The sequence below is a fragment of the Hippopotamus amphibius genome, chromosome 10 (assembly GCF_030028045.1).
Source record: "Hippopotamus amphibius kiboko isolate mHipAmp2 chromosome 10, mHipAmp2.hap2, whole genome shotgun sequence".
Taxonomy (NCBI): domain Eukaryota; kingdom Metazoa; phylum Chordata; class Mammalia; order Artiodactyla; family Hippopotamidae; genus Hippopotamus; species Hippopotamus amphibius.
The window spans coordinates 1,283,942-1,426,890 of record NC_080195.1 but is presented as its reverse complement, the minus strand read 5'-3'; the positions used below and the strand labels follow the sequence as shown (position 1 = coordinate 1,426,890).

General features: G+C 53.1%; 1 protein-coding gene across 2 annotated transcripts; it reads right to left on the bottom strand.

Moving 5' to 3' along the window:
• Positions 1-69,926: 69,926 nt before the first annotated feature.
• Positions 69,927-140,795, bottom strand: MYOM2 (myomesin 2). 2 transcript variants are annotated; one of them, XM_057697426.1, is made up of 37 exons: positions 140,695-140,795; positions 135,186-135,304; positions 133,902-134,063; positions 130,234-130,396; positions 129,973-130,130; positions 128,785-128,877; positions 122,285-122,373; positions 122,148-122,198; positions 121,237-121,401; positions 119,411-119,572; positions 117,106-117,247; positions 114,749-114,948; positions 114,105-114,158; positions 109,291-109,418; positions 107,647-107,830; positions 106,736-106,910; positions 105,150-105,271; positions 103,389-103,576; positions 101,459-101,585; positions 100,097-100,275; positions 98,808-98,922; positions 97,565-97,721; positions 97,368-97,474; positions 95,162-95,206; positions 94,442-94,578; positions 90,385-90,529; positions 90,214-90,273; positions 88,832-88,899; positions 83,771-83,884; positions 83,493-83,580; positions 82,933-82,971; positions 79,379-79,484; positions 74,509-74,672; positions 74,229-74,265; positions 72,769-72,791; positions 71,649-71,704; positions 69,927-70,604 (listed from the first exon to the last, which is right to left on the bottom strand). In XM_057697426.1, exons 2-37 carry the CDS (start codon positions 135,290-135,292, stop codon positions 70,287-70,289), a joined length of 4,428 nt encoding a protein of 1,475 aa, XP_057553409.1. In that variant the 5' UTR covers positions 135,293-135,304; positions 140,695-140,795; the 3' UTR covers positions 69,927-70,286. The 2 variants fall into 2 exon arrangements, with proteins under 2 accessions (XP_057553409.1, XP_057553408.1); XM_057697425.1 differs by having other exon boundaries at positions 114,105-114,155; positions 140,695-140,766.
• Between the last annotated feature and the right edge of the window lie 2,154 nt (positions 140,796-142,949).

Sequence of the window (142,949 nt, the reverse complement as noted above, 5' to 3'; positions counted from 1 at the left end):
GTGCAAGAGCTGAGTCTCCATGCCTTAGCGAGACTTAGGAGGAGCTTGGCACCAGCTGAGAATGAAAACCACTGAGAGACTAAGAGGATGTGTCTCTGGTAGCAGAGTCCAGGGTCTCACCTTCGGGAAAAGACGACATCTGATTTTTCATCCCGAGAAAGAGCAACCAGGGTGAAAATGATTTTCTAAGTCCAGAGCAAAAGTACACATAATCAACGGCTTCATTTTTGGAGATTTCATCATGTTTAATTAAACTCTCCATAGCTTGATAGGAAATTTCCAATTAAGTCCTCATTATATCCAAGGGCACCTGACACGGCCGACTCTGAGGTCAACCATGGGTCAGAGGCCAGGGTGGCCGGGAGGGGAGCAGTCCCACAGGTATCCCCTCCTCGCCCCGTCCTGGTCCTCCCTTCCTGGCCCTGCTCCACGTCCCACATTGAAAGGGGACGGCGGTCATGGGCAGGGCGCCGGGCTGAAGTCAGGCCCATATTCCCGGAAGTGCTGGCACTTTCTGGCAGAGATTCCAGCAGGTCCCTTCTTCCGCCCTCTGTTCCTCAGTCTCCCCATCTGTGAAATGGGTTTAACAAGCCTTCACTTCTCACCTACAGGTTTTATTTTTTAAATCAGAAAGTTTCTTTTTCCTAAAAAAAAAGAACTGGAATATTTAATGCTTTGAAAAAGAAAGAAGAAACTGACACCTCCAAGCTTTGTCTCCATGGGCAAGACGCAGAACTGGGATATCGTCACCTGACATAAAATTCCAGTGTGTTTTGAGGTGTGAATCTGGAAAGTCAGGAGCAAGCCCGTGGGGTGGACCCAGGACATCGTTGTCACCCAAGGGACGGGGCAGGACTGCGTGACCACAGCCCCTGGTGTTGAGGCCACACGCCGGGGGAGGACTGTGATGGGTGCCTGCCTGTGTCCACTGGAGGGGCTGGGGGGATGCCCAGAGGGCAGGGAAAGCAGTGTTCCCAGGGAGTCTGCGGGGGACTCTCGGGGAGAGACCAGCATTTGAGTCAGTAACTGAGTAAGGTTCCTTCGCAGGGAAACGACTCAGCAGAGAACCAGAAGAGAGTGTTGGCATTTCCCACGCACACACGCAGCAGTCCTGGGCTCACGCAAGGTCCTTCGGAGAAAGCCATTGTCTGAGAACACTTTGTGGACACCTTCCCTAGAATCAGAGTTCAAGGCAGCGCCCGGGTCAAAGTGTGCAGAGCGTGAGCCAGGGGGCTGGAACTGAACGCTGAGGCGCCGTGAAGCCTTCCCTGAACGCTGCATTTTCAGAACCTTGACGGCAGGAGACAGTGCTTTGTGGGAAATCGGGGGGCGTGAGTGAGTCTGAGTCAAGATTCAGGACAGGCAGGCTCTGTGAGGACGTTTTAGGAGCACCTTTTTTTTTTTTTTAATTTTATTTATTTATTTTTTTGGGGGGTACACCAAGTTCAATCATCTGTTTTTATACACATATCCCCGTATTCCCTCCCTTCCTTGACTCCCCCGCCTCGCGTCCCCCCCACCCTCCCCGCCCCAGTCCTCTAAGGCATCTTCCATCCTCAAGTTGGACTAGGAGCACCTTTATCAAGGTACCGTCATACACACACGCACACACCCGCCAAAGCTAGACGGGTTACCCACCGCATCTGACCACGCCTTAAACAGCTCTTCAGAATGTATAAGTTCAAACTTCGAGTGGTAAGGAAGTGTCGGGTCATACTTTCATTAGCAGCATTTTTTCTCGGTGGTCCGTGAAGCGGTGGTGCGGCGCGCAGTCCACAGCACTTAGATGGGATAAAATGAGGTATGGCTTCTGGGGTAGAAGCATTCCCACCTAGAGAAAGTGTTATAATTGTATTAATCGTAGCCTAAGTTACCTCTGTAGAATTTTAAGGAGGTTTCAGACTGTGTTTTCATTTCAATTTTAAAAAGTGCATGTATCTTTAACTTTCAAAGACTTGCTGGTCAAAATTAAATCGGTGCTGTGGACAGATTCAGACGATGCATATTTTAAATGCCTTAAAGACAATACTACTTTTTTTTTTCTTTTGACTGCATTGGGTCTTCTTTTGCTGCCCAAGGGCTTTCTCTAGTTGCAGCAAGCGGGGGCTACTCTTTGTTGTGGTGCGTGGGTTTCTCAGTGCAGGGGCTTCTCTTGTTGCGGAGCATGGGCTCTAGGCATGCATGCTTTGGTAGTTGCGGCACATGGGCTCAGTAGTTGTGGTTCTCGGGGTCTAGAGCACAGGGTCAGTAGTTGTGGCATACGGGCTTAGTTGCTCTACAGCATGTGGGATCCTCCTGGAGCAGGGATCGAACCCGTGTCCCCTGCATTGGCAGGTGGATTCTTAACCACTGTGCCACCAGGGAAGTCCCAAGACAATACATTTTTAAGTGCACTTTTTCAGCGTATCCCACAAATGTATAACATAAAGCTGAGAAGACAGTTCTCACTCGATTAGTGTCTGGTGATTGACCAAATCGGGAATTCATTATGTGTTTTTAATTAAATATCTAAATACTAATACTAATACATTTGGAAAACTTGGTATAGGTAACAAAACGAAAATTTTCTTTTGTCTACTTTTTAAAAATGCGTCTGCATTTGTAACGTTACGTTTCTCTAAGTGGAAGGGGTTTTACTCTGCTCGCATAACCTTGGCTGCTGTGAGGGGCGGGTCACTCAACTCGCCGTTGGGAGGGGCGCCCCGAGCCCTGGCTGGGGCACGGCTGCTGCTGCGTCGGACGTTACCGTGAATCCCGAGTTTTATCCGAGTTGAAACATCCACAGGGCCAAATCCAAGAGATGAGACACACACGACGATAAAACATGGCACAGTGATGGTCATGTGGCCAGTCTCTAGAGCTACAGACACTTGTGACCCGGGCACCACCCTGTCCCCAGGCATCAGGAGGACCCGAGGGCCGGCCGCCCACCTCCCCCCTGCCCCCGCTCCCCCCGTCCTCACCGCAGAGTCCATTGGGGGTGTTTCGTGGCAGGAAAAAGAACTTAAAGGCTTAATTTACTTTAAGCTGAATGCAAAAGGCCTGACTTTCCGTGACTGGGCCACAAGAGCTGAACCACACTGTAGCTGATGGGATCCTCTTGACATCCAGTTTGGGATAAGTGAAGCACGGGTTGGGAATGGAAATTGTGATATTTTCAAAAATAAAGTAATGCTTGCTTGTGGGTTTATTTCAGTCTCTGAAAAAATAAAGCCTAAACAAATACACTTCAGGTGCGGTAGACGAAACCCTGAAATGGATTGAACACGGCCACTTTTAAAGCCCGTTCTTCCCGTCAGGGCTTATTCAAGCACCACAGCAATCAGCCTTCCTGCTGGAAAATACAGATAGTGTCTCCTCCTCGACACTGATGAAGTCCTCGTCACACCAGGCTGATTTGTGGAGATAAGTTTTAAATGCTCTTTTGGGTATCAGAAGTATTGACTTAGAATTTATGATGACAGAAATCAGCTTATAAAAAAATATATGAGAACTGTCACACCCAGGAATTAAACGAATCCACTGATAAATAGAAAGGTATCGACATCCACCTGCTAAAAAGGAGTCGCTCAGGCCCCTTCTTATCGACACAGGTACCAGACATGGGCTAAGAAAAACATTTTCCGTAGCCAGAATACGAGGCTTTGAGGGAAAGGAAAACTGACCACTTTTAGACCTAATATGTCATGATTTATAGTTAAGAAGGTTGCTAAAGTTCTCTCCGCCATTTCTTTAAGTGTCTGAGTTATGCTTTAAGATTGTAAGTGTTTTAGTTTCTTCTTCAGGTGGTTCTGCACGTGGCATAATTCTTGAATACAGCCATTTAATAATGCTTCACGTGAAATTTCAACACGCATCTGGGTCTAAACAAAACTGTGAGTGGGGACAATTTCTCCCTGGCACCAGGACTCTCTTCTTTCTTTGACAGAGTTTCCTGTCCTTACACAGCCAACACCCAAGACCCCATGTCCCCTCCTGCACGCGTGTCCACTTGGATCTGCTCACCAGGGCTTGCCTGGCCCAGCCCAGCCCCCTGCCAGGTTACCTGTGACCGTGGTAGGATTTCTAACTAACGTGAACGTGCTTCTCCTCCCGAGACATGCACATGTGTCTTCTCGCAGCCCTTCTGAACCATCCACATTACAGGGACTCCAGATTTTTCACACATCTTCAATTCAAACTACATAAGGCCCTGCCTACCCTAAACTTACTAGAAATGATTGAGAATTCTATTCAACTCTAATTTGCTCTGGCATCAGGCCTCTGGAATTTCATTTACTCTCAAAAAAGAAAAAACTGCATTTCTAAGATCAAACCACCTTTTCCTGGAGCTGCGTGTCCACGTATGTAAATGACAGATTTCTTTTGCCCTTGCAAATTGATCCACCAGAAATATTTATCATCTCAGTCAATGACGAGCTTGGGCAGTGGAGCAAAGTGCAACAATTTACATGACTTGTCAAAAACGGGCAGCTATCATCTGGTTTGCATGTAAAATGATATGGCCATTGCATGAAAGAGTACAGAGGTTCCTCAAAAAACTTAAAACAGAATTACCATATGACCCAGCAATTTCATTTCTGGGTATCTATCCAAAAAGCAGGATCTGGAGGACATACGTGCACCCCATGTTCCCGGCAGCCCTACTCACAACCGCCAAGAGTGGGAAGCAGCACAAATGTCCATCATCCGAGGAACAGATGAAGAAGATGCGGCACACAGATGCCGTGGAATAGTACTCAGCCATAAACAGGAACGAAATCGAGTTACTTGCAGTCGGGTGGATGGACCCAGAGTCTGTCATACAGAGTGAAGTAAGCCAGAAAGAGAAAAACAAATACTGTATGCTAATGCATATATATGGAATCTAGAAAAATGGTACTGATGAACCTAGGGGCAGGGCAGGGATAGAGACACAGACACAGAAACAGATTTGAGGACACAGAGGGGGAAGGGGAAGCTGGGATGTAGTGAGAGGGTAGCACTGACGTATACACGACCACATGTAAAATAGATGGCTCGTGGGAAGCTGCTGCAGAGCACAGGGGGATCAGCTCGGTGCTCTGTGACGACCTAGCGGGGTAGGATAGGGAGGGTGGGAGGGAGGCTCAAGAGGGAGGGGATGTGGGGATATATGTATACATGTGGCTGATTCACTTTGTTGTTCAGCAGACGCTAACACAATATTGTAAAGCAATCATACTCCAATAAAGATGTAAAAATAAATAAATAAATAGTTTTTTTATAAAAAGAAAATGCGTCTATCCACACTATAGAATATTATGAAGCCTTAAAAAAGAGGGAAGTCGTGTCACATGGTACAACGTTGCTGAAGCCCGGGGGCGTGGCTAAGTGAAAGAAGCCAACACTCAGGGGCGAGTCTGGCAGGATCCCACTTTTACAAGGTCCCTGGAGTAGACAGACTCACAGAGGCAGAACGTAGATGGTGGGGGAGGGGACTAAGGAGAATTTGCGTTTAGTGGGGAAAGAGAGTCAGTCTTACAAGATGGAAAAGTTTTAGAAATCCATTTCACAGCAACGGGAATGTACTTAATTAACACAACTGAATTGTACACTTAAAAATGGTTACGTTGGTAAATTGAATGTTACTGTGTTTTTCACCACAGTTTAAAACAATGTGCTCCTGTAATCTTATCCACAGAAGTCAGCAGTTACAATTCAGAGACTAAGGTAGCTATTCGAGGTCTGGTGGATTGAGGGTTAAAGTTGGAAGTTTGGAAGAGCTGGCAGTTTATCAGAGCCTCTTTTTAAATAAGCCACATAAGCTGCCATTCTTTATGGGACCTTTTTTTATTCCCCTTAAGCGTGGCCTTGAAATGTGGTGTGTGGGAGAATACATGAATATTGAACCAAAGATGCATTGCTGGCATATTTTATGAAGATTCCCTACAATCTAACTATAAAGCACCACCAGAAAGGGAAAAAACAGCTTACTTTTATTCTGCTTCACAGGAAATGGTGCAGCCAGGCTTCCAGTCAAAACAGATGTTAGAAAAAGCGATCATTTCAGTCCAACATTGCCTCCCGGTTTCGGAATTTTGACAAATGACAAAGATGTTGGTTTAGGAGGCGCGGTACTGGTATGTCTTCCAAACTGACCAGCTGAGCCATCCGTACGTTACAATGACAGAGGATGAAGCCACATGGAGACAGCACCGCCGCCAGGCTTGGTGGAAGAGATGCGACAGGCCACAAGCACGCCGGAGACCCGGGCGTTTGTGCGCACGCAGGCGAGCGGGCGGCAGAGGCACCTCCATCCCTGGAGCCTCCAAGCGCTGGACGCACAAGAGCTCAGAAGGACCGCCTCATGACACTGACAGACCAGTCCCCGGACCAGCGGGCAGGGAGCGTCTGTGGACCAGGGCCCGGCGCCAGGCAGCAGGAGACGGGCCCCTGCATCGCCCCGCTTGCAGACAGGCCGTAAAGGGGACCCTCCGGGGGGCGTTGAATTAAAATGGGGGGAGTCCAGCAGAAAGAGCGTAGAGTGGGCGGCCTGCCTTAGCCTGGGGGTCAAGAAAGGACCGTCGGGCTTGTTCAAGCCGAGACGGGCAGAAACAAGGCCCACTGAGACCGGGGCCGGGAGGGAAGACAGACCCGTGCGAAGGACCTGGGGTCTGGGCGGCCCTGCTCCTGAGAGAAGCCGTTGTGTGTGTGCTGGGGTGGGAGCGAGCGGCCAGGGCTCTGCAGCAGTTTGTGGGCATATTAAGGGTCTTGGACGTTTGCCCAAGGGTAGGTGAAAGGCAAGAACCAATTTTAACATAAAGCCACGATTAAAGGACCGTTTCCTCAGGGTAGGCCTTCACCATCAGAGAACTGACACGCAGCTGCTTGAGGGCTCTCCAGCAGAAACGGGAGCATCGGGGCAGAAGCCAGGCAGTGCCTCTGCAGAGAGCCTGGTCTTCACCGCCAGGCGGTTCTGCTCGCTCCTGCCACGTGCCTGGTGGGGGGCCTGTGACCCCAGGGTCCCCGCCAAGTCGGGAGATGTGCGCGGAAGAAGCGTCCCCGCGGGGCTACACGTGACCACCCACTGCCCAGTCCATGGACAGGAGCCATCACTCCCCCCACGCCCCGGAAAAGGGCTGGCTCCCGGCGTGGACGGGGTACCAGGGGCAGGACACTCCAGAAGTGACCGCATCCGGGTCCAAAGGTCGCGTCTTGACCATAACTAAGACCATAGATTCCACAACTGAGGCCGAAAGAGTCCGGTGGGCAAGTTCCTCAAAACTTACCTGCAGCGCCGGGTTCTTTGATGAGCGGGGCCCCTTAGAGAAGCACGTGTACAGAAGCGATGATGAACGATGATCGTGTTTAGCAATGTTAGCCCGGTCCACGGTCCCCGCTCCACTCCACCTGCTGGGAGTTCTGGGAAACCTCTACCTCCAGGAAACTCTGAGCGGACCCCTCTCTTTCCTCTGCCTGTCTCACAGAAGGGAAAGAACTCTGCGTCAGACCGTTTCCTGTTTTGATTGAGGACTTAATAGCAACAGAATAAACCCACACGGGTTCCCCAAGGTTCTGAAGATTGGTTACACATGATAGTGTTCAGAAGATGCTGGACTCCTCCAGGATGAGCAGGAACACCTCAGGTGCCGTTTACGTGCAATTCCTTGAAATTCTTATTTTTGCTTAAATTTCCTCAAAGAAAGCTCTTTCTCAAAGACCCATTTAAATAAATAAAGGGGAGAAATGCTTTATTCCTTAATATGCAGAAAGCAGAAACTTACCACAGGCTCCCCTTCCTAAACACCAAGTGCTTCAAAACACAGAGACAGCTGGGACGAAGTGAGAGGGTAGCACTGACATACACACAGAACCAAATGCAAAAGAGATGGCTCGTGGGAAGCTGCTGCAGAGCACAGGGAGGTCAGCTCGAGGATGGGTGGTGACCTGGAGGGCCGGGACCGGGAGGGTGGGAGGGAGGCTCGGGAGGGAGGGGACATGGGGACAGAGGCATAAACACAGCTGATTCACTCTGGTGCACAGTGGACCCTGGCACAACCGTGTAGAGCAATTATACTCCAATAAAGAGCTTTAAAAAACAAAACAAAAACCCCACAGAGACACGTCTGAATACCTCCTCGTGCGTTGGCTGCTGACCGGACCAGAAAAGCCGCCCCCCGAACCTCCCTGCCAGAGCTGCCGGGTTGAGGAAGCCGCCTGGTTCCTGCAGAAGGCTCCCTGGACCGAGCCCGCCGCGAGCCGCCTCCAGCACAGCCGCGACGCCCAGGGCAGGCGCGACACCTGGCGGCCGCGGCCGTCGTTGCCGCGGCTGCGGTCAAGGTCCCGGCCTTTCCCTTGCAGGGGCGGCGGAGCCCTAGTCCCGGGGGCACGGCGGGGAGCAGGGTGCCGGGGATGGCACCGCGGCTCGGCCTTCCCCAGCCCTACCCGGCCACCACTTACCAAACTACGTTCCTGATTCTTAGGCGGCAACATGTTATTTTCACACCCTTACGTAAAACGGTGGTGCCGTCCTTGCATTTCTATAAAATTGAGCACCTTGCTGCAGAGCCTGGTGTCGCTCAAAGAAAACCCCTCTCCGTGTGTCCTCCTGCCCTGGCTGCTACCACACAGTTAGTTTTTTGGTCCACAGGGGGAGTTACAGGTAGTGCAAACCCTGCAGCCGGCAGCCCTCATGGTGGCGTTCCGCAGAAACTCCTGTCTGGTCGTGGGAAGAAATGTGTTTTGTCTTATCTTAAAGACAAAGTGGAAACATACCTCATGTCGTTTTGTAAATTTTGGGTTAGGAAATACATCCGATAGCTACTTTTCCATTTGGTCTGTGCTACCGGCGCATAGCCCAAAGGAAAAGAAAAAATACGCTCTTCTACTCCGTCAGGTTTGCTGCAGATGAAAATATTCTGTTTCCCAGAGTTACTCGTCTGAGGCCAGAGTGGTGGCGGCCCGGGACAGGTGTGAGACACACCCGTGTGCAGCGTCCCAGCTGCAGAGGGAGCCTCGGCCGGTGCAGGGGCCTCCGGGAGGCACGGGAGGCCTCCCGGAGCTGCTGGCGACGCCCCGCGGGGCTTCCAGTGACATGGGGGTGGTCGAGATGCCGCCTTCTCTCGGGGCTTCAGGGAACAGGCAGCGCGAGTCTGTGTTTTGCCTTTGCGTCACCGCCCAGGTTTCTACATAAAAACTTGGAAATTGTCTAAGAATTCACGCTTTAGTTTCAGTGGTTTCACTTCCACAGCAGGTCTGGTCCTCCCACCCGGATATTTTTGTGTAATTTAGGACCAAATTCTCCACTCAATCCCATCCTTTCTTTGTTTCAACAAGTGGGTGTGGGTGTGCATGCGTGTACACGTGTGTGTGCATATGCGTGTGTGCTGTGTGCGTGTGTGTACATGTGTGTGTGCGCGTGTGTACATATGCGTGTGTGCTGTGTGCCTGCCTGCACGTGCCTGTCTGCTAGTGAGCCTGTGTGGGGGCTGTATAACAAGGCACTGTGTACATAATTTGATCCAAGTCTTTTCTCCATTAAAATATGTAATTAAGGGGCTTCCTAGGTGGCGCAGTGGTTGGGAATCCGCCTGCCAATGCAGAGGACATGAGTTCAATCCCTGCTCCAGGAAGATTCCACATGCCGCGGAGCAACTAAGCCCGTGCGCCAATAAAAAATAAAAAAAAATGTAATTAAAAAAAAAAAAAAACAGATCAGGGGATAAGGATGACGGAAACTGAAACGGAAGCCAAGCCCACAGAGCACAGTGTCTCCGCTACTGAGTCACCTGTTCTCCTTCCCGAATCTCCGGCTGCTCTTCCGCAGGATGGACATCATCAGGCTTTTTCTATGCAGCTCCCGTGTGGTGCGAGGAGGAAGTTAGAACAGCACCCGAACTGCGGAATGACTCCCCCAGGCCCACCGCCAGCATAACCCCGGATGCCGCCCCGCCCCGCACCGCGTCTCCGCCGGGACAGACGCCCGGGCCCTCCCGCCGGGCCTCAGGCGCAGGCCCCACGGGCTGGGCGGGTGCGCGCTCCCCTCCAGCTGAGCTGCAGAGCCCGCGCCTCCCCGCCCGCTCCCCGCCGATTTTCCCTTTTCTCACCGTATTTGCTGGGCACCCGCTCCCCGCGGGGCCCGGACGCATCGTGATGCACACGTGCGCGCGGCGTCCGCACCTCGGGCGGGGACGCTGCAGTCCGCGAAGACCCGAGCGCATCCAGACGTGCGGTGGTACGCTGTCTCTCCTTGCCGTTTAATCACTCCCCGTTAGGGTGTTTTTCCCGCAGACGTTATAAGTGCTTCAGGGAAAGACTCACATGTCGCATTTTCATAACCTTCGCGGGCTGCAGGGCTAGTTCATTGATCCCATAGTGTTGAATCTCTGATAAGGTGTCAGACCTTGCGGATAAAAGGAGCAAACAGGATGACTTTCCTCTCTGTGGGGACTAGTGTGTGGTGGGAAACTGGTGGCTAAGCCCTCGGTGAGGACCCGGAGGTCCCGGGACCCCAGTGCCGAGCTCCAACCTGACGGATGAAATAAATCCCTCGTCCCATCAGGACAGACTCCGGGTGCTGCTTCCTTTCTTGTGTTCTCTCTCTTCACATGGCGTTTTCAGCAGCTTCTAAACCTAATCCAGCCCTTTTCTTCAACGTGAAACCTTCACGAGGGGCCGTCGACTGATGCAGAGTGACGCAGACGAGCTGACCTGTGCAGCACAGAGCTCTCTCACATTCCACACTTCTGCTTCGGTTCGCGCGTGTGTGTTTCTGCCTCCGAGGCTGGGCCTCCTCTCTTGAAGGACTTGTTTATTGAGTGTACTGACTTACACCTGGCGAGCAACCTCACAAGGGCCGCCCTCCCATCAGGCATACTCCCAGGCACTGGGCAAGGCAGGGGACAGCCCTGCAGTGACGGGGCGCCCACGTGGCCCTGGGGCTGCGGGTGGCCGTGCCTGCTCCAGGGCTTAGGGGTGCCTGCGATAACCACGCCATGTGCCAAGTTGGGAGGAAAGATGCTGAACCAAACTGTTTCACTCTCATCCTCACCCTTATATACAATCACGTCTTGTAAATCAGCAAGAGCACATTCTACAAAGCAATGCCCTCTCGAAAAAAAGTGTCCCTGATTTTTTTTTCTGTCTTGAAACTCCTCGTGAGATGAGGTGTTGACAAGACAGACACTCATATTCCCAATTCTAAATCTCAGCCGCAAGAAGGTCACCCCTCTGTTCTGGATCAGTTTAAAGAACGGTGTTTCATTTATATCCACCTGGGATGCGGGGGGCAGGGGTGGGGGTGGGGGGAGATGAACCGACTGTCACTGATACTTCTCCATCTTATTTTATCTGGACGCCTCCCATAGCACTGATCCTATTATATTCTCGGCATTTACGTGTTTTATAGATGTTTACATGCCTGTTTCTCCCCGGGGACCACGACCTTCTTCCGGCCATGTGTCAAGACTGTGTTATCTCTTCAACCTAATAAACTCTCAGGGAGCAGAAAGTAGCCGTCATTCATTAACCATTCGCTCTGTCCCAGGAACGGTGGGGGTTTTATTTCAGTTTTCTGGGCCCTGAGATGCCGCACAATCGTTGACCTCTCTTGGCGTGTTTGGCTCAGAATCACCGGCCCAAGTCGCTGCCCAAGAGCCCAGGCCCAGCGGAGCCAGGGCTGGACATCCATCCTGCCGCCCGCCGGTGGAATCAGCCCCAGTGGCTGTGCTGTCTGCCCGACGGGCTGAACTTGAATAATCCACAGGGCTCTCACACAGAAGAGCAGTCATGACGCCGTTTGTTATCCCAGAAGGCAGAACGGACGGAGGGGTGGAAGTGATAGAAGGGCAGCTTTCAGATGGATGTGAGGAGCCGGCCCAAAGCGGCCACGCTGCTTCTCTTTCATCATGAGATACTGTCAGCTTCCTCAAAGGCTCAGGTCGCAAACTCATCTTCCGAGTGGTGACCACCCCTTAATGCACGCTGGGTGGCATCTGTGTTCTAGATACGGTCTCACCAGCCCAGAGGCCAGGGGCTCACCTAGTCAGTCCCGTGACAGATGCAGATTTACGAGGTGCCAGAGAAAACAGTGGGGTGAAGGGTCCCCATAGATAACCTTGGGGAGAGGGGTCCCCCTTAGGTCACCGTGGGGTGAGGGTCCCCCATAGATGACAGTGGGGTGAGGGATCCGTTGGCTACAAGAAGCACTGTGGTCCCAGCGTGATGGACATAGGGGACGTGGTCCTGCGCCTGTACTCCGTGCATCTATGAAATGTAGTACCATCATATATTTTTTCAGCGTGTTACAGGTCTTGGAAGCAGCACTGTCCACCCCATGTGACGAGCACACACGGTTGCTTTCCTAGTTAAAAAAAGAAAAGAAAAGAAAAGAAATGTAGTTCATCCCTGCTTCAGATCTTCTGACAGCTAGTATTTTTTGGTTACAATTATGAAACTAGTTCATGAATACCTAAGCTTGTACATACATAAAGGGAGTAGGGCCTAAACGTGGGCTTATCTTGAGAAGCTCCCATCTAACCGATAATAGGAGTTGTAACTAAGTAGCACAATAAAAACACAGCCGTAGAGGTGCAATGTGTTCACAGTCACAGCTGCAAGCTGTTTCCTCATTTATTTTATATTTTCCCCCATCGTGTTTAATTAAAGTAGCCACGCTTATTAAGGAAGAAAAATGCAATGCTTATCCGATCGCCCACACCGCTCGGTCAACGATGGCAGCGCTGGGACTCGCAGTGGTGAGAAGCTCCCTCGGCTGTGACGCCCCCCTGGGCCCGGTCGTGTGGAAGCCGAGGAGACACTGCCTCCAGGGGACGTTCACAGGCGCGTCCGCAGGAACTGCCCGCCCGCGTGGTCTCCCCCGCACAGGGCTGGTCTTCAGCATCGTGGGTGTGTTTTCCCAAAGACCTGGCTCTAAGATGCAAAGGTAAATCAATGTGTCCGCCTATCACCCTACTCAGTAGGGAACGTGCGAAATGACCGAAATAACTGAATCTACTCCGAAAATTAAACAGGCAGCCGTTCCCCCACTCCGGCTGGGGGCCCGGCTCCCGGCAGGTGCCCCGTCTGTGCTGCCGGCGGGCGAGGTGGGAGGCGGTGCTGCGGGTCCCCCTTTCCTTGGATTCTCCCTTTCACTTCACCTGCTTTCCAGGCCTCAGGTTCCTGGAGATCAGCTGTCCTTCATGTTCCCATCTTGACTCTGCTCACTTTTACTTGGTTTTATGACGTTTAATTCTATCGAGATTGGTTGAAACCGTCCCTGGAAATGAACATTTTAGCAAAGCTAAGAGCCTGAGTGACTCTGGAAGCTGATGGGGGAGGGGGAGGGGGATGTCCATCTCCTGGCTTTAGTCCCCTGAGTTTTCTGTCATTTCATTTACAGGACTCTTTGTAGACGCTGCACACTGACCTCTGCTTCTTGGGAGAGACGCTTTCACAGACGGACCCCGGGGGAATGGTCTGACGTCCTCGGGGTCCTGGACACACGTGAAGTCCCCGTTGGCAGGCTGTGCTACTGCGGGGGAGGTGGGGACAGGCCTGGCGCAGGGGAAGGGCCCAGAGGGATGGATTTTTCAGGACAGGGGTCACACAGGACCCTCCAGGACCTGAGGGGTGGCAGGTGGCGCCTGTATGTTTGTTTGGGTGAAGCTCGTGGGCAGGAGTTGGGGGCGGGGTCCTCGGTCACCGACCACCTGCTCCGCGTCCCCCGCGACGACCTGTCCCAGCTGTGGTCAGGAGCCCGCCCTCGTGGCCAAGTCCCAGCTCCCCGGTCCCTCCCAGGGAGCTCCACGGGTAGGGTGAGAACTTCCTCACGCCAGCATTTGCCTGCGGAATTAATACCACACCCGGTTCATCCAGTGCCCCCCAACTACACAGGACGCTGGGCTCCTTCTCACACGCCACGGGGGCTGTTACAGCTGCGTAACACACCCCCACACGGAGGGCGCTGGGGTCTCCCGGGGCGGCCAGCCCCCCGGCCAGGCTCTGCCACCCTCCCCGGGCTCATGCACGCATCTGGGGTCAGCCAGCAAGTCACCCCGGGATGGGTGGTCTAGGACGGCCTCGTCAAAGTCGGCCGTCAGCTGGACCGAGGGGCACCCGGCTGCCTGACTTGCCCCCAACGAGCCGCCTGGCCGTGAGCCCGCAGTGTCAGGTGGCAGCCTGTGAGAGAGGCCTGCAGACGCCCTGAGGCCCAGCCTCAGCAAGGGCACACGGTCACCTCCACCTCCTCCTGCCGGCCTGAGTCCCCAGGCCAGCCTGGGCTCAGGGCCTGGAGAAACAGACCCCGACTTCTGCCACCCAGGCTGCACGGGGAGGGGAGGACCTACACATCTCTGCACGTGCCCATCAATGTTCCACACACCCCCCCGCCCCACCGCGCGCAAAGGACCCCCGAGCCCTCCCCTCACCCACGAAACGCTGGTCCAGCCCCCTCCCCCATCTGACCCACCGCCCGGGAACTCACGTGCACCGGCCCAGACAGGGCGCCTTGCTCTGGGGACTGAAGAATTACAAAGAGGAGGCATCTGTGCTTTCAGAAGAAACCGTGTAACAGCGTCATCGCGACCTCCAGGTGGGCAAGTACCTCTGAGACAGGACGCTTTGGTAAGTGCTAATCATTAGAAATGATAAAATGGACTTCACGGAAGCTAATAATTTCTGTTCATCAAAAGACCCATTCAGAAAAAATAAGAGGCAAGACTAGGAAAAAGAGTCCCCACACGTACCTGAAAACAGACGCGCGTGCAGAATGTCAGAAGTCCTGGAAATCAGTTATAAACATGAAAACTCAGATGTTTTTGGATGGACAAAATATTTTAATAAAAACTTCAAAAAAGATATGAATGGAAGATGAGCACATGAAAGATAATTGGCCTCATTCTCAGCGAGGAAGCACAAATTACAGCCACGATGGACACCGCGTCCTAACGGCTACATTAGACAGACCACCGCACCTGCTGTCGAGAACAGGGGCAACTGCAACGTTCCCGCATGGCTGACGGGACGGCAGAATGGCACAGCCAGCTCAGAGAGTGCTTGACGGCGTCTTATAGACTCAAAAGCACACTCCCCTGTGAGTTGGCAGATACACTCTGCACACTGACACAAGAGAAAGGAAACGTGTGTCCACACAAAGACGCATAAGAGCGTTTATAAGAGACAGGATTGGGGGATGAGTTCGTTAACAGCTGGACAGTAAATCGAGAGTTTGTACACGTACAGTAGAACACTGTGTGGCAATAGAGAAGGAAAAACTATTGATATAGTTATTTTATAAACCTGTATTATATAGATTTATAAATCTCAAAGCATGGTACTCAGAGAAAGAATGACACTAGGGGCTTCCCTGGTGGCGCAGCGGTTAAGAATCCGCCTGCCAACGCAGGGGACACGGGTTCAGTCCCTGGGCCGGGAAGATCCCACACGCCGCGGAGCAACTAAACCCGTGAGCCACAACTACTGAGCCTGCACTCTAGAGCCCGTGAGCCACAACTGCTGAGCCGATGTGCCACAACTACTGAAGCCCACACACCTAGAGCCCGTGCTCCACAAGAGAAGTCACCGCAATGAGGAGCCCGCGCACCACGATGAAGAGTAGCCCCCGCCGCTGCAACTAGAGAAAGCCCGTGCACAGCAACAAAGACCCAACACAGCCAATAAATAAATAAATAATGTCTTTTAAAAAAAAGAATGACAATAATACTGTAGGCATGTACTTACACAAAGTTTAAGAACAGGAAAATCTAATCTTTCATATCAAAAATTTTAAAACAGTTATTTATGGGTGAAGGGGGATGAGTGGATGGTGACAGGAGGAAACTTTTTCTTTTTTTAGAAATTTGTTTACTTATTTATTGGCTGCATTGGGTCTCCGATGCTGCACTTGGCCTTTCTCTAGTTGCAGTGAGGGGGGCTACTCTTTGTTGTGGTGCACGGGCTTCTCCTTGCGGTGGTTTCTCTTGTGGAGCACGGGCTCTAGGTGCACAGGCTTCAGTAGTTGTGGCACATGGGCTCAGCAGTTGTGGCTCACGGGTTCTAGAGCGCAGGCTCAATAGTTGTGGTGCACGGGCTTACTTGCTCCGTGGCGTGTGGGAACTTCCCGGCCCAGGGACTGAACCCGTGTCCCCTGCATTGGCAGGTGGATTCTTAACCACCGTACCAGCAGGGAAGTCCCAGGAGGAAACTTTCTAGTGAGGAAAATTGTCTATATTTTTACCGAGATGGTGGTTACTCAAGTATAGACATTTGCCAAAACGTATCAAATTTACAATTTCTCTGCATTTCACTCTGTGTAAAGTTTACCCCAGTTAAAGCTAAAAGTGCAGTAGGTTTCATTGTAGAAATCAAGAAGCTGATCACAAAATTTACTTGAAAATGAGATGGGCCTAGAATAACTCAATGTTGACAAGGACAAAACTGGAGAAATTACAGTATCTAAGAGGAACACTTACTGTCAAGCTATAGAAATCAAAACCATATGGTACTGATAAAAGGAGAGACAAATACTGTAGCTCGTGAGCCCATGCATACATAACTTATTGATTTTTGTTAAAGGTGGCAAGGCGTCACAGTCTTAAGGGCACATGATCCTTCCAGAGAAAACCAAGGAGGGTGTCTTCGTGCTCTTGGTACAGACAGGGATTTCTTACACAGGAAAAAAATAATAACAACAAGAGCATTTAGAAGGAAAAAAAAAGACAGGGGATGAGAAGTTGGATTTCATCAAAATTAACCATTTCTGTTTATCATAAAACACCATTCATAAAATTAAAAAGCAAGCCAAAGAATAGAGAAAATATTTACAATACGTAATATCTGACAAAAGGCATTTGTCTTCAATAGATAAAAAAAATATAAATCAACCTCATAAAAACTGGCAAAAGCCCTAAACTGACAGTTCACAGAAGATGCACAGATGGCAGGGAAGTAGCTGAGAAACGTGGGCAGCCCCGCGTCCCCAGGAAACGCAGGTTAAACCGCGGTGACCGTGCGGGGAACCTGCTGAAATGGCTGCAGTGGAAAGGTCGGTTACACCAACTTGCACGCTCCCTGTGAGATTAAGCTTATGCCCAGGCCGCCTGACCCAGCAATGCTACTCCTAGAGATTTAGTCGAGAGAAGTGGAAAAAAAGATTGATAAAAGATGTGTTCGAGAAAATTCCTTAGAACTTCATGCAAAATAGCTAAACAGGGGAAGCCACTTAGATGTCCATCAGCAGAGTGGAGAGCGAGTCGCAGTGACCCAGGAGCATCTGACTCCTGCGGGACAGAGCGCGCCTCACCAGCACCCAGCCGGGTGCGGGAAGCCAGCCGTGAGGAGGGCCCGCCGTTCGACCCCGCGGAGATGGAGTTCCGGGGCAGGAAACACGGCGTGTGCTGGGAGGATCAGAAGAGGGTTTGCCTCAAGGGCGAGGAGTGATGACGGGCAGAGATCAGAGGTGCTTCTGGAGGGACAGGACGGTCATGTCTCTGGAGGAGGGTGGTGATTAAAAATTCGTGCATTTGTCAAAACTTATCGAGTCTGTGTTTCTAATCCACACATTTTGTTGTACAAAAATTATACTTTAAAAAAAAAAAGGTTTAATGCGAAGATAAGGGGGGCGGCAGCTGCCTACATATTTGGTTGGAATCGACTCCACCAGACCAAGGCCACACCTACACACATTTTTGAAAAAATACCTTTAATTCAGGATTTTCCACTAATGTATGCATTTCACGTGCTCTGGGATAACACCCAAGATTCCTAGAAGCTCAAGTCTAGGTGGTTTTTTAGCCTAGATGTCCTTAACGATGGCCTTGCCTCCTCACCCTGGATGTGAGGTCCCCACCAGTTTTCTATTTTGTTTTGTTATATGTATTTTACTGGGTGGGGAGACCGAAAGCCAGTTTCCTCCCGCAGCCCAGCAGGTCCTGGCCTCTCTGTGTTCCCTCCAGGTGCTGCCTGTCGGATCTGGTCACAGGCCACCAGGGGTGCTCGGCTGACATGCTCCAGAGCTCGCCGTGCCAGGTGGCGTTCACGGGCTCCTTCCTCCTCCTCCCAGGCCCCGCAGACAACAGCTCCTGCTGTTTGAGGCTGTGCAGCCCTCGGCCACAAACTCCAGGTTCCAATCATGGCGTTTCCGATGTCTGCACCACACTGCCTGCTGCCCTGTCCCAAAGCCAAGCAAAGCCACATACGTGGGGTCCTGTTGGGACAGTCCAATCTCTACGTCTGTGTGTGCCGCCGTCATCCAAACCACCCGAGAGCAGTTACTCAGCACGGCCTAAGGGCCACCCAAGGCCCGGGATGCGCCCGCCGCCCACCTACACATCTCCCGCACTGGCCAGGGCACTGGACCCACATGGGGCGACACCGCTAGACACTCCGTGAATAATAGGGAACCGTTCCTGGTTAAAAACGTTGAAATACGCTTCGAGCGATGGTTGGAATCTGCACGATCCTATCAAAATCATCAGGTTCTAGACCGTAATTCAGCCTGGCAAATGTCCTGTGAAGTGAAAGACTAAGCACAGAAATACTTGCTCTGAAAAAAACAACTTTTCTTCTAATACGCTTCACTAATCATATGTACTGGCAAAAAAGAAGAGGGACTTGTGGTCAAATGTCTCCCAGTAATGTTTCTAACTTAATAAGATGACACACCATGAATGCTACCTCTGTCAACCCTCCTCTAAAAAGTAAAGCCTCAAATAAAGTAGTGCGGAGGGAAAATTAAATCTATGAAAAGACACAGTTCTTCAGGAAAGTAGTCAAAGAATTGTGTGTGTGTGTGTGTGTGTGTGTGTGTGTGTGTGTGTGTGTGTGTGTGTAGGGAGCTGGGAGGAAGTTGGGAATATATCGTCTGTAATAGAAAACTAATCAAAGCTTCATCGAGACAATAGATCCTATTTTATGTGTTTGTCTCAGCAGATGTTTAGCAAACTCCAACTTTCAGGAGGCACTAAAATCTCTGAATGAGTACATATGTATATTTCCTTTGTTTTTTTTAAAGACCACATCCTATATTTAGTCAGGCTAACAAATGCTCCAAACCAGCCAGTGTTTTGGAGAAACAGGAAGCAGCGCAGGCCCTGCAAGGGGCTGCGGGCAGCGGGGCTGGAGTGATACAGTCATAGGTTAAAAAAATTATTTCCAAACCCATAATTCTCTCTTTATCATTTGATTTTGAAGAATAATTATTTAATAACTATAATCACGGCATTGCTTAAGCTAGAAGCTATTCTTAATCTAGAAACTTGTAAAAATATTGTCTCTTTACACAGAAGTATAAGAATTTCTAACTCTCAGCCATTGACACTGAATAACTATTATAAAGAGAAACTCTTGTTTAAAAATACAGAATTGGGACTTCCCTGGTGGTCCAGTGAGCGGTTAAGACTCTGAGCTTCCACTGCAGGGAGCCCAGGTCAATCCCTGTTCAGGGAACTAGATCCCGCGTGCCTCAACCAAGCCCCGGCACAGCCAAACAAATAAATAAATTTTTAAAATAAAATAATAAAAATAAAAATACAGAATTGACAGTACAATTACACACAAGTTCCAACTAGTAAATTTCTTAAGTCTGCCTTGTTCAAGAAGCCAGAATATCGGTGTGGCTGTCAATGTAAACATAGACATGGCCCAATCCTGGTGATTAAATGTCTACTTCAAATTTGCAATTTTCAAACTGCCTATTAGAAAAAGAATGAAATACAGCTGAAGGCACATGTTTTTATTAGTAAGTTATGTCGTGACAACACTCATCAAAAAGTCAGAAAGCTTGAAAAACAGAATTTGTTTCCATGTAAAACAGCTTGTGAGAAATGCAATCTCTCACAGGTACGCTGTTCCTGTTTTCACAGCTATAATGATGCAAATAATTTTACCCCCTTTTAGTGAATAAACACGCTCTTAAAAATCTGTAAACGTCACTTGTCGTGTTTAAACTCCACATTTTCTCAGGCCGTGCTGCAGGGCACATCCGGGCGGTGCCTTTCGAGGACCACCCCGCTCGCCGGCAGGAAGGTCCATTCCCATAAGAAATACAGCATTTCTATCCAAACAGGCCACCTGTTCTTCCTTCTCACAAGAGTTCAAGGTGGAACACAGTATTTTGTCATCTCTTCTCTGCCCTTCACCTTCCCTTCCACCCCAGCCAGTAATACGTGCAGTCTTTAATGTATAGTCACAAATCAACTACACGGTCTGCAGTGACAATCAAAATTAAACTTGGGAAAAAACATTTTTTAAGAATGAACACTTTCATTTCCGGATCTGCCCCTCAGTCTAGGTGGTGCTATCAAAAGCTAATCAAACATGAGAAATAAGAGAAATATTAATCTTGTTATATGATGAATAAAAAATATTTTATTAATATTAAAAATATTAATCTTGTCATATGCCTGGAACCCCAGGCGCGGTCTCTGCGACTTAAAAATGAGGCCTGATGTGGGGCGAGGCAGTGGGGGGAGGGGGTTACAAGGCGCAAACCCTCAGGCGTGAAGCAGGCTGCGGGGGTCTGCGGTGCCACACGCGGCGCGCGGCCGGTGTCTCACAGCGACTACGACGGAGTACAGACTTTGAAAACTGTGAATCACTACACCGTACACCTGTAACGTGTGTGATGCTGCCCATCAGCTACAATTAACTAATTAACTACTTAGTTAATTAACTAACACCGAGGACTGATACCATTCATTCCATGGTCATCGGGCCCCTCTTTCGTGGGAGTCACAGCGCTGGTCGGCTCAGGCTGCCAGCACAAAGTACGAAGGACCCGGCGGGGGTTCGATGACAGCAATGTACTCCTCACGGTTCTGGAGGCTGGAGGTCCACGGTGAAGGTGTCACAGGCCTGGTCCCTCTTGGGGCATCTCTCCTTGGCCAGCAGACGGCCACCTCTTCCTGTGTCCTCACACGGTCCCCCCTCTGTGTGCGCACCCTAGTATCTCTTTTCTCTTCTTACAAGGGGTCAGGAAAATCTTCACCAAGAGCCTGGTACCCAAGCTGTGTTTTTAAGAATGCCAGCTGAAAGCAGGCGCGCCGTTAGGGCAAATGGTGCACCGTCTGGTGTCCCCAGTGAACCCTGACTCCCGATACCCATGCCTTCGCACCTGCCCTTGACCCTGAAGTGGCCCTGCAGCCTCCTGAGCAGAGGGTGCTGTCCAGCTCTGGCCCTAAGCCACAGGAGGGCCGGCCAGCATCCCCTTCTGCGCCATGGAGGAGAACACGGGTCCCGCCACCAGCCCAGCTGAGCTGCCAACCCGCAGCCGCACCAACGTGGCAGCCCCTTGATCGGGGACACCCCGTCCCGCTGGCCCCACACGGGGCTGTGAGCGAGAGGTAAGTGGCTATCGCTTTAAACGGTGAAACATGGGAGTAGGCGACCGATAACCAAGGTCAACGTCACAGCGGGCGTGAAGAAGACTGAGGCCGCGTCACGATGAAAACGGCGTGGGAAGCTGTGTGGCTTCTCCTGACGGGCGGCGTTGCCCAGTCCTCAGCTGCTTCCGCACCCTGACACGCGACTATTGTTTCAGATTCTGTGATGGCAAGAAGGTGCCGTGTCGTGATTATAAAACTAGTTCTTTTGAAAAAGATTATCTGCATTCAGTCACTGTGCCTAAAGGTTTCTGTGTTCCCATAACGGTCAGTATAAGGAGTTTTGCTTAGGAATCCAAATAAATTCACTTTAAAGTCGATTCCGAGAAGTCACATAAGGGTTTAACAAATCATAAGGTGCCCAGATCTCGGAGTGACGAACGTTCAACGTGATCATCAAGGACCTGAATGCTTAAACGCACCTGCTGCAGCTGAGACGCGTCTCCACATCCTTGGAAGAATTGAGCGGAAGAGACACCGTCCCCAGAGTTGTTTCAGACTCGCCTAAGCCACAGAAACAGGGAGTAATGACAGTCCTCCCTGTGGGGTCCAGAATCCTGGCCCTTTGCTCACCACCTCACAGAGGCAGCAGCAGCTCGCGGTGAAGTTCATTTCCGTCAATCACCCTTGGTCGCGACTCGCCTGCTTCCCTGCAGGTGAACCACCACGGGTCTGACGTCTGCAGTGAGGTCGGGGCTGATCACCAAAGCACCAGGGCAACCTCCTGCCGCCCACCTTCTGACATGTGGGATCTGCCCTTCCTTGGCTGCAGGAAGGGGCACCTGTGTCTGACGGGATGGGGTTGGAGAGACAGACGGGTCAGTGTCCGACACACTAGTTACTAAGTTAATATTCAATATGATTTGGGAGACGAGCAGGAGGGCAACATCTTCACGGTAAAGCAAAATTTGAAAAAAGCTTTTCTCTTTGCCATGATTGTGTGCATCCCACATAGACTGTGCACATATCTCTCAAAGTTTCAAATAGGTTTGGAGAATGTAATAAAATCAAATAGTATTGTGATAAAGTTTACTAGGATACATTATAAAACTAGGTAAAATTGCTTTTTATTTAAAAATTTATGCAAACATGAAAAATGACTCCCAGGCCAAGGAGTAAAAGGTCCAGGCAAATGGTGTTGAATAAGAAATGGTAACACTTGCTATTAGATGACAGATGGTTACCCACACACACGCCTATTTTTTAAAAAGCTAACATTTTAAATACCTGCCCATGTAACCTCAGATGCAACAATAATTAAAATGAGTCACAGATGACAACTCCATAGATTAGAGAAAGAAAGTCTGACTCTAATTTATCATTTTCTCAGTTAAGGTGCCTAACAGTGAAGGCCACCTCTGTCATTTCCAGGCTTTGATATTCCCATAACGTGGTTGAAAGGCAGAGAGCGTCTTTTAAAGAGGGCTTTGTATCCTCATTAACAGTCAGTTAAGCGGACTGAATCCATTCTCAATTTGCCAAAATCTTTTGATATTTAGACCCTGGTGAACCCCTTCAAGCCGCTAAACAACCTCATTTAAAAGTGAAACGATGAATCTGTAATGTGGTTCCTACTGTTTGGAACTAAGAGCTGGGATCACGCTGTGCTGTTTCATCTCATCTGTGGCAAGTAGATCATCCCTGAAAGACGCACCTCCTGCCCAGCAGCACGCCTCTCAAAACACACACGTACACATACCCGCACACACCCATACGTGCCCACACCCACACATACTTACATACATACACTCACACACACACTCACTCACACACACACACTCACACACACATACACTTACACACATACACTCACACAGTCACTGACACACACTCACACACACATACACTCTCACACACACACTCACTCACACACACACACTCACTCACACACACACTCACACACTCACTCACACACACATACACACACACTCACACACACTCTCACACACACACCACACACTCTCACACACTCTCACACACACTCACACACACTCACAAGTACTGACACGCACCGCCCAGACCGTGGGGTGTGTCCCCATCCTCTTCCCCAGCATCTGTTTCAGCGGCAGGTGTTATGACCCCCCCGTGCAGCCACCTGGAAGGTTCTGTCAGCTCCTCTAACCTCAAACCCACACCCAAGCTGGGACTGTCCATGGTGAGACTTTTGAAATACGTTCAAGAGCCCTAAGTCGCACACGGGCAGCCGTCGCGATGGCTCACACGTCTACGCAAACGTACAGAACGCGTTGTACCGTAACGTGCCTCGTTTGCGTGTGCGTTACTGCAGCCCCGGGTATAGGAAATGTGCTCTAGAGAGAAGGGTACTGAATCCCACAAGGTGTGAGGACGAACCCTAGTTCTGTAGTGAGAGCTGGATTCCGAGTCACACGGGGCCTTGTTTTCTGACGGCACAGCTTCTTTTAAAAAGTCAGAGCAAAAGAAGATTTCTGGAACAGCACAAAGGTAACCACTATGATCTGGTTGCCTTGTTTCTAGACAGACACGGGAGTTAAATCACTTTCTAACTTAGAATACAGTCACATAGACATGAACCCAGTGCATTAGTGCAACGAGTAAATCATACAAAGGGGTGTTCCAAAGCCTATTGTTGTATTTTTGATAAAGTACATCCTAACTCCTAACCCCTCTTCAATTTTAACATCTTCTTACCAAATGCGATGTCCCCTGTGGGAGATGAAGGGCTGTGATCAGGTCTGACCTCACAGCGCGGTTTTTACGTTGTTCCCAACGTGCAAGGCTGGAATCTGCAAACTGCTCTCGTCCATCCCGTTCTGCGTGGGGCCGTGGGTGGTCAGAGAATAACCCCCACTCCCCTCTCACACTGTCCCCCTCAGAGTCACTCGGTGTCTTGTTTATTGACCGTCTGTTAGGTGCTGGACAGTTTCCCGGACACTGTGGATACAAAGACACATGGTCAGTAAAAACAGAAACAATCGCTCACCGCCCTGGACCTTCAGTCTAGAAGAAAACAAATATATTCATCCCAGTACCTACATCAGGAAAAAGTGGTGAGGTGTCACTCTCGACTGTGAAACGGTCAGGGCCCTGCGAGACGCACGTGTGGGATTGGCCAGGTCCGGGACAGATGGAAAAGAAGAAAGGCGTTTATGCAGAACAAGTGACAATGCAGTTACAGGAGCACAGACCCCTGTGAGGAACGGAAACCCAGGTGGGAGCCGTAAAGATACCCACCCCCAAGACGGATCCACGGAGCCAGGCTGGGCGTGAACTGCCATCCTGGAGGACGGGTCAAGGAAGCAGACTCAGGCTGCGGGTAAGAGGGCAGCACAGGCTGATGGAAACAGGCCAGAAAAATCTGGCTTTTCATCGGGTACCAGACACAGGACACTCAGGGCCCTAGCGCGGCTACAACACAAAGCTGGTGCTAGAAATAGACCAGCATTCGTTCTCCCAGCGCACAAATGCTGGAACCAAGCTTGAGAGGAAGAAACACGTCCACTTCAAAACATGTGACATCGCACCACCCAGAGATTTACATACAATAACTATCTCCAGAACTATTCTTCCTCTTGTGACATTCATCTTTGAAATATTGTGAGACAGTAAAGCATCCACACTTCCTGTCCTTCCAGGGACTTTATCCAGGAGAAAAGTTATCTGCACAGACGTGAAATGATCCAGAAACAAGTTTATACAAAATGGTCTCTTCCTGCTCCAGACACACGGGTCCTGGATGCAAAATGAACTTTAAAAATTTCTCATCCAAACTCAAAACCCAGGAAGAGGATTCCCAGAGGGTCCGATCTGAAGAGAGGATTGACAGTGCACTGAGAAGCTTGAGGTCCAAGCGGGGACTGAGGTCTGGGCAGAACCCCGGGGCTGGCTCTGGCTTCCACCACGAACGCGGTGTCATGAAGCCCACCGAGGTCCTCCGTAAACCCCAGCAGAAGTGGGGACCAGATGGGCGGGCGTCTCTGTGGTGCAGACGTGTGAGCAGGGCCACGGGACCAGGTCTGACTCCGGAAGGCTGTGTCCAGCCCCAGCTCTGAGCCTCCATCTTCTGTGAAACGAGGCCCGATCGTCACCCAGGGTCATCGCCCAGCACCGGGCTCACCGTGATCCAAGGGGTCGGCCGACCCACAGGGTAGCTAGGCCATCTTCACAGGGGTCCCCTGACTGTCATCCCGGTCTCCCCTGTAAAATGACCAGTTTGAACTGGACGGATCCTAGCGCCCTTTCCTGCTGGGAACACGCCGTGACTCCAGAAATACTACCTCAAACCGTCTTTGGACGCCCTTAGAATTACTCCCGCGTTGCGTTCACAGTGAACAAGAACATACTTCTAACGCGTCCAGGTCAGTTTCAAAAGCAAGTGTCCCATTTTAAAGCACTAAGTTCAGAAGCTGGGATCTTCCACCAGTTACATCTATAGTCTGTTTTTACGACCAGATTGGGAGCGTGAAAATCAATTTTCCTCTGACGTGTATTTTTCTTCTTTATGCTGCGTATAAGTGTGATTAGTGAAAATTCCCTGAGCAGGTTTCCACCCCGAGCAGGCACGTTACAAACATGCATCCTACTCAGTCCCTGTAGGCCCGACGTATGACCCTGCAATAAAACGACTAAAACATGTCCTAATTTGTTACCTGCAGTGATTTTGCTTTTATTTCAAATTCTCCCAAAGATTCTAGGGTGATGGTATTTCTTATTTGTATTCGTAAGAAAAACTCATAAAGCCTCACCTTCAAGTGCTCCACATACGGCCTAGTTATAAACATGTTCAGCATCTTCTATTGCAAACCAAAATATTTGTCCTCAAGAAGATCGTAAGGTCCACCAGCACTCGCCTGGAAGAACCAGGGGGGCTGAGCTGTGGGCTGTGTGTAGCCGACGGGGACCTGCTCTGTGGCCGCCTCTCGTCTGTGATTCCTTTGCTCTCATGGGGCCACTGGGCTCAGAGGTCAGAACCACAGGAGAGTTCTTGGATTCCACTGGATTCTATATGTTCAAATTGTTTTAAATTTAAATTATTAGACTTCTTATTGGACAAAAATAAGACTAATAATAATGTAATTTAAGAGTCATCACTACAGTGCTTCTCTGTTTCAGGTTATATGCCTTTATTCAGTATATTTTTTGAAAAGCCTCCAAAAGTATTGTATTTCTAGAATAAAATTCAAGGCCTTGATTTCCCAGGCAGGAGACTTCGTACTATAACAAATTGGATTTTTACGTGGAAGTTTCTTTTCTGAAAAAAAAAAAAAGAGTGAAGGGACTTGATTCCCACCTAGGTACCATCTGACAGAGTTTCTCCACGGCTGAAGTCTGGGGAGACATGGCCTTGGGGAAGCACGTTTCCGTGGGCATCGCCTCTCTCTGTGTTGCAGGCGTGGCTGGAACGCCGCTGGTCCCGGGGCTCCCGTCCCCCTGCAGCATCTGCTGAAAATTCGCAGTCGCTGCCGGCCACCAGGTCAGGCGGTAAATGCCACGCGATTATAAAAAGCTTCTCTCTTGCGCTGCAGCTTTTCCCCCGGGGGATGGTTCCCCAGATGGCGTGGCCCCTCTCCACACGTGATCGCTTGAGTCTCCTTTTCAACAAGAAAAATAAAGCATTGACACGTTCAGTCCGTCAGATCCCTGACGGCGTATGACAGGCGCAGCCTGACCTGCCCACGCTGCCACTGGTCTGGTTGTGGAAGCTCTTTGGAGTCACGTGTGTCCAGCCGTCTGTGTGCCTGAGAGGAATCGCTAGGCACGTGGCTCCTCTCTGGTGCCCACGGCCCTGGTGCCCGCCAGGCCACCGGGGAGCCGCTGGTTTGCAGGGGAACAGCAGCGCTGATTGCGGCGACGCGAGGCTCCGAGGCTAGGGCCCGGGCTCTCCGTCGGGTGCCTAGAGCGCGTCCCCCGAAGGCCTAGAGCATCCTCGTCTCTGAGACAAGAAAAACAACGACAATTTCTGCCTCTCAGCCATCACCTGCTTCGGGAGTCAAGCAACGCCACGCACGTGCTCTTGCTTGAAATCTACGATGGGGGATCGTAACTCAAAATTACTGTCACGTTCAGTTGAATTTTTTGAGAATTCTTGTGATAAGCTGCTCGAAAAAGAATCTTGGTAAATCTTGATTTTTATTTAGAGTTTTTTAAATGCTTTAAAATAAAAATGCACACCCCCGTGAGGACAACAAGAGGAATCCACACAGAGGCTTTAATGCGGCAGGCTCCGGCGATAACGTGGTGGAGGCGCGTGCCCCTCATTCCTTGGGGAGATGGATGCGCCCGGGGGAAGCGCCTCTGGTTTTCTGAGGTCAGCTTGTCAGCCGTGGGGCCTCTGGGAGCTGGTGGCAGGTCTGGGGCGTCATCGAGGGAGGATAAAGGCAGGAGGATGAAAAGCCCCCCGGGCACCGCCCAGAGCCACCCCGGAATCCAGAGACATTTGTATTCCCCTCTCCACCACGTCCTGCCGTGACCTTTAGGTAAACGTCGCCCCATCTCTCTACCCTTGATGGGCTCCTCTGAGCTCGTGAGAGCCCTCCCGCAGCACGTGGGATTCCTGAGATCAGCAGAGGCCGTGCCTTCAGGTCTCGTCCAGGTCGCCCTCTGCGGGGTTACGGCTGCAGAGCGAACCCAGGCGCCCTTTTCAGTGCCGTCTGTAACCCTCCACACCAGCTGTGCCATCTTAACTACGGGCTGCAAGTTCCAAGTTATTGGGGAGTAAGGTGTTTTCCTGCAGTGGTAACCCTGCAGAGGCAACTACGATATGACTATGTGAGCACCGGGCACCCAGGTCCCTTGGATGCATATTCGTTTCTGATTAAAATCTAAAACAGGGCTGGAGCAGTGTAACGGGGGAAACTGCTGACACACGGATTCGTGACAGGCTAGAGCTGCAGCGGGGTATCTGAGGTCACCACGTCGCTCTGAGGGTGGGGTCACTCAGGACCAGAACGTTGAAATCACCTCCCCTGAGTCACAAAGCCAGCTTCAAAGCCAGGACTCAAACTCAGGGCCCTGATGTTCAGTCCAGCGATGAGATGAGCATCTTTTAAAGACAAGACCTAACACGAGCGCCATCTCTCTTTGGATTTCTATTCTTGACAGCAACTACAGGTATTTTTTACTTTGATTATTTCTGTCCCTAAGTAAATAATTACCTGTGAATGTTTTTTTTTCTAACCAATTAAGCTATGGTTCTTCATGTCAAAGAATCTCATTAGAAGTAATGGTCTTTTCCTGCTGGAAGTTAATCTTGTTTTCTTTATTAAAATGTGTATTTTTAATGTCTTCAAGGAGCAGAAACAGATCCAATCATATCTGAGTACTTTGCTCCTGTACCATCATCATCTCAGGGGTTATTCTCATGTCTTTTCTACGAAAAGGCAATATCTTCCCATATTTCACAAGTCGGGAAGTGTTGCTGCACTGTATATGCATAAGAAATTTCAAGCTACAGAATCTGAAACATCTACAAGCATGTTTCAACTTTATTTCTAGAAGTCCCACAGATCTCCCCGTGCAACTGTCACAACCTGTGCTTTCATCCTCCGCAGCCTTGACGGGTGCAGCCCCGGGGAGCGGGCACCCCGTCTGCCACCCCGGTCTTGTCGCACAGGGAGGCAGAAGCCCGAGAACCACCTCCTGAGCCGTCAAAGTCGTAGCTGAGGCTTCAAGATCTCCTCAGACCCCTCTTTCTTCTAAGTGGGGGATCACTTTGTTCAGATCAGGGTTTACCCAAAGCGTCAAGGGGATGAGCCGGGTTCATGGTCCCGGTCACCAAGAGGAGTCTGGCATGTCAGACCACGCCTCCTTCCGCCACCCACCCAGGGTGGAGCCTAAGCGGAGAGCCCCAGGACCCCCTAGAGCAGATGCTGACATGACTGATTAAAGAAAACATCTGAACTTCACAGAGGAAGAAAGGAGGGCTCAGGAAGCCCAACCAGCTCCCCGGCACGTCCCCGGAGCTGGTTCACAGCCGAGGCCAGAGCCACCTTGCGCATCGTGGTCCCCGAGCGTCCTTGTGACCAGGGGCTGCCTGTGCAGCAGGCAGAGGACTGCAGTCCTACAGCTGCACCGTCGCTGGTGCAGACCCGTAACGTGACGGCGGGCGGAGGGCGGGCAGGGATGCAGGACCCCCCCACCGCCCTGCCCAGCACGAGCTCCTGGCAGTACACAGGCTGCCTCCCAGCCTCTCTCAAGGGGGGGGGTACTTCCCGCCCCTGGACCAGACCCGAGGCCCCGGCCGCTCCGCGGGGGGAGCGCCCACCCCCAGAGGGAAGGTGTCAGCGTAAGACCCCTCCCCACGGCTAGGGTCTCCTGAGGGGGCTTCCAGGTTCTTTTCAACAACGGAAACCTAAGGGTTTGGTCCTAATCAACTTGGCAGTAGGAATCACGTCCACGTCCTTCTGTCTTAGAAAACCACCAGAAGACATCTTTGGCCTCATCGGACGGAATGTTCTCAGACCTCTTCGTCAGCCAGGTTTGAATATTCCGAGAGAAGGGATTCATGCCAGGAAGCGACTGCGTGATGTAGAATAATTTTTAATTAAAAAAAAATAAGAGCTCTCTTGTCTCTTTTACACCCTCAGGATATTAAGGAAATTGCGTACTTTATCAGCCAAATGATTCAGAGTCATCACCAGGTAATATGAAATCTAGAAAACACGTCACAGAAGACCAATGAAGAAAGAAAGAAGAATTTTAAAAAACACATAAAAATAGCAAACACTTAAAAATGTTCAACTCAAATAGAAACAGGTTTGTTTCATTACATAATTGCTGGAGTAACTCGTTTTTCAATAAACACAGGAAATATGCCTTAGGTATCACGCAGCAAACTATTCTTATGATGGAGTCCTTCTTAAGCAGCCAAATAATTAATACAGTGCCTCTCCTTCTATTTCTCCGCACCCGGAAGGCTTTTTTCAGAGTCCACAGTGTGAAAGCAATAACTTGCTCTTACACCTCAAGCAATTAAATGCCCGGTAAGACGGATGACTTTGACAGGCAATGGTCAACCGGCTGAGGGAATGGAAACGTCCCACTGAAACTTGATGTTACGATCCGCTCCCCCTGAAGGCTCCTGTGAGCACCATCTCCTCCCGTCAGAAATTAGTTCCTTAAATTCTAAAACCTACACGTTCACCGTAGCCCAAGCGGCATGTAGGGCTTCCCTACGGAGAACTCCAGTAGAAATGGGAACATAATCTAAGAGTCAGCTGTCTTTTTGGAAAGAGCCTAAAATAAAAAATTGAGTTCTTGGGGCGTTGCCTGGTGGTCCAGTGGTCAGGACTTGGCGTTTTCACTGCCGTGGCCCCGGGTTCCATCTCTGGTTGGAGAACTAAGAACCTGCAAGCCGTGCGGTGCGGCCAAAAAAAGAAAATTGAACTCTTTTTCTAATTTAGAATTCTGCTCAAACTGGAATCAGAGCTTGTAAAAACAAAGAATGAAGAGTATTTGTGGACTTCTCCTTTCAGTAGCTGAAGATTTTTAATATAGAAAAGGAGACTGCTTAGTAATAAATAGAAGATTGCAGAAACAGTGATTAAAATTCTGTTTAAGAGGGCAAACTGTTTTCAAACACTTCTATTTTAAAGTTGTGATTTACATAAAAGTAATTAATATGTTAATTATAAACAAATCCCATCCATGCATTAACTCAAGCTTTACACACACTTTACCTACTTCGACTTTCTATGTGTAGAAAAATGTATAAAACCTCCTCTCTGTAGGCCTCTCTGTGCTGACTAGTACCTGTCGTGATGCTAGCAGAGAGAGTGGTTCCAACAGGAATTAAATCAGGGCCTGGGTTGCACCTGGCTCTCTGCTAAGCACCTCACTACAGCTTTATGGGGCCTTTCATTCAATAAACCGACAGGGAGGTCCCGACTCCGCTCTGAGTGCTAGTGATACAATGGTGACCTGAACAGACGCGGTCCAGCCTTCGTGGGATTTAAACACGAGTCGGCTACGAGGCAGGTAAGTGCAGAAATAAAGACATAAAACACATAGAGTGCCAAGTGTCGGGGAGTGGATATACCTTCACACGTGAGGGCCAGTTACCGTGTCCATTTTATAAAGGCAGGATCTAGGGTTAAAGTAACTTGTTCAGGACACAGAGCTATCGGGCCCCAGAACAGAACACACTGAGTTCACCGCCCAAGCTCTCCATCACTCCACGTTACTACCCTACCCTGCCTTGTGCCGGGTACGTGTACGTCTATCCGGGCTCGCGTTCTGTTGACTGGGGTACGTGACTAATCAACTCATTCAAAACCTGTGTTGAGCTCCTACCCTGGGTCAGACATTGGGAATCCAGAGGTGGAGAGACATGGACTTTACCTTCTCGGGGCTCAAGAGGCTTCAGAGGCAAAACAAAGGGGAAAAAAAAGTCCTAGATTATTATCAGGACACGGGAGAGAGGTGTAAGCGAGACAGCAGCAAGGGTCCTGACCCAGCCCTGCTCTGTGGTTTTACCAACACCCTCTCAACCCATCACCACGGTTGTTTAAACATCTGGTGAGCAGGTTCAAACAGCTTTTTTAAGAATAAGTAACAGGGGGACTTCCTAGGTGGCACAGTGGTTAAGAATCCGCCTGCCAAGGCAGGGGACATGGGTTCAAGCCCTGCTCTGGGAAGATTGCACATGCCACGGAGCAACTAAGCCTGTGTGCCACAACTACTGAGCCTGTGCTCTAGAGCCCATGAGCCACAACTATTGAGCCCATGTGCCGCAACGACTGAAGCCCATGTGCCTAGAGCCTGTGCTCCACAAGAGAAGCCACCACAATGAGGCATCCGCGCACCACAATGAAGAGTAGCCCCCGCTCGCAGCAACTGGAGAAAGCCCGTGTGCAGCAACGAAGACCCAACACAGCCAATAAATAAATAAAATAAATAAATAAATTTATAAAAAAAAAAAGAATAAGTAAAGGAACACTAGTCAGTTATAAAAACGCTGTGGACACACAGCATATTGTTATGTATGATATCAGGTGTTTGCTCCTGGGGTGAGGACTTGACGGTGGGAGAGAGACGGACTGGAAACACCTCTCGGTCCCGGCAGCCTCCTCGCTTTGCTTCAGTCAGATGCCTTTTGCCATCCCGGCTCCACAGCCGCCAAGTTCACTTTCTTAAAAACACCCCGAAACTCCCACCGCAGCCGCCCAGAGCGTCCCGTGGTTTTCAGGTCGGTCTCAATAAAGATTCTTTGTATAAAGACGTGGGTTAAGGTCTCGTTTGTCCTTTCAGCATCGTTGCCTGCTAAAAATTATTTTAAAAAAGAAAGAAAGGAAAGAAAACGTAATCACTGACACACAGGCTTTCGATTCCCCGCCCCGGCCGCACGTTCTCAGGCCTCCCTCCTCCTCCCAGGCCTCTGCCACCCGCCCGCGGCTCGTGAGCCGTGTCTGCTCCGCGCCGTGTGTTCAAGGCAGGGAACGTCCTTCCTATTTTAATCTCGCTGCCTCCCTGCTCCTCACTTGCACTGTTTGGATAAATAACTTCAGCTCGGAGAGGATGATAAACATGGATCAGAAACAACAAAGGAAGCGAATTACCTCGTGCCTCCAGGGCAGCGTAAGAGAGGTGATGAGCCCCGAGGACGCCCCGGACCTGCGGGCGCAGCAGCCGCCTGCCCCGGGCCGCGTCCTGGCTGAACGTGCGGGGATACCGCGTACAAAGGGAAGGAGCTCGGGGTCTGGATCTTTAACAATGGCATCTAACCCGCCCCCGCACCCGGCTCGCACCAGGCGAGAGAGAGCAGAGGGGCGACCTGCAGGGGCCCCAGGAGGGCCCAGGGCCGCTCGGGGGCCGCGGCTGCGGCCGGGCAGGGCCGTGGGCACCGCACTCTAGAAGCAGAACCGCCCCCAACACCGACCGGAGGCACGGACCACCGCCTCTCCAGCTCTTCACGGAATCAGGAGGTTTCTTTCCTAACTTTCCATCACCCAGGTGTGGACAGTGAGGTCCGAACGTGACAATGCCCTCTGTTCTTCTGCCCACACGTCCCTAATCCTGAGGAAGGTGGCACCTTCCGTCCTGTCTCCAGAACAGCTTCAGACACGGCTTCGCAGCCCAGGGCCGACATCTGCGTCTGCCCACGGGCCCGGCCCGTCTGCGGGGAGGATACCCATGAACTTGGGCAGCCCAGGCCCGCACGCCTCGGTCACTGACCAACCGACAGCGGCCCCCGCCCGCTCCCTGCCCACCCCACCTCCCGCCCCCTCGCCCGCCGCTTCCCCCGCTGGCCCCCGGCCCCGGGGAACCTCCGATTGCTGAGATTGTATAATACAGCTCTCATCAGCCCTGCCGGCTGGTTCTTAGATGTGATCAGCTTGAACCCCCACAGACACCCCAAGAGGAGGATGTAATTAATCTATTTACAGAGGCAGAAACTGCCTCCCACCGGAGGAAAAGCAGCCTCCCCAAGTGTGAAAGGCAAGGACCCCACGGCAGGGATGCTGGAGCTTCAAGCTCCACGGGGGGCGGGGGGCCTTCCAGGCGGGGGGCCTGCCTCGCCCTTGGCGGCCGGACGGGTGGATCAGGCCTGGCTGAGACGCCGCCCTCCCCGCTCAACGCGATCGCGGTTCTGACTCGAAGCCAGGGCAGGTGGCATGGCCAGTGGTGCAGACAGAGGGGTGGTGGTCCCAGCCAGGGTGGGGGCTTCCGGGCAGGCAGCGCGGGTCACCGCCCAGGTGCCTGACTGTCTTCACCCAGATCCCGTGTGCTTCACTGCACACATTCGGGTCTTTTGTTCAACCTTGAAAAGTGTCTCATTGAGAATCCGTGAGGATAAGGGACGTAGTAGGAAAGCGAGGGAAGATAAGGGTGGGGGCGCCTCTGCGGGGGAGGGGCTGGTCTCTGATGAAAGCGGGGCTCACGGGCCCCAGGGAGGAGCGAGGCCACCGAGGCGCTGGGTCGCTCGGAAAGAGCCTCCTAGGAAACATCGTTGGCTTAATTCTGAGCAAACGAGCCGTGAACGTGAGAGGCGCAGGTGAGGATACTCATTATGGGGGAAATCTCAGGTATCAGAGAATTGAAAGCAGGCAGTTTTCCTGGTCTCCGGGAAGACCCCAGGAGAAGGCAGGATGCCCTTACACGCTAACTAAAGAAACATTCAGAGCATAAATCAAGTGTGAGATGCATTTACAACCTATTCAATAGTGTTTATAAGCTAGGAATCCTGCTCTCCTCCCCTCCCAGGAAACACGTGAAGACATACGGTACCATGTGCCAGAGGGACTGGTGAATGAAGATGGTCTGTACTTGTGAATTCGGACCCTGCTCGTGCCTGAGACCGCACCCTGCGTGACTTTCACGCGGGACCACCACCACGCGTCGGGCGGGAACCTGCGCTCTATTCTCCGTGCCAGCAGCGAGCGGCTCCGTGAGCTTGCACGCGCTGTGTCATCTCCCCGGGGGCCAGACTCTCCGAAGGTGTCCGTGAGACTCTCAGTGTCCCCTGGATGTGCTTCCAACACTCTCCACCTAGAAGGAGGCCAGCCCTCTTCTTCCCAAACAACCCGGCTGCGCAGAACAAAGTGACTCCGATTTTCCTCACTGGGGGTCCGTCCCAGGGTCACACGGATGCGGCAGGCCCTAACCTTGGAACACAGCCATCCAGAATCAGGGGTCCAAGAGGGGTGTTCCCTCCCAGCAGAAAAGGGAGAAAAGAGGAACAAAGTGGCAGGTGTCAACCAGATTACGATACAGCCTGTAGGGCCTCCACCAACCTGAACAGTCTGCGAATTTGACTGAGAAGAAGAACTAAGAATACACGCACACGTGCACATCTACGCGTACGTCGCCTCTTCTAAACAGAGAGGGACCTCCCTGCGGTCCAGTGGCTGAGACTCCACTCTCCCACTGCAGGGCCCAGGTCCGATCCCTGGCTGGGGAAGTAAGATTCCACATGCCGTGAGCTGCAGCAAAAAATAAATAAACAAGCAAATGAGAGAGAGAGAGCAGTGACATTCCCACGCGGGGGAAACGTGGCACAGCTGGCTGGGCTGACCTGATGGCATCTTCTCGTCACCCGCTGCCACCCAGAGGGAGATCCCCTCACAGCCCCCGACGCCGCCGCCCGCCCGACCTCTCCGTCCTGAGCGGCCCCAGAAGCTGTGCTTAGTCAGGCCCTTCTCGCCCTCATCTTCCGTGGGGGGCTCTGGTGGTCCTGCTCAGGGTTCCCCAGGTCTGCCTGCACAGGCCACGGGGTGCCCTCCCCACCCCCACCCTCCGTCCATGAGGAGGGACTGTCACCAGGGTGGGGGGGAGGGAGGCAGGGGGGAGCCTGGGGCTGGAGGCTCGGGTCCCGGGAGCAGCAGCCCCGAGCCGCGTGGGGCTGCGTGAGGTTCTGAAGTGGGACTTTGAGAGCTGGAAACACACACACAGAGACTCACCCGGGACCTGTCCCCGCACGCCTCATCGACGTCAGGACTTGTTTCCGGCTGTCGGGACGTGAGGACTCATGGTGTGGGACCTCCCCGTGTTCACGCGTGTTTCCCCAGACTCTGCGTGGCCCGACGTGGGGGACCGAGCCCACCGTGTAAGGAGCACAGGGGACCTTCTGGCGTGTGTGGCCTTCCTCCACGGGACAGGCTCACCCATCCGCCTTGACTTCCCGGGTTTTCAGACAGGCTCCCGGGGCCGTGACTTGGCCTGCGAGGGGCACATGCAGGTGTCCCTGGGTGCTGACCCCAGCCGTCACAGACTCGAGGGACGGGGTGCGTGAGAAGTCTCTGCACCTTCCTTTCAGTTTTGCTGTGAACCTAACTTAAAAAATGAAGTCTCTTTGGGCCTGAGCAGAGCCGAAAAGGCCAGATAAACCAGGTTGTGCCCCAAGCACAGGGAATCCCAATGCCCTCAGCACGTGACCAGAAGGTCTGTGACCCCCTGAGAGTCGTGTGCTGAGTCTAACACCCAGGGCGATGGGGTTAAGGGGGGGCCTTGGGAGGTGATGAGGTCATGAGGGTGCAGCCCCCGTGAATGGGATTAGTGCCCTGATAAGAAGAGACCCCGGAGAGCACCCTTGCGTCCTCTGCCACCTGAGGACAGTGACAAGACAGCCACCAGGGAGTGGGGACGGCGAGAGAGCAGTGTCTGTGAGCTGCCCCATCTGTGGTTTCCGGGACAGCAGTGGAGCCGCTCAGCTCACTTAGTGATTCATCCAGCAACATCGGAGCGCCTTTCAGGCGCCGAGCGCTGTCCCAGCTGCTGGGAGTCACTGTGGACCGGAAAACAGCAACCAAAATCCCGCTCTGTTTCACAGCAACAACCACTGCAGAGAGGAGAGAGGTTACGTATTTGGTCCCTTCGGAAGGTCCAGAGAGTTAAAGAACCACAAAATAGATAACACCATCCAATCTTATCGAATCCAACCTCTGTTTTTAAGAAAATAAAACAAAAAACAGATTTGGGAAGCACACAAGTCCACTCTGCCACACAGCCCCCTAGAGGCGGGATGGGAGACCCTCACCATCACCCCAGTTCCCCATTCTGAGTTCCCCGCCGCGAGAGCAAGTGGATTTTCCAGGAGTCTGTGAGTCAATTTATAAACCATTTTGTTTTCAAAGCAGAGCACATAAAAGTGGAGATGAGGGGTGCTGCCTGGTGTCTGAGCACAAGAAAGCAGCTTGGAAATGCCATTGTTGTTTTGACGCTTATTCTCTCTCTGTAAGATTTTTTTTTAATCCTTTGAACAGGCTCTAATGAGAAACACATAGTTTTAAACTTCCGACTTCTTTAAGCTTCGTCTGAAAAGACGCACTGAGCAAGATCAAGTCCTTTTAGGTGACACGTCTGTGTCTGTATGATTTTACTCTGTCTCAATTACAACATGCAAGGGTGTCAGAACTAAAAAAAAATGCAGATTAAGTCTGTTGCTTAAATCTTTTATCTATGAAACACACTGAGAATGTTTTACTTCTATAATTGATCAATGTACTCATTAATCTCACATGAAATAAACGCATCCTAATCGACGGATGTCCAAATCAGCAAAGGACCAAAACGGTGCCTCGGGGTTGCAAACCGTTTCTTCATAGACGGCACTGGGAATGTTTCATTTCCGCGATCCATCAGCCTATGGATTAATCTCAAATTACGTAAATGCTTTCTAATTGATGAGTAAAAACTTTACAAAACCTGAGCTGCAGAAGGGATTTCAAAATCAACCAAGTGCTTGATAGGCATAGAAATAGCACCTGGAGTCACAGACTCCCTGGTCTGAGTAGAAGGAGGTTTTCAGAGCCTTCTTCTTTCCTGCACTGAAGCCGGGAGCCTGTCCTGTGTGGGTCCTGGCCCCTGGGATCCGCTCGTCCCGTCCTGGGAAGACGCCGGAGACGCAGTGAGCAGAGGGGCGCGCAGGGCACCCGGATCGGCGCCCACCCTCGGCTGCGGCGCTCCCCGCACAGCAGTAACACTGACACCGCTGCACGAGCGTGTGGAAGGGTCACAGGAAGCCAAGCACACGGACGAAAGCTTCCCCACAAGAGCTGAAACCTATGGAAACAGCACCACCACGTGAAAAGAAAACCCACAAGAGGCACAAACGCCTGTGTATGTCTCAAGTGTATACACGCCTGCCTGTGATTAGCACTTGTGAAGATATTGCACTGGTCATCCAGTGAGTATGCAAATAGTGAGGACAGATCTGTAAGAAAATATTAATATTATAAAGCGGTCGGCAAAATGTATGGCCAAGCACACTCAAGCGTGTTTGACGATAAAATACCAAGAACAGCCCAAATGCCCAGAAGCAGAGAAATGGTTACGAAATACACACACGTGCTCCGTAGAAGAGACATTATTTTGCCATTGCACGCCGTACCACTGCGGACTGCCAATAACAGAAAAATTCTCACAGAGTGAAATGGAAAGAGAATATAAAACCAGGGAAACCATCTCTGATTCTGGTCTACACATGACGCATAGAAAAGACTTTATTTCAAATTCTCATGTCCACTTATAAAATGGAACAAACTAAACACCTATATACGTATATTTTTAAAAGATGATTTATTAGGACCAAGGATAGTAGTGAGGATGTAGAAATCTAGGAAACTGTTTTTATGTTCATCAAAATAATGCTGGTCTAACACAGGACAAAGGGAACGCCACATTACAAAGCCTTCCCTCGGTCCCTTTGCACCTGCAAAATTGTGTTTCCTTCATCATCTCCTCTTTGTTACAAACATTTGAGGTTTTTCTTTCTCTGGCTGTTAGTAAAATATTTGTAAATTTGCTTCGCAATGTGCCTGTGGGTGGAGGAAAAGACAGACCAGGACGCTTGATGTGTCTGCCACGTGCAAAGCGAGGGGTGTCCTGCACCAACAGCCCAGAGGCCGCGGGGCAGCCCCCCAAGGGCACGGTCGGCAGCATTGGGCCCATCCTTACTTTACGGGTTCGAGAAATCCCGAATGCGCAGAGGTTTTACCTGAAATCCTCAACGTGGTTGGGAGAAGGGGCCAGAGTTCACATGCCCAGCAGGTCAAACAGAACCTCGAGATCGGAGACATTTGTCAACACCATTCTATCTCAGTCTCAAAATGACATAATATTGGTTAAAAGGGTCAGCTACCCTCACTTTATACGGTGCTAGTAAAACAAAATTACTAACATTGGGAAAAGTGACCCCAATTGCCATAATTATTTTAAAGAGTCTCACTAGGAGAGCTCTTTAGCCTTGGCGAGTCATTTCCAGCTGTGCTCATTTCCAGCTGAATTTTAAAGTGATTCCAGTGCTCTCATCTGATATTTTTGTTTAAAATGTTTAAACAATTTTCTGCTTCTCTGGAATCTGGGGCCTAAATCATAATGAACCAGGAATCAGAGATCCCCACGGATCCAGGACATGAGGCAAGACAAAATCTGCATCTTTTTAAACATTAAGCAATAGTATTACCGAGTCAGCGTCCAGAGCCCTTGCCCTGACCGGTGACGAGTAACCCAGAAAAGCCGTGCCTTGGCCGCTGCTGGACCTTCTCGTCCAGCTCCAGAGGTGGCCTCTTGGTGGTGGCCCTCTTAGCTGCCCTTCTCGGCCATCTGTAACAGGATGGCCCTGAGGAGCGTCTCTTAGGAACGCCGGTCCAAATACCCTTGCGTTGAATCATAACTGGATTTGTAAACTTCGCAGTCCATCGCGGTTTGGGAATAGATACTTTCACCAAGTGATTTTTTTTCTCCCTTAATACTGAGCTTCCTTCCTGGGTAAGCAGAGGAGGTGCTAGTGATGAAGTGTTCTTGTGGGGCGTCAGCCGTGCTTGTCAGCTCAGTCGCTAGTTTATGCCCCAGGGCCAAACAGAGAGAGAGAAATTTCCAAGTTTTTATAGATTGTCAAACTCCAAACGGTCAGCTCTTCCTGATATAAATCTACTTTCATTTCAGTTTCTCCTGAGACACTTAGCTTCCAAACTGCTGTCCTGGAAGTAGAACGCGGGACAGAAGAGGGCATACGGATGAAACACAATGCAAATAGTCCAGAAGCGTGAATGATTATAAAGTCACGGGCCAGAGGGACGGGGAGACGCGCGGTGTGCTCCCTCCTCGGCAAGCGACCCCTAGTTTCTACGTTGCCATATTTCCATTTTCTGTAGTACATTCTGCATTAAGTCACTATGATGTTTCCATGCGCCCTTGAAAACAGATGTTTACCGTACGGGTGAATTACAGATCGTACAGGTTAGAAATCACGGGTTTGGTTCTGGGCTGCGACAATCCTGCGTTTCCGATCTCTCCTCGGTCAACGTGGGATAAACATGCTTCCTGTCTGCAGAGTCAGACAGGCAGCCCGCGTGAATCCCGGAGACGCTGTCTCAGTGACAGGACATCTCAAAAGGACAGTTACGCACGGTAGTTCTGAGCGGTGAAGGCCCCGCGAACACTGAACTGGCAAATACCCAGTCGCCGCTCGCAGGGGAAGCATCGGTCACTACATTTTCATCCGTCGGTCCGTACAGAACCTGGCTTTACGTGGGCGTCTGTGTAAAGACATCCTATGTAATACGGAGAGCTGACTCGTTACCGTGGAAGCAGCACTGACAGCACCATAAGCCAGGCCCAGAGGAAGCGTCTCTGCCGCGTGCGTTTCCCCGCGAGGCCCGTCACAGCCCTCTTGCCCGAAGGCGCGCTGACGGCCCTGCAGCACGAGGCTCGGGGCCCCTGTAACCAGGTGACCCCCTGACATCTCCCCAAAAAGCACAAAAATGCACAAAAATGTGGCACTAAACAGACCAGGAAAAGGACGCCTGTTTACAGAATGAGTGCCACAAGGATTGCGTTTGGAGTCACACACAAACGTCAGCAATTAGGCTGCTGGGAAAGCAGGATCTCTGAGACCTGGGGGCCGACCGAAGGTAACAAGGGAGCCAAGACGCTCGCGTGAAGGCGCCTGCGAGCAGGAGGGTCAGCTGCCCCTGCGAGAAGTGTTCACGACGCTTTTCGGTGATTCTCAAATCTACACGTGACGTGTAAACCACAGCTGGGTTTCATCAGCAAACAAAATGTGTCCCATTTTCTGTAATTAGTCACAGGCGCTGGGCCTCCTCAATGGATCTGAGGGCTTTACAAAAGAAAAGAAGAACTCCAAACAACAATTTAGATCTCAAACAGGACAGGGACCGTCAGAGGGAGGAGGCGGAGCGAGTTAGGGAAGGGACACGGAGGCGTGGACCTTGGAGTGTGGTGACGGTGGTGCAGGTGTACACGGGTCCAAACCTGCCAAGTTGTTCAGGTGTATCACGGGCAGGGTTTTACATGCCACTGACACCTCTGCAAAGCTGGAGGAAAAGCCTAATCCTGCCCTTCGCGTGGTGTCTCTCCAGGACAATGTGACACGCATGCGCGGGAACCGAACCCAGGGCTCCAGTCTCTGACGCCCAAAGCTGGGCGTCTTCTCCGGCTTTCACAGAGGTGGGAAGGGAAACCTGTAAAAAGGATTCTGTTTTCCCTCAAATCTTTGACACGTATTCCTTTTCATCTAGTATTAGAGATTAATATTAAAATAAGTCACAAATAAATATCACCCCCAAAATGTGAAGATCTACCATCATTCTTGACTGTGGTAGCTTGTTTTTATTTTTTGTCTTTGTTGGGACAGCATAAGCTTATTTTGCATGTGTGTGTGTGTGTGTGTTTGTGTGTGTGTGTGATCTCACCAAGTCATATTCTATAGCGGAAAAGTTATCCCTTACTGGAAAATGCAATTAAATACATCATTATTTCATGCTTTCCAGCAAAAAGCAGCTACTTTCTAGTTACGCTACTCCTTGAGTCCTTTCAGAAAATTCTGATCTAATCCAACCTTTCACTATACATTTAGAGGAAATATACCCCCAAAAGTTCAATCACAATCGGTAAATGTTACAGAACCACCTCCGTTCCTTCCTGCAGCATTTTGAGCACTTCTCACGCTCTAGGGCCTGGACCGGCTCCCAACAGCCAGAAGTGAAGCCAAACATACTCTTCACTGCAGTGTGGCTCTTTCAGTCTCCTGGGACTTAGTATAAAATAATGTCAGATAGGGTTTTGGAATCACTCTCTATCAACTGTCTTTAAAGTGTGGTTGAATAATATTCACTCATGACTCAATCCTTGTATGAGAAATGCAGATTATTATATGATGTAGGAATTTAGTTTTCTGCCAAGAAGAGTAAGTAGATCAGCAGCTGATAGCATCCAGGTGACAGAACAAAACCCAGTCTTGAATTCCCCGCAGTCTAGGGCAATTTCCATCACTCCAACTTCGCTTCTGTCCTCCTCTCGGCCAGCAAGTCTCTCCATTCCAGCCCCCCAGCGGTTCCAAGGCTGGGCGTCCACTCACCTCCTCCGGGAGGCCCCCCAAGACCCTCAGGTGGGCAGGACTCCGCCCTTGTCCATGCCTGGGCGACACGCGGTGGGGTTAGCTGTGCAGATGCACTAAGGACGACGCAGGAGGCATCATCGTGCTCATCTGTTGACACCCTTACACGGAGCCCCTTAAAGACGGGACTGGCGTGTGAACGGTTTACCCGGCGCACAACACAGCAGCTGATTCATGTGAGCGCTTAGGGAGTGTTTCAGATGGAATTAAACGCGGATGGTATTTACAGCATTGAAGAGCTTGCTGAAGGTAGCGGCTAGGATGTGGGTAAATTGTCATCCACTGGGCACGGTCGTGGGCGTCTTTCTACGGGAACGTCGGTGAGTCGGGTGGAATTCCCCTCCAGCACACGTTGGTGCACGTGTGAGCAGCAGGGATGCCAGCAGGTGGAAAAACCTGATTCGCTAAAAGGGCTCCGATGTCCTCGGACACCAGAGAGACCTCGGAGCGCTGAGCAAGGCCCTGGCTTCACTGAGCACCAGGTGTGACGGCCCCTCCCTCCCCAGCCCCGCTGCGGCCCAGGAAGCTGTGCGGACCGCGGGCGGTTCTGGTTCCGGAGCCCCTCGAGCACCTGCTGGAAGAGGAACCACGCCTCAGGCGCCGTCTCCTTGCCCCGGGCTCCTCCAGCCTCGCTCCCACGCACAGCAGGTTCTCCTCAAAGGCCTGATTCCTGCCAGGGTGCTTCCTTCAGGAAGAGCCCAGGTGATGACATTCGGTTCTTCTCAGGGCACCCAGACCACCTGGGGTTGCGGCGCCCCCACTGTGATTTGGCTTGAGAACGACGTGAAGGGCGAGAGCAGGCTCTGCGGGTGTCTCGAAAGCCTCTGAAATCCCCGTTGCGGCGGCCCTGGTGGCCGGGATGACACAGCGCTCCGTGTGCTGGGATGTCAACCGCTGGTGACTCGGGTGCGCTCGGTGCTATTCAGTCTGTAAGCCCCCTACTCCGTCGCTGCCTGGAGTGTCCTTATCCGTTCTCCATTGTCTAAGACACCTGACGGAAGACCCCTTCACCCCCATCAACCCTACTGATCACAGACCTGGAAACCATGCTTCCCAGGCCACACGTTCAGCATGGCTTCCTGTTTCCCTGCGTGTCCTGGCACGACAATAAACCCGAAACCGTGACGATCTTAGGGAATAAACACTGCCATGGAGGACTGAAACCTAAACGGCACATCCAGGGAGAGAGTTTCAGCGTGATTGCACACCATGTACCATCGCAAGCAAGGAAGGCGTGCCTTTACCCCAAATTCTTCCAGGGAAAGTGTTACCTCACCCCAAGAGGGAGGTTATTTTCGTCCCCATGGAATATGACTCCAGGAATAACTGCTTTTTGTGGTACATCGAAAAGATGTCACCCTAAAACCTAACCGGCTCTTTGGCTGGCAGGCAGGAAAGGTATTTATAAGGTGGGGAGGGGGTTACCTCCAGTCCCCGCACACCATCCCACAGGGGCAGCCCCAGTTATCCCGAGGGAGCAAAACAGGACAGTTTTCCAGGCAACAGGGGAGCTGCCTGATCTCAAGTCGGCCTTGATGTCCAAGCTGGTGGTTATTCATTGTAGTGTACGGTACACAAACCTAGGTGGAAACCTACATCACGTTTGCGGCTCCAAGGAGACCTCAAACAAGGAGGCGTCGTGAATCTGCCAAACGCGGGGGCGTGCCGACCTCCCCTGCAACGTTACCAAAGGCTCACCCGGGGTTTAATGAAGTTTTAAACAGTCCACATAGCAAAGCCCAGCCACTCTCTCACCGCAACTCTTGTACCGAACATGCGTTTGCTCGTCAGCGCGGAGCAGCCTTTGGTGACCCTTCACACCCAGGCCACACGTCGCGACTGCTTTTAGCTGGATTTACACGCAGCACGTGTGCCAGCGGGCCGTGTGTGTGGGGACAGTCTGCCAGGTTTGCCGTTCCCATTGGAAGAAGGGGAATCTGAGAGCAAGCTGAGGGAACCCAGGCTTGAGTCTGAAAGATGCGGTGGATTTAGGTCAGCAGGTGCATTACTGAGACAAGGCCCCTCCCGTGGTGGCGTCCCGCGCCCCCACCCACGTCCTTTCTCAGGGGCGTCCTTCTCACACCCTGTAGAAACCAGGGGAGTTCAGACCCAGGGTCTTTCCAGTTCTCAGGCCGTGATGCAGCTGACGAGGCTGGCGGCAGGTCCGGAACCTGGTTCAGACCACTCCGTGGGGCGGGGAGCCGCCGGCAGCAGTGGGAGGTCCTCAGCCATCGGGCACCACGGGCTGTCGTGAAAATCTCCTCCATTTCAAGGGCAAAAAGTGCTTATTAAGGACCACATATATCTTTCCCACTACGCCAGCCTCCTCCTCCCCAGCTGTGCAGGACACCTGCGCAGGACACCTGCGCAGTCTCTTGTTCTAAAAGCCTGAACTCCACTAAGCATCACCACACCCATCACCAAAGCATCAGCCCGTGAAGCTTGGCGGACTTGAAACAGTGGAGCGCGAGCCAAACGCGCTCCGTGCTCGTGAAACTGGGCAAGCGGAGGCTGGGGATCCCCGGTGACAAACACACAGGGTCCCTGGTGTCCACCCCGCGCAGGTCCGCTGGGCAGAAAAACAACCTCCGGAGACGCGGCTGATCTCAGGCCACGGTGGGTATTTTATTTGCCCAGACTGTGCAAGTTTCAAGTGGCAATTTAGACAATTTCCTAGCGTTTCATTATACCTCAAACACAGACGTGGACAGACTCATCCCATATCACTAAGCAAATAACCTGTTGGCTTGTACTTCCTTTCATGGCTTCAAGGGGCAATTCGACAGAACCAGCCAAACCCAGGGGCTTTGTCACCCTCAGGGGTTCCTCCTGTTCCTGCATCACAGCGCTTCTCCGTGAACGGGGCTCGTAGAAAATTAGCTCAACGGCCATCCTTATCACTCAGGATTGTTTCAGTGTAAATCTAAGAAGAGATTCACTTGTTCACAGTAATATTACAGATCTAATGTATGAGAAGGGGGACTCCAGAAGATGCTGCAGGGGGAAAAGGCTTAAAATGAGTATTTAATGGCTCGGCACAGAGCCTGGCCCACCGTCCTCCCCTCGTAATGCATTTACGAGAGCGAAATATGCTGGCGAAGGGCTCCTGAGTGTTCAGGCGGACGTCGCAAGGTGTAGGATTGTCATCTTGCGTCTCCGGGGAAATGTGATGGTGTCGTGATCCCATTTTGTAAAGGATAAAGGCAGCCTGATTGACAAAGCAATTTCCGCGTTTCCAGGAAGCGAGGAAATCCCGGGGCTGGACGGGAGCCCCCACCTCTCAGAACCGCCGTGCGGAAGCGTTTGCAACGGTGCTCACCTCTGAGACAGACGTGACTGCTCAGAAATTGAGATCACACCTGCTGAAACTGCCAGGGGCCGCTCATCCCGTGAGAAGCGTCTTTAAAGCCGTGAGGAGGCAGGAAAGCGGGAACCGGGTGGACCCTCGGGTGAGACGCACGACCCGACGGAGGGAAAGCTCGCTGTCTCCCACCGTCTACGCCTTCCTGCCTCCAGGGAGAAAACGTGACCCTGAGTGCCGGATAAAAGCCATGCTTCATTTGCAAGTTTTATTTTTGAAAACAAGTGTTGAATAGCGTTGTATTGTTGGTGTCGGTATTTTCTTTAGCTTTCGATTCCCCGAGAGCCTCGTGAAGCAGGAAGGAAGAGGGTCCTCACCCCCGTCACACCGTTAACGCGTCCCGGTGTCGGCCGTGCCGCGCGCCCAGCGCAGCTCCCCTGCGGAGAGCAGGACGCGGGGGACCAGCCACACGAGGGCAGCCTCTGTGGAACGTCCCCTCCTGCCCCCCCAGGGGGACCGGTGGCCCCCTGCTGGGTGACTGTCCCCCGGACCACCGAGGACACTCACGGCTGAGGGCTGCCTGCGCCCGTCCGAGCTGACACCGGGTGGGGACGGCAGAGCGTGGCTGCGGCCGCCGTCGGCGTGGAGGGCGAGGGTCCGCCTGGCGCAGGGATGGGCGCGCCCCGCTCCCCGGTGACCAGGGGCCCCCAGGCCGCCCCCGGTCCCGCGCGCAGGGCTGTAATGCGCAAGGTGGAAGCACCTGCCGACTCCGGCGCCGCCGCCTCGCCGAGTCCCCGGCCGGACGGGGGTTCTCTGTGTTCTCTGGGCGGGGCTGAGGGACGCCCAGAGGGCCGGGAAGAGGGTGTTTCGGGGCAGGTCTGTGACGGCGTGTCTGGAAGAGACCCGCATTTGAATCTCTGGGCTCAGTAAAGGGGAGCACCCTCCCCGGTGTGGGTGGCCTCATCCAATCCCCTAGAAGATGGAGGCAGGGAGAACTCTCTCCCTCTCTCTCCTCGAGCTGGGACATCCGTCTTCTGACCACGTTCTGAGGCCTGTGGATTTAGGCTGAATTGCACCACTACCTCTGCTGGTGTCTGGTTTGCAGACGGCATATCTCCACCTCCATGATCATGTGAGCCAGTCCTTCTAACAAATCTCCTCTTGTAGCTCTGCCATCTGTCTGTCTGTGTCTATCCGTCTCTATCCCCTATCCATACACCTATCTATCTATCTATCTATCTGTCCATCTTCTTACTTCTGTTTCTCTGGAGAACCCAAGACGCTGGCCCTTGGTGTAAAAGTGACCATAGTGAAGCGGCCAAATGGGAGATTTGAAACTGCCCACAAGCCCCGGCCAAGATGTCAAATCAAAATCAATATCACATCCAGGAGGCGGGGAGGGGAGTAGAGTTTAAGATGTAAAGCGGGGGCGGGCACACCTCCCCCGTGGACAGTCAGACCGCACGAAGGTCAGGCTTTGCAGACACCAGGTCTCCACGGCAACTGCTCCCCCTGCACCCCAGCGATGCATGAGCTCGGTGGGGCTGGGCTCACACAGCTCACTGAGAACAGGCGTGGGCTCGGCGGGCCCGGCGAGGGGTCGGGTGCACCCGGAGGGTGCAGGGTGGTGGTCCCTGCCCCATCCCACTTAGCTCACTGGGATGGCTGGATGCAGGCCAACGTCTGTGGACCAGCGTGGGTGTCACCAGGTAGCACCCAGCCTGAGGGCCCCTGCTCTGCAAGAGGCATTGCTGTTTACATCGCAGAATCCTGGGGCCTTGGCCACACGGCGAGTGGCCATCGATTTGCTAAAGTTCTTCCCCCTTCCAGTTAGAAAAACGGATGAAAAAGAGGTGGATTCGCACGGGTAACACAATAACCTGCGTTTATAGTCCCACCTCCGGGCCAGTCTTCCCAGCTGCCCTCTCCCACATCACCGCCAAGCGCTGTCCGTGGAAGCATGACGAGAGCAGCACAGGTGATTCTAAACCTTCCAGCAGCCACATTTTAAAAAGCAACGTGTTAAATTAACTTTCATAACGTTTTATTTATCCCAGTACATTTAAGATATTATCATTTAACATGCGATCAATAAAAGTTATGAATGAGATATTTTACGTCCTTCCTTTTATCCTAAGTCTTGGAAAACCAGTGTGTCCTTTGCCCCGAGAGCACCTCCCAGTTTGGACCAGCCTTACGTCAAGTGCACGATGGCCCAGGAGGCTAGTGACCACCGTTTAGACACTGCGGTGATGGTCTGGGGGGTCTGGACAGCTGGGCGGCCCAGAGAACGAGCGACCTGCAGCACCGATGACGGCGTGCTCATCGGAGGGGACAAGACACACACACTCGGGGGAGGGCCTGGCCTCTGGGCCTCGGTTTCCTCCGACAGTAATCGTGACGCCTCGACGAGGGTCATCACGGAAACGCAAGGACTCCACGTACAAAGCGCTGAGAACCGCGCCCGACACGTTCTAATGGTCATGAGTTCTCTTCTCCATTAAACATGTAAAACAGGTTGATGAAACAAGAAATATACTAACAAACAGTTTTAAAGGCAAAAAAGAGTGCGACTCAAGAATGGTCACGTAACCCGAATCCGTCTGTTGCCCTTGCCAACAGGGAATGAAAGGGAGAGGTTTGTGGGTGTTTTCAGACTCGGCGACCTTACGTTCTATACGTACAGAGCTGCACTTACTAGTTTATGATGCCTGGGCTGGGCCGTTCTCGCTGACATGGAAATACATTTCACACCCGTCTGTAGTCCCAATATCCCCACAAACCACCTTCCCGTCTCCACAAACCATCTCAGGGGAAGCGGCCCAAGTGGGCCTGGCCTGTGAGTCTCCAAACAAGCTTTACTTGGACATGGAAGGTCCCGGAGGCCCCCTGGAACCTGCACAAGCCCTAGAATCAATTACAACAGACTGGTGTTTACAGGGCAACAAGTCAGCAGTGCTTTTTATTAACTGCCTAGGTAAAGACCAGGAGTAATATATTCCGGATCCAAAATAAAAAGGAACTCAGCCTGGCAGGTGATTATAAACCAACAGGAGCCGGAAAATGGGCTGTAACAGTTTTCCGAGCTCTCGGCTCGGGTCCGCGAGCTGCGGTCAAGTGAAGAGGAGCTTATACTTACCGCTCGTGGAAGCCGGGATGCTGCGCCCAGAGCAGCGTGGATGGGACTCTGGCCCAAGGAGGGTGAGCGGGGAACTGATGGAATCTCGCCGTGTGTCAGTCTCCACCACTACACATCACTCCCAGGCTTCCCTTCCTCTGGTCTGTGCAGCGCCTTCTGGAAACTTTCGCTGATAAAGTCTAAAGCCCCAGAGAGGCTCTATGTAAAGAAAACAGAGGCTGTCTCCCCACTTTTGCTGATTTCATATTATTTAACCACATAAGAGCTTAGTAAGCGTCCCACCCACTTCACTTCTGAGAGCACCGTGGTCCAGCAGCCAAGGCCACGGGTCTGCAGGAATCAGACAAGCCTGAGCTGCTGGGCCCTGGTGTCCATCACGGCACACGCCCTGGGCCCTGCCTGGGCCCTGCACCCCCGGACCCAACGTCTGCCATCGCCTTCAGCTTCTGGATGCAGCGACTGTGGCTCCCCCTGTGAAGTCTGGCCTAGAGAGGAAACCACTGCCCGCCTGCTAAGGAAAGGAATTAGAAATTTTGGTATCAACATACATACCCCATCCATTCCCGATGCAGGCCAGTGGATTTAGGGGTTAGAGGGGCAGAGTAAAGGCTGGCAAAAAATGCATGAAAGAACACAGCATGTGTAGCATGAATCTATGGGGCTAAACGGACAGCTTTCTAATGATACAGTGCTAAGAGGAAAATAAACTTACTATTACAACGTACATAGCATTTTGTTACACATACAAGATTGTGTTAAAAATTTAAAAAGGAATAGAACCCACGTACATGATGTCGTGAGGATTAGTTAGGATTCATCACCTAATCCATCCTTCAGCAATTATTTAGTATAACGCTTTCTCAGAGCACAAACAAGAAACAAGGGAGAGAAAATGCAGATAATTCCTCAGCTGAAAACACATCGCTATTTAAGGAGCACGTCTGTGCAAAGTCAGCCGCGGGCTCCGTGACCGCGGATCGCACAGTTGCTGCGCTCGGCGGCTCCCACCCGCGTGTTGATCGGTCCCCTTTCACTTATTCTTTCCTGGGGTGGATGTGCATGGCTTCCTCCCCAGCCGCTCTCAGCTTGCTTAAGTGCAGCTACTCCTTTGAGATTTATGCCTGTGTTCTGAGCACGGCGCCTGCAGGAGGAACCACGCCCCGCGATTCACAGGTGCGGCGGGTTACAGCCACGCGAAGCACACCCATGATTCCTTCGCCGTAATTTCAGCCAAATTTGAGCAGCCGCACATCTGTTATCTCCAGAAATAACCATGAATTACCTCGGAAAACAATTTTTCCACATTCTCAACCGTCCCACTTCTCTTCCTATTTATAGGCTATTTTTGCAATGAGATACTGAAGTATGTGCTGGGCCGCTGGGTTGATGGAGAAAATCATTTTTTTTCCCCTGAATTTAATTAAACAGAAATGGGTTGAGTGCCTACTGTGTGCTTGACCCATGCTGTTGAGGCAGGTCAATTACAAAACAGGGAAGGATGAGGCAGACACAGGAAATTGCAAGCCCCCGGGAATAAATAACTTGTGGCCTCTTCCACAAGACCCAGCCAGGGGCAGCGCAAACGTCTGGGTCAACGAGATACGGAAGATCTAACGTCTGCACTCTGGCTCTGTCCCCTGCTCCTGCACAGATAAGCCGACCTATAGACTCCCCAAAGCGCGGGAACCGGGCTGTAAAAGGAGGAGCTCTCCTTTGGGGCGGGGCTCCGTCTTTGGAGGTGAACCCACGGGGCCTGTGCCGGTACCATGAACATTGCTTCCTGCGTTACACGCCTTGGCGTCCTGCCCGCCTCCCCCGATCGCGCCCACACTGTGCGCTGCGGGAAACGCCCCGGGCGCACCCAGCGCTCTCCCATCCGACGGCGGGGGTCTTCAGGACAGGACTGAAGACGAGTGTAAGTTCTCCGCTGCTGAGAGTCGGAAAGGTAAAGTGCTCTCTCCAAGCGGAGGGCAGGGGAAAGGTTAAAGACAGAATGTTCAAAGTTCTCCTTCGCTGCCGGAGCTGAAGCTCTCATCACCCCACCCCTCACGTCTTGGGTACGACCCCCTCGGCTCGATGATTTCCATGGGACGCGCCCGGCTTGACCCTCGTGTCTCCCGGCAACCGGCGAGAGTGGGTGAGCCTCCCTCGGGCACGGCTCTCCCTGAGCCATTTCCTCGCTGGGACCCTTCACTCCAGCGGCAACGGAGCGTCAGGAACCGCCCAGTCTGCTCTTGAGAGCCTTCAGTCTTGGCTGTGGGAGGCGGCGTCTGACAGCCTGCATGCCCAGCAGAGAGTGAAGAAAGCCACACCGTCGCTCCCTCATCTTCCTCCCCCAGACCCATAACTCCAGCCAACCAACAGGAAAAAAGCAGACAAATCCCAGCTGGAGGGATGCTGCAAAACCCCTGATGGTAACCCTCACAACCAGCAAGGTCATCAAAAACAAGGACAGGCTGAGAAAGGTCACACCAAGAGCAGCCTGAGGAGACAAGACGACTGCACGTAAGGGTGTAAGAGGGAAAAGCCAAGTCTGGCTCCACGTCGGATCTGTTTCTTTTACTTTAACTTTTGCTTCCTGTTGCTTTTGTTGGCTAAAAGGATACACCATGGCCTGCCTCGGGGAGCCCTGCCCCTCTGCCCGAATGTTAAACCAAAGTCCTCTGTTCAGGGAAGCATCCTGACCCTGCGCACCTGTGGGTGGCTGGCTGCAGGAAAGGAGAAATCACACCTCCCCCCTCTGAGGCTGGCCATTCCAGGGGACATTTGCAAAAGTGATGGCCTTTTTACTTTACTTCCTCACCTCCTCCCCCTCCCTGTTCAATAACAGAAACTGGCATCCAGACCCTGATAAGATGGTTCTTTTGAGACGTTGGTCTCCCATCTTCTCCGTCTGCCGGCTTTGACTTGGCAACAATGTGAAAGAAACAACTGTTGAAATCGAGATACCGTGTGGGGATGAGTTAACAGTAATTGCCTAAGTACATCTTTCGTCGTGACAAATGCACGGGCCCCATTTCACCAGAGGTCGCCCCTTTCACCCTGGCTGCTGTGTAATCAGTCTTGTTATGTGATGGGATCTATGGTGTTGCCCACAATTGAGTTCACTGATCAATTTGTTTACTCTCAGACCAATACCATATTGATGAGATGACACTGACTTTGTAAGATGTTCTTATCAGGCAAATTTCCCCTCCCAACCTAGTACATTTTAATTCTTTCTTGGCAAGTTTGGAGTGTTTAGTTTTCCAAAAAGCTTTTCCTCAAAAAGCCCTGATGGGTTTTTATTTGTGAATCAAACATCCAGGAATTTTGGAAGGAATTTTGGGCTGGCATGGGCCGCCCCAGGGATCCTGGACCAGAGCATGAAAGGCATCCTCCCACCCCCCAGGCTGTCATCGCAACCCTAAGGGAAAGTAGGTGTGGAGAACAAGAACTCACAGTGGTCCAAGCCATCACTGCCGCTGGTATCACCAAAGAGAAACCTGAGGCTCGGAGAAGCCAAGTACCCACAGGTTGGCTTGTGACCCCACGGATTCTGGCCCCCTCGGGCTCCTCCCTCCCACCCACCTGCCATGGTCAGAACACCTGCTCTGCACCCCCTGCGCCATCGCCCGCGCAGGCTGGCGATGTTAGGTGACCTGCAGGACGCTCTAAGTCCCGCGGAGAGGCTGCTCAGAGGCGACCCTGCCCAACGTGAAAGCATGTGGAAAATCACAGAGAATGACAACCAGGGATCTCCGTCTCCTGCAGAGGATTTGGGGATCCCACCTTCGTGGCGCGACTCTTGACCCACAATGGATGGACAAGATCTCACGCGTGGCTGTTGTGCGTTGTATTCTTTGGTCGCCCTTTTGGGGTTCACCTCTGGGTGTGTGTTTCTGGTCGCCATGACCTCTAAACATTAGCGTTCTGCAGTGAGGCTTCTTTTCCGTGACTCTTACTGCTTTTTCTGGTCTTTGTTAAAAATACCGAAATATCAGAGTGCATCTACCAATATACATGTAATTCAAGCTTTAATCGCAGGGAGACCAATTATTTGCACTTAGATTGTGAGGATAATGTACTATGTGTGCTGCCCTTTCTTAAAATGAAAGATTTAGAGATCATTTTTATCATTTTTTTCTCTTTTTTAATTCAGCGTATTAATGTGCACGGACACACTGGCAGCACTTAAAGTCTCCACGAACTTAGAGGGAAACACAAAACAGGCTCTTCGGAATTCATGAGGCTGAACAAGGTAGCAGGGGAGACGGGACAGAATGTGTGTGCCTCTAACCTGGAAATGCCCTTAATTATATCAGGGGTCGCCAAACCAACAGCTTGACAAAGAGACTCATGTTTATCTGTTAAAAGAAAGGAGGGGGTTCGAGGAGGATTTCACGGATGCGTTTCTTGTGGGCTCCCCAGCGCTCCATGGCAGAGCTGCAGGTGTGTTTGCTGTTTGCTTGGATTTTGCAGAAATGACACTGAGTGCTGAGGAATGCACAAGCAAAGAAAAATAAAAAAAAAAATTTTAATGCTTACGAGGTAGGAGATCAAATCAATAGTCACTCAGCAGACTCTGCTGCGACCTTGAGCCTTTCTAGCAGGAGACGCCCTGCCCGGCTGAACCTCCCGGGAAGGACAGTGAGTGAAAGGAAGGGCTCCAAACCGCAGAGTGACCGAGAGAAACACCTCCTGAGCCCTCAGCCTCTTGCAAAGTGTGAGTCCTTCTCTGCAAACTGGCAGTTCTTCCTCCCTGAGTTTTGTGGGTGTAATGAAATGAGTATTTGTGGATGGTCCTCCGTCTAACTACAAAGTGATGTGGGAAGAAGAGAGGGATGGAGGGGACCCCCACTTCCCTTCCTTCCTCCCCTCCCGCTCCCGCAGCAGGAGAGGGCTCTGAGGGAGCGTGGGGACCAGGGGGCTGTGAGCCCAGCTCAGTGGGGAGGCTGATGTGCCCCGCCCCAGGAAGGTCCTGTTCGAGGCTCCTGCAGACTGACCAGCGGGGGATGCAGCGCTGAAGCAGTGCCTGTGCCGGGTCACCTAGCAGCTCTGGACCAGTTCCCATCTGCGCGTCAGCAAACAGCATCCTTCCGCCACGTGGAGCCAGAAGTGACACAGCCTTCCCTTGTGTCTTCAGTTGGAGGAACCACACGTACTACCCACACCTCCGTCAGGATTAGTGCAGCCACCACGCACATATGGTGCTGAGAGCATTAAATATTTTTTGTGAAAACGCCCCCCTGGCTGATGGGAGTAATTTAAATTCAAGATGAAAGTGAGTAAATAAACACTATTGGGGGTAAAAATCTCTTATCGGCGAAGTAAATAAACAAAAATTCTCCTTGAGGCTGTGAGATGGAGCAAGGCTGCATCCAGACAAGCCCATCTGTTTTACAGGTCGTCTTGATAAATGAAACCAGGAAAGGTTAACGATGACGTGATCACACGTGACGTGAGCACACGTGCGCGGTGCCTCCCCGGCGGGGGCAGCGCGGGGCCCAGAGCGGGCTGGCTGCAGCGAGCTGCGGAGCCGCCAGCCCGGCCCTCCTTTTCATCTGTTGACGCACCGCAGTGCACAGCCATCGCCAGCTTTTAAAAATAAAATATTGATTCTTCAGCAATGAAAGTAACAGGGAATCAGCCGCCACAGAAGGCCCTCCTTGAGCCGTTGCCCAGGAACTCCACACAGCCACCCCCTCCCCAAGGGCAGACTCCTGCAGCCCATAAAGTGCTCCTTTCTGCCTAGTAAGGCTCCTTCTCATGCGGGGGTCCGCCCAGGGTCTGGGACCGTTCCTGTCCCCGGCGGGGAGGACGGGAGGCCAGGGCCCTCGCTCAGGGATCTCCCCGCCTGGCCGTGGTCCTTGCCCTCGTGCCCCAGGCACATCAGATGGGTCACAGCTTTGTCCTCATCCTGGACACACCACGCCGGGCTCTGCGGGAGGGGCCACCATGGTGTTTCAGCTCCTCCCAGGGGCGCTCCTGTCACGCCCTGTCTCCTACCCGGGAAGTCTGACGCCTCCTGGCCTGTCCATTCAGACCCACCCGCCTCCTGCGTCTCTCAACAGCCCGCTCCCGGCGGCCCCTCCAGAAGCCCCGGTGGACGTTCCTGAGGCTGAACGCTTCCCGGGACCCACCTGCACACGCGGCCGCCTGTCCTGGTCGCGGAACGTGTCCTGCCTGGTTGGACGGGGTCCCTTCCTTGGCATCGGCCCTGTCCTTGCAGTAGGAGGATGGACACTAAATCCCAGCTCTTTCCACCTGACCCAGGGCTCGCGGGAACTCATCCCCTCACACCTGGCAAGGCCACAAACTGCACTGCAGATGTATTTCGGGACATCCATTTTTGCACATGTTGCCACGTCCCCTCATAAACTTTGCAAGGTCGGTGCGGGAGTGGAAACGGAGAGCCGTGCGTCACGTCACTCCATACGATGGAGTTCAAATCAAGCTAACCAGCAGCGAGTGTCCCCGCCACACACACACACTTTGCAAACATACTTTCATAAAATCCAGGAAGGTTGGGTTCTGCCCGAGAATGGTCTGTCTTCTCAGAGCTCCGCCTGGATGTGGGGCGAGCTGCAAGGGGACCCGGGCCCTGGCCGCACCCCACACCTCGGCCTTCTCACCGCCGGGTTCTCCCGCAATGCAAGTGGCACCACACACACACGCGCGCACACACACACACACACACACACACACACAGATGGATGTCAACACCCAGGCTCTGTCCACCTGCAGACGGGGGCCTCTTGGCTGCACACGGACGAGGAGTTGCGTCCCTCAGTCAAGGGACCGGGGAAAGGAGCCCGAGAAGCCAGACCAATGTCCAGGGTGCCCGAGGCCCCAGTGAGCACATCCTCTGGACCCCACCAGTCAGGACGCAGCCCGGGAGGGTCGCATCAGGGCTGAGGGTGGCTCCCGTCGGGTCCAAGGGCAGAACTGCTCTCAGACACCCAGAGTTCTCCAGCAAGAGAGGTGGCAGGGCCAGCGCCCGTACCTCCTGCCTCCGTCCTCCTAACAAGAGGGACGCAGGCATCCCGGAGCGCCTGCCGCCTCCCAGTCACCGGCAGTGACTTCGCTCTGAAGGACGGTCCAGGTAACCATCGGGCCGGAGGAAGACAGCTGCCGGCCTCGGGGGCACGAGGAGAGGCGAGAAGGACGGCGTGGGCGGTCTTCATCCCGCCCTCGGTCCCGAGGGCTCCTGGGGGGCATCTGAGCTGGAAAGAACGGAAGGAGCAGAAGCAGCCCCTGAAACACTGCGACCGCGGGAACCTGGGGGAGCGCCCTGGGGAAGCCGGCAGGGCGGGGCGGTGTGGGGGGCAGGGGGGCAGGTATTCCAGGCGGCCAGCGCTGGTCCTTGGTGTGTGAACCACACCCTGTGCACCTGGGAAACAGGGACTGTGAACGGACCTGACCCCAGGGCCCCGTCCCCACCGGGGCTGAGGTCAGAACAGCTTCCTGGACCCCGGACAGCACGAGCTTGCAGGCATCTGAACACCTCGGGGCTGTGCTGGGTGCACACGGGATAACACCCTCACATATTCAAACAGCACCCGCTGGAAGCCCCTGGGGAAGCAGCCGTCCCTGCCCAGATCCACGTCTTTCATTCTTGCGATGCGTTTCATCACAGGTCTCAAAGTCAGATACGTCACACCTGACCTTGGGAATGTATGCCCACGTGGGGGTCTTGCTGAGCTGCACGCTTTTTTGGAAGCTCGAGGGTTTTTTTCCCTTTCCTTTCCTTTTCTGATACCTCACCTCTCACACAGAAGCGAGGCGTCCTTCCCACTCAGCACTTGGGAGCGTCACCACCTGTGAAGCCCGGGGAGAGGCCTCCAGGACTCCTGCCTGGCCGCCTGCCTGTCACGCGCAATTCTGCACAGAACCCCCAGTGGACGACTCAGGCTGAGGACCAGGCCTCCTGATGCCACCTGGGAAGATGCTCTTCAAAAACCAAGAAGAGATGAACGTGTGTTTATAAACGGATAAAAAGAACTTCTTGGCGCACCAAGGGAGCTGGGAAAACCAGAGCTTTCACTGTTATTTCATCTTTCTGTTGCCAGTTTACTCAGGACATAGTTTTGGGCACTTAGAATATGTTTCAAGGGAATCATAGTCTGGTGGTTTTACTGGTTATTTTTAATTTAAACACATATTAAACCTTTTAATATCAAAGCTATTTTCCCTTCTGTTACCTTTCCCACCTCAAAGAACTTGGCACCCACAGCATCACTTAGTGTTTTCTTAAGTCTTACTCAAGTGTCCTTACTGTCTTTGGATGCTACTGAGCTCAGAGATAAATTATTTCCATAGCCAATCACTGCGTAGGTTCTCACCAATGCATGCATCTCTGTGGGCTAATTTTTTAATCTTAGTAGTCCCTTTAAATTTTCTCTTTGACCTAACTTCCCCTCAGTTTGTACACATTTTGTGAATTATCTCTAAACAGTTTTGAAATGAGGGACAGGATAGATTGACCAGATGGACGGCTGAACAGGGTATGATAGATAAATAGGGTATCGATACAGAGGTGATAGCCAGCTAGCTATCTAGTTAGATGATAGGTAGGTACATACACACACACACATAGATGATAGATAGGTGATAGATGATAGACAGATGATAGATGATGGAATAACTTAAGATGTTATTCATCCTCTACACCCCTGTGGAAGAACCTCAGTTCTTAGCACTGGTGCATCTGAGAGTTATGGAAGGCGCACAGAGAAGAAACTGGAATAAAAACAAGCAAGGATTTATTTTCCTTTTTCCACTTTCCAGTTTTGTTTTGTTTTTTTACAATGAGCACTTACCACTTTCAACAGTTTTAAAATGCAAAACATTAGAAATATACATACTCTATAAAAATAAGTGCTACATAAATAAAATATTAGAAATATAAATGAACGTAAAAGAAATATAGGGTTGAGATGTAATATGTCTTTAAATTCTACATATAAAATGCCATGAAGGCTGCACCGATTTACATTCCCACCAACAGTGCACAAGGGTTCCCTTTCCTCCACACCCTCTCCAACCTGTTGATAACCTCATTTCCGATCTATTCTAAAGTACCTCAAAAGACACATTTATTATATACTCACTTTATATTTGGAAGAGAGATGCATAATTGGATTATCTAAGATTGGAGACAGAGCAAAGAGAGACCTACACTGGTGTTTAACTCACTCGCCACAAAAGAGTTTAGAGATGTGTATTTTCCAGTAAATTTATAGCAGAATATTAACAGCATAACCATGAACTGGTTTTATTAAATGATGTTATTTTGGTTTGCTTAGTAGATAAGATTTATGGTAAATTAAAGTCCATGAGATTTTTTTTAAGTTAAATATACTAATCATTTAGAAATAGACATGTTTATGTAATTGGTGGGTACTTTTCTTTTTAAATAATGAAAAATAATGAAATCCAGAGGAAAATTTGGATCTACACAAAACAAAACATTGAATCTAAAAATGGTACACACACACACACAGTTCTCACTTCTTACTTTCTCCTAATTTCTCCACTTTCCCCCCTACTTTGACACAAACTTCGTGGATAAATTTTAAATATTATTGTAATGTTAGTAATATTAATAATACTAAATACTATTTTAAAGAACATTTTTTCACCGTGGGTAAACGATCTGTCAACTCAGCACTTTAAGGAACAGAATTACATTGAGTTGCAAAGGACACACAGGAGAAAGGCATTTGACTTTTAGAGGATGAATTTCCCGAAGTTCTGAGGCCAGAGGCCGCGTCCTGACACGCTGGCTGAGATGACCCTGGACTTGGGAGTATTTATAGCCCGTTGAGTTACGTAAGCCACACAAGTGCAGCTTCATCAGGCAGGAGCGCTGACGGGCGCCTTCCGCCAGGGAAGGAGCAGGACACCTGGTGTGTGTACATCGTCCACGGCATAAGCTCCTGCTAAAACCGTCAGCCACACCCTCACCCGCTGCGTCGCCGCAGAAAGTTGGCACAAATTGTCCCACAGACAGCCGTCTCCTCATCACTCTTCCCAGCCCAGGACGCTGGCTGCTCTAAAAATAAAGCTTTCCCCTCCCCCTCCTGAAATATGCAATGACAACGCTGGATAAAGACGCCTAACGTTTTCAAAACGACAGAAATCATGCTCCCTTGTAAAAGGATGGATGTCTGCTCTATCCTTTGTCCATGTCTGACCTGGAAAATTGGATTGAGAAGAGGTCAGCTCCCTGCTAAGTCGCCATTTCATAGAAATGAGTGTAGCAGAGCTCAGGGAGGCGAAGTAAAATCACGGTGAAGTCTGAAGTTGACAAAGTTTGAGTATTCACCGGTGGTGACGTCTCTGTGAAGCAAACACGGAGGGGAGAGGCCACCCGTTTCAAGGTCATGCGGCCCTGCCTCTGCTCGATTCACGGGGCACGTCGTTTCTCAGTCTCATAATGACCTGGCAAAGAGCTACTGTCTCGATTTTACACGTGGAGAGAGGAAGCCGTAGAGAACAGAGGTGACTTTCTTCAAGACCCTGGCGGCTTGATGAGGCAATGACTGGTTTCAGCTTTGGTCATTTTTATTACCAACGCACACTGTGATGGCAGCGAACAAGAGATTAATGATGCCGGCTGGACTCTCCACGTCTGGCACTTGAAACAGTAAACAGCAGGTGAGAGCAGCAATTAGTCAACCGGGATGACGTTCCCTCCACGGCCAACAAGAAGTTGACAGGTGAAGACCGACCACAGTGTTTTGGAAGGTTCTAGAAACAGTCCACTCTGACGGGAGACAGATAGCTGCTGCACCCCCAAGTAGAACAGCTGAGGAGAGCCCCGTCCTCACAGCCTCTCTGCGTAACCTTCCCATCATCCCCCAAAGATGAGATACGGGAGAGCTTCCGGGACCCGTCAGACGTGGGAGCTGTGAGCCTCTGATCTGGGGGAGCCGGGAGAATGCGATGGCCAGGGAGCCCTTCCAAAGGGTGCAGCGCGTTTGCTGCGGGAGGTGTGGTGCCAACTCTGACAACAAGTGAGCCAGTTCTCATCTTCATCGCACACAGGAGACGTCACACTCTCACCGCACGGCGGTCACTCTATCTCGTTCAGAAACTGAGGACCACTTTCCATAGCCGGATGCGGGTGATATAAGCTCTATTAACTCCCTTTTGCTTATGTTTTTCTCCATAGAGCTAGATTACATTCAAGTCAATCACTTCAGAGTGTATTTTTAATGACAGAAGAAATGTTTTAGTTGATTTTAAGTTTCTAGTTTTATCTAAGATGAGTTTCTTTGCCTGTCAACGTCATAATTCATGTCCCACATGGAAACTGCACAGGGTCCAAAAACTATGTAAACTCCTTTTCTCTCAATGTTTACAAGCTTAAAATGATATTACCTTGATTTATCTTAAAAAGTAAATACATACAATAAGAGCATTTCCTGAATATTCAGCCTGTACCAAAATCTCTCCTTTTCCACCTACCCTCCCCCACTCTCAGGCAGTCCATCCCCCCCACAGGACAAGCCTCTCGTCACTCAGGGACCACGCATCCCTCTAGACACCTGAGGAGGCTTCCTGCCACGCGCCAGCGTGCACTACCTCCTGCACGTGTGCTCTGAGGATGTTGACTTTGCACCTGGCTTTGTACTCCTTACCTGCCTCCCCTGCACATAGAGGATGCTGCAGGGGAGGCAGGTAAGGTGGGTAGAGATGCTCTGTTGTCCTGAGTAAATGATGAAGAACCTCAGACTACAACACAGGACCACAGTTAAGGTAGAGGGAGACACCGAACTGATGCTCTAAAAGCTACAACCCAGGGGACTTCGCTGGTGGTACAGTGGTGAGGAATCCACCTGCCAACACAGGGGACACGGTTCCATCCCTGGTCCGGGAAGATTCCACACGCCGCGGAGCGACTAAGCCCTCGAGGCACAACTACCGAAGCCCGCATGCCTAGAGCCCGTGCTCCGCGACAAGAGAAGCCACCGCAATGAGAAGCCCGGGCACCGTAATAAAGAGTAGCCCCCGCTCGCCGCAACTAGAGAAAGCCCGTGTGCAGCGACAAAGACCCAGCACAGCCAGTAAATACATACATACATAAATACATAAATAAGTACATAAATAAATTTTATAAATAAATAAATAAAAGCTACAACCCAGGGTAGGGCCCAGGTTAGCCTGGGCTGGAGGAGGAAGGGATAAGGAAGCGTGAGAGGCTGGAGTCTGTGCCCCGAGGAGGTGAAGGTGAAGTTCGCTGGCCCTGGCAGTGGAGCCAGACAGGTGGCCTCACCGGCCTCCATTCCCCTCCCTCCCTGAGCCACTGGGAGGAAAAGCAGCTGGAGGGGATGCAAGACTCGGCGTCCAGGGAGCTTTGCAAATGTCCAGTTTCTGCAGCTTGGGATGTGGCCACTAGGCTGTGGGCTCAGGAGGCCCTCTTTCCCTGGACTGGGGAGTGGGGGAGCTGGTGGTGGACGCTGCACTTGACTTGTTCTAGAACATTCTATACACACACCTGCAGACAACCATGCACGCACTGCAAGGAAGCAGGACCTTCTGGGGTGTTGGCCAGCTTGCCCACGAGCACCCACAGGGCCTGGAAGCCGCCGTGTTTGTGGAAAGAACACACTGGACCGTCCTCTGCTTGTGACCGATGTTCTCGACGGCCATGCGTGGGGCACGTTCTGACTTGTGCGTCTTGGCCTGTTCTCTACAGCGTAAGCGTTTCTTTTTCTCGTCTGAAAAGCGTTTCCCCGTCGGTACCTGCTTGCCCGTGTTAGCCTTCGCGAAGTGGGTCTCCACCATTTAATGGTAAAGAAACAGGATAAACCTCCTTAGAAGATGACAAACACGACAGAGGTAATTGCAGGGTATCCATCGTTAGCTGTCCAGGTTAATTGTTCCTAATGGTTTTTCATGGTGTTTTAATGACACACAATCTGAAAGTAGTCTGACAGGTGGTGGGGGTGAAGTAAACACAGGGAAAGGTTCTGCAAGTCCCTGAAAATCAGGAACAGAAAACGTCAAGAAGCCAGATTTACATGGCAAAGGCACACATCAGATGTCTGAAAGGAGAGGTGGTGGGTCGGGGAAGAGGGAGCCTGCCCCGGGCCAGGGGGAGGGTCCAGGTGAGGCAGACCCCCTCAGGACACCAAGGAGTATCATCCAGCATCTTCCAGCTGCTGCCCGTGAGCACCTGTTAAACAATCAGGAGCCCAAGGCCAGAGAAGGGTCACTGCCCCTCGTCTAGCTAAGAAGTGGGGTCCAGACCAACTCTGAGGATACCTGCACTCGTTCCCCGAGAAACGGGCGTTTTCTGCAGGTTCCACCTCCTCCATTTATTTTATGGTTTCGTGTTGTGTCTGTGGCTCATATCTTTTTAGCCAAGTTAAGAGGGAACTTTTGCTGCCAATAAACACAAGCTGAACTGAGGGCGATGGAGAATAAGGCTAAGGGGACCCGGGGGCCTGCCTGCCCCCCCAGGCCAGCAAGGGCCTGCCGGCGGCTGCTTGCCTTCCTGGAAACCTGTCCAGGGAACGCGTGTCAGTGTGTCTGTAGCTGAAACGTGGGAGGGAGAGCCGCGGGACACCGAAGCCGTCTCTCTCCTAAGCCTCCAGAGGAAACGGGAAACTCACGCGTTAAAGCCACCTCGTGGGAACGCGTGAGTGCGAGTTGAGGGCAGGTGGCCTGTGGATTGGGAAGCAGAGACAAGGACACTCAATTCTGGGAGCAGAACAGTTAATTAATCCCCGAGGACGACGCTCTCCAGCTCCGGCCCCCCCACCCCCCCCCCCCCCCCCGGGAGGACAGTTTAGCTCAAATCTGCCATTATCGGTGACTCTGAAGCATCACGGAGACGAGTTGCGGCACAGCGTCTATTTGCCACACTGGACGTTAGACAAGCAACCTTCTCCACACTGCGATACCGTTTGCGGCTTGTACATGTTAACACACTGACCTGGTAGGAGCTTTGGACCAGCAGACCTAGCCGAATTGTGGGGCTGTTTCTCGTTTGATTTTTATTTCTTGTCCTCATAAACTATAACGAAACGGCATCAAACTGAAAATACATATATTCATTTGAAGAAGAGCCCCATTTAACCATTATTACCAAAAAAATGTAAAACTTAAACAACAAATTTGAAATAAAGGGAAGGAAATCAACGCTGTCAGGAGAAAAGCTCCTACTCGGGGTCTGTCTTAAAGACCACGTGAACTTGATCTGGGTGCAGACGCTGACGCTGAGGTTCTAGCGCCTGATTCTTTCTCTTTTCCCAGGTGCACCTGACAAAAAGTGCAGGCCACGCAGGAAAGCTTACAGCGAGACGATGTGACACCACGTGTACACGGTGAAATCACCGCCACAGTCCAGCGAGTCCACACTCATCGCCCACGTAGTCACCACGTCCTTCCCTCTTCCCGCCTCTGCTCACCCAGAGTGCTGAGCTGTCTGGGGCGGGAAAGGTCAGATGCGACCTGGATTCCAAGTCCCTTCCAGCCCCCAGCTGTCCCCAGGGTCCTGACCCTCTGCCTGGTTGATACACGCCCTGCTGACCCTCAGGCGTGCTCCATCCCTTCCAAGCCGGCTTCCTGCGGGTGGCAGGTGGTCTCAAAGGCGACCTGCTTCTCTGTGTCTCACCCGGTGGGCTCGGGGGTTCAGCCGTCCTTTACCATAGGGCTACCTGTTTTTTTAAACGCTCTCAGTGGTTCAACTAGGATATGCGAGCAAAGCCCAAAGCAAGGACATCCTGCGCATAGGCGGCGTCCCTGAAGCCCGAGAACCTGGGGGAGCCCAGATTCTGCCGCGCCTCCAACAGCGCAGGGGGCTCCGCCCCCTGGGCACGCGCCCACCCTGGCAGCGGAGATCTTAAACCGATTCCTCGTCAAAACGACAGGCAGAAAGGCTGATATCCTAAAATTTAGATCTGAGACGTACTTTAGGAAACTTTGAACTACCTGAAAAATCCTTAGGCCCTGCAGAAAAGGAGTCTTTTGGAAAAGCCCCCACCCGAGACAGAAGCCGGGCGCCGTTGCCGGCAGGGTGGGGGGTGCGTCGGGGCGCTGGTGGGGCAGGGACCCCTCTGCGGCCGTGGATGGAGCTCACTTTGAGAACTGCTGGTCCCACCTTTACAGATAAGGACACTGAGGCACAGAAAGATAGAGATTTGTCCAAGGCTGCTGTGCCGCTGGGCTCGGACAGAGCCGAGACCAAAACCTGAGCTCTCCCCGCTGCGCTGTGTTCACCACTTTCTGTAGCAGTGCATTAAAAGCGATGAAAGAGGTGCTTGTGTTACCAGAGAAGCAGACGAACAGCTTTAGTAAAATAAAAGCCGATAAATTAGTGTGGCTGGCGAGTGAGGGCTGGAGCAGGGATCGAGGGATGAAGAGGAAGCCGGAGAGCAGATGTGATGTCTCCTTGGTGTCATAAAGCTGAGTTGAGCGGGAATTATCTTCGTTTTCGTTTTTCACACACCCCTTCAATGTACCTCTTTTGCGTGCCCCTTGGCTTAAAAAATGCCATCATAATTCTACGCTAAAATGGTGTTCAAATGGATTTTCAATGATTTTAAGCCAGAAAAAATAAAAAGAGATCGTGGTGTGTAATCTTTTGTTCCATTTATTATTTAACGATACATCCAAGGGGCAATTAAAATAAAAAATAGAGACCGCAAAGCTAACCGTGTTTGTTCACCATGAAACAGAAGGTGATAGGAGTTGCCAGTGTCCCAGGGCAGCTTCCTCTCCCAAACATCCAGCATGAAAAAGTCCTTTGAAAAATCGAGAAGCAGAGCAACCATTGAGAAAATACTCAAGGACAAACAAGGGCACCTGGGTGAACACAGCTCCCCGCAGACCCTCTGGTTCAGATCCCACACCCCCGCCCAATAGCCCTGCAGCATCGTTTGCTTTAATGGGAAAAATTCCAATGCTGTCATTTACTGCTTTGAAAAATGAGGGAGGCTGCTGCGTTTGACATGCCTCTTTGAAACACGGAATATTTAAAATTCATACCCCAAACTTAATGTATAGATAGATCACATCTTTTTATGACTTCACGGATGTAATAAGAGCCTTGTAATATCTCACAAGGTATGTTTTATTCCTTCTAATATGTATCACGTGAAGATTAAGAGCCTATATTATTGCCTTCAAAATGACCTGCTATTTCCTGGAAACAGTAATTTGCCGGACCTGTCCTTGTCCCTGGGGTAAGCAGGATGCCTTCGCTAATCTTCCATTCACTAAGCGATGTGTTTGCATCACAAAGATGGATAAGGTCTGGCCGCACAGACAGGGCTTCGGAACCTGTTCTCCGAGTGCCATCTAGAGGTTCCAGGGCCGGGAGCACAGGAAGCAGCTGGGAGGGCTTTCCCCGCGTTTGTTAATTTAGCATCCAGAGCTTTTTCTCCAGGCTGAGAACGGGCATCCCCAAGAGCTCAGTTATCTGATCACTTCACTCCAAGCGGGAAGTGTGGGAACACAGGAGAGGGGCTGAACCTGGGTCTGGGGCAGGTTTGCGCTGAGGACAAAGAAGCCCATGTGAAGCCACCAGTGCTCATTTGAGCTTAAAACCCGCCGCTGCTGAGAAGCTGGCCTTGGAAAGGATGTTATATCGAGTTCTTTTCCCAGCAAACAAGATGCACGTCAAAGGTGATTCGAGGAAAGCAAAGGCTTTCATAAAAACCCTGGCTGCAGCCCATCCTTTCAGCCCCACCTGCCTTCAGAGTGACCGGCCACCATCCTGTCCCCTGCCCGCACGTGGCCGTGCTGCGTCTCTGAGCCGCGGCCGGAGAGGTCAGAGGGCACGTGACCTGCCGTGGCATCCGCCGCCCCATCTGGAGAGGGCGCGGTGGCCAGGCGGGTGTGCTTGTGGCGTTGTGGCACCAGGCGCCGAGTGTGAGGCCGGGGGTGGACCTCCGCTTCGTCCCTCAGTTACCAGTGCTGCCTGCCGTGTCCTTTGAATGCACGGTGCAGAGGTAAGCGTTACTCGTCTCGTCATTGAACTATTGTCACTGATTATCCAAAATTCCCTTTTCTGCTTCAAGGGCAGCAGAACCACCATGTTGAGGGAACTGAGGTACGAGCCCACCATCCCTGCAGCCTCATTTTAAAGGGAGCGTTTAGGAGGAAAGGCACGCACCCGCCAGCGGCGCCTCACCTCCAAACAAGCGACCGCTGAGCACGGAGACACGGCGACCGCGAAGGACGGAGACACGGCGACGCACGGCCTCACGTGTTACATAAAATCACAGAAGAGATGGTTGAGAAAAAAACAGCAAAGTATGGATGAGAAGAAAGAGAAAAAAATCAAGAGAAAAGTGATCTGGGTTAACTATGAAATGCTGAGTGTTTGCACGACGGTGGCCGCTCACGCCGCGAGCACGCGGGCAGCACCTCCTGTGCGCCAGGCACCGGCCCGGGCGCCCGGGCTGCGCTCGTCCGTGACCACCGGGCTTCATACAGGGCCCCGCCTTCACGGGACCTCCCACCGGTCCTACACGTCCCCATTTTGCGGCTGAGGGAGGAGGCCCCAAGTCGGTGCCTGGAGGCAGAGCCGGTGTCGTCACAGCTCCGGCGCCTGGGCCCTCCGGCCCCCCTCGGCGCCGAGGGGCTGGGAGATGCAACAGGGACACGGGGGAGGCGGGGGAGGGCGGGCACAGGGGAGGGGGAAGAAGAGGGGGCCTATTTCTGAAGAATAAACTCATGGCGGCAAGTCCGGCCTGGACACCCCTGGGCTGTGGCTGCCCTGGAGCTCCCTGGAGAGACACTCTGACCCCAGTGACAGAGTCTGGGAGACGGGGCCCTGTCCCCCCCGTGGTCCCGTCGCGGAGGGGCCCCCGGGGCCTGGGCTACGGCGCCGGCCAGAGGTGGCGGGAAGGCTCCCCTGCGTCCCTGAGGGAGTCACAGGCTCGAATCGGGGGGGAGCCTGCCTGAGGTCAGCCTAGCAGAGGGCAGCCTTAGGGCCGTCGGGTCAGGGTCTGGAAATTTCCAGACAGTTTAAAGAGAAGACAGTTGGGAGCCGGTGGGCCGCCGGCTGAGCGCTGCAGACAGGGTCCGTCCAGGGGTGAGAGCACACGGTGGGCTCGTGAAATTAACGTGACTTCCGACATCTTCATGCTGGTTTTTCATAATTGTCCAACAATCACATGATAACCAGTAAATCAATAAGAAGAAGAAGAAGAACACAAAGCGGGACCTTCCTCTCTTGACCCGGCCTGACCGTCCGCTCGGGACCGCCTTTCCCAGGACGCCAGGCCGAGACGCCCGCGATCCTGGAGGAAACCCGGAGACCCGCGCGGGTCTGACCTCCACGGACGGCCCCCTTCCGTGAAGACTGAGAGTGTGAAGACACCCCCACTTCCCAGCGACCGTGACCGCGTTCCCAAGGCAGCTCTCACCCTTGCTCGAAACCCACCTTCGCGGAACCCCAGCCCAGAGCCTGAACGTGGGGCGCGACTTTCTGTGAAGTAGAAACAAAGCCTTCGCTCTCCAGGTGTGGACATTTTCCCCGTTGACAGACCCACAAACCCACCTTCCTTTACTTGAAAAAGAGTTTGAGTCAATTTTCTAAAAAACGCTTTCCTAGGTAACCGCTCACCTATGTCACAAACACGCGCCGGTCCATCTGTCTCGTGCCATCATTCATGTGATTGTACTTTTTATGAAATTTAATTTATTTATGGTGTTTAATGTTCTAAGTCATTAGCGTTCACACGTGGATTCTCACTGCACTCCTGGGTGGAAACGTTTCGTGGCAAAAAAAAGCACACGTTTTACCGAAAGCAGCACGTCTGTCACTGGCTGAGTGAGGCGGACGTGTTGCGTGGAACCCCTAGGGACGGCACCGCCCGTGGAGGTAAACACCCAGCACGGGCCTCCTTTTCCGCGAACGGAAATGCGGGCGGGGTCAGCATGGGGAATGGCTTCACGTTCCTGTTTATTGACTGAAGAAAGTGGCGGAATCTTTTAGGAAGGGCACCGGTGCTCAGGACGCGTCTGACGTAAGGTGAGGGGGACTGAATCCTACGAAATCACGACCCGCCCTGGTCCCGGGCGAACGGCCTGCAGGAAGCTCCGCTTTTGCCAAGATGCCCTCCTGATGCGTGGGAACACAGCGTTCCCGCGAGGGACTCGGGCTCACTTCCCCACCTCGCGCCCCTTCCCTCTGCGCGGCCGGCGCGCGGGGAGGCGCGCGTGGGTGAGCCAGCGTCACCATTACTGCCTGGAAACGGGATCCAGGCAGTCCCGGGGCTCAGCTGCAGACGGTGCGAGAGCTTCATTTCCCCACGTGAGTCGACCAAGCTAGCCCAGACTCTCCCCTGGGTGTACTGAGATGTGAGAGGCGTAGAAGACTGTATACGTTTCAGATGCAGGACTTGACACACGTGTCTCTGGCAAAATGACGACCCCGCGGTAGCCTCTCAGCACCTAACTACTGTTTCTCACCGCTGTTTATGTGGTGAGAACATTTGAGATTTATTCTCTTAGCAACTTTCAAGGATACAACGGAGTATGATTAACCGCGGTCGCCATGCCGTGCGCTACACCCCAGAACCCATCCTCTGGTAACTGGAGCTCTGTGTCCTTTGGCCAACATCTCCCCGCTTCCCCCACCCCACCTCCCCATTTCCCCCCAACCCCCAGCCCCTGGTAACCACCATTCTACCCTCTGCTTCTGAGTTCAGCTTTTTTAAATTTCACATGTGCAATCACACAGGATTTGTTTTCATCTGCCTGGTTACTTCACTTAGCATAACACCTTCCAGGTCCATCCATGTTGTCGCAAATGGCAAAACCTTACCCTCTTTTATGGCTGAGGAGTTCTCCATGGGTGTGCGTGCGTGTGTGTGTGTGTATCATACGTCTTCCTCATCCACTCACCCACTGATGGGCAGCCAGGTTGTTTCCAGGTCTCATCTGTTGTGAACAATGCTGCAGTGAACATGGAGGTGCAGGTGTCACTTCAAGACAGTGACTTCAGTCCCTTTGGCTGGCAGCCTAACAGCCCCTGGTCGTGTGGTGAAATTCAAGTCCGCGTAAAGGGCGGATGGGATATTGTGCTTCTGGATCTGCCGCCCGGGGAGGCCACCACACCCCGTGGGGGTGGGATGGCTGATTGTGTGTCCTGTGTCAGGGGACCTCCGCTTCTGAGCTTCAGACCGAGTGAAGGTCACCCTCCCCAGTGTGGGCGGCCTCCCCCCGGTCCACTGAGGGCCCCAAGAGAACAAAACCCTGGAGGAAGGAGATTCCCCAGCTCTGCTCGAGCTGCCACGTCCGTCCGCGCCTGCCCTTGACCTCAGAGCGCCTGTGTCTCGGGTTTCAGACGCAGACCAGGAACCCCATCAGCCCCATATTCTCAGGGCTTGGGATCCAACCTGAATTTTACCACTGCTAAACAGAAATGACTGTTTAAACTAGAAAATAAACACGTTCTGTTTAACTAAATAAAGGTCAAACATAGAGAAATCTGCCTGGCCTACCCTTGCCAATAATGTTCTTGGAAACACTGGTAGACTTTGCAGTAATAAGAAACTCAGCTAAAGATCACCTGTACAGCAAAGGCGGTAAAAATGATTTTGAAAATTCTTACTGAGACTCACGGATGCCTGCTCAGCTGGCTGGCGTTATGAGGGACGTATTTACATTTCAGGATTCCTTCGATTCCCTTAGGAAAAAAAACCCAATGTCATTGAGTTTGTATTGACCTTAATGACACAGGGAGAGAATATTCTGGACTCTCGAATCTTCTCTGTTACGGAGCAATAAGTCTCATGCAGAGCTAAAATATGGAGACAGGATTTTTATGCCAGAGGATTTCAGCCTCTTTCCGAAAAAGGCAGAAAAGTTCAAAGAAAGGATATGTTCATCCCATACAATTTTAAATCTTCACCAAGACATCTTGCGTCATCAAAGTTTCACTTTTTCCCCCATGACAATAACCGTGATGGTTTCCAACGAGTTTTCCTCCTTTCAAAATGCCTTCATTAACACATTCAAAAAGCACACGGCCCTCTGTGCATTTTGTTTTCCTGACAGTGATTTTATGTCCTGTGGACACTTCTAAGCCTGCAGGAGACGTCACCCTCCCAGGAATCACGGTGCAGGCCCCTCTCCTGGCCAGCCCAGTAGCTTCAGCCCCAAATCCTGACGGGGAAGATGCTGAAGAGTGGGGGGGGGGGGGGGGCGCGGTGCTGGGAGTCTGGTCCCCACCCCCTCGGCTTGGGGCATATGGCCTGCTTGTGGCAGCCGTGACGTTGCACCACGACCTGTAATTAAACAAGCCGGCGGGGAGCGTGCAGATGTGCTGGGGACGAACGGGTACAGGAGAGACACCGAAAGTTGCCTTTTAAAGTTTTATTTGTCTGAAGCAAGAGAAAGCAGAGACTACAGAGTCACACACGCTGTCCCACCAGCAGTTCAGAGCCCCTAGACCCACCGGCACCAGAGGGCACAGCCCAGTGTGGACAGAGCGCCCAGTGCCACGCCAGCTCAGCTCCATCCCACCCCATCCAGGCCTGCTCACACAGCGGTGCAGCCTCCCGCAAACCATCTGCTTTTCCACTTGGAAGGACAGAAACTACGAATAAGCGAACGCCAAGACTGAAACCGCTATGCGCCACGGACCACCAGGCCACACTGGACGTCGCAGGCCGCTGTCCCCCGCTGGGAACGGGCCCCCGCGCCGTCCGGCTGCCGGGCCGCCCCTCACTGGGCGGGCGAGGACGCAGAGGCGGGGATGAGCTTGGGCTTGGCCTGCTGGGGCAGCACCACGTCCGGGATCTGCTCCCCGTGCTTGTACACACTGACCGTCACGTCGATCTTCTCGCCCCCGTACTTGTTCTTGACGTGGATGCTGTACTTGCCCGAGTCCTCGGAGGTCACGCCCTTGATGGTCATGCTGACGTACTTGGCCTGCTCCACCTTGACGGAGAAGTGGTCGCTCAGCTCGATGTCCTTGTCGTTCTTGAACCACACCACCTCCGGGTCCGGGTTCCCGAACACCGTGCAGGTCAGGTTCAAGGTCTTGGGGAGGGTGGGCAGAGAGGGGGGCATCAGAGAAAGAACAGCCGGGCTGGGCCCTCCACCCACTCAGGTATTGATCTGCCCTTCATGACACTTATTTAGTCAGCATGCTCTTTATATATGTAGGCGCCATGCTAGACACCAGGGATCCAAAAGGATCAGGAAGTTCACAGCATCATGGGGCAGCTGGAGAGAAAACTCAACGGTAATCTTTTCTGTTTATTCCCAGGTTTGACCCATGGCGTTAAGTTGATTAAAGAATTTGAAGGTAATCAGGCTGTGTATTTTCCTGTAGATATTTCTAGACTCTTTCTACTTTCCTTTTTACTCAGACTTGTGGATTCACTCTACCAGTGCCTCTGGCAAACCCCAAGACGATGTTTTTATGGTAAATGGCATTCTGGACACTTCGCGGCACATGCTTTCAGCCCAAGGTAAAATAAAATTGTGCCAGTTCTCCATCCCTGACCTCCCGGTATTGAGAAAGCTCACCAGGCTTCCTGTAGCTGCTAAAGGAAGGGGCTGTAACTTTTTGTATTTTGGCCTAATAAAAATTCTCTCAAGTATCTCTGTCCCTGTGACATTCGGATGGAATCACTCAGGCACCCAGAGAAGTACCAACTGGATGTCAGTAATTCCAGTGACAGGTGACAGATTAGAGCTCCAGTAAGTGATTTCCATTATACACCCCAAAACGACCCTGACAGTTGGAATGGAGATTCTTTTTTCTTATTTCATGCTTGACGAGGTGGCTCCCACCGTCACACGAGGTGGGTGGGGCGTGTGGCTGTGGCCCACCGGCCCGGGACCCGGGGCCTCAGAGCCAGATGGACGCCCGGGGCAGGGAACACCAGGTGCCACGAGCACAGCACGTGATGTGTCCCCACGGAGGGGAGGTGCTCCGTGTGCACGCGGGAGGTTAAACCACTCTCTCCCTGACGACACAAGGTTCCCTCGGCAGCCTGGGCCCAGCAGGACACGGGTCCCCCCACCCCGGCTCCCGGCGCCGGGCCTGCCACGGGGACCCCCGCCCGCCGTCCTCACCTTTCCCTCCATTATGGTCACCACGTCCGGTAAGCCGCCGATCACCCTGCCGCGATCTGCAACAGGAACGGACTGGGCTGAGAAAACCTCCGAGGGACGATCCTGAGGGTCCGACCCCGGGCCGGCCACCCAGGGGCACAGAAGGGGCCCGAGGGGCCGCGCTGGCCCGGGAGAGGGCGCAGGACAGGGCCCAGGCTGGGAGGCCCGGGCCGCGGCGCAGGGCGGGACGTGGCGCGCTCCAGAGGAGGCGCGGCGGGCGCCGGGCTGTGAGGAGGGCAGCCCACCAGGGGCTCAGCGCAGGGCAAACCCCGTCCTTCTGTAGCTCCATCTGCAACTGGGGGGCCTGGCCCCTGGAGAGGGGATGCTGCAAGGGCGGTGTGTCACATAGATACTTTTATTTTCTGTCTACTGGGATGTTCTGACACCTTAAATCCCGCCTGGCTGGGGAGAGACGCCTCCCCCCACTCCCCGGCCAGCCAAGGCCCAGCCAGGAGCCCGCCCGTGACCTGTGCCAACCACCCGGCCGGGCCCGGCCTCCTCCGCCCGCCCTGCCCCCGGGAGGGGACGTGCCTCTGCCCGAAACACCCAGGCCGGGTGCCAGGCAGCTCAGGACGCCCCTGTCCCCCAAAGCCCAGCACCATCCCTAAAACTGGCCAACTGCACGTGTCCACCCCACCCCGCCTGCCTTTCCCCTGGAAACCCCAGGAAAGGCGGTGGCCTCAGTCTTCCCTCCGTCCTGTCCTCTGCCCCTGACCGCCTGGCCATCCCCCCACATGCCTGGTGTGGCCCTGCCTCTAGGACCCGAGAGCCCAACAAACTGTCCTTCCTGGGCCTGTCCTCAGTCTCCTCTGGTGGCCGCTCCCGACTGCCCGGCTCTTAAAAGGACACAGAGCAGGTGGTGGAGGGTGGGGGGCAGAAAGGAGGCAGGGGTGGGGGGTAAGGGGGGGGGAGCTGGGAGGTGGGCTGCGGGGAGCAGGGTGGACAGTCGTGAGGGTTTCCTGGCAGGCAAGAGGGCTGGCTGTTTACTACTCAGTGCACAGGGTGAACACCCTGAAGTATGGACCCTGTTGCCGCACCCAAAATAACATACTGGGCTTCTTATAGTCTAACGGGTACTTACTTTTCTCAGCAAAAGCAGCTGCCCTAAAAATGAAAGGGGCAGAGAGGAGAGAATAAACGAGTCATGAGCAAATGCCATCAAGCAAAGCATCACACACTTGAGACGTCTGCGAGCGATGAAAGCGAAGCAGAGAAGGACGCGTGCTTGCTTTGCGTTCACAGGGACTGAGGACCTGTATCTACGTATCAACACTTTTCCTGATGTCCTCCGAGGCCCTGTCTTCCCGCTGCTAAAACCCACAGCAAAGTTTACCATTCAGACTCGTAGGGTGGAGACATTTCTTTTTTCACCAGATTCACAAGATTACACTGCAGATTTTTAGATATTTTTGAGAATGTTGGTATTTGATTTACCTAAGTCGTCCATTCAACAAATATTTATTGAATAACCTAGTAAGGGACAAAGACTGTCCTTGGTTTTGGATGCCCAAAAACTTAGACACACGTTTAGAAATCCCACGTGATTCTTTAAAAAGTGGCTCTAAACGTTGGAATATTATTCGGCTAAAAATAAATGTGCTTTTCAAGCCATGAAAAGATACGGAAGAAGGTAAAGTGAAAAAATCCAATCCGAAAAGGCCACAGACGGTATGATTCCAACAGCGGACCCTTAAGCAGCACCGGGCTTGGGGAAATGCTCGTATAACTTAGTCAGTCCTCCACATCCACAGTTCCACACCCGCGGGGTCAACCCACTGCACGCCACGTGGAACTGCAGCGTTCACTGCAGAAACATTCACATGGACGCGGACCCACGAGTTCAAAACCGGTGCGGTTCAAGGGTCAACTCTATGTGACATTCTGGAAAAGGCAAAACTGCGGAGACGGTAAGAGGACGACTGGTTGCCGGGGTCTGGGGGGAGAGAGAGCAGTGAAACTACTCCGTGTGACGCTATAAAGCTGGACACACGACACTATACATTTGTGCAAACCCACAGACTGTCCAGACCACGGGCTCTGGGGGACGGTGACGGGTCACTGGAGGGTCATCAGTTGTCACACATGTCCCATCTGGTGGGGATGCTGGGGACGGGGGAGCTGTGGGTGGCTGGGTGAGGCGTGTGTGCGGGAATTTTCTGCACCTTCCTCTCACTTTTGCTGTGAACCTAAAACTGCCCTAAAAACATAGAGTCTTTAAAAAAGAACCTAAATATACAACATTAAAAAACCGTTCTGTGTGATGTGTTGCTATAATTATACCTATTTCAGAAATTCAGCATTTTAATCATTTAAATTAACCCAGGGTTATTACAGCTCTAAAATTAACTGATAGATGCATTTATAGTTTAGAACACCTTCTAGATATCGAATGGCTTCAATTGCTATTTCCATCCCACTTGCTAGGAGGGTCAGATTCCTTGGTCAGCTAGGCCCCCACAGATGTTCCCACACTCGGCCAAAATGACACCACGGCAACCGGACCCCGGACAGGAGAATAATAGCCAAGCATGCAAATCTTACTTGAGTTGCTGGAATTCGGCAAATGCTTCGTCAAAAGCTGCAAGGAAACAGTTTGCACGTTAGTGACCATCTGAAAGAGTTTGGCTTTTATTCATTCCCTCAGCTGCTCTGCTCGTGAGCTCGCTGGGGGAAAACTGACCGACAGCCAGATGAATGAAGTGATGGTTCTGTGCCAGCTTCTCTGAATGCAAATCGTAAAGTTAGACGGCCCCTTTCAGCCTCCAGGCTCCCTCGATCAGTAAGTGCGAGATTATTAGGTGCTCACGAACAACGGCCTTACCTTGCCCGGACAAGTCGAGCGAGCGCTGGTGGTTATGTTTGCCGTCAAAAATCTCGAAGGTGTACTTCCCTTTGTCCTTCTCGGTGGGCTCGCAGATCTGCAGCCAGGCCATGTCCGCGCTCCCGCCAACCCGCATGTGCTCGCTCGACGCAATCTTAGCGTCCCTTTGGGAAAGTCACAGGGACACGTTCAGTTGAGAATCTCGTCTTGTATGCAAGATCCCTGTGGGCCAATCTTACACATCTTTTGGAGGGAGCCTCCTCTAACGCGCTAGAGCTGATGCCATCACAGATTTCTCTGGATGTGATACATTTACTAACTATACCAGCAGCTCAACTCTGAAAACCTTCTGAAATTAAACCTGAGACTGCGTTTTTAAAGATACCTTGTGGTTTAGCATGTGCTTGTTGGCCACAGATAATGGACTATTAAATGCTCTAGACAGTATGGCATTTTTCTGCTCAAAAAGTTAAACACAGAGTCACCAGGGACTAGTGGTAAAGAATCCACCTTCCAATGCAGGGGACACAGGTTCAATCCCTGCTCGGGAAACTAAGATCCCACACGCCGCGGGGCAACAAAGCCCACGTGCCACAAACTACAGACCCATGCACCCTGGAGCCTGCACGCCACAGCTAGAGAAGAGAAAACCCGCACGCCACAACTAGACAGGAGCCCGCGCACCACAACGGAAGATGCCGCATGCCTCAGCGAAGATCCCGCTGCAACTAAGACCCGACACGGCCAAATCAATCCATCAATCAATCAATGAAACAGAGCCACCATAGGGTCCAGTGGATACACTCCCAGAAGAACTGACAGCAGGGACTTGAACAAATAATCGTACACCCATGTTCATAACAGCATGACGCACAGGAGCCTTAACAAGGGAGGAAGTTCTGACACAGGCTGAACACGGGTGGGCCTCGAGGACGTTGTGCTGAGTGAAACAACCTGGTCAGGAAAGGAGAATCACAGCCGGCAGCCACTTAGCCGTGACGGGGGGTCAGTACTGCATTGGAGGAGCAGGCGGGGTCCCCACACGCCAAACCACACACCACCTGCGGGCGCCCTCCTCGGGGCCCTGCCGCCCCCCGGGCTCTGGTGCGGGAGCCCGCGGCCCCCGAGCCCGCGTCTGCACAGCGCGGCGTGGTCCTGCGCTCAGCTCCAGAGCACAGCCAGCTGCCTCCCAGCCTAAGCCCAGACGTGAGGTCTGAGCCCGCCTCTGTCCCAGCCCCGAGTCTCGCTGGACTGGGGACACATTCTGCTCCCCGGACGCCCTGTGAAGCCACCAGCCCACAGAGGGCCCGCAGCAGACACACCCCCCCAGCCTGGCTCCACCCCTGGGGAGAACGCCCATCTCCAGGACCCTCCCCGCTCCACAGCCCCAGCCTCTCCCACACCCCTCCCCCCACACCCACCGGCCGGCTTCCCCTGAATTAGTCAACTTGTAAGAAGGCAGAGGCGTCCCCGTAGCAAAGCACAGCTGCGGGCTGCCCTGGGCTCTTCCCCTCCGTCACCCCCAGACAGAGATTTGGCTCAAAGGACGATGTGTTATTGTTTGGGGACTTAACTGGGCCCAACTGGATAAAACCTCTTCCTTGGTTTTATTATTTGACCACAAAACATGACCAAATCCCTTCACTCCCAACTAGATTTAAAACATCGTACATTAAGGTAGGAAAGAGGAGGATGTAAGAGAGCCCACAGTGTCCTCCTTTGTGCGAAAGAATCCCAGGAGCCTGGTCCCTGCAGGCCTGGGAGGGGCTGGAAGAGAGGGGAGAGGACGGGTGGGCACATCTGCCCAGAGGCCCCGCCTCTCCCCTCCCCCGGGAGCTCCAGGCTTCACTGAGATTTCAGGGGCCTCTGCACGCGAGATTTCCCCAGTCGAATTAAAATCCAAACTGTTGGGACTTCCGTGGTGGCACAGCAGTTAAGAAGCCGCTTGCCAAGGCAGGGGACATGGGTTCGATCCCTGGTACGGGCTCAGCCGCGGAGCAACTAAGCCCACATGCCACAACTACTGAGCCTGCGCTCTAGAGCCTGTGAGCCACAACGATTGAGCCCACATGCCACAACGACTGAAGCCCCAAGCACCTACAGCCCATGCTCCACAACAAGAGAAGCCACTGTAATGAGAAGCCCTTGCACCACAACAAAGAGAAGCCCCCGCTCTCCGCAGCTAGAGAAAGCCCATGTGCAGCAATGAAGACCCAATGCAGCCAATAAATAAATTCATTAACTAATTAATTTTTAAAAAATCCAAACTGTTCTCCTCTATAAAGAGGCCATGCGGCCTCCTCAGTGGCCGGGATGCCTCTGAGTCTCAGTGGTTAGGACTGAGCAGTCTGGTCCTTCCTCGATGACAGTGATTTCACCTTTGAGCAAGAGAACAAAATCCTTTTGCAGAAGGACATTGCTGAGCTCCATTGCGTGTGCTTCTAATAGGTTTCAGCCCTCCCTCTGGGCACCCTCGAATCGTGCTCGGCATTCTTGTGGAAGAACCTGGGCCCTGCCGACGTCCACCCTTCCTGCAGCCCTCAGCCTTCTCTGTCGGTTTCTCACCACCCACTGGCGGCAACGTTCGGGTCCGCAGCTCCAGGCTCCCTTGGGCGTCCCGGACTCCGTTCAGTGGGCCGCTGGGCCCCCGAGGGCAGACTGTGTTTCAGCAGACATTTATATTTTTCTGTATTTTTCCAAGTATTGTCTGATAAGAACTTACTTAAGAGTCATATAGTGAAAAACAACCCAGGTTATATCTCAGTGATAGAATAGAACTACCAAATAAAGCTTAATATAGAGTCTAATATTATTTAATAGTCAAGTAGTAAAAAGTAACTAAAGGTTATATTCTAGAGATTAAAGAACTGAAGAAACACTTGTGTCGATGGCTCTGTTTGGAGAGAGGAAAGCAGGGCAACAACGGGTTTACGAGGCCCTGGGAACCTGGAGCACGAGACCGGGAGCCCCTTGGTCTCTAGGGATGCTTCCTTCTGATACAACGTTATAGATGAGGCAGACACGTGATCCGAGCCCTTCTCTCTCAGTCCGTCATTCTGTCTGTCTGTCAGCAGTCAGTCCCCTCCCCTCGGCTGGACGGCCCTCAGCCCCGTAGCGGCCAGAATCAGACCAACTCGTGTCCCGTTCCTGCTCTTTCACTTAAAACTGCATGACTCTGATTTACCTTCCTCTGCAAAACCTCCATTTCCACAATTATAAAAGGTGAGTATGAACACCCAGCTCACAGCACTTTTGTGAGGGTTAAATGAAATCACATGTGTTACGTCTATAACGCACAGTAACACAACACACATGTACCCGCGTGCCTGTGTGCCTGTTCACGCAGGGCGCGGCACATGTTTAACCTCTGCACGCCCGGCGCCCAGCGCAGAGCGAGCCGCACCCTGCGAGGCCAATCTGGAGAAGGCACAGGGTCCCCCAGGGGAGGGATGCATTCACCAGGGAAGGCTGGACACTTATCACGACTGCACACAACTTACCACAAGATAATACGCCGTAAATAACAGCGGAGCCCAGAGAAGGGAGTGATTCACTCTCCTCCTCCAGGGGAAGGTTTGATTCAGCTAGAAATAGAGATCTACTCATTGGTCTCAAAAAAATAAATCCTTATAAACAATCACAGCACAAAACTACACCAGAGTTTCAGTCTTTGAAGCTCTTGTTATTAGAATCCTTTAGGAAAAGCCACTTCCCCACAAAACCCTCAGTATAGGATCCACAGTGACTCCAACCGATAGAGTTCCCCACTAACTACCAAAACCACAGATGCAGGATCCCAAGCACAGATGCCCTGAGATGCCAACAGCTTCTTACGTTTGCTTCTGATCACAACACCTAAGACAAAAGCACAGCATGTCACAACGTAAACAGAAAAAAATATCACAGGACGTTTATCCTTGGAGCATTCTGATTTACTGACGAATACATTCGCCTAAATAACGCCTGTAAAACCACGTGAAATAGGCATAAGCATGGAGCTTGCCTTCTGAAATGTTAATTAGGGAAAATAACGCCTAAAGGCACCACGTGGACACTCTGAGGTCCAGTCCGTCGAGGAGCCGCAGATTCGGGTGTGTGGATGTCACTAAAACGTGGCCTCCGAGGGTTGCCCGTGTCCTCCGGTTAGAGGCAGACACCACGGTCCTGCTCCATCTGCCCCTGTAGAGGCCAGGCCCAGGGGATGGTCACCCTGAAGCCAGTCCTGCTGCCTGGCGGACGTGCTGCTTTGACCAGGTGTGTCAGAGATAAGCCTGGGGGTGGGGGTGGGGGGGTGAGAAGGGCAGAGCCTGGGGGGCGGGGACTGGGGGCAGGTGCTCGTCCACGTGCCGTGACCATCACAAGCATCTCCAGCGTTTTACTAGCAAACACGCGCACGTGGACAGGCCACCAGCAGCCGTTGTGAAATACAGAGAAACCTGCTGTTTGCACAGGGCTTCATCTCGCTTATGTCCTTCTTTTACATACAACTAAGTTTGTTTTGGTCCTTTTCTTTGTCATCAGTCTAGTGGGAAACCAACAGCCTGGAAATGTGGAGCGTGGTTTCCAAATATTCCTTTAGCATTAGCTCTGCTGGACTCCAGACAGGATGCGTGTCAGCAGTAAAACCAGCTTTGTCCAAACCGAGACACTGGAGACCTCTGCCTCTGGCGCCTTCGGGCACGTCACCTTTCTCCCTCTCCCTGCGTTTCCTCGATGGTCCCGCCCCGAGCCCAAGGCCGTCATCATTTCTCAAAACCACAAAGTCTCGCGAGGACTTAGCCGCAAGCCTGCGTCCCAGCTGTGAGCCCTGGGTACCTGGGCCCCGCCCCGCGGGTGGCACGGCCACGGTCCACGGCACGTGGACACTTACTTGTGGTACCAGTTCACTTTCATTTCTTCGGTGAAATATTTCATGAAACATTGAAGTCTTATTCCTTCAGGGGTGCAGAGTACCTTCAGCGGAGAAGCAGAGGCTCCTGTAGAGAATGAAACATACTCAGATTGAGGCAAGCAGTCTGTGCTACGTGAGGACGGACAGGCCCCGTGGCCAGGCGGCCCTGCCACGTCCCGCCGTGAACGCATCCTCACACGTATATTCCAACCTCCGTCAGCCACGGATCCTTACAGTATTTGCCCAGGCCACGTTCATTCCTGAAGTAAGCTTTTGCCACACCAGAAATATCTGAAAATCTCTCTGACAAAGGCATCGAGGACCTCAAATGTCCCCAAGAAAATGTTCGCTGAGGGGACTTCTCACGTCCCTGACCATTTCCATCCAGTCGTTACTGCAGGGATCAGCTGATGACTTAGACCGCACGCAAGCTTCCCACGCACGATGCTCTGCTCCGTCCGCAAGATCGCACCCACCTTCTTACATCTCCCCTCTCCCTCTTCCTGGCATTTGCTAAAATAACCTTCCCCCTGAAGGGGACGGGACCTCCAGGCACTCAGCCCCCACAGTGCTTTCTGGAAAATCCATGCAAATGATGCAGCGATGGGAATCCCCTCACAGAGCTCCGTGTGGCTGGAGCCCGTCTAGCTGCATGCTTCACCCCCGCGGCCTGGAAGTCAGCGTGCAAACAAAGGGAAATGTCAAGAGCATATACACACATAGCATATACACACATAGCATGTGCACGCATAGCACATACACACATAGCACACACACACACACACACACACACACACACACACACACAGCATCGTCCATGCAGGGAATGTAACTTTGGCATCGACTTCTGTAATGGGTTTGTTTGCATCCGCAGAATAATAGAGCTTTACATCTGGATGAGACCTTGGACGTCACCTTGTCCAGGCTCCTTATTACAAGGTTGAGGGCTGAGGGACCCTAACTCCATCTGTATCTGTAAGAGCAGGTCTGCTTTACAGCCAAGCACAGGCGTCAAGCTTCGGGCCACTGAGAACACATGGCTCTGTTCTGGGGGCCACCCGCTGCCCCGGCAGGAAAGCCTCCTCTGCTCTGTCATCCACGTGCATCCTCTGTGGGGTCAGGAAGGTGGAAGCCCGGGGGGCTGACCTAAGGACCCCACTTTTATCCAAAGCCTCTACTCAGCCCTGACATTTGAACAAAATTCGGGGCGGGGGGGCCAGGAACAGCCACGGACGCCCCCGAGGCGCGAACCCCAGAGGCCGTTTGGTCTCAGAAGCTCTGGGGTCACTGCCTCCCCACCCCCACAACCTGTGAAGGGAAATTTGGTTTAAAAGCCAAGAAAACAAACAGGGAAACGTTTCTGTGCCCAGGAAACAGGAAATCACTGCTTTGACAGCCTCTCCTCAAAAATTCAGAAGTGGTACTCCTTACATCAACCCAGTATTACACCTGATGCTCTCCATGGAGCTACAGAATTTGACCCAAACGCCTCTCCCGAGGGGAGAGACCCGCGTTTGGGAGACCCGCGTGCAACAGGCAGAGGCCACCAGGCACCCAGCACTCATGGCGAGACAGCGACTCCCAGCACCAGCGTCCACGTGACAGTCAGCAGAGCACGGAGGGCATGTACCCATCTTCACTCCGGCTGTTTCAGATGCGACACGGGCTCAGCTCTGTCTGCTATCAGTTAGGCCAAATCAGGGCTCCATTAGGTCTAAAAAGCCGCTGACTGGAGCTGACAAGAGCCCACTCGGAACCCGAGCAGGAATCATGGCATTTTCAAGGCTTAAGGATATTTCTGGGGGACCTGAGCTGCAGGGAAGAGTCCTGGGAGATGACGGCCACTTCCCAGCTGCCCCGGGTGTGTGAGGACCGGCCCATCTGGGATCTGGACCTCGAGAGATGTGGGAGACAGGTGGCGGAGGAGTGAGTGAGTGCATGTGAGTGTGTATGTGTACGTGCAAGCGTGTCTGAGCGTGTACCGGTGTGTTGGCACCACCAGTGCTCTCAGAAGAGATGCACAGTTTCCCTGAGGTCAGAGGTCAGGGGATGGAGGCTGGAGGTGACCAAGGTCCCTGATGGATGCAGCAGGGGACGTGGGAACCACAGATGTCACACCCAGACCAACACCCCCGGCGGCCAGGACACCTTGGGGTTGCGGGGAAGCCTCACTGCAGCCTGAGCGGGCCAGCCAGGAGGACAGGGCGGCTCTGGATCCACAGGCCGGGTGCGTGGGCTGCAAGGAAGCCCCTGTCTGCGGCCAACACAGCCACATCGTAGATCCAGTCACACTCGCCCTGCTCCTTTCCAGCCGCAACGGCACGGAAAACGCAGCGTCCAGCAGACCCAGGCCTGGCTCCTCGGGAGGACGGAGGCAGGAACTGGCGATGCCGCGTGCCCCGTGCCTTCTCCCGTCCACCCTGCTCTCCACAGGATGCTTGCGGTCCTTCCAGGCTCAGGCATCTGGGGCCCAAGATCACGAGAACACAATAGCAAACGACCCTCTGCTGAGTCTGTCCCTTTCACGGGCACATCCACTTTTCAAGGCACCACGGCCAGTCGCAGCACCAATGTCACAGGTCACATGAGGCTTTAGCGCAAAGGCCTCCCTTGGGGCATAAGCGTGAAGCCACCTTTCCACAGCTTCACGTGCCTTCACGGCGTGGCCTGTGCACCACGAGGTGGGATCTGGCCCACTAACCACCGGGAGTAAAACTCACTCAAAACGTGGTCCTTGACGTGACAAAAAGGAACAAAAAGGAACAAAGTCTACCTTACAGAGATGTTCTGAGAAAGCAATGAAAAAATAAACGTCAGAAGTTTTCCAGAAGAATGCCCGAAAAACCGCACACGATGGCAGTTAAGCTCAGAACTGGGAGAGACATTAGCTTCTGACGGGGGTCCTGACTCGGGCTGGCAGAGCCCCCAGGGTTAAGCCACCCAAGCGCTCCAGGCCTCGGAGCCTGAGCTGAAGACATGGATTGGGTAATCTCCAGAAAGCCCACAGTCACAGCATTTCATAATTCTCAGCAGAAAGCCCTCTGCAAATATAAGCTATTATTATCAAATTAATAGCCAATATCTTTGCTCTCACAGTTTCCGTGGAAAGGTAAACAGAGAAGAAGCATTTATTTGCAAAGCTAAAAAGTGGTTTAGTACGTGTTAAACCAGACACAAAACCAGAGGCTTCAAAATTCCTCGTTGCTGTTCAGCACTTGTGATGCAGACGCTGACAGCAGCTCCGTGCACAGCAACACCCGCGCTGACCGCAGGCACCTACAGGCCATGGCCGGCGGGGAGTCCACGCTGGGCTGGTTTTGCCTTTCTTTTTTTTAAGTAAAACATACTCTACACATAATGCCGAAAACCCCCTTAGAAAGCATCACGAAAGCGGTCAGGTGACTGTTGCGCGGCTGAATCTGGGGCCTGTTCCCAGGACACGCGCTGCGGGTCCACGAGCTGTGGAAACGCCCCTCTCGGGAAACAGAGATTTTAGCACCAAATGACTTGGAAATTAGGAGGCAGTTACTTACCACAGACTCTACTCATCGCCAAGATCATGTCCTCGTACACTGGAAGGAAGGAGGAAGGCACGTTACGATGTCTGATTTCATCAGCGGCATTTTCGTGTTTAATTACGTTGATACAGGAAATCGGGACGTTTGAAAAAATGAAACATTACAATGGCAATATTTATCTGTAAAAGGCTTATGTGTGGCGACAAGTCCTCCCCGCCTGTCCACTCTTCACACAGAGAACAGAACGTTGTTCTCGACATAAATCCCACCATGCATTTAACTGAACCACTTCCTTGCTGTTTCAATCACGTTCATACATTTGTCACGGGACCGAACTTGGCTCCTGGTGGTGGACTAAGACCACTTCCTGGAAGCCCAGCGTAACATCATACCTTGTTCTAAAAGACTCAAACAGCTTTGAATGCAACTCGAGTACAAATCTATTTTCTCCCACTGCGTTCCCGCTGAAGACACAACGTGCACTGAGGATGCAGACGGCCGTGCCTCCACCACACAGCGCATCCTGCCTGCAGGGTAGGTTTCCTTTTAGCAGAAGCAAGAAGGTTTTAGTCTACCTTTGCCAGCTACCTCAAGGACAGACACATCTTGACCTCTCTCATCTTTCAAGGTCGCCTTGTATTCACCATGGTCCTTCTTTGACAACTGCAAATAAAACACATTCCCATATGTATGTAAAATTGATGCCATGATATAAAACGTAATGCACACTAATAGCTTTTCTTTGCAAACCACGGAAATTCAGGATGCAACTTGGGAGACAAGGCAGAATTCACAAGCTGTTCGAAAGACCTTTCTCGTCTCGTTTCTGTGCGTTTCCTTTAACACAACATACCTTTGGTATGAGCAGCTCACAGACCCCCTTCTCCAGATCAGGCATCTTTTCCGTTTCATACAGAACATCATCCTTCAGCCACTTGAAAACGGTTTCCTTCTTGGTGTTTGCAACCTACAAGACAGGACTCTTAACATTTAGCATGTGAATCGCTGCGGCTCGTGAAGAAGAAAGTCTATTCTGATTTTAAATCACAGACCTAAAAAAAATCAATTTTTACTATAGACAGTCTCAGACAGAAGCTCATGGAAAAGCTGTCAGTTCTAATAATGGCAAATCCATTTCTAAATGCCAGCTTCTAAAATAATTAAGTCCTGACAGTTCCATTTGGAAGAACGGATGATTCCTCTTTGTTCTAACCCATGAAATTAGATGGTGCGAGGTTCTTTCGGTTCATACAAGATGTCAGTAATAAAGACTAGTTGTAAACAGTGTGTTTTAAACTTATAAATAATATAAAATATCACTGGTCTCTGAAACTGCTGAGTGGCTGCTTCCCTGGCAGCATCACACTGTAGATGCACGGATGCAGAGGGAAAGAGACTTGGACACAAAACAAGCCAGTGGGCACGAGGACATTCCTTCCTAAAATTCCTCGGAAGTCCATCTCTGCCACAAGCTAGAACTCCAAACTCAGCTCTGCGGAATTCCAAAGGCGAGTAAGCATCTCAAGTCGCGTGCTCTGACCTACACGTCCCGCAATGGAGACAAATTCCGGTTCTGCGTGAGCGGGACGCACAGACCACGGGACTGCGAGACACGGACAGTCCTGCATTCACAACCTACATACATGCAACAACAGTGACGTCAGTGACTAAAGCAAACTACAGACGTCAGGAGACCTTGATCCGCTCCGAGAGAGCGGCAGGGCAGCACGTTTTAGAATTCCCGTAGCAGCCGCACACGCGCTGTCGCTGGTGGCAGCCCTGGGGTGTGATCCCCGGACGGCGGGGCTTCAGAACGTTCTACGCGCACGTGTCCCAGGGCCTGGCGCCAATCCGTAAATGTTTCAGAATAAATGGAGGTCTGCCTCCCGCTGGCCTGGGAGCTAGGCTCTCCCTCCTAAAGTCAGAACCACGTGGCGACAGTAACGGGTAGGACGGAGTGAATCCCAGCGGAAGACCTCCTTCATCCTAGCATCTCAGCATCTCCTCTGTGTCCGTTTCCCCCCACGCCAGGCCCTGACTCGCCCTCACCCTGACTCCGTGCCTCTCTCTCTTATTCAGTTTCCAAGACGTTTACATTGTGGGTCCTTGGGGGCTAAATAAAAACCTTTCCAGTGACCCTCAGCCTCTGTTCTCTAAAACCTACATCCTCAGTTACTTTATTCATCCTGCAGCTAGGGCGGGGGGGAGGGTCTTACGTCCCTAAATAACTCACTTGTCGCTTCTCTGAACTCGCTGCACTGTCTCTACCACTCTTTCAATATGCGCATCTCACATGCACAGAAGTTTCTAGAAGAGGTCACACGGGATCCCTCCTGAGACACCGGGGACCCTGCCTGACTCTCACTGTCTGTGCCCTCCCCAGGAAGTCTCTTCCCAATCTCCTTCTGTTCACGATTCAGGTTTCACTTGCCTTAAACTTTTCTTTTAAAAGACGGTTTTCTGTAAAGTTATCAGGTGCATGTGCATCGACTTCTCTCCGTGTGTTTTCTTATGCAAATAAATAAAACAATAACCACCTGCCAAGGTATTATTAGGTGAAAACCTATGTGGAAGAAGGGTTCGCGGAATCACGGGATTGATGGGACACCAGTATGCAACGTGGGTGCCTCAAATTGCAAAAGACTCAGCTCTCAAGTAACATTTGTTTAGTTTCTCCAGTATCTGTATTTAAAGATTTATGACTCACTCTGATCAGGGAGCATAAACTGTTATCACATATTCATAGGAGGGCCTGCACTGCTGGGAGGGTGTCAGCACACGGGAAGCAGAATTCCCGTTTTTCCCACCGCCCTTGCAAGCACGTGCTCAGGGGCCCTGGCCGGAAAACAGAGCCAACCAACCACAGCACAGCCGCAGCCTTGGTTGACATACGTTTAAGGCGTACAGTGTATACAATTTGGCACACGTGTATATACTGCCAAACAGTCCCACAGTAAGGTTACTTAACACATCCTTCACCTCACATGGTCACCACTGCGTGCGTGTGTGAGTGGTGAGCACGTGTAAGACCTGCTCCCTCAGCAACTTTCGAGTCTATGATACGTTATTAGCTATGGTCACCACGCTGGACATTGCCCCAGGACTTACTCATCTCATAACTGGCAGTTTGCAGCCTTTGACCAACATCTCCCCATCTCCCCCACGCCCGGCAACCGTCATTTTTCTCTCTGTCTCTATGAGTTTGGCTTTTTTAAAATTCCACATGTAAGTGGAATCATGTAGTATCTGTCTTTCTCTGAGCGTAATTCCCTCAGGGTCTACCCATATCGTTACACATGGCGGGCTTTCCATCTTCTGAGAACTGAATAACACTGCTCTGCGTCTCACGTCCTCTTTGTCTATCCACCCGTCAGCAGACGTCTTGGCGGTGTCCACGTCTCGGCCGTTGTGAGCAGCGCCAGGGAACACGGGGTGCAGGCGTCTCTCACGGCAGCGACACCACTTCCCTTGGCTGGACACCCCCGCGGGGCTCCTGGACCGCACAGCAGTTCCATTTCTAGTCTTCTGAGGAAACGCCACGCTGTTTCCCGCAGTAGCTGCACCAACTGACGTGCCCACCAACGGGCCCGAGGGTTGTCTTTTCCGCACCGTTTTGCCAGCCCTTGTCGTGTCTCATCTCTGTGACGATGCCATGCTGACGGGCGGCCTTCACCCTAATTTGTCTTCTGGTTTTCCGCTCAGCCTCTAAATGTGATGGAATGGCCCCATCCAGAAAGCGGGGAGAGAAAGCCTTGCCCCCCGGCCCCCGCCACGAGCAGCCGTGACTCCCAGGGTGTGGCGGGCTCAGGCGCGCTCCTCACCCATCTCCCATCCCACCCGCCAGCGCCGTTCAGGCTCCCCTGCTCCCCCACCAACCCCGGGTCCCCCGCCCTCCCCCAGGGTCCCCTGCCCCCCCCCCGGGTCCCCCGCCCTCCCCCCGGCCCCCCGCACCCCCCAGGCCCCCCGGAGCCAGGCGGCCACAGCTCCGCCTCCGCTGCTCAGGACTCTCTGTGCGGTATCTCCTCCTCGAGCCCCTCGCCTTCCTAATTCTGTGAAGCCGCTCCCTGTTTCTCCTCGGACTCCTCCGAGGGCTCCCCCCCAGGAATTCCCTGAAAAACGCTTCTCTCCTGTTCTGCTCTGACAACATGATATCTCCCGACATCCTCCGAGTTTCCGCCCCCTTTCTGTCTCTATCGGCTGAGCTTCGGCAACCCTGAGCCACGGGCACCCTCCTCAGCCCCGCGCGGGTCCTGCCCCCTCGTCACCTGCACAGCCGAGCCTCGGCTCTCCTCGCTGAGGGCCGGGCCCACGGTGAACGGGTTGCCCCGCATCGCTGGTGCTCCAGGCATGACCAACGAGGTATTTGCCAAGTTGGATTTATCCTCAAAACCCTCATACGCGGTCCTGCCCTGCAGCCCTGGTCGCTATCGCGGCACCGCCTGGTGTCCAGGACAGCGACCGAAGGCCGGCCAAGACCCCGAGCCGGCTCACATCCGGTTACGAGCAGCTCCTGCCGGGACTGACGCTCCCAGACAGCCCCCAGCGCATCCCCTGCGCTGTGCACCGACCGCTTGCGTGTCCGTTCGCAGCCGCGCCTCCGGCTGAGCCGCTCCAGCAGCCTCCCCCACTCAGAACCCGCCAGAGTCATCACACTCCTGACACCCCAGCGGCAGGCCCCCGCCGTCTGCAGACTGGAGGCCACCTCTGGCCGGCTGGGCGCCCTCTGGGCCGCCTGCCTTACCAACCTGATGTTTCTATTACGGGACGATATAGAGCATATAGAATTTACCCTCTTCACCAGGTTCAAGTGCACAACTCAGGGACACTAAGCACATCCACGCTGCTGTGCAGCCATCACCACCAACCGCCTGCACAGCGCTCTCACCTTCCCACACTGACACTCCGTCCCCACCCCCGTCCTCCGGCCCCCGGCGCCCTCCATCCTGCTTTCTGTCCAGGAGTGCGACTGCTCTGGGGACCTCACGTAACTGGAACCGCCCAGGGTCTGTCCTTTCATGTCTCGCCCATCTCACCTAAGGTCACCCGTGTCGTGTCAGGGATGCTGTTCCTTCCTTCTGAAGACTGAACACTACTCCGTGGATCTACCACCCGTCCATCGGTGGGCACTTGGGCTGCTCCCACCCTGGGCTACTGTGAAGCACACGGCCGTCCACACGGTGCACACGTATCACGTGGAGCCCCTGCTCTGCAGGATTGATGGTGATTCCACGCATACCTTCTGAGTGCTGCCGCACTGTTCTCTCTACAGCGGTTCATAGTTCACACTCTAGTCCCTCAGCTTCTGGTCTCCCAGGCGGCTGGTTCGCGGGGCAGCCTGTGCGAGCAGCCTCCACCCTCGTGGACCCTCCTTCTCAGTCCCCCCCACCCGTGCTCGGTCAGGCGTCACTGCGTCGTGGCTTGTCTGTGAGCAGCTTGGGAACAGAAGCCACGCAGGATCGCGCTTTCCCCACAGAGACCGCCGTATAGCAGGGGCTCGTTAAAGCATGTCCCCAAAATACAGGTTTATAGTTACTAATAATCTAGGCCTAGTTTATTACTGAATCGCTCAGACAAAAACTTAAGAGGCATCTTATTCCCCAAACATGCCTTTTATTTCCTAAAGAAATCATATGAGCCACATAGAAATTACCAGCATAAATTTCAGCATAGCAAAATTTCCCATAAATTCACTTACTAAAATCTTAAGTAAATCTTTTATAAACTGCATACTTGAGCCTTCATTTGCACGCCCCTGTCCACTGCTCACAGAGATCACAGAGGGGACTGAAAGCCTGAGGACCGCCCGCCTCCACCCCAGCCCCCTGCGCTTCACCACCAGGGCGGCTGCTTCCCGACCGCTCCACCCTCAGCACCATGCACTCTCACTCCCTTCTGGTTAGAGTCGATTTCTCACCTTACAGACCAGCCGAACTTCACAGTCTTCTGTAACATCCCAGTGCAAATACTCAGCAAAATGAGGGCCTGAGGGGGAAAAGGGAAAAAAGTTTACATAAAGAAAAAAGGGGGAAAATGTCTACATACACACACATATAAATGCATTTTGGGCAGAAGAAAGTAGCTGTTCAGTCTGAAACCAAGATAATTTAATAAAACTAATTTTCAGGACTCCAAAGTCAGTGTGTGCAATACTGATCCTGAAATCTGTTTCCAGCAGGAAGATGCTGTTTGATCTCTTCTTCTCGGTGACGTCTAATAGCTACTGCTCTTTGGAAAGAAGAATAATGAAATATATTTTTTTCTCAAGGTATGTGTCTAACTGAACATCCAGCAGCATAGTATATAAAACTTTAAAACAGGAGAATTAATAGATATAAGATGAAGAAAAAGCAGTTTCACCTAGCAATTACATCAACACATAATATTTTATTTATAGAGCATTTGAAATCAAAGATGAATTTACATATCTTTCAAAATATCATTTTTACTTAATATAAATGTAGAAGTCATATGCTAATAACACATTCAACACAAAAATACAAAGCAGATTTAGAAAGTATTTATTGATTTCTTCCATAGAAATATATTCTACAAAGTTGTAGAATCATATTGTAGAGAAAAAAATCATATTGTAGAAATGAATAAAATAAATATTTTTGACTATTAAAAATAAAAATAAAACAACAAAAATAGTCTTATTTTATATTTTAAAAGCTATATTCTAATTTTTTTCAAAAACTACAGAAATCCCATATAAAAATATTTTTCAAATAAACTTTTGGGTTGTAGTTCCATTTCTAAAATGTATCCATTTTCCTTTGTATTTAGTTAACATGCATTTTTTTAAAAAATATATTTAAAATGTTTGTAATTAAACAGTTGAAATGTCTAAACGTTGAAACGTTCACACAATGTTAAGTAAAATAACAAGTTCCTGGCAATTGGAATTGTGTCTGCTGCCTTCTCTCCATTTCCCCTAACAACCGTCCCCCAAGGCACCCTCCCCCCATCTTTATCCCTTTCTGTCACGGTCACTGGACTCCATTGGACGTGAGGGAGGCACCTTTTCCTTATCACTGCAGGCAAACGTGGGCACTAAACAGTAGACTCCAGGGCTTTTCAAGGTAGGAGCAAGAGAAAAAATACAGATGAAATAAAGGAAAATGTCAAAGAGCAGAAAAGTACCCACACTTCTCCAGCTAGGAAGTGCTCTGACTTCTCCATTGTTCAAAACCACAGTTAGAGGGGCTTGGCATTAAGTAGGATCTGCTCCAGGCAAATGCTAAAACCCTGAACCCTTGTCTTACCCAGCAGTGCGGAAGCCAGCCAACTACCTACCTTGTTTCCTGAGAAACTCCTTTCTTTGAAATTCAGCCTCATCCAGGACAGCCTTGAATGCTAAATCCAATATTTAAGGGGAAAAAACAGAAATGAAATACATTTGCTTCTCTCTAGTCAAAAGAATTTGCTTTGAATTTTCTTTTAGGGACACATGAAAACATCGGGTACCGTCTCCAATGAGAACCAGAGAAGACTGGCTTTTGGCTTTCCCGTCCTGAATCTGCACAGTGTAGGTGCCTTCGTTGTCGATGGTAAACCGGTCCATCACCATCTCGATCAGGCCAGTGGACTTGTCACACTTGATTCTGTGTGCCTGGGGGCACAGAGGGGAGGACACAATCCCACCCTGAAGCTCCCTCCTCCCGGTTCCCTCTGGCATCTCAGACTTGCGTCGACTGTGTATCTTAAGGGATTACGGTACCCAAAACACACACAGAAGGAGATTTCTCCCACTGAAGCTCTTGGTGAGGCAAAGATCCAGTGGGCATCCGGTGCTGAAGCCCCAGGTCTGCATGGGGAGCGACCTACACAGCAGGAATCCAGCAGAAACTCCACACACTGCCCGGGACGGGCGCCTGACGTGTGATAAGTCCACGTGTGGGGACGTAGCACAGGGAGCGCTTGGACACGTCTGGCCACGAAACCGCAGGCCACAACACAACCATCTCCACAGCCTCGAGGGCTTCAGTCCCGGGGACCCTGGGACCCACAGGCTTCACGCCTGGTCGCCCCTCCCTCAACACCCCCCCCAGCACCAGGGTAGAAGGTGCCCAGGCCCTGCCTCCCCGTCCGTCCGGGCAGCCTCTGACGGGGCCCCTTTCCCGGTGCCGCCCGTCCAGGGCTCTCGTCTCCTTCAGACTCCGCTCCCATCGCCTGCGATGAGCTGCAGAGACTGAGGTGTGGTCGCTGATGGACCGTGTTTCATTCCACCCCCAGAGACGATCTCTGCAATCGAGCAGGGGTCAGGGGTCGGAAGGAGCACGTCCAAGAGGCTGACGCGTCCTCCATGCAGCCGCCATGCAGGGAAAGGGCAGCACAGGGGCGCCGGGACCCGGGCTCGCCCCAGGAACGCCACGCGCAGCGTCAGGGGGGCTGCCTCCCCAGGCCTGGATCACCCCGCCCTCCCACGCCCAGAATGAACAAGAGCACGACAGCGGACAATGTGTGCCGGGGACATTTTCCGCAGGCGGTCTGCCCCCGTTCAGAGGAGCCCAGCTGGGATTTAAGCAAAGGCGTCCCAGCCTGAATGAGGACCCGTCCCAGCTGAGCAGAGTCGCCGCTGCGGACCTGTGGCCCTCAGCCGCCAGTCAGCCGGAGGAGCAGGAGGGAGGTCCACAGCCTCCCCTAGAAACCGCCCTCCTTCTGCAGCCCTCCCCGTGGTGGGAATACTGGAGAGAACGAAGAGAAGAGGCGTAGGATCAGCCCTTTCCCGACAGAGCGTGTGTATCTATTTTCACAACGCTCTTCTTTCTCTTTCAGGTGACATTTATATTTTGGATTCCAAATGCCAGTGTCACAAGAGACCGAGATGAATATTAGCAAAACAGTACCTCTGTTCAGCACCTGCAGGCCCATTTCCCTCAGCGGCGGGCATCGTTTCTAAATTCTCCCTCCTGATGTGGGAGGAGGAGCCTCTGTCTTCCGACCCCTCCGGTTTAATCCAGCTGTATCTCCAGGATGCCCTGTGGCGCTCCCCGGGTCAGCCCGCCCTCCCCAGCGCCCCGGCCGCCCCACCACCGTGCCAGCTCTCGCCGCGTGCAGGCTGCAGCGCACACTTCTCCTGAGGTCCATTCCCCAAATTCTGCCTCCGAAGGAGACTCCAGGAATCCGCAACCTCCCCTACCTACTCCAGCCTCTCCACAGCCCCGCCTTCTCTGAATCAGCGCTCGCTGTCCTGTGTTGACACGCTCTTCATTCTGTCATTTTTCTATCTCATTCTCTGATTGAAGCTGTATTTCTTCAACTCCGGGATAACCTCCAGGAGAGCAAGTTTACATCTCATTCTTGCGGCTGCGGCGGTCAATCAAACACAATTTGCAGGATAGATGCTGCCACCCGTGGGGAAGGAGGATGTCTGTCTGAGGTTCCCAAGGGTTCACCTGATGGCTCAGGTTCTGTTTGATCAAATATGACTCTCACGTTTTAACAGAATAAAGCCCACCCCTGCCCATCCGGGTGACTTCCAGCAAACATAAAAAAAATCACCTCGAAATTGGAAATTCCAATATTGTTTCAAATAAGGAAAGCATACACTGTGTACCTGTATAACATCACAGAGTTTTTTCTCGATGGGACACCGGTGTATATAAAGTGAGAGACAGAGAGAAATGCCCAAGAAAGCCAGAGCTCGGTTACTTTTGGAGAGAGGGGTCACGTCCGGAGGCGGGACGGACCACAGGAAGCGCCGGGGGACAAAGCCTCCTCCCCGCAGACGCAGGTGCTTCTCGGGGCTGGACTAGGGAGGCCCTGGCGGGCGTACCTTGCCAGGGCCCTTGAGTTCCTCTGTAGTTTTGAGTATTTGTTTTTGAACACGGGGAGCAGATTTCAAGTTGACGAGACGAGGGCGCTGCTCTGATCCCGCAGGACGTTCGCCCCCTCCCCTCTGTGAGTAGCGGCCTCTGGGGACCTACTCTCATTAGGTCCGAGACGTGAGAAGGGACCACGCTCACCAGCCAGATTCTTAACAACCCACCGTCTTCTCCGTTCTCTCTGCTTCTGCGCCGCAGGGTCTGGGCAGGTTTGAGGAAAGAATGAGGCTTCCGGCGATTGCCATCATGCAGCAAGACGACATTCAGGATGCTACGGGGGCCACAAATGCAGGCTTTTGTGTGGCTTTCACAGAGGAGCATCCGTCTCCACGTGGAAAAGTCACCCGTGGATTGCTGATTAGGAAGTGACGTAGCACAGCCGGATTCCAAAGATGAGCCGCGGGGCAGAGACCCCCGTTTTTAAAGCACGCTCGCCTCAGCAGGGGGGACATGTTAATAGAAGATGTTCTACACACAAAGTGCGATTACACTACATCCGCTGCCTCCTGTCGCATGCTCTGTGCTCAAGGAGAATGTCTCCAGCTTCCTCGATCTCGCGATGCTCGTCCACGCCCGGCATCCGCGCCGTGGCTCTCTTGCAGCCGGGAGGAAACGGCACACGTTCTACGTAGCAGCCTGCTTCCCAACTTGTACAGCTCCTCGAGGATGTCATCCTGCTCATGGGGAAGACGGACTGGGTACGAAAACTCACATCATCTTTGTCCACGCACGATGTCTTCCTGAGACACGTTCATCTAACTAAGCTTTCCTTAAAACCCATCAGACACAGGCCAGACGAGGGAGGAGGAGCCCCGCTCAGAGGGAGAGTAAGAGGGCTGCCCCCCCGGCACAAGAGATCCCTACGTCCCAGCCATCCTGTAAGTATTCGTGCAGCAGACAAGCCGTCGAGGCACTTAGGACTTCGTAGGATTGCTAAATAGACAGGACGCGTTGGGTATCAAGGGAAAAGAGAGCAGAGGAGGTAAGCATGGTGGGATGTGAGCGGCCCCAAGGGCACCCCTGAACAACGAAGGCCGAGCAAATAGGTCGTCTTTTGCCTGGGTTCCCAGCTGTGCTGCAATAATTAGACAAGAGCACATATATGGAAACACGTTTCACAGGCAAAAACGGAGCCCTCGTCAGATGTGGACGTTTCATTCTATACGATTAAAAGTAGAAGAAGGGCAAAGCGTCTGTACCGCAGCGGATCTGCCGTGCCATGGGGGCGGCCTGACAGCTCAGGGGAGGGGCGGAAACGAGCTTCCCAGGCGACGCCTTCCACGGGGAGCTCTCCGTGGGAGGGGGCTTAGGGAGGCACGGCTCACACCAGGGCAAAATATACGCCTTCAAAACCGTTATCACGAACGAGTGAACTGAGCCATTGAGGAGACCCCCACCTCACGTCACCCGACCCTTTTCATAACACCAAGCTCAACGTCTCTAAAGCAGAGTTTGTCATTTTTTAATGCCAAGTCCTGAATTTAAAGACCTCCTGATCTCATATCTAACTCTGACCAAATCTCTGAACGTGGAAAGAATCAGCCATCTCTCATTCACCTTGTCAGCCTTCTACACCCCAACGTCTATGGCTCGAAAAGGGATGAAAACAAACCCAGGATACTGACTTTTAGGAACGGACCTTCCCGAGTAATACCCGGCCGTCTCCAGAGCCAGGGGCCACGCGCACATGAACTCACCTCGCTGTCCCCGACTTCTCTGTCATTAATGATGAAGCGGTAGCTGGCGTCTGGTGATAAGTGCTCGGCCTGCAGCCAGAAGCGGACCTGGCCCTTATCAAAAATCTCATAAGCTAATTCTGACTTCAGAGGAATTGCTGCAGGAAGAAAAGAAATCACAAGTCAATAATGCATGAATCCTTCTGAGAAAGAATAGCCGCATATGGCAGGAAACTATCCATCCTCATTATTAAGGTTTTTGAGAATGTGAAACCCTGGAGAACTGAACTGGATTATGAAAACCACAGCCAAGAAATAAAACTCGAGTCAGCCTGGCCCTGCGTTCAAAGCCCCCACGCCCCGTGAGCTCCCACGTGCGTGGGCTGCTTTCCTGACCAGCCGGCCCCCACAGGTGGATATATTCTTTCTGAATTCAGTGTAATCCAGTAACTGACGATCCCATTTGTTACTGTTTTCACTTGGATTAAACAGCCACATTCAACCTGAAACCCAAAACACTGCATGCAATGAAAACTGCTACACGTTACATATTAGCTAATACTTGTTTTGAGCGAAGTGTTGACACGCGTGTAAGCGCGAGCGTGGAACCACGCGTGTAAGCGCGAGCGCGGAACCGGGCCACCCTCTCCCCAGGCGCCCCGTCCCGCTTCCACGGCTGCACCCGGTGAGGAACACGCCCCCCCAGAGCGCAATCCCGCTCTGAGCTCCAGGCTCACTTACTGGGATTTTTTATCTCATTGCTCAGCGCCACCAAACGCTCCAGCTCTAAAAGCAAGGAAAACAGAATCACTGTCTTGACCTGTACGTTCAGAAGTTTTAAGCCAAAGCAACGCTAAACAAAGCAGAGCTCTGACATCACGTCACCAAGTTTAATCTGAGGCTGTGAAAGAAATGGGAACTAGGAGTGAAAGGAGACGGGGTATGACCTTAACTTTGAGAACTCCCTCCAGTGAATTCGCGGCCGCCTGCGACTAAGGGTCCTCACTATTTAAATAACCCACTTACTAGGGGGACCAGTTAGAACTGGCCCAGGCAGAAGTCCTGGGGAGTGCGGAGCAGGGCAGCTGTATTCCTGGAATAGAGGAAGACTTGCACAGGGGGATGTGAAGGGGTCCATTTCCAGATCCTCTAATTCTGTGTCAGCTCTGTCCTGACATCTGTCTGGCTGGCTGAGAACGTGGTGATCTGGGATGTTCCTCCTGCTTTCAAAGCATCCTGTTTCAGCACCTCTCTCCCCCACCCAGGATTTCACTGTGGTGTATCATCATGACTTTAAATAATAGTAATATATTTAAAAAATAAAAATGCATTGCTCCTGAGAGTCCCAAGATTAAGTTAAGAAAAATTGAAGGTTCTAAACCATTTCTTTCCTTTTCCTTCCTTCCTTCCTTCATTCCTTCCCTCCTTCTAAAATTAGAATTTAGAAATGAGGTCATGGTCACAGAGGTCTGTCTGCACCTGTTTATTTGAACTGAACGATGAAACAGACTTTCTGTGACCGGAAGTAACTCCCCTGACGCCTGATTGGAAGACAAGGGCTGACCACCCCCCCATGAGGTCTCCCAGTAGGAACGTCCATAAATCAAATGTACTTGAGGTCCATACACAATATAACGTGTGCTGGAAATGTTCATCCTTTGCAAAGATTTAAAATTAAGGGGAAAATGTCATCTGCAAACTTTCAGATGGAGCAGAGGAGTACTTCACCAGTCAGAAATCTTTAAGGACGTTTTGCAAGTAAAAAGCTGTCTGAAGACCACTGAGATAGGGTCGGAAAGGGCAGCTTAAAAGGCACGTGAGCAGATTCCAGTCCCTTCCTGCCCTGTCTGTGAGCCGTGAGCTTACTGGGGACCCCGGAGAGCAGACAGTGCAGCCCCGCTGCTGTTCTCCTGCGGGTCCTTCTAAATGCACAAGGGCTCACCCCAACGAACCCAGCGTCTGCCTGGGACCCGCACACGCCTGCAGCCCTCAGACCCTGTCCCCTCCCTACCCGACCTAGACGCCCCTCCTATATTCCTCTCCTGGGGCCACACCCTTCGCTTCAGCCAAACAAGATGCCAGCTGACAAGGCAAGGGTTAGATTATCAAGCTTAAAGCATCTGACTCAGGGCTCTCAGAGACTCAGAAGCTTTTAAAGACCCAGCGTGGCGTTCTGAGGGTTCTGTCCCGTTCCCCGCCCATCACTGACTAATCACCACACAAACTTGTAAAGCTGACTCTGACGGGCAGGGGGCGCAGATTAAGGTTGGACACAAAAAGACATCACCGCAGGCAGTGGAAGAACCCTCCCCCGAGGCCGGTTCCGTGCCTGGGGGACCAGACCTGCCGACCTGCCTAAGAGAGACGGCTGCTTTTCTCCGGCTCGTAATAAGCCGGCTTCCTTCACGTCTTTCTGCAGTCTTCTGTTTGTGAAAGAGCGAGAGATTTTCACTATGGCAATTAAATATCATTTCACACACATGAAAGAATATATACACACACATGTGTGCGTGTGTGTGTATGCATGTATGTGTTTTCTTTCATCATGCCATCACTCGATTATTCAACATTGGGAGGAAAGGTAGGAGTCTTTCATCTGTGTGCCTCTCATTCATTTTACGGACTTATTTGCTAATATGCTACTTGCTACTTGCCAGACTAATGAAACATAACTAAAATTCATCTCTAAAAGTACAAGTGGAAGGCTATAAAAGCAATATGTACAGCAATAAATAAAATACTCCCGGACCAGTGATTTCTTTAGTGGACAGAGTACAAACTCAAGACTGTGTAATTTCCAAAGTAATTTTTGGCTTTAAAAAAGATTCCCTACCCCCAGCCTCCCGCAAACACACACCCCTTTTCTAAGCAAATAAGTCCTTTCTCTATTAGGGTCAATCTTTGAAAGTGGTATAAAACCCCCAAACCTGTGTCCTACAAGTGTTACCTTCCTCATCCAAGACAAAGCTGGAGGACACGCCATCCGTGTCACTGACGGACACAGAGTAAGTCCCCAAGTCCTCTTTATCCGGATTCTTAAAGTACAGCTTCGAGCTGAAAGGGAAGGAAAGCCCGGGCCATGAGTTGTGGTGTTTGTAGGCATTTCTAAGAGGTTGCGATGGCCAACTCCAGCGTGGAACTTACTGGTCCCCCACGGTCTCGACCTTGAACCTCTCATCACCCGCAATGTCCTCGTAGGATTTGCACCACGTGAAGTGAGAGGCGTCAGTCATCTCCTGGCAGTCGAAGCTCAGGTAGATGTTGCCTTCTTCATCCACACCCGCGCTGACCTCCTTGGTGCCTGCGGAGCGAGAACCCCAGGGAGCATCTTAGGAACACGTGTCCTTCCAAGTCTTTTTTTGGAGAGGGGGGTGGCCCAGGCAGAGAGCTCGTTTTACATCGAATCATCAGTTTTTGCCTGCGGTCCACCTAGGACATCGGGCAGATGGAGGGCAGAGAAGATCGGGTTTGGGTTTTAAGTCACCACGTGTCTGTCCACTTCCTTTCCTGCATCCAGTCACTGGAGAAAACCCTCTGGGCTGCCGACCCCGGCCATAAGGATCCTTTTCCCCTCCGGAATCTGACCCCTCACTGCTCCTGGGGACAGGGCAGCCTGGTTACAGCACTTGTTTGCCCCACACCAGGGCTCTACTTGCTCCACTTTTTCCTTTGGGGGGTGGGGGAGTCGTTTGTTTATTTGTTTGTTTGTTTGTTACTTTTTGACCAAGTGGACTCCTGGCCCAACACAGGCCAGTCAGCAGATGTCCCTCAGGAATCAGAATTGGAGGCGATGCGCCGGCCCGAGCCCGGTGCACACGGACGCTCTCCCGACCAGGAGGACGGAGGAGCACGGAGCTGAGGGGCGGAGTATCCACCGCAGCCAGCCTCCAGGGAGGGGAGAGATCCGGGGAAAACGTGGTTTCCGGCTCCCGGTTCCATCCCCTCCTCCCCGCGTATCCCCAGCGAGCTGACCCACCAAGGTCCCCTCAGCTGGGTCTTATTACTTTTAACCAAGAAACCTGCCAACAAACTGCTTTATGATTTCTGATCAAAACTCAGCAGTAACATACAAGACCACCCTCATCCCTGCCGGTTCTACTGCTGCCACCCACGCGGAATGACCTCACGTGTGCCTGCTGCACAGGATGGCGGGCCGGGGTGGGAGGTGCAGCGGGTCCTTGAGGACATCCTTTACCTCAATCATCAACCCAACTCCTTTTAGAAATGTGGCGGGTACGGTCCATGCATCAGCCTGTCCTCTCTCTCTCTCTCTCACACGCACACACAAGCGCACACACACACACACACACACACACACACACACACACGCATCCTTCCTTCCAGATCTCCCTGCTGTGAGGTTTCCCTGTCAACAGCTGAGGCTCACCTGGCCTGGCCTCCACGAGCACTGGCTCCGACGTGTCTGAGGGCCTCCCCACCCCGTCTGCATTTACTGCCCGGACGCGGAAGACGTAGGTTTTCCCTTGGTGCAGGTCACAGACCTTGAAAGACAGAGGAAACGTCGCATGTGAACAGACAGATGAAAATAACTTCATTCTTTGTCACACTGTATTACAAACATGCTTTCTTTTTACAAATAACCTGTTCTTCCAGTCGGAATAGCTGCGTAGAGGAAGGCGGGCGAATGGGAGGGAAAAGGAGACCTCTTCCTTCACTTTGCAAGAATGAGCAGGGTTGCTGCTGTTTTGATATATTCTCTTCTTTGTCTTTTGCATTTTTTAGAGCAGAATTAAAATTGTATCATCTAGTTCGTAATCTGGTATTACTATTTATCATGATTCCATGGGACCAAATATCATTTTACATGTGATTTTTTATTTTGTGTAAAATGTCCCATCGTTGGGGCAATATCAAAATTAAATCCATCTCTTCTTATACATCTATAGGTGTATGTTGTAATCTGCATGGATGCCCAAAATAAAAGATATATTAGTTACTTTCTAACTAATTCATTTAGCTGGATTCTGAGCAGTTTTTGTTCGTTCAGAAGACACTGATCTTGCTTCATGTTGTCAAACTGCTTTCCAGAGGCTGCCGCCCACGCACCTCTCTCTCCACGTGCAGCCGTGTGGGCGCTCAGGCGTGGCCTCTCCGTCCACACCACACCCCAGAGCCTGCAACCCCAAGAAGAAAGCCTCTGACCAGCGCAGGTGGGCCTCTGGGTCTAGGCCACTGTCACCACTAACCTGACCCCAGTGACTGGTAAACTGCAAGTGTTAAAAACAGAAATCTTTGGAGAAAGGGTAGAGACAACACACATCATAATTCTGTCAACTGTGTTCACACTGCGTGTACATGTGTGTGTCTGTCAGATAGACGTGCACCAGCGATCACGTGAACTGAGTAAATTAAACACGGGCTTGGCATGGAAAGACGTCGTTCTAGTCATCGCTGTGGAAGGCGCATCGACACAGCCCGTGACCGTGGGTCTCAGCACCGTCCGGGGTGTCCGGTGGCAGAAGGGAGAGGAAAGCTGTCCAGACGGTCCCCACACGCAGTGACTCCCCGGTTCGCGGAGGGACAGGCGCCTCCTTGAACCCCCCGGCTGGCAGCTGGGATACTAGGTCACGTGCACCGTTCCCTGGGCGCTTCGAGCTAGACCCTGGCAGGGATGAAACAGGCTCCCCAGAGGCCACGCCTGAGGGGTGTCCGCACCTTCAGGTAGCGATGCGCCGTGGCCGTCTCGTGGACCGTGGTCCACTCCCCGGCGTCCTCCTCCTTGTAGTCCACAAAGTACCCCGAGACGGGGCTGCCGCCTGAGTACACCGGGGCCTTCCAGAGCAGCACCAGGGACGTGTCCCGGACCTCGCAGAACGTCAGGTCGTAGGCAGGCCCTGGAAAGTCGAGGCGCATCTGTGCACGCGTTCACGCGTCCACACGCCTGCCCGGGGCCAGCAGGTGCGTCTCAGAGAGAGGAAGGTGTGTGCGAGAGGACACCGCGGTCCCCACCCGCCCGCTGCGCTGGAAACCCGGGCGTCACAGGACGGTCACCCAGGGCGTCTGACCACCGGGAGCCTCTCATCTGCTCCAGCACCGCGGGACCCCAGCCCCGCCGGTGACAGCCGCCCCGGGGGGCGAGCGGACCACCCCCAGGTCCTGAGGGGCCTGGGGCACTGACAGCAGGAGGGGCCTGGGCCCCAGCCTCACGAATCCCTCTGAGCCCCAGGAGCCTCTGGGAGCTTCTATGGCTTTTCCTGCCATTGACTTTTCTAAGGGACAAGATTAATTTCTTTAAAACAAGTACCCCAGCCCCCCCCCCAAAAAAAAAGAAAAGGAAAAGAAATATAATCTGGCCGCAAAACTGAAAGATTGTCTCAATTTTTGAGCTTTTCAGCTTCAACTTCAGGCTGCTGTCTCGTCTCGCTTTGTTTTGTTCACAACGTGAGCATACCAGCCGTTGCGTTAGGGGCCCCGGGACTGGATGCAGAGAAACCAACACCCGGTCCCTGCACGTCTGTGAAAACAGCTGTAAAATGTGGAGCCCCGAGAAAGTGCAGGTTTGCTGACCATGTTCATTTTAGACCCAGGGCCCCAGGCTCCCACGCGGTCTGGGCGCTGGGGACCTGAGTGAGCACACAGCTCACCGCGTCCTGCTGTCCCCACTCTGGCCCCGCGCGCCCCTCCTCCCGGGAGCCGGCCTCCCTCCGCCCTCCTGGGAGACGTGCGCCCGGAGCAGGTGCGCCCTGGACCGGCCTCGGCCACAGCACCTGCGACTCCGGGAGCCGTGCTCATTCTGCAGCCGGGGGTGCGTGACTCCCCCCTTCAGCGCTAACCACCCCGCCCTTGTGACTGCCCTGCCTGCGGGTCCACGGTCAAGACCACAGGGCGGGGTCCCCTAAGGCCCAGCTCCGCCCGGGCCTGCCACGTGGCGCTGGGGCCAGAATCCGTGCAGAGAGACCGCACGCCTGCTGGCTGCGGGGGCTGCTGAGGCCTGGGCTGGCACCACGGAGGCCCCCTCTCCGGCCAGACACACGGGGTGGGGGCGGCAGGGGGAGTATCCAGGAGAGACCGCCTTACCCGGCTCCGGCGCCGTCCAGGCCTCGCACTTGAAGAACCCGCTGGGGTCCGACGGCTGCCCAATCCCTGCCAGGTTGGTGGCGGCGATTCTGAACTCGTACAGGGCGCCCTCTGTCAAGCCCGCCACCTGTTTCAAAGATGTTTAGGTTATAGGTGAGCCCACAGACACAGAAAACAAACTTGTGGCTACCAATGGGGAAGGCGGGGGTGGAATTAGGCGTTTGGGGTTACACGCACACACTCCTATATGTAAAACAGACAGCCAGCGAGGACCCACTGCACAGCACAGGGAACTCTACTCAGATTTTGTAACAACCTATAAGGGAAAAGAATCTGAAAAAGTTATATATATATATATATATATAACTGAATCACTGCTGTCTCTCTGAAACTAGCACAGCACTGTAAACCAGCTATACTTCAATTTTTTTAAATAAACTAATAGGTGAAACAAAAGCCGCATTACAACCCACAGTCCACCAGGGGACAGGCGTATTTGTGGGTGATTTGCAGGTGGAGTCCCGGCGTGAGGGTCCTCGTCAGCAAGTCGAGTACGCGTCGGAGGAAGGTTACGGACACGCCAGCCGTGGGGCGTCACCACATTCCCCCCAACATGGTTCACATCCTCCACCCCATACACCCTCCCGCAGGGGTGACGTGATGACCCAGGGAGGGAAACCGAGGCTCGGAGACGGAAGCCACGAGGGGCCCGTGCAAGAGCAGAGGGGGGCCCGCCCTCGGGCGCAGGCTCCTCCCGGGCCACTTGCACCGGGGCGTCAAGGGCCCAGGACAGGACGCGTCCCCGCCGGGCGGCGTGACCTGTCCCCTCCCCGCAAGAGGTCCCTGAGGGCCCGTTCAGCCCGGTCTGTGCCACAAAGGACGGAGGGAAGGCCCTGCCCTGGACCGGAACCATCAGCCCTGCCTGGTACCCGCCCGCACGCGCAAACACAGCGTCTGCGTGACGCGGTCTCTGAAAAGCCAGCTCCCAGGGCAAGAGCGCGTCCAGTCACACTGCTACATCCCCTGCAAGGCGGCGGCGGGCCTCGTGGAAGCGCCGGCACTCGGAGAGTGAGTGGGCCTGTCCTCCGGAGACTGGGACCCGACAGCCCACGGGAAAGTGTCCGAGGATAAGCGTGGACAAAACATCAGTAACGTTGCGCCCAGCTTGAAATTCAGCAAAACGTGTCATGTACGATAAAACACATGATAAATGTGTATTATGTAAATATAGATATTAGCACAGAATTTTCTGCAAGACAGAGATTAGACCTTCCAAGAGCCTCCTCTGCCCCGCCCCCGCCAAAAAAAAAAAAAAAAAACAAAACCCTCATTTTACAGCGTAAGGGACTCCAGGTATGTGGCCCTGCCGCCCTGGTGGCAGTGTGAGCTGCCATCACGACCCAGGTACCCTGGTGAGCAAACACTCTCCCTTATCTCTCTCACGGGAAAGCCCGTGCGGGGGCTCACGAGGTGGGGGCGCAGGAGGCAGGAGCCACTGCCTGCGGGCTGCCGCGGGTCCGATGGGAACGTGATTCCCGTCTTTCTTACTCCCGAGGCATGTCGCGCCTCCTCCCGGCACCTGGACGTAACGTGCACGTGGGCAAGCGACCCTCTGGGAGGCTGGAGCACACCCCTCCCTCGGGAAACGGGGACCAGCACGCCTGCTTCCGGGGTGGGGGGGGGAGGCCAGGCGCCGCCCTCAGCAGCTCCCGCACCTGCAAAGCGCCCACCTGCCGGGCGCGCCGCCTCCTCTCCACTTCTCAGAAAGAAGACGCTTCCATGAGCCTATGTTCCCATGGTGAAGCGTCTCCTTCAGTTTTGTTTCTGTGTCAAATCACCTAACGTCCTTGAACTCTGAGACAGCGAACGGAGGGCTCTGCCCCAAAGGAGAAATCGCCCGGCAAGAGCCCGCACGTCCACGAGCACCCACCGTCAGGATCCTCTCTGTGAGCGGTGAGGCGTTGACCTCGTGCCAGTTTTCATGGTGAGCCTCGCGCTTGTCTATGTAGTACCCGAGGATGGGTGAGCCGCCGCTGAACTTGGGCACCTTCCAGCCCAGGGTCATGGAGTGGCCGTCACAGTTCAGCAGGGTGATCCCGTAGGGATGGGACGGGACGGCTGCAGGAAACACAGCGGGAAAGTCGCCCGGCTCTGAGCGCAACCATCTGTAACCTACCGCGGCCAAGGGACGGGCAGCGACGGGAGAGGCCCCAGGTGCCTGGACCCTCTGTGCCGTCCTGGCCTCCCTCTCAGCATCTTCGCTTGTCTCTTCTTTAAAAGAGAATAAGTTTTCAAAAAGCTTCTTTCATATATATTTATTGCAGTTTCTAAATACATCTTCCAATACATCCACCCATCCATCCATCCCCGAATATTTCAATACCACCAGGGCCACGAAGGACATGTGAATAACAGACTCCCCCCCCTTCTAAGGAAAACCTTGAGACAGCAGCTTTCTTACTACGCCCATGAAGGACGACAACCTCATCTCCCACTACCAGGGATGACCAATATTTTTAGGCCAATGAGTCTTAATTTCCCACATGGTTATAGACACTTTCCATTAGTTCAAACGGGTATGAATTCAAGTTTCCCTTTTGTCCACCATATGTGGAAATGGACCATGTCTTCCCAACAGGCTGAACAGGATGTGTCTGCTTCCCCCACACCCAACTCTGAGGAACCCACATCCCGTCATCCTGGATACAGGTACCCGGGAGTGAGCTGGTCTTACCACAGAATTAAAATGTAAAGGATTGGTTTTCACTTAGTAGGAATGACTTGAAGAGGCACATGGTAATGTTTGAAAGTCCCTCCTGGGAAAAACTAAGAGATCTGACCTTAAAAGAAGAATTAGTGTTTCACTACACTGCCCACCTAAGTATTATCAGATTTGACATTCCCTGGAAATTCCAGCAACATTATTTTATTTAGTGTTAGAAGAGAATCATAATTTCTGAAGATGCTTTTAGATTTAGCCGGAGACTAAAAAAAATAATTAAAGAGCAAAACAATTTTCTCAGACGTGAAAAGATAATACTATGATTCAAAATGTGTATATGAGGCGATCGTGTTTCTAAATCTTCCTGAATACATTTACGTCATGGGGTGCATTTTATATGAAATAACCAGAGCAACAGTTATAAAACACAGCTGCACAGATCACGTTTTCTAGGGCCCATCCCTGCAAGTTAGGGCCCAAATTGTTCCGTGCAATCAAAGTAATAATTTTTAAAGATCACTATTGATGAACAAAGCCACAAAGTTACATATAAACATTTGAGATTCTCTGGAATGATTTATTAAAGTTCCTTGAACTAGGAATAGCTGAAAAGGCCATCGACATTCTATTTTAGCATCTATTTTGAAAAGAGGTGGTCAGGCCCTACAGCATAGATTTTAATGTGGGCATGTGCGCTTGGAAACCAATGTAACTTCTAATAATATTTTCTGGTTTTAATTTGCATTTTATTAGCATATTATCATTTCTCCCTCTCACACTGGCATTTCCAAGACAAGAAGCCAAATGATGAGAGGTTTCTACAGAACTGCATGTTCCCTGTTCAACAATTTACAGCCGCGTTTCCCCTCCGGTAATACTCCACACGGCATAGTAAAGGTTTATTCATGCAGAAATTAAAACGCAGTGGAGAAACAAAAACGGGTGCAGAGCCACACGCGAGTTACTCACTGAGGGCGGCCTGGACTTTTATGGCGTCCGACTCCTGCGAGTTCTCGCTCGTGCCGACAGCGTTCACGGCTTTGACTCGGAAGATGTACTGCTCGCCGGTGGTCAAGCCGTGCACCACGAACCTGCCAAGAAACGAGCCGGGGGCGTGAACACGCCATGACCACTGTCGCTGGGACTGAAAGGGAGTTTACTTTTTTGAGTGCCTTACGGTGCATCACGTCCACCCACATCCATCTGCAATTTTAGTTTTCATTAATTCCGATTGGCACGCCGGGTCCAAAGGGCCCAACAGTGAGGCAGCATCGCCCCACGGCACCAGGGCTGAAGGGAGCTGCACTCCAGGGCGGGGCGTGGGGGCGGCTGCTGCCCGCGGGCCCCCGGGCTGCGGAGTGAAGCCCGGAAGTCCTGAGTGACCTCCCTCAGTGTCAAGGCCCCTCTCTCTGTGGCTACCCCTTCAGTTCCGAATCTTCTGGATTTTGTCCGGATCAAAGTTCTGTTATAAAGTAGGATTCCTCTCCTTACCTAAAAGAACCCACACCTGTAAAACTTGGTGAGGGCAGGTCCACCGCGGTGGCTACGATTCGGCTTTGCGACCAGCTTGGACCCCTAACAGATTTTATGTCCTCAGTCAAGTTACCCGACCTCGGAAAGACTTTGTTTTCCCATCTGTAAAAGGGGATCAGAGTACCTACGTCTCAGCACAGCCGCCTTACTTGTGGTAAGTACTCAGTAAATGTGAGCGAGAGGTATTTATCTTCGAGTCTGCAAATGGTTCTCAGCCATTCACGAAATTCCTGCACTAGAATATTTGAAGTGTTTTGTTCTGAGAGCTCTTCCTGCATTTGCTGGCGTGGGCTGTGGGTAACATCTAACTTTATCGTCAGTCATGTCTCTTCTTTTCTAGCCACGGCTTTTTCCAATTTACTCTTTTTTAAAGAGCGAAGAGGGAAGGGTGCCGGCACCATAGAGGATAACCCGTCGGCAGTGGCGATGCGGACAGCTCTTTCCCTAAGCGCACATCCTGGAGGAAGCCTGACACGCCCAGGCCTTTCCTGCAGGCTCGGCCTGAGAAGGGAGTGAGTCCGCGCCGGGAGGAGAGACGCTCGACCCCACGGCAGACGCAGACGCGGCCGCCATCGCCCCCGCACAAGGGCCAGGGGCCCCTCCACCCCCTCCCCAGCTTTGTGCAGCTGGTGGCTGGAGGGGAGGCCTGTCAGCTATGTGAACAAAGCAATTTTAAAAGTTAGAAAAATCAATACAGAAAAATAAAACACCCTTCCCGTCCCGGTTGCTACTTTAATGCTCGGGTTCAGGGTACGTCTTAAACACGGATTACGTCGGAGGCAACGCTCTGGGGCTTTTCTCCCATCGGCAGACAAAGCTCTCCAGCCACGGGGTGGGAACCCGCTCCCCAGCTCTACGCCCTGCAGCCCCTTGCGGGTGGGGAACCAGGCCCGTGCACGGGCATCACAGCTCTTCCCGCCGCGGCACCTGCGCCCAAGGCCCCGTGGGTTCTGGGGTTGTGCTTCTTGTGCTTTCCTCCGGGGCAGGGATGCCCGGCCCAGGACGGGGGGTGGGGGGAGCACCTGTTGTAGCCGATGGGCTTGTGGTTGCAGGGCTCCCAGACGTTGGACCCGACCACGCTGCAGTCCACGTAGTAGCCAAGCAGGTCCTCCTCCTGCTTGGGCCGCTCCCACTGTACCACCACCGACGTCCTGGTGTCCCGGGAGGCGAGGACGCGGCCGGGGGCCGAGGGGACCACTGCGCAGAGGAGACAGGGTCACGGGCTCAGCGGCATCGGAGTTTGCGGGATACGCCAGAGACCCGCGGGCCCTCTTGTCCGCAGAGTTTGGGGCTTAGATGAGAGCTGGACAAGGAGGACGGCTCAGGGAAAGGGGGACCCAGGAGGTGCCAGCAGTCCCTGTGCTCTCTGTCCCCAAGCTCTCGAAGAAAGGGACTCTCATCACGGAATCTCCTGCCCCTGCCCCCCAGGACCCGTCCACAAAGCTCCTCCGGGGACACACGTGCTTTGCTGGCTGCGGAGTGATTGCTTTGGGTATGTGAGATTACCCATTTAAAGAAAATAGGATACACTTCTATCAGATTCGATGGACTCTGCAGGGGACTGAAAACCACACCATGATGTGACCACGGATTTCTCCCCTCCCTCAAGGCAGAATCTCTCTAATCCGTGCTGGGCGTGGTCAGAGAGGGGCTTCATTCAAGCTGTACAGGCAGGAACGCTGGTGCTCTTAGGGCTGCCTTTGTGTTTAAAAGTAGCTGTTGCTTAAAAATGTTTCTAACCCATATATCAGCTTCATAAAAAGAAGGTGGAACTTTAAAGGAATGTTGACCAGACAAGGCAGAGAGCCCTTCATCTCTTGTAAAATGGAATTCTAAGGCAATTTGGATTCTAACTCACCTGCGGCACTGATGTCTTTATCAGCTCAGGTAAGTGGCCTGGCCTACAGTTTGGTGACGCGCGGGACCCACTCACCGATGGTGTCCTGAGCCTGAATGGGGGCGGTGATCTCCGACGGGTCGCTCAGGCCGTGCTTGTTTGCTGACAGCACTCGGAACACGTAGGGCTTCCCCTCGGCAAGATCGAAGACGGCGTATCGCGGCGACCTCACGGCCATCTGCGCGTTCACCCGCTGCCAGCTCCCGCTCCCGACCACGGACTGCAAAGACGGGGCACCGTGGGGCCAGCTCCCCGCACCCGCCGCCGCCTCCGGGGGCGCCCCGCTCTGCTCCCACAGGACACCGCGGGGGGCCACCGCCCGCGGCACCCCCGGGCCGTCCATACCCTGGGCTGAATTTTAGGAAAAGGATGCCAATTCGGAGAAGGAGGGGAGACATCTCCCAAAGTTGGGAACGTCAGTGAAGATTGTTACACGAAAGCTAATAAACTGTGGAAATCTTCAGGGAATAATACATAGGTTGCAGTTTTAGTAAAGATGGAATGAACTCTAAACAATTAGAGATCATTGAGGAGTAGATGCAGAAAATTCCATCATAACTCACTGCTCACATTTCAATTTAAAATGTCGCTATTTTGCAGCTATTATAGTAGCAACAAAGTGACAGCAACCTAAAGAACCAGCAATAGGGTAGACATATTACCATATAAAATGATACATGTGTATTGAATGTAGGCATTTAAGGAATCACTTTGTTGAATGTAATACTGTACAGATCTGTCAAGATACAAATATTTATAGAGGAAAAGACTCAACACGTACCACATGTAAATAAGGACTATTTTGCATGATCAAATTATTGGTGATTTTCATTTTGTTCTATGTAAAATCTACATATTTTCCAAATTTTCTATATTGCATGTTTTAGTTTTCTCATTGATAGTTACTTTTAAACCGGTCTAATTTAATTTTTTTCCTATAGAGATAAACCGCCTTTTTGAAAGAAATCCTGAGACAGTAGAAGCTGAGGGTACACTGACCCCACTAAAGGCTGCCAAAAAGGACTAGGAAAGCATTTCCAACAGCTCAGGCTTCTAGAAATTTTATTGCTGTTTAGAGACGTTTTCTCTCATTTTAGCAAAGGTGAAGTGGCTTTTCTGGACTGACAGGGGTTTGAAATTTAGTTGGTGATGTGCATTTAGTGTGTGTGTGTCTGCGACACACAAACGCTTCTTCCTATGCATCCGAATCTAAAAAGTCTGCAAACCAGTGACTCTGTGTAACCCTTCGCCCTCTGAAGTGAGAATTCCTCGACACGATCGCCACCAAGTGGCCACTCGGCTTATGAGCAAACGAGCAGGGGCCACGGTCCCCCTGCCCACGTCCGGAATCCTCGGAACTCGGGAGCCTAGAATGTTCCAGCAGGAAGAAAGCTGGTGGATCCCTCAGTGCAAGGCCCTCACGTACAGCGGGGACCCTGGAGCCCGACGGGCCCCCACAGAGGGCGGCACAGCCCGAGCCGACAGGCTCCCCGGATGCCACGTCCCTCGCAGAAGCCCTCGGGCACTCACGGCCCAGCCAGCCCCCGCAGCTTCACGTTCAGTGGCAGCGTGGAGTCTCTGAGACGACTGATCCGAGAGCTGCCCCTCCTAAAACACGCGGCACAGCCCACGGGAAACCCTGCAGAGACCTGCTGCTTCAGGAACCCCGGCCGGGCCTACCTTCTCGATGAAGTACACCAGCGGCTCCTTGCCACGAGGCACAGGTGGGTCCCAGCTGAGGACGACATATGTCCTGCTGATTTCCGAGGCGTGGACGTTGGTGGGAGGTCCTGGAACCTGAACTTCACCTGGAGGAGGAATACACGCCGTGAGTCTGGCAGAAAGAAGCCAGATGAGCCCGCGGCTGCAGCCCATCTCCAGAGCACATCCCTAGGCTACTCTACAGGCATTGCAGGACTCACGTCTCAGTGCTGGGTTTTGCTTCGCTTCTATTTTGGGAAAGTAAGCAAGCTGCGAGGAGTACGTTTCCAGAGCCAAAGTATAATGAACTGGCAATGATCGTCCAATCACTTTTCTTTCCAATATAAGCCAGTTCATAAGAAAGGAATCCAGTCCAAAATTCATCCAGAATTTCAACTGCAAACTGGGGAGGGATTCACCCAGAAGCGACAGGGCAGTAACCAGAAATGCACCTCTGACTGTGCAGGGCATTTGTGCAAAGAAGGTACTAACAATTGTGTCCTGCAATAGGGAAGCCTTCTGAGATGGGGATGTACTTTCTCTAACAGCCGAGATGGGGTCGTACTTTCTCTAAGGGCCTCCTCTCTGGTTATTTTCCTCAAAGCATCCAAACTATAGACCGACTTCCAAAGCACACAGCTTCCCTCTCTGGGCAGATCTGTTCCACATCCACAAGCATTGCATCCATGTCTATACACTTAAAATTCTAGCATGGTACCAATTAGCAAGTGACTATAATAGAACATTTGCATCAGAGAAGCCTGCTAGCTCTCTTCTGACACACGGCTCTTTTAATAAAATGCTAGGTGTCAGGGGTGTCGTGTTGGGATATAAGAACGTCTCACAAGGGGTGGAGGTGTTCCAGACCCACGGTCCCATTCACTGCGATACAAAATATTATGAGCTTCCAATTAGATTAGCACATGATTAAAAGGGTTCAGACATCCCCGGGACATCTCCGAGTCCTGCTCAACACCCAACTGCTCCCTCCAGACTCCGCTGCCAGCGAGGAATGGAATGGCCGTGTGGAAACAGCACAAACAAGCCTGGGCTTTGTTTCCTAAGAGTCCTGTGACGGAGCTCCTCACATTTTACAGGCAACAGGGGCAAAGACGCACAGCCACGGCCTCACCCAGGAGCGTCTGGCAAGCGGGTTGGGTTTCAAACAAGGAGCCAGAGCGTGTCCAGAAAAGCGCCGCGTGTGCCGGGGGGAGCGCGGCCCTGGCACACACAGCGGCCGTCTCCGGACGCGCCTGCCGCGTCCTCGCCCAAAGAGGCCCAGGGACAGAAGCCACAGATCGCCATCCTCGGGTCACGCGGCCAGGCCTCCAGCTGGAGTCATGGTGCGTCTCGGAGGCACTAGGGGACCCGGGAACAAAGCATGGGGACAGAAGGACGCGACGCAAATGAAAAAGCAGCGTGAGCGCAGGGACACGTCAGGGCAGAGCCGCCTTTCCTGCCCGTTCAGATCTGGACGCTTTGCCGTGTTGGGACCTGACGCAGAACGTGGAGGCCCGGAGGAAAGTGAAATAGGAAGCACTTTACCTGAGGCCGAGGCAAGAAGGAAGAACCCAGCTCTCATCAGCAGGGACTCCCCGACCAAGTAGGATCTGGACTCAGCCCCACCCGGGGCCGTGCACTAATGAGCCTCGGAGACCGCAGACGACCCCGGCCCCGGACGGAACGGGGCGGGGCATCCAAAACGCCCCAGGAGCCAAGGGGGGGGACCAGGGAAAGAAACTGATTCCGTTACCAGCACTCCGGCTGCTGAGAGGAGCCTCAGAGAGAGAAAAGGCTCATGAAGGCAGAACACACTGAGCAGCAGGGCCAAGCGCCGGGCTGGGGTGGTGCTGCCTCAGCCTCACCACGCGCGCCGGAGCCCGAGCCCCGTCCTCACGAGCCACGTCGGCACCAGGCGGAGGCGGACGTACCAGAGGCAAACGCAGCTTGGAAACGGGCTCAGGAAAATGCACCACTTTCCCAAGATCACACAGCTCCTGGGCGGTCGCGCTGGGGTCCAAGCCCAGGTCTTCTGATCCCAGATCCAGCTTTTTGTTCTATCGACCCGAGGAAGCCCCAGCCTCCACAACCTGCCCCAGAGACTCTCCTCTAAGTCCTCTAAGTCAATGAAACGTAAAGTTTATTTGGAATTTTTAGAATGCCCAAGAGGACAGAATTCAAGAGAATGAACAACTGTAAATGCGTTTGCAGCACTCAGAGCAAAGGATGAATTCAGCGCGTTGGCGACGGTTGACCTTGTCAAGGCAGTGCCGTGAATGCTCGAGTATGTAATTAGTAGCACAAAACAATCGTATTATTTCTGCAAGAGCCTATTCTGGCCTTTCCAAGAATGAAGTGTCTGTTTTCCACGGAGCAACTCAAGAAACACTAGAAAAGTGGGACAATGTTATGAGGAGAACATGAATATGACTTTACATGTTTGTAGGAAGACACCAACCACGATTAAAATGATCAGAAAATTTGAGCAAAAAACTGACAGAGCAGAGGAGCAACTTTTTAACCAACAAAAATTGGGTTTTGTTGGTTAAAAACCAACAAATTCACATTCACGAAAGCGAATGGCATTTTGCCAGGTCTTTTCCAGCTGAAATGATGCTAAGAGAGAAAGTTAAGCTTAGATGAAGAAAAGGGATATGGGTGAAAAAGCAAGAAATTCCACACGGTACATTTTGAACCCAGAAATGGTTTCCTTGAAAACTTTATGGAGTTTCTTTCTCTCTCTAAAGAGTTTTATAGATTGGAAGATTGTTTAAAATGAGTAAAGAAAACAGATGAACTTTCCAACTGCTGCCCAGGTTTTTTGTTTCATACCTGGTTTGTTCTAGACCATGGACGCTGCCCGTCCCCCGCGCGCAGAGCCTCACACAGAGAACTGAACCTGTGAGACCGAACTCCAGGCAGTAGCAACGTCCCAAGGCAAACAGTTTTCCACCTGAGTGTCTTAGCCTCGGCCTTTCGTCACCAACTATGTAAACACAGCCTCAGAAATGTCTCCCAGGGTATGAATATAGCACCGCCACGTTCAGGAAATCATCGTGCGAAAGGAAGGCAGAGGCCCGGGGAGCCTGAACCCTGCCTTCGTGTGAGACGGGAACCAGAGATGGGGCGCGCACAGGGCTGTCCGGGTCTTCGCCCCGGCTGAGAGCAAGAGCCATCGTGTCCGTCAGGCAAACGTCCCGGGAATCGACTGGAAAACCAAGTCTCTGAGAGTGGGTTATTTCTTGGGCACTTACTGAATAGCTGCCTGTTTATACCCCAAAACATCCACATCCATGTGTGAAAAGACAGCTGTTCTCCCCAAAAGGGCACAGTCCTGCCTCGGAAGGCATGTTGGAGTCTGGTGATTAGACGATATTACTTCACGTCGCCCTTGCTTCCCACAATGACCTTTACATCGTGCACATTTCATCGTGGATACGCAGCATCCATACAGCCGCTCACACCTTCTTATTTTAGGTAACTTTTACCTGATTAGAACTCCAGCATGCCCACTCAGGGTAACTAAGATCCCTCACTGATCCCATTAGGGGAAGTAAACTTCCTTTTCCTCCCTCATGTCAAAAATCCTTATTTTATACTGGCTGGTCTCCTACAACAACATCGCTTCCAATATAACTGGGGCCACTTTTTATTCACGCAAACCTCTACGTTTTCATCAGCTGTTTAGGCGGTCCTATGTCCACCTTTCCTAAATTGTTTCCTTTGGTTACTTACTTATTGGCCGTCTTTCCCAGTTTCTGAGCTTTCCTGGAAGCAGAGGTTTTAACTAAAACTTTATTTTTTTTTTAATTTTTATTGGAGTATAATTTCTTTACGATATTGTGTTAGTTTCTGCTGTAAAGCAAAGTAAATCAGCTATACGTACACATATATCCCCTCTTTTTTGGATTTCCTTCCCATTCAGGTCACCACGGAGCATTGAGCAGCGCTCCCTGTGCTATACTGTACGTCGTCATTAGTTATCTATTTTATACATAGAATCAGTAGTGTATATACGTCAATCCCCATCTCCCAGTTCATCCCACCCTCCCGTCCCCCTTGGTATCCATACGTTTGTTCTCTACGTCTGTGTCTCTACTGCTTTGTAAATAAGATCATCTATACCAGTTTTTTCAGGTTCCACATACATGTGTTAATACACAATATTTTTCTCTTTCTGACTCACTAATATTTAAGTTTTCTCTGATTGTCGTCTCTGAGCTGCAATTATAATTCCAATTAAAATCTTTGGCTTCCTGGTTAATGACACTAGATTCTCCTTCTCAGTGACTTGATGTTCCCAGCTATCTACGGCAGGAAGGAATATGAAGAAGTGGTGTTCATAAAATCCAATAGAAAAAAGGAAATGCAACCTTTCAAACCACAGAGACATTATTTGATAGGAAAACGAGTCCCTTTTAGTTAAAATATTAGAAAGATAAAATTTTTGCTTAAAAAAATAAAAATAAAATACTGTTCAGTCGTGGAGGCTACCAGAAAGGCCCCCGGCCTTGGCCAGGACGCACATCTCAGGTTGAGTCTGGTTACTGCTCTGTGGGTCCCCAAGGACGCCTGAGTGGCCCCACGTGAAGCCACGAAGCCAGGACTCCACTGACCTCCCCTCTCACTTTCACTCCCACCCACGGCCCTGCTTATTTTTTTAATTCAAAAGGCCTTAAACTTGACCCACAGATGATATTTTTACATGTGAAGAGTGTCCCCCCCCTCTCTAATTACAAGCCTAAATCCCTGGGGTATAAGCAGCTGAAAGGAAATGGGGACGAAGTCCTCACCTTCAAGGTCCTCCTGATAGAGTACGATCTCCTTTTCTCCCTCCAGGTGGACTGCTGCAGAGAGAAAGGTCAGCCCTGAGTGTGACGTCCAGAAAGCACCGGAGTCCCCGAACTGCCTTTGCGTTACGAGGACAGCATTCACACTACTCTGAGGAACGGACGTTTTGGCAGCGGCCTCGAAGAGATCCCATGCTTCTCGGCTCTTTATACTGGATTCAAAAGGCCACGCAGGTCAAGGAAAGTGCAGTGACCCACTTAAAACCATAATCAAGGGCCCAAGCCCGTTAAGGAATCTGGGTCACGTGAAATTAAAATTCAGAAAGGGAGGGGCTTGGCTTCAACCCCTTCTAAGACTCATTACGCGTTGAAGTTACATTAGTGGACTAAGAAAAGTCTCACTCTGAACCAGTTTAACTGGATTTCGGTGACGAGCCTCAGGAAGATGAAGCACCTTCGTTTCAAGGTGTAAAGGTCAGCCTGGCGTCCCCACCCCTAATGTGACCTTGACGGCCACCCCGAGGCCACGAGGCACAGCTGTGCTGTGCTGGGCGCTGAAGATGCTCTCAAGGCTCAGACATGAGATGGGGGGAAGGGAAGGAACGAATCACGCAAAACCGCCGGAACCTGAGCGTTCAGCGCCCTACCTTGTAACCGTTTGAGGTCAAGGGGGTCGAGGGCAGCCACAGCCTCAGAGACTCGGGACGGCCGGCTGATCCCTGCGCTGTTGACGGCCCGCACGCGGAATACGTAGGACCGCCCTTCAAAGAGTCCGGTCACAGGGTATTTACAGATCTTCACGGGGGCGTCATTGCACTGAACCCAGTTGTCAGTTCCCACCTCGCATCTTCAAATGAAAAAAGGGGTGGAGAATAACAGCTATATCCGTCTGACAGGTACGTGCCAGTGTAAACACGCTATACACACACGTGCATAAAACAATTGTAACAGGAGAACATCTCCCACTGAAAAAATCAATGCTGTCGAATACTGATTTACACAAATAGCAGTATACATAAACTTTAAAAGACAGAGCTATCTAGGAAATGTAGTATATATACATATGTCCCCAGGCGTTTATACCTTACAGCTGGAGCGCAATTCCCGACTTAAACACATTTAGGAAAAATCTCCGCCAAGGGTCCTTTCAGGTCTGTCCCTGACAGTTCTGTTTCAGTTCACCCCACAGGCTCTCCGGGTGCCCCTCAGCCCCCCGGCACGTCCACTGCCGAGGCCCAGGAAGTAAACGGCCCTCCCCTCGGTGTCCAGACACGCATCTTCCTCCCCCGAGTCACGGTGTGAGCCCTCACTGCCAGGCTCGCTCACCATCTACTCCAATCATGTTACTGTGTTTCTCTCTAGGGCGCTTCTCACATGGAATTTGGAAGTCCTTGAAAATATTAAGTCCTGACCAGAAACCTGGAACCTTCATTTTTCACAGGTTGAGAAACTTCAATAAGGAAACTTTATGTCAAATTCCAAGAAGGAAAGAGCCACTTCAGAAAATTCGTCTTGTACCTGCGCTTTAGGAAGAATCAACTCTCTTTCCTCCTAACTCTTTGGAATTTTTGATGAAAGTTCTCTGACCTGCATGTGCTGACCTGCTTTAGCCAGAGTCTGACGAGGTCAAAACTGAGAGTCTGGCAGGAAAGAAACTCAGCCCAGACCAACATCTGGCAGGTCACAAGGACAGGAGGGTGTCAGGAAAGGAACTTCTCCCCAGTCCAGAATGTTCTGTTGCTTTTATCTTTGTTTATGTGGGAGGGGGAGAGGGGAGTCATGAGAAGACACATGAAGTCGTTTCTGCCAAAAGCTGGGAAAAGTACCAAACGTCACAGGAGAATAGAAAATAGCTTTTGTTTCGGGTTTTGTTTCTGAATTCAAGGTAAACCCTGAACGAGGCAAATCTGACCCCAGCACATCACACTATCGCCCTGACGGATGGAGAAGAGAATGTCATCAACGTCAGGCAAAAAAAAAACTGAGCTGCTTGTTTTTTTCTGAAATAACCGCCATATGTGAATGTGTTTTACACATAGAGACTCTTAAACTCCCACCCAGAACCATCCTCTTACAGTCAAATAGCTCATACCCTCTGCCTTACTCCTGGCATCACTGTCTCTGACTACAGCTTCTTTCAGTGATTAGAGTGGACCGTCAATTGCACAGCCAATAAATCCACAGCTCTGCCTGGTTTGCTCCCAGGCTCTGAGCACTATTCCAAGTAAAGGAACAAGAGAGTTAAAACTCCTTTGGGGGGCTTCCCTGGCGGTCCAGTGGTTAAGACGTCACCTTCCCATGCAGCGGGGGCGGGTTCCATCCCTGGTTGGGGAGCTAAGATCCCGCATGCCTCTGGCCAAAAAACCAAAACATAAAACAAAAGCAATATTGTAACAAATTCAATAACGACTTAAAAACTGGTCCACATCAAAATAAAATCTAAAAAAAAAAATCCCAGCAAACTCCTTTGGGTTTAACATCTACGTTTTTACTCAAAGACACATTCCAATATTTTGTACCTTGAAACATCAGTATTTTCCACTTGGAAACAAGAGAACACTACTGAACCGAGAAGAAGATTGGCCTTTGGGTGTGAATGAGCTGGCGTCCTCAGCCAGATGTCACCGTGCCTGGGCTCTCGTCCTCGGAGGCAGGAGCAGGGCTGAGCGAGGACCTGCCGGCCGGAGCCCCATCGCAGCCCCTACAGGCGGGACCCTCAGCGGAGCCTGGAGGCCGGGCTCAGAGCCAGCCTGGTGTTGATCAGGCCAGCTGAGCCCCGACCGGCACACAACGGAGTCGTGCGTGGGGACACGAGGCCCTGCCTGTTCGGCGATATTTTCCAATCACCCAGTCAGGAGCCATAAAGAACCACGTAGTGAAGTACCTACATCCCATCAAGAACGCCATTACGCACTTGAGGTTAGGAAAAGTACCACGCACGTTGTCCAGGATAATACTCGTTTCAGGAACGTTTGCACCCCCAGAGGGGTCCGCGGGCACTCACCGATCAATGAAGTAGCCGATGACCGGGCTCTCCTTGGTCGTGTTGGGCGGCTTCCAGGTTACGATGACATAATCCCGGTTTGCATCGTGGCACTGCAGGTCCATGGGCGCGCCAGGGGCCCCCGTGACCAGGGGGTCAGCATCTGGGGTGGGGGAGGAGAGGAAAGGCACGTGAGCAGGGTCTTGGGGCGGGGTGGGCAGCTGAGGCCGGCTGACGACTTCTTCACACTCAGGATTCTACCCTCTCGCTCTGCCCCTGGTCAGTCCTCACGCCCGAACGGCGCGACACGAGGCACGGGTGTCGGAGACATACACGTACGTATGCGTTTCTAAACTCGGAAGGTCCTGTCCTGCATCACACTCAGTCTACGATGTTCCGTAACTGAATCCGAAGGTGAAGCGCGCCTTCCCCTGATGCCAGGCTGTCACGTGACATCGTGTCGGCCGGACCCCACGACGAAATCATGATAACATGAGGCCTTTCCAACACCTGAGAGACGGGACCCTAGACGCGCGCGTGTGTCACATCCTCAGAAGATCTGAGGGACTTCACTTTTTTTTTCCTGCAGGCTGTGAGCACATTTTGGGTCCGTGCTCGTGCAGCCTTTCTACGGCCCTTTATGGTCACGGTGTTTTCAGACGTTAATTACAGCCTCACCGAAGGCCAGCAGAGCTATTTAGAAAGTTAATACACTGAACGTTTAACTTCCTCACGTAAAATGCGTATTTACTCAGGACCCACGGCTGCTGGGCCTTCGTGGCAGGGTGAGCGGTACACGGTTTCTGTTCCTGTCCCCTCAGTGATGTGCACGGAGCCAAATATTTTCTCTCATATTCAACATCCTCATAAAGTCATCAGGACAAGTACCCCCCACCCCCCGACGTGCATCACTGCCTTCCTGTTGGCAGGGCTGCAGGAGCAAGGCCGTTCCAGCCACACCGCATTCACTGCGCTTTTATGGGGCGAGACATCTTGCTAGGAGGTAGGCACAGAGAGTGGAAGGTGCGTTTTAATGCCAGCCTAATAAAAATGGTAAAACTTTGTGCAAGAGTCTAAAACCGCAGCCTCGCCGGTTTATGCAATCTAGTGGGGGGGGGGGGGTGCTTGTTTTGCGCTTGTCCTTTTTTTTTAAGTTAAAATTATCCCTGACGATACAGCCCTGGGGAGAGGGAGGAGGGGGCCCCGGGGTCAGGACAGTGACTGCTGGGCACCCGGAATAGGCTGTGCTGGTGTCCTCGGAGGGGAGGGGGTCAGCGGCGCCTCGGCGAGCAGAGGCCTCTCTGCCCAAGGCCGCTGCACGTCCAGACCCAGGGCCGGGTGAGGGCTTGGCCGGGGTCGGGGGGCACGGCCCCAAACCCAGGGCTGGGGCTTTGCAGGGAACCAGCGCCTCCTCCCTAGAGAAGGGCCCAGGCCTCTGAGCCTCCACACCGTCACTTGAAAACGAGAGAATGTTTTCTTACAACACGGTTGTAAGAATTTTAGATTAGATGTACATATATGAATATATATGTCTGTGTGTGTGTATACACGTATATGCATATAGGCATACACACACACACACACACACATAATACATACCACATGTATAATTTTATCCATTTTATACACCCCTTCAACCATCTTCATATATGAAGTGTATATAAAAGTATGTCTATGTGACGTGCACATATACACGTATGAATATATGCACCTGTAAGCCTGTATACGACAGGCATGTGTATGCAATATGTAAATATGTGTATAAAGCACGTATATGACATCCAACGCGCGGATGCCCTGCAGAGTCAGCAGGGCCGCGCCGCTCATCTTATCAGTTCCGGCCGTTTGTCTGCGCCCGAGGGAGAGAGCTCTGCTGCCGCCCCTTCCCCGGTTACGCCCCTTATGTCTGGCGGGGACCGGGCCGGGTCGCGCCCGGAAACCCCGCTCGCCGCCTCCAGGCCGGCCCCGCCCCGCCCCGCCCCCAGCCCCGCCCCGCCGCCCTCACCTCGGACAAACAGGAAGGCGCGGTGGTCGCTGGCCCCGCCCCAGCCCCGCCCCAGCCCCGCCGGCCCCGCCCCAGCCCCGGCCCCGCCAGCCCCGCCCCGGCCCCGCCCCGCCGCCCTCACCTCGGACAAACAGGAAGGCGCGGTGGTCGCTGGCCCCGCCCCAGCCCCGCCCCAGCCCCGCCGGCCCCGCCCCAGCCCCGCCAGCCCCGCCCCGGCCCCGCCCCGCCGCCCTCACCCTCGGACAAACAGGAAGGCGCGGTGGTCGCTGGCCCCGCCCCGGCCCCGCCAGCCCCGCCCCGGCCCCGCCCCGCCGCCCTCACCTCGGACAAACAGGAAGGCGCGGTGGTCGCTGACCCCGCCCCTGGACACGATCCTCAGCGTGTAGAGACCCTCGTCGTCCTTGTGGAGGTGGCTGAAGGACAGCGAGGCCTGGCCTTCCCCGAAGAACATCCTGGTCCACCTGGACTCCTTCAGCAGCACGTCTGCGAGCGGTGGGGGAGACGGGCCTCAGGGACGCGCGGGCCGGACGGCGGGCGGCGCGCGGAAGGCGGGACGCGGGGCCCTGCTGGGCCGTCGGGACGCGCGGAGCCCGGACGCCGCCCCGGGGGCCCCACCGGCGGCCCTCCTGAGGCCCAGAGGCGACGACGCGGAGCAGGCGGGTTTCGGGAGCAGGCACGGGAGGGCCCAACGCCGTCCGCCGCTGGGCATCAGCGAGACGCCGCGCAAGACGATGAGGAAGCGCTCCTCACCTGCTGGGTGGGCAGCATCCGCGAGCGCACAGCCGGCCCGCCGGGCGCGGCCTGGAACCCGCCCGCTGCGCCGCCGCGGCCCCGGGGCCCGGGCCCTCCCCGCCCGTCGCGGGAGCCCCTGAGAGCCGCGCCCGAGCATCCGCAGCGCTCCGCTCCGCCCCGGGGCCGGCGCTCCAGGGAGCCTAGGCCGCTGGCGGAGAGCTCGGGCCGGCTCTCACACCCGACGTCAGGGCTGCGGCGGCTACATCCACGCCCTGTGCCGCCACGCGCGTGTGTCCCGCCGCCTGCCCTCCTGGACCACGCAGCTCAGACACCGCCTTCCCCTTCCGAGCCGAGAGGACAGGTCCCGGCGCCTCCCCTGCCCGCGGGCCGCGTCCCCCCCCCTCGGGCCTCCCCGTGTGCCGGGCCCGGCCGCCCATCCCCTCCCCTCCCCCCGCTCAGAGCCTCCCCATCTGCCAACAGCCCAGTCCTTCTTCCCGTGGAGCTCGCCGTCCTCACCGCACGCCTGCGCCCCCGGCTGACGTCCACGGCGCGCGGCGCCGCGCCCTGCGGCCGGCACATCATCCCAGCCTGTTCCGGGGCGCGCCTTACACTGAGGACGCCTGGCTTTACCGCTCCTGTGTTTTCCCAACCAGACTATAGACACCTCCCGGGCAGCTCGGGCACCTGGCGCCTGGTGACATTTCGCACTGTGCTGCGTCCTGAGCAACACAGAAGGTTCTGTGCCGGGATCCGGGGGAACAGGCTCGCTCCAGAGGCAGAGGCCAGAGACGAAGCCTCCTTCCACAGTCTGCACACACACACACACACGCACGCAGACACGCGCGCACACACGCGCGCACACACACCATACACCACACCACACACACGGCTGCAGGGTCCTGGGAACGTGGAGTCGGGAGCCAGGCTGCCCGGGTTCGCGTCCCGACCCCGCCACGTCCCGGAGGCAGAGGTGCAGGGGGAGAAGGTCAAGGAAGTTCCTCGTCTCAGCTGCCCACCTACGAGGGGTCGACAACACTTCCCCACAAAGTCCAGATGAAACCCAAGCGAGTTCTCACACTCAGAACAGAGTCGGGACACAAGGAGCCCTGGTAAATGTCAGCTGCTGTTTCAGCGGAGGACAGACAGAGAGAGACAGACACTCGCTCCCTCCCCCCAGTCCCGGGACCTGTGTGTGGAGCTTCGCTGCCGGCTAGCCTGCCTCCAGGCTGCCCTGCGAGCCCCCGCTCCCAGGGGGTTCAAGGTCCAGGCGGGTCCCGGCTCTCCCCAGGCTCGCCTGCTCTGCCGCCCGCACCCCCACGGGACGGAGACCGTGCCTGGTCCACACTCGGGTTCCACACGCACTGTCACTGCCCGAGGCCCAGATCAGGGCCCGGGCGCGGGAGGCCCACACTCACCATCCCGGTACCACTCGGCCCGCGGCTGCACCCGCTTCAGGTCCGGCGTCACCAGCAGCGTGCACTTGAGAGTCAGGGTCTCGCCTTCCCTCCGGAAGGTGACCCCGAATTTCTCCAGGAACTGGACGTCAAAGTGCATGTACGGGATCCCGGAGGACAGGGGCACTGCACGGAGCAGAGCACGCGGTCACACGCGGCCGGCGGCACGGCGGGTCCCCACGCCCCCGCCTCACTCCCTCAGAGAGCCGCGGTGTGGACTGAACGCCTGCGTCCCCCCAGCTCCCACGTCCAAGCCCTGCCCACCAGTGGGATGATATTGGTGGAGGGGCTTTGGGTGATGCGGCCATGCGGGCGTGAGGGCGGGGCCCAGGACGGCATCAGCGCCCTTGGAGGAGGAGGAGGAGGCCAGAGCCCTTTCCCTGCCCCTCTCCTCTCGGCGAGGACGCAGCCTCGCACATCTGCTAGCTGGGATGCGGCCTCCCCGGCTCGGCGGGCACCTCGACCTCTGACCTCTCGCCTCCAGAGCTGAGGGAGGTCACCGTCCGATGCTCAAGCCCCAAGAGGAGCTTGTTACGCCGGCTGAGCTGATTCTGCCACTTCTGAAGAATCAGAAAACCAGCGTGGCGTCGAGTCTGGGCACTTGTGCCGAAGGAGGATGGAGGGGCGGAGGGGGCAGGGGCGTGTGCTCTGAGCCACGTGCCAAGAGTAGAGGTTTAAATCCCGCATCAGCCCCGAGGCGCGTGAGCCCCCGCGCCCCGGCAGTGACTGTCAACACAGGGACACCAGCCAGGAGAAAGGGCCTTCTGAAATATGCTTTTAAAGAAGATCTGATGCTTAGAAAATAGTTTTTTAGGTTCTGTGCTACGTCAGTACACATTTTTCTGCATAAAAAAGGAAAACCGTCAACTTACGTCCGATCGGGAGCCCCATGGAATGGAATGGGTCCTCATCGCCTCGGAACCCTGCAAGGCAGTCGGGCGATCACGGGGGAGAAAGGGGAGGAGGTGGGGCGACAGCCCCACCCCCACCCACGGGAGGGCAGACTCACGTCTCACCACCACCGCCGCGTTGGTGGACACCTGTCCGTGCACGTTCGTCGCCACCGCCGAGTAGGTTGCAGTGTCATCAAAGTCTGCCCTGGGGAGGGTAAAGCAAGACACGTCCTGAACGCGCTGCGGGGCGTCCTGTTCTCTAAGAGCCGGTGGCCCGAACCGAGCACAGCCTTCCTCGACAGCAGCTCGTGTGACCGGGATCCCTCATTCATGACTGATTTGTTTGAGAACAATGCCAGCTCTGTCCTCGGGATGAGGTATTCATGACAGACATGGGCGAGGTCTGATCCCAGACTATGCCTTGGCTTTGGCTTTGCGGGGGGGAAAAAAGTACTGGCACTTCCGAAAATCCTGAATTTCACTCTCAAGGAGAAGCCTCTATTCCCTCTGGTCCTATTCTTCTACCTGCACCGTCTGTGGTTTTATCTCGTCCATGGGCAGCTCCAATGGCCTCGACCTCTGGGAGAATCAACCCCCCCCTCCCCACCAGGGCTCCCCACGCAGACCCCCAAGGCAGGGGATCGCCCAGGCAGGAAGCACCCACTCGCGGGTGTAACAACGGTGACCAGACTGGACCCAGTTGAGGCCTCGGGGAGTCGTGGGGTGACACGTGTTCACCCCGGGAAGGACACCGACCCGGGACCCCACACCCCAGCTTCTCAGGGGTGGGGCCCCTCTGCCTCTCTGCGTCCATCTCACACAAGTCGAAGCTTATTTTTTGGCTATGAACTGAATTCCCACCAGCTTCCCCCGAAAACATCCCTTAGAGGAGAGGTTGTGAGGACTCTTATGAAATGCTGGTTCTCTGCTACTTTTCATCGGCTATTTTGTGTAAAAGTCTCAAGTGCCCAGCAAGGCAGTACTGTTACCCTATTAACACGCAGAGAAAGGAGAGCCTTTAAGAAGCTGGGTAAACAAGGTTCACAAAACTCTGAAATCTGCAGCTGTGGGCACCACAGGCAGAGCGACAGCACAGGAAAAGCCAACTCCAGCCCCAGCTTAGATGCCTTAAGCACCCGGTGACCCAGAGACAAGCCTATTCTTTGGAAGCCTTTAGTAATTTTATTGTATTTTCTGTCCCACGTGTAGCTGAAAACAGTTTCTTTGACCAAAAAATACACAGTGTCTCCAGTAAAGGAGAGCGAACGTTTCAGGGACGCACACTGTCTGGGAAGAACCCCGTGCCGGCCCCACGAGGGTCCAGTCCAGGCCCGCTGCCCAGCCACGCCGTCCGGCCTCCTGTAACTGCCGCTGCCCCAGGGAGACACTGCCGCTCCCATGGGGGTTCAAGCAGTGCATCACGTGCAGGCTCTCCTTGGAGGGACACGTGCCAACCACAAAGCCCTCCACAAAGCTGCAATTCTAGCCTCAGCACGTTAGCGCTGCTTTGCCGTGCACGTTCCAAACACAGCGTGGGTACAGCGTGTCCCCAGGGGCAGAGTAAGAGTGACTGTAAAACACACAGAAGTCCCGTAACCACAACACACATGCTTTCTCCACTGCTAGGCATGATCGTCCTGTGCTGCGAGCGCACACGGAGCACGGCTGGGCCTGGGGGCTCGGGAGGAAGGGAGAATTACTTCCCCTCCACAACCTTAAGCATCGCTTGAATTTGTTTTTAACCCTGCACTTGGGTTATTTCTTCTAAACAATGAAACCCCTATATTTTCATAAATGCATTCTCCAAACAGGAAGTGTTCTTCTGGGATGAGCCTTCCACCTTGCTCTCCGAAGATCCCTCCCGCCTGCGCGGGAGCACCGCACACCGGGGGGCTGTGCCCCTCACGGGCGCGGGCCGGGGAGTCGGGAGCCCAGAGCAAAGGGGGAGAAGCCAAGACTCCCGCACAAACTGCCGCAGCAAATCCCCCGACCTGCAGGCTGGGATGGCATCCACCCGAGACACACGCCCAGGGTAGGAGCCAAAAGGCAAGCACAGGTCCCACCCAGAGCGGGGAGACGGGCGGGTGCGGCACGGAGGCGGCCTCCCCCCGCGGGCTAGGGCCGAGCCCGTCCCCGGGCCCCAGCGCTCAGCGTGCCTGCCGGCTCCTGAGGGAGGACGGGCTTACTCGTGCCTGAACCCATGCCGGTTCTCGAGGCCACCGTGCACAGACGTCTCTCAGAGCGTGTCCCTCAGTCGCCACAGACCTGTCCTCGTCTTCTTCAGCACCTCCCTCAAGAGCCTTCTGGATGTTACTCGGTATGAGTGGTCTCCAAACCGCGTCCCATAGTTTTCAAACCAAATCCCCCAGATGTGCTACCAGTTTCTTCTTCAATAAGAATTTCAGCAGTTTTTAAAACTACAGTAGAGACGCGCCCTCGACGCACCAGGTACTGGCCACACGCTGAAGTCCAGACACAGCTTCGTGCTGCACTTAACTTGTTTGTGCCCTGATGGCCCTCAGGCAGAGCTGTTCACACCTTTCCCTGCTTAACTGAATTATGTTCTGAGATTTCAAGGTCAAGCTTAATGTGCCCACTTGCCACCGCTGAGCGCTGTGAATCAGGACTTTTTTTCCAATATTATGCAATCAGAATAAAATCCGGGGCAAAACTATGTTTGCTGAGACTATTACAAGCCTGCAGTTATCGGCCACACGTTCTGATTTCAGATCTGTGCCCTCATCAGACCAGCCTAAGTCTTGTCTAATTGCCTTTTTAACAAATAAATAGTGTGTATTTTAAACTTCTCAAATACGTTTATTGAATACCTGCGCTTTACATAGGAAATACTGATGATTAAATAAAACAGTGCACTTCAAAACACTTTGTAATCTTACAGTACTGTGTTAACTGTGTATATTATTTATGAAAATATATCAGCTGAATTCTTGGACTGAAGTTCAAAGAAGGTCCCCTTTCCCTCCCCGCGAAGGTCCTCTTTTGCCTCTACATCCCAACGAAACAGAAGCGCCCCGAGACCTGCAGTGAATGGCTGTCCCGTCGTCTCTCAGCTGAGAACAGCTGGAGGAGCCCAAGGAAGAGGCTTGTGCTGCGAAGAAGGAGCTGGAGGCGCCCCAGGTGCCAGGCACACCTGGAGAACAGCGTCTCCCGCGGGGTCTGAGCTGGTCTCCAGCGGACTCGGAGTCAGGACCCCGGACCGGGGGGCAGATTTACCTAACAGTGAGCCCTGGTAGCCGGGCACATACCAGTGAGCACTTGGCACTCAGCAGGAGGGACCAGGCCGGGGAAGGACGCCTCAGACCCCTGCAGCGTCTCAGTGCCCCAAACGTGCGCACACCTGCCCACGTGCACTCACCCGGAGGGGAGGCTCCACGGGGTCATCTGACTGGTAAAGAAGCCCACGCCCCCTAAAGATACCCGGACCCCCGACTCACTGCAACAGACCCCAGGCAGGGCGTGCCCAGCTGAGGGGGTGTGCAGGGGAGAGTTAGAGCTTCTGCGTGTGGTTACTTCTGTCTCATTCTTTATGCACATCTCATTTGTAAATGTTTTACATCCTGTAAAATACAGTAGAACATATATAGGTGATCGATAAACACACGTGCGTGTATTGGGGGGGCTCGTATATACTTGCTGGCTGCTGGTGGGGGGGGGTGGGCTGCAGGAAGCATGGAGCCTGGGGGCACTGGGCAGAAGGGACCGCAGGGGGCCGGGCAGGCAGGACTTGGCAGATTCGGAGGACACCATGCCCAACTGAAAATCCCGTGCCCCGGTCACTTGGAGAGCCGCATGCCTGACCACAGCCCAGGGGCCTCCAATCTTCCTCTCCTTCCCGAGGCCACACTAGGAGACGGACTTCGCCGGCCCACGGAGTCTAATTCGAGCCTTTACTTCATGCTGTCAGAAATTGCAAGCAAATGATTAAGGGGCAAAGGAGTTTATTTTCTGTTTGGACAGCATCCCAGAATAGACAGAGGTGGTTTTCTTTGGTCTCAACCTTTACAAACTTCCATGGGGCACTTTTGTATCCCAAAGTCTCAACCTGAAGTGATCCCAAAACCACTCCAGGGGAGAAACTAATAATACTCCGTCTGTTTTAAAGAGAAGACAAACGTCTAAGTGGCGCTTGAATTTCTCCTGGGTAGTCAGGCCCCGTGTCCTCGAACTGTGCGGTGTTGACATGGGATTTAAAATTTAACTCAAAGTAGAATTTGAATATCAAAGTCTAAAAATAAAGCATAAGAAGAGGTTAGCCCTGGAGTCACCCTGCGAGGAGTGGGGAGCGGTGAGGTCAGGATAAAACCCGATAGGATGCTCTAAACACCTTTAGAAAAACACGACGGCCGCGTGAAAATTCTTTGAAGAAACAGAACTCACCCTATGAGTCCCGAGAGAAAATCTCATGAGCATATAAAATCGTGTCAATTACAGTTTAAATTCGAACAGCACAGAAGGGAGTGAAGCTTCCTTTTCGGCACTTCAAGAATTCGGGGCGACAGCGGCCAAAGAATATTCATAGGAATAAATGTCACTCTTGTAATAGAAAGAAGAGCTGGCTCCCCGGCGAGTGGGCCGAGGGAGCCAGCACATTCCTCACCACTTAACCGGCCGCAGATCAGATGATGGTCACTCAGCAGTTTGGAATGAACAGCTGAGGTCAGCCGTCATGTGTGGGCTTTCCCCGGCTCTTTTTCTGAAGAATATTCCCATTTCATCTGTTAAGAATGTCCCGCTGCGGGTAAGACTATTGAGAGAAAAGACAGTCTCCGGAATGTCCTTGTCCCAAATTCCTCAACTATTTGCAAGGTAACACAAACTCCAAGTAATATATCTGAGGACACCTGGGTATACCAGGGCCTCACTGCTTTAGTTCACCTAGTTCAAATCTTCTCTTATTCCCAATACAACTTTAAAAGTTGCCAGCATAGTGTGAATAGGAATTCGTTTCTCTTTTCAAGACAATGACTAAAGTTCAGCTTGAAAACAAACCAGTTGCCGGGGCACCCCAGTTTAGGAAAGAGTCACCCCCCCCCAAATAAAAATACTCTTCAAAATGAAGGAAAGTTTCTCTTTCTAGATAGTGTGGTTTACTGCCTGTGGATATTTCTGGAAATGTGGGAAACTGAAGGAGGGTGGGATGCCTCGACTCCCACGCACCCTCAGCCGTCCCCAGCCCAGCTGGCGTAGGAGCCCCAGCCCGGGGACCGGTTCAGACCCCTCTTTCACGGACACCCACACCCAACTCATCAGCAAACCCGACTGCTCTCCCTTCAAAATCCGTCCCCGCCCATCCCTCCGGCTCCACCGCGTCCACCCTGGTCCAAGCCCCACCATCTTTCTTGAACTTTGGCCACGTGTGCCCTGCCACCCACTGGCAGTCAGCGACCCTTTGGAAACGTACGTCAGAGCTTTCACCTCCTCTTTGCCCACAGCAACAGCCTTGGGATGGCTACAGGGTCAGGGGTGATCTTCTCGACCCTGGCGACATCTCCATCCCCCTGTCCTGCGACTGCCACCAACCGACCGCCGCCAACTGCGGCAGCCCAGGGGCCCCGACACTCCCTGCCGGAGCCTCCGCCCCCGCCTCTGTCCCCTCCTCATCCCCTGCGAGCCTGGCCCTTAGACACCTTCTCCTCGAAGGCCTGCCCGGCCCCAGGCCATAGGCCCCGGCCCCTGTACCCAGCACCACCACCCTGATCTACTCTATTGATCCCCTCTCATTAGCTTAGCGCCTGCCTCTGTGCTAGACCGCCACGTCAGAGGTCAAGGTTCCGGTCGCTCTATCCCAAGTTCCCAGACTGTGTGGGGCACATAGTAGGTTCTCAATAAATACTGCCAGTGGGGCCGAGGGCCAGAGCCTCCAGCGTTTCTAAACAGCCTCAAACGTACCCAGAGAAGCAAGGTTATGACTCGACACAAGTTTTAATCTTGCTGTAACCGGTTAGCCTCTGTCCTAATTCATCTGCATAATGTTACTATCCTTTTGTAAAAAAAAAAAAAAAAAAGCTGTATGTACAGAAAAGCAGAGAGAAAATGAACAGCAGAACCTCACTTCTGTAAAAAAAAAATATCAAAGGGTGCACGTACGGTTCTACGTGTGTGTTGTGTGAAGGAGACACGGTGCTGTAAACACACAAACACAGCCCCGTGTGCTGAAAATAAGGATGGACTTTTCTTTCTTTCACTCAGCTGCATTTACCACATGTTTCCAATTTGTCATGAGAGAAAAATAAAGGTTATATTTCCTTGAAGAGTTGCGCTGAGGGATTGTTGCCCAAACCCGCAGGAGATGCCGCTCGGCTGCTGGGCGGGCGTAAGGGCGTCTGTGTCCTGCCCCACGGCCCTCACACCCGGACACCATCATCCTTCCCCACACCACTCGCTCCCTGTGCTCCCAGAACAGGAGCCTGGACCGAACCACGGAATCCGCATCGCTCTGGCCTGACACCGAGGATGCAAAGGGACGCGTCTACCACCCATCAAATTAACTCAGAAACACCAGGAGCGTCAGGCGGGACGCAGACGCGCTGTGAGCTGGCCTCCGCTGCCGTGCCTGCGAGGCTGGCCGCCGGGGCGGGTGCGGCCGAGCCCTTACCTGTTGATCTCCAGCGTGTGCACCCCGTACGTGCTCTCGATCCTGTACTTTCCCGGCTCCCCCGCCTGGCAGATCAAGCTGCCGTCTTTATACCTGGACGAGGGAAACACCTGTCTGAGCGTAAAGGGAGATGGATGTTTCGCGGGTGTCCCTGCCCCCCTGCTTCCCATCCCTGCCACACACACATCATGGCTCCCCTCTGCCCAGTTCGCCCCTCAGACCACAGGCGGGTGGGCACAGCAGGAGCAGCGAGGGGAGGCGTCCGGAGCCCACTTCTGGCTGTTTGAGGGCCGGCGGCTCTTGCAGGACTCAGGCTACCTGGGCAGCCCTCAACCGGCCACAGAGTGCGGGCCAAAGTTCCCCTGCAACCCGTTAGGGACTCAGGACACATCATTCCAAGAAGAAACGTAAGCAGCGTTGGTTAGGCCCTGGCGCAGCCCCTGTAGGCCCCAGTGTAGCCGGGACGCGGGTAGAGAGACCCAGCCGCTCTGGGCCCGGCCTGGAGGAGGCTGGCCTCGGTGTCCCCCCTCCCCGCTGGGACGGCAGGGCCGCGGCTCCCCCGTGACCAAGAGTAGGCGGCCCTCAGCGCCCCCATCCCGCCTCGCGAGCAGCCAGAGGACAGAGCGCTATTTTTCTGCTCTGCTGCCAAGAGCCCCCACCCAGGGCACACGTGAAACGTCTGTTTTGTGGCCGAGGACAGACCCTGAGGGCTCCGTATCAGCAAATGGGAAAATAAACGAATGTACGTGTTCGTTTCAGCAACATACACTGAAACAAAAAGTGTCGGTGGGGCTCATTTAATTCTTCAGTGTCGCGAGGCTCGAGGAACCCTCGCACGGGGGTTCCAGAGCCTTGGGGTTTAGGGTCTCCACTTACATGAGTGACAAGCAGAGCCGCAGGTGTAAACACAGCTCATTTCTGGGAACCTGGTTTTAAATAAAAGTCCTCTGGAAAGTCCTTTGGGTCCATTGCACTAAAATGAAAACACCTGCCTAGGATCTCCAGGGGCCCCTCCGTGCGTTTTTACGCACGCCTTTCCCGGTGAGCTTCAAGCGCCGGGGACCAGGGAGTGGGGGCCACGCGCTCCCTGCAGGTGGCGCTTCTCCATCCGCTCGGGTGAGTCAATGCCTGCAGGTGCTTTAAAGGAAGGACCGCTAGACCTCCGCCCCGGGAAGAGCCCCCACTCACCACTGCACCACGGGGGTGGGGAAGCCCTGCACGGTGAAGCACAGCTTGACAGACATGCGCTCCCAGACGGTGTGCGAGCGCAGCCGCACCAGGATCTCCGGGGCTCTGCTCAGCCGCTCCTCGAACGCGCGCCTCTCCCAGGCCAGCCTGTCGTCCACCTGCCCCGGGAAGCAACGCGGTCGGGACGCGGGGAGCGCGAGGCTCCCCCCGTCAGGCCTGCGAGCGTCGTGCGGACCCCACGGCTGCACCCGCCGCCCCTACCGCGTGCCGCAGGCCGTGTCTCTCCACGTGGTGCAGGGCGTATCTGTCCAGCTGGTCCCGGGCGTGGGTGCGGGCCAGGTGCACGTCCTCCCCCATCTGGGCCAGCTCGCTCAGGAAGCACTCCCGCTTGGCCTCCCCGTAGGACGCCAGCAGCGACTGGTACCTGCGGCGCCAAGAAGCCACGTTATGCTCGGGACACGTGCAAAGGGCACGTGGTCACGGAGGGCCTGGGGCCACGCACGCTCTCCCCAGGGATCTCCTAAGTGGGCGCGAGGAGAAAGTGGGAGAGAGGCTACTTCTGCTCATTCCCGGAGCTCTCCTCTGCCCGATGGCGCACAAAACCCACGTGTTTTCCTGGAGAGGCTGCCATTTCTGAGTGAATTTAAGACCGAAGTGAAGCCTTCTGAACTAACAAATTCAGATGAAGAACTCAGACTGTATTCCAGAAAAATTAAAAGGATACGATAAACAGCTTCTTAATCTGTCGGGGCAGAGAAATGAGGGGCACCCCCTCTCTGGCCAGAGGGGCACCTCTGTGGGCCCCACAGATTACGCCCCGACCCTGCCCCGCCCAGCGGGGCGTCCAGGCTCCGGGCCGCCTCCAGCCACCCTGTCACCCGGCCCCGGCCCGTCTCCCCTCACCACCAAGCTCCCGAGGCCCCGCAGGGCCGGAGGCCTGCTGTTCGCTGGGCTGCCTGGGAAGGCAAAACGGCTAAACAAGAGTCACCTCCACCAGGACCAGGGGGACCTGGCTCACAAAGGGGGGGGTGTCAGGCTGCGGGACTTTCTGCTCCGCGGGCCAGTGGTGTGGGGAGAGCCGCCTAGAACCCGGGCAGCTCCCGTCCTGGCCCCTTCCTGCACCCCGCGCAGCCCTGACCATCCATCCGCACTTCTCCAGAGCACAAATCTCAGGCGTGGTGTCAGGTGTCCAGAGTCTAATTCTGCAGCATCTTCACGCAGAAACATGGAGAGAGGAGCTAAAAGCTAAACCGCGTGCAAGTACTGATTCAGCCTCCTCGTCCCTTCCGACCGTCCCCGCCCATCCCCCACCCACCCGCGTGCCCTCCCCGGACACACCCGCTTTCTCCCTGCTGCTCAGAGACCATCTCCTCACCCCTCCGGCCCCTCCGCACACCCTCTGCTCGAGGTGATTCTCCACGGAGGAGAACAAGTGTCTAGGTTTTCTAGGTACAGGTGCACGTCTGACGATACCGTCCCATCACCCGGCTCCCACCACCCGGCTCTTGGAGGAGCCGTGCACGGAAGTGACGCTGCGGGTCCGTGTGGGAGAAGCAGGAGCGCCTTGCTAAGCGGGTTCGCAGGAACCCAGCCTTCCGGTTTGCAGTCAATCCCACCAAACGACAGTGCCGGAAAAGGCAAGTCTCTATTCCTGCCACAAACTGTCACGACAAGCTTAAAGCATCAGAAGCCCCACCCTGAGCTCGTATAAAACGTCTAGTGAGCTGGACTTGTCAACGGCGCCACCAGCCCCTAAGGTTTTATAATAGAACTGGAATCGCTCCCCCGGCCCCCCCAGCCTCGTGCCCTATGATTCGGGACACTGAGAAAGTGTCCCTGCTGGGCTGGGACGGGGTGGCTGTGACTCCGCCCTCCTGTGCAGAGTGACGTCACTCATCCTGCACGTGCCCTAACAGCAGCCCCTCGGACAGCTGCACCACACAGGCAGGCCAGAAGCAGAGGCTTCAGAGGGACACGTCTAATCCCCTGTATCTTCCAGGAGGACACGCCCAGACCCTCCAGAGCACGCGATGCCTTGTTGGTATTTGCTTTACGTGAAGACATAGCTTAACTCAAACTGATGAACCCACAACTTCATCTTTCGCCAAGGACCGATTTGTCCTGTAGCTTAAACTCGAAACAGCCACAGGAGGTGAGGAATAAATACGTGCTCTCGATAGCATTTAAGGCCAGCGAGAGTCGTGAATTATCCTAAAAAGGACTGGAATTCATTTAACTCCTCAGATCACCCTACCCCCAGCTGCCCTGCGTGGCAGGGACTCCGGCCCAGCTCCCCAAACACTCCAACTACTTAGGTTTACTTTTAAAGGAGGAAAGACCTAACTTCACCCGGGAGGTGTGCACATGGGTTCTGAGGATAAAATGCTGTGAGGGTCCTAAATGCAGGGTCCCAGAGCCCGCTGGGCTGCGTGGAGAGCTGGCAAAGCCTGACCTGTGCCCACTGCACTTGCCCAGAGGGACTGACATTTACCCTGAGCTCCAGGGACACAGAAGATTATGATCAGTCATCAAGAATCAAAATACATTCCTGAGTCAGATTTGCAATTGCAAGAGTGGCTTCATGTGTTTTAGGAAGATTTCCAGCAGCCAGAATTGCCGCAAAAGTCATTTTTTGCTGAAACCACAGGAATCACAGTAACCCACTCCCTAACTGTTCACATTAATACAACAAGCTTACTTTCCCCATTCACTTCAGCCCAGGAAAGTGAGGAATAGGAATTTTAATGGGATGAGTCACACCAAAGTGTAAGTGATTAAAATAACGTTATAAAGCTCTGGACTTCTCACTCCCAGTGCCAAAACTTTAGGTGTAGTAGAACCCTTTCTGAAATAATCCAACACATAGAAATCCAGTTTCTTCATGTACACATTTTAAAGTGGTTCTTTTACAAAAGAAGTCTTCACTTGATAAAAAAAAAAAATGTACAGGACAACAATCCCATAAGGCATTTAAAAGATGATTCAACTTCTTAAAAATATTCATCTTTTCAGCTATACAATATTTGTATTAAACAGATTCCTTAGTCAGAGTGCAGCTTTCAAACTGAAAGGTGTTGACCCAAACCCCATCTTTCCTTCCAGTTTTGAGTCTTTTAGAAATATAGAGAAAAATTTCTAGAAATAAGTAGGAGGAGAAGGTGAGGGGAAAAAACAGAGCAGATATGAGATGAGGCATTCACGAGATGCTTAAGTACTTTGTTCTTAGAGGATCCCAGTCGGGGGACCACCTGTTTCTCTGTGATCTGGAAAGAATCTCAAGCCCGACGTTCTTACGCATCCACCCCATTCCTGTGAGGTCTTCCCCATGAGCTGAGTCTGCAGAAACGGGAAGCATGAGGGTCTACAGACCCCCTCCCTTCAGCTCTGTGTCCACACGGACAACTGGCCGCAACCCCGGCCCCTCTTTGGAAGATCCCCAGCTCGAGTCTCAAGCCTCACGGAGGTTCTTTAACAGCCAAAGAGGTTGTTGGTGGAAATTCAAAAACTCCAACTCAGACCTTTGGGTCTCGATGCCTCCGAACGTGACAACAGGGTTCTCTGGGGAGAGGTAGTGAGTGTGCGGGAGAGGACAGAGGCCCGAGGCCAATCCGGCTGCAGCGAGTGGACAGTGGGCGTGGCCCTCTGGACCAGAGCTCTCGTCTGCACGAGGATGCAGAACATCCACCCCTCGCTTCCTTGTCAGGATGAGTCGAGACGATGGCGGTGGAGAATGAGTCGATGGAAGACGGCTGCTTGTGGCTTTGACTGCAGCACGTGCTCCCGTCCCAGTTCACCCACGTCCCCTTTCACTGTGCCCCCCGTATTCTGACCGCAGAGCCCCTCGCCAGGCCCCCGGTGGACAAGCTGGGCACCCTGGGCCCCAGGCGGCAGCAGGCATGGGGGGCGGATAGCTGGGAAGGGGCGGTTACCTGCGCTTCCTTTCCTGCTCCTCCTCCTCCAGCGCGGAGCTCACCCTCTTGGCGCAGAGCCGGCACGTGGTCCCCCCCAGCGCCGTCTGGCCGGACTCTCTCTGCGAGGACGACGACCTCTGAGTGACAGACTTCTGGGACGACGACTGGGTGGCAGCGTGCCTTAGCAAACGTGGCAACAATCACACGTTGTGGAGAAGCGTGAAAATGTGTGGCATCACTCCCTTTCCACACCCCCAACCATCCTCGAAATGTGCGGCGCCCACACCTGCACACACGCGCGCACACGCGCGCACACCCACACACATCCCTGTGCGTGGCCTCCACGCCGTCTGCAGGAGCCCGTCCCCCCAGGGGCCCTCCCCCAGACTCAGCTCCCCGCGGCCCCTCCCTCGGGGCCGGGAGTGCCTCCCAGGCCCTCTGGCCTGAGGCCACAATTATATATATTTTAAGGGGGTGGAAGCTCCCTGAGGCTGCTGGGAGGGGCGGTGAATGTTTGGCTTTGTTACCAGGATGGCAACTGACCACAAGGACCACAGGTGGTTCTAAATATAGGGGCTGGGGACGTGGACCTGAGGCCGGAGCCTGGGCCCGGTGTCCACCGCCCGCAGAAACGTAGGCGGCCAGGGCAGGTGCCGCTGGCCCCTGCAGATGCGGGACCTCAGAAACCCACAGACGAGGCTGCAGCTTGACGTCAGCCTACTAGGCGGTGGACAAAGCTACCTTCTGCTACTTTTATTATTACTGCAGCAAAATTATCACTGAGACGGGCTTCCATCCAATATTAACGTCTGTCCCCCCAACACTCTCTCCCACGGGTTTCCTGCTCATCGCTCTTGCTTTTTGGTGACCTTTTAGATTCTAATTCTGGAAGGCGTGCAAAGAGGAGTGAAGTCAGGGAGCAATTACTGAAGGTCCCTGACTCATGAGCTAAACCAGGGGCTCAGAGCCAGTCCACCAGGACCTGCCGGGATCTACTAGGATCTTCTAGGATCTCCCAGGATCTCCCAAGGTCTTCCAGGACCTGCCAGGATCTTCCGGGACCTGCCAGGACCGACCACGTTGCCAAGCAGTGCCCTACACACAGCCTGCCGTGCAGCCTGGTCAGCCACGTTCCCTGTCTGGCTCTGGACACGGGCATCGGGGAACACAGCCCTATCCACCCACCTCCCCCAACCAGTTCATCTCCAGGCTTCAGGGGACGGGATAGAGCTTCCTGCCTTGAAAGCCAGGTGAAGCTCGTAATCAAAGCTCGGCCTGCCCCATCACTGAATTTCAACTTACTTTTTCGCTGCATATTCATCCAGAAGGTACCTTGTTTGAATATTACGGTATGACTGGTCAAAGTGTTTGTGTCTCTTTTGGTAGAAGGGCACGGTGACCAGAGACATCTTTGTGGACACCTACAAAAAAGAGTAGCACATAGAGTGGTGGTCCTGGAATTTCTGCGGTAATCAGGCTCCCGCAGCTCACATGGATGTTCTGCGTTGTTCCAAAGAGGGCAGTCAACTCCGCTTAGTAAATCCCTGGGGGGAGGGGAACACAGGAGGAAATAATCTCGGACACCTATTAAGTTCCCTGGGACCTGACGTCATTTCTCGTTTGCTTCCATAAAAAGTAGAAGATTGGGCCACAGGTTTCACGTAATTGTAAACTCACCCAATGTGGGTGGACCACCTAGTCTGTTCAAGGCAACATGAAAAGCAATGTGAGCGATAAGGATAAAAATAATTAAAGCACAGATCAGAGAAGTAAACAAACGCTGAGCACACAAGAGAGGAGGAGATGAGAGCAGATGCTCTGGGAAGGGGCAGCGGGGTGCGGGCACGCGGCCCAGGAGCACGGCAGCCACGGGCCCTGAAGCAGGTGACATTCAAGAAGAGCCTGATGGACAAGGAGCCTGATGGAAGGACGGCGGAGATAGAGTGGGCAGAGGGCATCCCAGGGGCCAGGTGGGAGGCGGGAACCCGCAGGGTCTCAGGATCTCGGGAGAAGGAGACAGGAAAAGTCGCTCCGGACAGACTGCAGCCGCGTGGAGGTTCAGCGCCTGTGCGGGAGGTGACGCCCCTCCTGCTCTGAAGGGGGTGTGAGAACAGGACGGGTCTCCAGGAAGCCCTCCAGACGCACTCCCCAAAACCCATCCGCTACTGGTCGGCTGGCTTGGTTGGGAGGGGCAGGCCTGGGGGCTGAGCCCGACTGCAAAGTTTTTAGCACTTTTGGGCTAAATTCTCCCCAGACAAGAAGCCTTTGAGAGCCAGCCTGCAGCAAGGATGCGGGGATCTGAAGCCGCGCGGGTATGAGACGGCTATTTGCTGCACGTCTTCACCCAAGTAAGTGCAACGCCAACTCACTGGGCAGCCTGACTCTAAAACTCGGCGCAGACAGTGTCCCTAAACCCTGTGACTGTTACCTCCCAAGTCAAGGGCACGGGAACCCCTGTAGACCCGAGCTCCCCTTTCGTCATCCGTGCTGAAATTGGAATAACCTGCCGGATGTGAGGAAGGGCCCCCAGGAGGCCTCCCAGCCCGGCCCCAGGGGACACGGGAGCGGGAACGGGAGCGGAAAGCGCCGGGTCCTGCCCTGGGTGGGCCCTCACCCTCACCCCTCTCCGCGAGCACGTCTCTCACGGACGCTGGAAAACCTTCCAGATACAGGATCTGCTCCAAGTCTACGTCTCATAAGCATTCCTCTGGACTGTGATTTCCTAGAATCACAGAATTCCAGAGCTCGGGACGATCCTTGGGGATTATCCGAACCCCTGTTCTGTGGGGGAGGGTGACTGGGGCAGGGGCCCGACGGCCAGGGAGGAGACGTGATTTCCCCAGAAGCACACAGAAAGGGCCTGCCATCCAGAGGCCACCAGACTTCTCTTTCTGGGCCTTTTATGCTTCTCCACACTAACTCATCTCAAAATTCCCTCCTAAAAACCAACCAGTCAGCCAATCACCACGTCTCCAGTGAGGGTCCAGCGTGTGTCTCCTGGCTCACGGAAATTTGATAATAAATGTGTAATACAATGTTGCACCTAATGGAACACAGTAGAAACATACCCCTCCACCCCACCCCGGTTTTGAAAGAGGTACCATAATGTTGAGGTCAAGTGCACAGGTGTCTGACACCTGACAGACCAAGGACCGACTTCCGGCTCCAGCCCTCGGAAGCGGCCTTGGGCTAACCTGTCGTTTCTCTAACCTGGGCATCCTGCTGCATCCTGCACCGGCGGGAGCCACAAACACCCGAACCCGGGAGCCGCCCTGCCACACTGCTGTGCGTTGTTTGCTGCTGGTGAGTTGCATTCTGTGCGTGGGACAGGGTATCTGAAACTGCGCACTTATCACTTTAATGCGAGGGTCAGTCAAAAATTATCTGCACTCTGCCAGCCGGCGTGCAGATAATTTTTGACTCACCCACGTACCTCTCTGGGATTTTCCAGTGAGTCACTCAGGGTGAATCTTCAAGGAAAGCTTCCTGCCCATAACGTACACATTCTGTCGCTGGGACAGGTCACTGGATCGGTGTGTTGGAGGACAGGGTCACCACTTGGAGCCAGTTTCATCCCTGAGACGTCTTCTCCCGTCACCCCTGCCCTCACGGAGGAAAAGTCTGCTACAGCAGAAAAACCCAGAACAAGCCCCACAGCTGCTGTTACACCGGTGGTCCTGCCCCGTCCCAGTATTTCCTTGCATCTGTGTTGAGTTACCCTTCAGATCTGGTGTGTTTCTTGGCAGAGGGAGGAGTCCAAAAATGGCCCAGGTGACAGGAGAGGATAAGCTATCTCGACATGTTCCAGGCGTGGCAGCCAGCACCTCCAGAGGTGGCCCCGCTTGGCGGGACCCTGCTCTTGTCCACAGCCGGCGACCCGCGGACTCCGCGTGCAGTTGGCACCCTGCGTGTCCCTGGCTGATGCGACACTAGCTCTTGTAGTCAGCGAGTCCTCACACCTCCTGCCGGGAGCAGACACTTTGTAGCGATTAGGGGCCCAGGGCCAGAGTCAAGTGCACATGGTTCCGGTGCTCTCGCTCTGACCGTGGACTTCCTGGAGGTACAACCCCCAGGACATAGCAGGGCCACGGCGGTACCCAGCGCTCAGCCTACCTGATTCCCTGCTCGCTGCGTGGCCCTTGTGCTGAGGGCCAGAGAGCCAGGAGGCCGCTCCCGCGTCTGTCCACCCACACGTGGAGGACCTGCCCTGCACCGGCCACGCCTGGGCCAGGTGACCATTGCATTTCAAGGATGGAGACATCTTAGGGACGCCTCCTCCAGGTTGGCGGCAAACTCCTACCTTCTGTGCATGGGACCTCGGGTCTGTGCTCACTGATCACTGATTTTATGAGCCTCGAGCCCAGCCCGGGCCTGCGGGCGGGGCCGTCACGCAGCCCACGCCCACGCCAGGCCGCCCATTTGGGCTCTGCTCAGTGGACCTCAAGTTCCGGAACCTGCCCAGGTGTCCCTGAGCCCACCCAGGGCCTGCAGACAGGGGTGAGGACGCCTCATGGGAGCGAGTTCCCTGCAGCCGCAGCACGTGCCGGGGGTTGGGAGGGGCCCCAGGGGTGCGGCCAGCTGTGCTACGGGGACCCCGTCGAGAGGGGTGGGGTCTGCACGGACCTCTCCACTTTCTCTTCAGGAAAACGACCCCCAAACAGACACCTCAAAAGACAAGGACAGCCGTCCCCCAGCACAGTTTTGGGGGCTGAGTCCCAGGTGGAGGGGCGTTGGGGGCTGGATTCCAGAGCTAACCCCGCCGCCCACCCAGCTCTTGGGTCTCAGTGTGCTTCCCTGAGAACAGAGGGGCCAGAGGAGGGGGCAGGGGACATTCCTTCAAGTGCCAGTGGTGCCCGGATCTGCAGCCACGTCTAAAACCACCGGAGGCCACAGCCCACTCCGCCCACTGACCATCCTCAAATAGCGAAGATACAGAGTCGTCCGCGGTCAAAACACACCGGTTCTGGTGTTTTCAACAATCGTGAGTGAATTTACACAACATGAAGTGCAGCATCTCATTCTGTCCTGGTTCAAGTCTCGACCTTTCCTACGAGGAAACTTTCAGGTGATGAAAATAACCCTCCTGGTCACTGGTTCCTGGGGACGGAGCCAAACTTCCATCCCGACGTCTGACTCGGCACCGACCTGCTTTCCATCCACGGACGCTCCTGACACGTTTGGGAATCATGACACCGAAATGAAACGTGAGCCTGTCCTCAAGCCCGGGGACTGCGCGTCCGTGACAGGCTCCACGCGGGCCCCTCCCTGCGAGGACTGTTTGGAACCCAGCTCTCATGGCAGCAAGAAGGGTTTTAATCTGTGAAAACGTTTCAATTTATTTCCATTTAATACAAGACGTTGTTGTGTGTGCAGCTAACGTCGTCAAAGTCCATGAAGAAAGATCTTCTAGAGAAACAGAAAGGATACAGGCGGTCCACACCCCCCGAGAACTACACCCTAGGTTCCCAAGAGAGGTTCCATTGACATTGGGAGCTACTGCCCCAAGGTTTTTCCAAACCCCTTGGCTCCAAAAGGGAACAGAGGTGAGCACAGAATAACTCAAAATCCTCACCGCCCAACGTGGCCTGACATCTAATGCCTGTCGGCCAGTTTCCCAAGTATTCCCCCAAATAACCTCTCAGCCCCAGGACTGAATGTCTCAGCAGGTCCCTCCCTGCCTCTCTCCTTGCAGCCCCAGAGCCCTTTGGCTCCCAGGGAGCCTGACCCGTCCGGCCCCAGCACTCAAGCAGGAGCAAAGCAGATGGAGAAGCAAGATACCGTGCTGCTTCCTGGACAGGAGGCCTCCCAGCGCCCGGCGGCCTGCCACATTTTCCACAAATTGCGAGAATTAAAACCAAATCAACAGTTTCACAAACATTTCACCCTTCAAGTGTACCCCCAGTTTCCCCTTCTTTTCATAAAGAACAGGCACACAGGTGAAGGTCCCTGATTCAGTGTTAGCGTCACGCTGATTTGCTGCGCGTGTAACCCAGATGCAGTCTATTAAGTAAGTTCTCTCAAGGGTCTCTGGTCCACGTGCTCTTCGAGCCTGTTATACTTCTACTCGGTGGGGAGGGACCTTGAGACCAGGAGGTGGACAGAACGAAGCATTTCCAATCAGTGAGACCCCACGCTCCTGCCTCACTGCCCCTCTCGGGCCTCCTGGGTGCAGGCATCCAACTCCACTGCCTTTTCCTGGGGCAGCGTTTCTAAAGCACACCCAGAGAAAGCTCAGGCTCCCTTAGGGGACCCAAGCCCGAAAATCCTGCAGGCGTAACACCCCGAAAAGCACAAAGGAGAAAACCATCCTCGTGAGGTGAGAACTTGGAAATAGTGACAAGAAGAACAGTTTGTGTGCCCTCCCCTAGATGCTACAGTCCAGGTCTGAGCTGAATGGCCCTGCTTTCTTTTGGTTTCTCTTAAGAAAATATCCAATTTTATTTTACTCCATTTCAGACCTGCCCTCTCCTGACAGAGACTCTCATTTCCGAGACTCATGAAAACTGCAGACATCCGTCAACCAGCTCGGGCATCCAGAGATGCTGGGATAACCAGGGTTAAACTGCAAGTGCTGGGAAGCCTCTCAGAACCTCCTAACACCACAGAAAGTGCTCAGATCCAGTCAAAGAAACACAGACCTCGGCTCTAATTACTGGCTGACGTTTTCTGCACGGAGTGGAGTGCACTGTTCACAGTGCTTCACCCTGACACAGCCGGCTTAGGAAATCTGACTCCGGTCAGCTTCTGCACACGCATTATTCCTTCCCGCAAAGCCTCACATAAGGAAAGGAAAGAAGAGGAGGAAACTCACCCAGAGAGAAAGGAAGGTGATGAAGAGGAGAGAGGGTCTGCCTCGCGGGCTCACCGGGCTGCAGGCTCTGGCCGAGGGACGCAAAGCACGTCTCCCTCCAAGTGCCCAGCCTCTCTCCCATTTATGGCCGAGGAGATGCTATTTATAGACTCCTGGGGCGCCTGGCCCCACGCTGATACCTGCATCATAAATCATCAGTCCGATCTCAGGAGGGAAAAAGTCTAATTCCAGTCGGAAACATGGAAAAGTGACAAGCATCCTTCCTGACGCACACAGTACACTTTTCACGCCCAGGAAACTGAGGAAGCAGCTACTGCCCCAGAAAGAGGGGGCAGGTCCCTGACACCCCCCCCACCCCCGACTCAGCTGCACTCCGAACATAAGTTTGCAGACTTATTGTCAATGCTTTTGAGCTGGTTTCCCTGGTACATAAACGGACACTCCCAGACGAGTCTCTGAGACTTGGTTGCAACAAGCACGTTCACCATGTAGGCACCAAACCCCAAGAGCGCCGTCAGCCGTGGATGCAGAGAAGGCGGCCTCTGTGGGTGTGGGCATGTTTGGTTGGGGCATTCTCATTTATTTCAGAGACGACTCAAGCTGTGACTTGGTTTCCTCCTGGGGTTAATTTAGCCAGAACTCCTGCCTAAAAGAGGACCCGTGCCTCGTCGGCAAGTTGCGTCTTATTTATAGTTGCTACCAAGGCGCGTGCGGCATCCAACCCGCCCAGATGGCTGCAGGGCGCCCGTCGTTTTGCACAGCGTGTGTCCAAATATAAATAACACACGACTGGCACGATCGAGCTGGGCTGTCACCAGGCGCCTATCGCCGAGAGGAGGGGCCGCGTGGGGACGCCCATCTCAGAGGCCAGATCCCACCGCAGCTCCCCAAGGAGGGCTGGGCCGCTTCCCAGGCTGCTCGGCCGCCGTGGGGCTGTTTCTCTATCAGCAAAGCGTGTGTAAGAACAACCAGCTTTTAAGACTGTTGCAAAAATTAGTGCGAGTAATATACAGGAAGTGCCCGAGAGCCCAAAACACTCCCTGTTCCCACATCTGGTTTGTCAGGAATGTAGCCAAGGACCAGCAGCACAGCACAGTGGATGAGTGATGAGTGTACCACAAAGGCACAGGAGGCACGGGGCTAACCCAAGGGCCCACCCACAGATGAAAGAATAAAGTGCGGGACTTCCCCGGTGGCGCAGTGGTTAACGCTTGCCAAGCAGGAGACACGGGTTCCATCCCTGGTCTGGGAAGATCCCGCACGTCGCGGAGCAACTCAGCCCGTGCGCCACAACTACGGAGACTGTGTGCTGCAACTACTGAAGCCCGCACACCTAGAGCCCGTGCTCCGCAACAAAAGAAGCCCATGCACCGCAACGAAGAGTAGCCGCAGCTCGGTGCAACTAGAGAGAGCCCAAGTGCAGCAATGAAGACCCAACACAGCCAATAAATTAATCAATTAAAAATATATACAGATAACTAAAAACAATAATAACAATAAAAGAAGACATGGTGCATATATACAATGGAATATTCCTCAGCCATAAAAAGAATGAAATAAGGCCATTTGCAGCAACATGGATGGACCTAGAGGTTATCATACTAAGTGAAGTCAGAAAGAGAAAGACAAATATCACATGATATCACTTACATATGGAATCTAAAAAAATAATACAAATGAATCTCTATATAAAACAGAAACAGACCCAAAGAGATAGGAAACAAGCCTATGGTCACCAAAGGGGTGGAGGGGAGATAAATGAGGAGTTTGGGATGAACAGATGCGCACGACTGCCTATGAAATAGATGACCAACAAGGACCTACTGTACAGCACAGGGAACTCTATTCAATACCTTGTAACGGCCTATTGACATAATGGAAGGTAATGTGGAAAAGAAGTATATGTTGATATATATGTGTAACTGAGTCCCTCTGCTGTACACCTGAAGCTAACACAACACGGTAGATCAACCACACTCCCATAAAAACAACACATCACAAAGGCACAGAGTAAATGCCGTTGACGTCACGTCTGAGCATCCCTGCGTCCGCCCTGCATCCAGCCACTCACTCTCCTCCCAAAATGGTGCCATCGACGTTCCGAATGTGGGCTGAACCTGCAAGCAGGCAGGAGCCAAAGACAGGAAACCCAGAGGTGGTATCTTGCAGCCAGAGTTGCCAGATACCATTGCCCTCCCTGGCCTCCCAACCACGGGACCGAGACCCCTTCCTTACTGAAGCCACTTGGCATTGGG

Coding starts and splice junctions, on each gene's coding strand:
- MYOM2 (XM_057697426.1), bottom strand. CDS start 135,292: ATGTCTCTGGTCACCGTGCCCTTCTACCAAAAGAGACACAAACACTTT. Junction 130,131..130,233: donor GACACGGCCTGCGGCACGCG/GTAGGGGCGGCG, acceptor TTCCCGGGGCAG/GTGGACGACAGGCTGGCCTG. Junction 83,885..88,831: donor AAGTTCGGCTGGTCTGTAAG/GTGAGAAATCGA, acceptor CCTGTCTTGTAG/GTTGCAAACACCAAGAAGGA.